General features: G+C 45.9%; 2 protein-coding genes and 2 pseudogenes across 2 annotated transcripts; 3 read left to right on the forward strand and 1 right to left on the reverse strand.

Annotated features, from left to right (window-relative positions):
- Positions 1–15,565: 15,565 nt before the first annotated feature.
- Positions 15,566–16,658, reverse strand: LOC148162915 (deoxyribose-phosphate aldolase-like; annotated as a pseudogene).
- A 28,716-nt stretch (positions 16,659–45,374) lies between these two features.
- LOC148162916 (melanoma-associated antigen 4-like) lies at positions 45,375–48,154 on the forward strand. Its single transcript, XM_088017083.1, has 5 exons — positions 45,375–45,457; positions 46,887–46,961; positions 47,033–47,181; positions 47,437–48,018; positions 48,123–48,154. The coding sequence occupies exons 1-5, from the start codon at positions 45,375–45,377 to the stop codon at positions 48,152–48,154; spliced, it is 921 nt and encodes a 306-aa protein (XP_087873209.1).
- Positions 48,155–49,936: 1,782 nt separating this feature from the next.
- LOC148162917 (melanoma-associated antigen 9-like) lies at positions 49,937–86,865 on the forward strand. Its single transcript, XM_088017084.1, has 2 exons — positions 49,937–50,462; positions 86,666–86,865. Exons 1-2 carry the CDS (start codon positions 49,937–49,939, stop codon positions 86,863–86,865), a joined length of 726 nt encoding a protein of 241 aa, XP_087873210.1.
- A 26,636-nt stretch (positions 86,866–113,501) lies between these two features.
- On the forward strand, positions 113,502–114,310 carry LOC148162918 (histo-blood group ABO system transferase pseudogene; annotated as a pseudogene).
- Positions 114,311–125,266: the final 10,956 nt, after the last annotated feature.

The raw sequence follows: 125,266 nt of genomic DNA on the forward strand, positions 1-125,266 counted from the left end.
GCTCGATCCCAGGACCCCGGGATCATGACCTCAGCTGAAGGCAGCTGCTTCACCGACTCAGCCACCCAGGCGCCCCTACCGATGATATTTTTTAACGTGGCTGAGATTTACTGTCTAGTGTCCTTGCATTTTTAACCTTGAAGAAGCCCGTTGGCGATGCCTGGAGCACAGGTGTCCCTGTACAGGTGTGCAAACCCCCCAGGATTTTATCTAGGATTAGCACTTTCTCCTTAGTTTTGAGGGACAGGTTTCCTGTTTTTTCCTTTCCACATTTTGTCATCCTGCTGACTCCTGGACTACATGGCTTCGGATGGGAAACTGATCTAATCTTACTGTGGATCCCTTGCACATTGCGAATTGCTTCTCTTGGACTTTTTCCAGTGTTTTTTCTCTTGGTTCTTGGCAGTCTGGGTCTCTGTGATGCATCCTGCTTGAAGCACATGGAATTTCTCAAGTATTTAGATTCATGACTTTCAGTACATTTGCAAAGTTTTCAGCCATTCTTTGTTCCAATTGCCTGTCTGACATTGACCTCCTACCTTCCCTTCGGAGACTGCTGTGTTGCTGGTGCTCCTGATGGACTCACCTGGGTACCTCGGGCAGGTGCTCATTTTTTTCCCCTTCAGTTCCCTCCATTTTGAGTTGTTTTCTGTGTGTTGTGTAAGATAATCGTCCAAATCCTTTCTTTCTCTCTTCCTGTTTTTTTTTTTTATTTCTAGTTTCACTACATTGTCATGAGAAAGATAGTTGAAATGATTTCAATCTTCTGAAATTTGTTAAACCTGGTTTTGTGAACTAAAATGTCATCGATCCTGGGGAATGCTCCGTGTGCATTTGGGAAGAATGTGCATTCTTTTTCTATTGGATAGAATGTCCTGCATGGGTCCATCAGTCCATTTGGTCTAAAGTAGAGTTGAAGTCCAGTGTTTCCATATTGATTTTCTGTCTAGATGGCTTATCCATTGTTGAAAGTGTGGTCATGAACTCCCGTACTATTATTATCTATTTCTCCCTTCAGATCTGTCCATATTTGCTTGACATATTTAGGTGCTCTGAGGTTAGGTGCAAATATATTTATAATTATTCAATTTTCCTGTTGAATGGACCCATTCACCATCCTATAAGGGCCTTCTTTGTCTATTGAGACAGTTTTTGACTTAAAGTCGATTTTGTCTGCGGTAAGTGTAACCATATTTGTTTTCTTCTGTTGACCACTTTTGTGACCTGTCTTTTTTTAATTTCTTCACTTTCAGCTTATGTGCCTCTTTAAATCTAAACTGAGTCTCTTGTAGACTGTATAAATTTATAGTATACCCTATGATCTGTGAAGTCAAGATCTCCTCTGCCCTGTTCCTTTTGGCACCATTCTCTAAAATTTTATGAGAAGAGTACTTTAGATAAATTTTAGTATCATTTTGTCCAATTTTAAGTACCTGAATTGGTATTTTTTAAAAATATTTTATTTATTTATTGGACAGAGAGAGACAGTGAGAGAGAGAACACAAGCAGTGGGAGTGGGAGAGGGAGAGGGAGAAGCAGGCTTCCCACGGAGCAGGGAGCCCGATGCGGGGTTCGATCCCATGACCCTGGGATCATGATCTGAGCCGAAGGCAGATGCTTAATGACTGAGGCAGGTGCCCCTGAATTGGAATTTTAAAATTTTATTTTATATTAAATTTATATATTAACTTTGGAGAACTTGTAATTTTGTTCTAGTAACTATTCTGTTTTGGAACATAGCATATCTTTTCATTGGTCCAAATCTTTCACATAGTTTTATAATATTATTTAGATAGGTGTTTTACTTATCCTTAATTTTTCAATGTTTTCCTTTAAAATTTTCATGGTATCTCCCTTCATTTTCATTTCTCATTGGTATCATTAAGGAAAAACATAGAGCAATTAATTTTGTATATTTATCTTTGGATAATATATATTAACCAAACAGCTGCCAAATTCACTTAATTCTAGCATTTCTGTAAACCTTTAAGCTTCCTAGTTATAAAACCCAGTGAAAAATAATAACAGACTAAAAATAACTTGGTATTTTCTCCAAATATCATACTGATTTTTTTTCTTATTGCATTTGTTAACATTCAACAATACCAGTATGATTGGTAGTAGTTGTAGGCAAGAAAACCAGTTTTAACAGAAATACCTCTTAGCGTTTTACAAGTTTGGTTTCTATCTTCAGGTCAATAACTCCATCGTCTTTAAGAAGGTATTCTCATTGTGATTGTACTTCAAGGTTTTATTAGATAAGCCACTTATGAATTCTGTGCAACAAGTTTTCTGCATCTATTGATATCCTATGGCAGTCTCCTTTTTTGATGTAATTCTTATGTTGGAAGATTTTTCATATCCTGGATTCATTGGGTCATGATGCGTGCTTTTGATACCCTGCACCTTGTTTCAATAAAATTTTGTTCTATAAATATTAACTTATAAACTTATAAACATGCTAGATGTTTATAAGTGAGATTGTATACTACAAAAATCTTTATCAGTTTGCGCTGTTGGTAATATTGACTTTATAGAGTCAATTATGTAATTTTCTATCTTTTTCTATACCTTGAATTCATTTAAATCATTTGAATAATCTATTTTTTAATGATTAGCTAACTCTGTGAAGCTATCTGTTTCAAGGGCTGTATTACTAGTACCATTATTAGGATTGATGATAGATTTTTTTCTTTCAAGTTGAGATTGATTTAAATTTTCTAGGTATCCTTGGTCAATTTTCTAGTTCTATTTCATCAGAAATTGTACTGTTATAACAGGTATAACAATACACAAAGTTACCCATCCTCTCTCTATTTTTTAAACTTATTTTTAGAGTTTTACCCAGTGTCATAAATACTAATAATGAGTATTTTCTATATATATGGTTTATGACATCTTTCTCACTTGGGACCTTGTATATTTTTTCACTATTCCATGTTAATCAAACTTATAATGACTATGGTGGTTATTTAAAATGTATTTTATTATTATTTATATATATATATTTATATTTAAGTGTAATACTGGTTTCTGGAGTCAAATTCAGTGATTAAGCACTTACATATAATACCCCCCAATGCTCCTCACAACAAGTGCCCTCCTTCATGCCTGTCACCAATCTAGCCCTTCCCCACCCACCTCCCTCCATCAACCCTCAGTTTGTTCTCTATGGTTAAGAGTCTTTTATGGTTTATTTCCCTCTTTCTTCCTCCTGGCCCCAACCATATGTTCATCTGTTTTCTTACTCACATTCCAAATATGAGTAAGACCATGTGGCATATGTCTTTCTCTGACTCACTTCTTTCCCTTAGCATAATACACTCTAGTTCTATCCATGTTGTTGCGAATGTCAAGATTTCATTCTTTTGGATGGCTGAGTCATATTCCAGTGTGTGTGTGTGTATGTGTACCACATCTTCTTTATCATGGTGGTTTTTTAAATGGCTTTTTATTTAAATGCCCCTCTTTATTCTGATGAGTGCTCTTAAGTTTGCTTATTTTATTTTTAGTTTTTAGTGCTGTTAAGTTAAATTCCACCTTTTTTGATATTAATATTGCCACCTCAGCTTTATTTTTATTTGCATTTGCTGATATTTTGCTTTTTATTTTTAATCTTTATTACACTTGCTAAGACTTGTTTTTATTTTTTACTTTTTTAAAAGGTTTTATGTCTTTATTTGACAGAGACACAGCAAGAGAGGGAACACAAGCAGGGGAATGGAAGAGGGAGAAGCAGGCTTCCCGCTGAACAGGGAGCCCAATGTGGGACTCAATCCCAGGACCCTCGGATCATGACTTGAGCTGAAGGCAGACGCTTAATGACTGAGCCACCCAGGTGCCCCAAGACTTGCTTTTATAAACAATATATTTTACATGCAGTCTTCCTTTTCTATTTAATGGAATTCAGCTCATTTATTGTAAGTATTTTAGTTGCTTCATTAAATTTTATGCTTTAGATCTAATTGTTATTGATTGTTTCACTTTGTTGTTTTTTCTTCTATTTCCTCTTCGTTTTTTTTTTTTTCTGGTTTGATTCTTTATCCTTCCTTAAAATGTTCTAGTTAATTAAGAAGTCCTAGGGGCGCCTGGCTGGCTCAGTCGTTAAGCATCTGCCTTCGGCTCGGGTCATGATCACAGGGTCCTGGGATCGAGCTTCACATCGGGCTCCCTGCTAGGCAGGAAGCCTGCTTCTCCCTCTCCCACTCCCCCTGCTTGTGTTCCCTCTCTCGCTGTCTCTCTTTGTCAAATAACTAAATTAAAAAAAATTAAAAAGTTCTATTTTCTTCTCTCCTACGCCACTCATGGTTCCTACTGTCCCTGTAAGACTTACAAACAAATTTCTCAACCATTATGTGGAAGAAAGAGGACCCCCATGTCCCCAGTCCAACTGCTTTCCCCCCCTGCTGTGTCTCCTCACAGGAGGAGAGGTTTTCAGATGCTTTACTTCCTCTCTCTTCCTCAGTAGGTAAGACCATTAGAATGTTTCATTTGCTTTCTCTCTCCACCCCCCATTCTTATGCTTTCTAGATGCCGTTACAGTGCTTTAGTTTCAGACTTCGACAAGTTTTCCCTTTTCAGACTGGCTTCTCTATGTCAGTAATCCATACTGAACACTCGTGATGAACGTGTGCTGGTGCGGATGGTGGTTGCTGCCCCCAGTCACACTCCCATACATTTCTTAAGTTCTGCCAGGGCTCAGTAGTACACTTCGGATACATCAGAGGAGACAGCATGTGCAGCTCCACTGTTCAGCGTCAGTTGCAATGGAAACATGTTGGCTGGAATCGGGCCTGCAATCCTGAGGAGCCTGACAATCCCTGAAACAAAGCCTCTCAGCCTGTTGTCCACATCGAGTGGTGCAGAAAGAAGAATGGTAAACACTGAAAAGGGTCCATTCAATTTAGCAATTGGAACAATGTTCCCAGGGGACTCATTTAGTGGAAAGACAGGGATTCTGTGTGAGGAATGCAGGAAGGCATGAAAGTGCAGCTTGCCGCCACTGGAGGCAGTGCTGAGCCTTTGTCGGGCCCAATACAGAGAGCCACGTCCATGCCGCTTGCCGCCACTGGAGGCAGTGCTGAGCTATAGTCGGCCACTCCACCAGAAGCAGGGACAGTGCAGTAACCACCTGGTATAGTGACAGAACTGGTGTGTGAGTTTATGTCTCTTTTCCTTTATTAACTCTGCTCTTCATTCACCTGAAAGTGAGCCAATACTCTTTTTTTAAGAGTAAGATAGGCAGGTAGTTGAGGTTCAATAACTTGCCCAAGGTCACAGTGTTTTTAACCCCTCTGTAACCGTTCCGTTTGCTTCCTGGAGTCCAGAGTCTCTCATGTTTCTTCTCCCTATCTGATATCTTCCCATTCACTTTTTCCTCCCTTGCCCTTGGTCCTCCGCACTATTCCTTATGTTCCACATATGAGTGAAACCATATGATAATAGTCTTTATCTTCTTGGCTTCTTTCACTTCGCATAATCCCCTCCAGTTTCATCTATGTCAATGCAAATGGTGGGTATTCATCCTTTCTGATGGCTGAGGAATATGCCATTGTATACATGAAGCACATCCTCCTTATCCATTCTTCCGTTGAAGGGCATCTCAGCTCCTTCCACAGTTTGGCTATTGTAGACATTGCTGCCATGAACATTGGGGTGCAGGTGCTCCTTCTTTTCACTACCTCTGTATCTTTGGGATAAATACCCAGTAGTGCAATTGCTGTGTCGTAGGCTAGCTCTATTTTCAACTTTTTGAGGAACCTCCATACTGTGTTCCAGAGTGGCTGCACCAGTTTGCATCCCCATCAACAGTGTAGGAGGGTTCCTTTTTCTCTGCAGCCTCGCCAATACTTGTTTCCTGCCTTGTAAGTTTTTGCCATTCTAGCTGGTGTAAGGTGGTATCTTAGTGTGGTTTTGATTTGTATTTTCCTGATGGCAAGTGATGTTGAACCTTTTTCCATGTGTCTGTTGGCCATTTGTATGTCTTCCTTGGAGAAATGTCTGTTCATGTCTTCTGCCCATTTCTTGACTGGATTATTTGTTTTTTGGTTGGTGAGTTTGATAAGTTCTTTATAGATCATGGATAGCAGCCCTTTATCTGTAATGTCGTTTTCAAATATCTTCTCCCATTCCGTGGGTTGTCTCTTCATTTTGTTGACTGTTTCCTTTGCTGTGCCAAAGGTTTTTATCTTGATGAATTCCCAAAAGTTCATTTTTGCTTTGTTTCCCTTACCTTTAGAAATGTGTCTTGAAAGAAGTTGCTGTGTCCCCTGTGAAAGAAGTTACTGCTTGTGTTCTCCTCTAGGATTTGGATGGATTCCTGTCTCACCTTGAGGTCTTTCATCCATTTTGAGTTTATCTTTGTGTATGATGTCAGAGAATGATCCAGTTTCATTATTCTGCATGTGGCTGTCCAGTTGTCCCAGCACCATTTATTGAAGAGACTGTCTTTTTTCCATTGGATGGTCTTTCCCGCTTTATCAAAGAGTAGTTGACCATAGAGTCAAGGGTCCATTTCTGGGTTCTCTATTCTGTTTCATTGATCTATGTGTCTGTATTTGTGCCAGTACCATGATGTCTTGATGATCACATTTGTAATGTAGCTTGAAGTCAGGCAGTGTGATGCCCCCAGGTTTGGTCTTCTTTTTCAACATGATTTCTTGGTACTAATGTTAAAGGTGTTTTGCCTCAAGTTCTTCCCTTTAAGTGTAATTATAATGATAATGGTGATTTTTACCTTTTACCATCCATGGGCTCTGATCCTGGGCTCCCATGGAAGATATCCTTTAACATTTTACCAAGCTCATAACAGCTGGGTAAAACCTCAAAGCATGGGCCATGTTTCATCCCCAAACACATATTGTACATCTGCTTTGAGAAGAAAAAGATAACCAAAAAATGCCATTGCAAACATAAAGATAAGAAAAACAAAAGAACCTCTCTGGTTCCCATAAGATTCAAGTCATACTGACTTGCACAAACTGAAAACATAAGAAAAAGTCTGTAACTTTCTGGAATGTTCTTCCTCATGATGATGTGTAACTCTGTATGTAAAACAACACAGAACAAATATATAAACCTGCCCCAAATGATCCTTCCCTGGAGCACTCCCTTCTTGTGAAGATTGTGTCTCCCAGGCCGCTGTCCTGAGGTGGGTTTGAATAAAACTCTTCATTTTTCTCTAAACTGTTTAAAACGGTTTGTTCATTTAGTATTGACAGTAACAGTATATTTTCTTTTTAAGTGAAAAATAAATGTTCCTGGTTCACAACTCCAATAGCACAGAAGGGTGGCTATTCTTCATCCTGGACATTTCCCTGCAGAACCAGGCATATGTATATATATTCTAGCTCAAAAGGGCTCATCCTACAAGGATGCTTTGACGGTCTAAGAAGCACTATCCACTTCCTGGGTGAGACAAGAAATTGAAGCTCTTCCCGCTTAGAGCATTACTTTTTGGGTTTAAAATTGCCTTGGAAATGTGGGAAACCATGGCATTTCCTAAAGCCCAAGCCTTGGAGGGTCTGAGAGCACCTAACCTTGCCGGGAGCCAGAAACAGCTCTGTAGGCAGGGTTGGTGCAGGAGGAGATGGGGCAGACCTCTGGGGGTGGTCTGCAGCCAGAGGGGTCAGCAAAAGGGGTCGGATGTCTGGGGGGCCCTACCCATGACCCCACCCATACCTGCCCCACTGAGCCAGGTGTTGGGGCTAGGAGGTGCCTCTAGGACCACCTGCACTCACAGAGAGGCACTGGTGTGAGGGTGGGTTGCGTGGTACAGGCAGGTGCAGCATCCAGTGGGCTCGGGGAACAACCCTCCCTGACCAATCACCATGTGGGGGTGGAGCTACCTCTCTGTGGGTGGACCTGGGGCTGCCCAGGGATGCAGAGGTGGGGCAGGTGAAATGGCGCTCCAAAAGAGTTGACCTGAGTAGTTCCTGGCTGGGTGAGTCCGTGCTGTGGGCTGAGGTGGGGGTTCCGGGGATACGGTGTGGGCTGGGTGGGAGGTGGGGGTCTTAGAAGGCCACAGGCAGTGAGCTAATGCTGCCAACTCAGATGAGTTTTCTTTTCCCCTTGAAAGTCTCTTCTGCCCAAAGTCCATCAACTGGCCATATCCCCCAGACCTGTGAACTCCAGGGCACTTGCTCACCTGAGCTTTTGTGGGGTGGGTTGTAGACATTTCATGGTTTCCCATGTTCCCCAGGAAGAGTGCATGTAAGGACGGCACACAGCCCGCAATTTCAGTGGGATGCCCCCTGTCCCCTGTCATAGACAGTGCAGGTAATGGACCTTAAGCAGCACCCTGAGTTCAGCAGGGTGTCCCTGTGCCCCAGAGCACGGGTGTGGTGGCAACAAGTCCCAGAGCCGTCCCCCAACTTCAGTATTGTGCACTGCCTCTGCCTGGGGATGGTGGTAATGGTCTGTTAGGATGGTGCAGGAGGGTCCTCCGGGTGGGCCCTGGAGGCTGGAGTAAACCAGACCACACTCAAGTGACATGAGAAACAGATGAGTTGAGGAGTAATTTGGAAGAGTAATTTCACTTTTCCAAAAAAGACAATGTCATTGGTAATCTTACCATTTCCAAGGATGTGGATGGATCTAGAGTGGATTAAGCTAAGCAAAATCAGTAAGGAAAGACAAATCTCCTATGATCTCACTCATATGTGGAACTTCAGAAAGAAAACAGATGAACATAGTTGCGGGGGGCGGGGAAGAGAGAGGCAAATGAGGAAACAGACTCAACCTTAGAGAACAAACCAAGGGTTGCTGGAGGGCAGGTGCATGGGGGGAAGGGCTAAATGGGTGATGGGCATTAGGGAGGGTACTTGTTGGGATGAGCACTGGGTGTCATATGCAGGTGAGGAATCACTAAATCCTATGCCTGAAGCGAATATTACACTGCATGTTAACTAACTGGAATTTAAGTAAAAGAAGAAAAGAAAAAGACAATGTTCTGCTTCATGAAGTGTAAGGTAAAAATGTAGTGATTTTGGCTGTACTATTCTGTAGATGATAGTTTTAAAACACCCTGTTGTAGGATACACTAGTTTCTTACCTCACAAGGGGTCCTCGGAAGGCTGTGATGAAAGATTCAGAGCATTTTCATGTTCCATTGATATGTGACAGTTTGCCCAGGTAGGAAGGTCAGTGCAGAGAAATATGACAGAAGGGGAAAGGAGGTGTGAACCATTCATTAGGTAGCCTTCCACCTTTCTCATGAAAGCCTTGGGCCAGTGTCATTTTGGAAGAAGAGGTGGAATCCTGGAGCTCTGCAGCAGATGGGGGAGTTCCAGGTCTGGGTAAAATTCACAGGGGTCTCAGAGGAGAGCTGAGTGCATTGAGCAGGAGGGTGTGGGCAGGGCGGGCTCCAGGGGTGGCTGTGGGTCTCCCGTGTGAGAGTTGTGACAGGTGAGGGCCGTGAGGAGGTTCCTGGCTGAGGACAGGTGAGGCCCAGGTGGAGAGCTGGCCGAGCACCTTCTTCTGTGCCACCAGCCTCACCCAACATGCACGACGTCATTGTCTGTCCCTGTCACTCCGGTTCAGACGTCTCAGAGTTGCCAGGCTGAGACGTTTGTTTGAGCTTCTTTCTTTGAGTGTGTGTGAAGTTGCAAAACTTAGATGGTGGAAATGACAGGTCATCAGAACATCTGTTACTCTTTTATTTCCTGCTCTTCTTCCAATCACCAAAGTGAATCATACCTGCTACTGGAAGGGGCTATCTGTGCTTTTTTATTTCCTGTTTCAATTAAACAATGGGAGAACAATCTTCTGAAATACTAAAAGAATCCTTTGTGGGTGTTCATGTTTTCCTCTTCCATGAACCGCATTCTGATATTAGAAATTATGTTTTAAAGTAAAACACAGCCTCAGAGCTGTAACAGGGTGCCGTGCCCTTTGTGAGAGGGACACATGGAGAAGGAGTGTAGGTTCTTTAGGAGCTCGGGGAGTGGTGCATCGTGCTCCCAAAGGAAATTGAGCCCCCTGTTAACCTTCCCCGAGGGAGCTGCTTACCTGGTGGCCCATCCTGGGCTCTGGAAGCTTGACCCGGTGAGTCACTTGCAACTTGAGCTGGGGAATTTATGAAGAAAACGGAAGGAATCCTGGAGGGTGCCTGCATCCTTTGTACTAGGACAACTCCATGTAGCAAAGGAACTCATCACCCGTGAGGTGTGTTGGGATCCCTGAGGAAAAGGGCTTCGCTTCGTGGGCTGAGAGGTTGTGTCTTCATCCTTATCTGGACCAGAGCCATGTTGTGTGGCTATGGAGATCCAGACCCTTATGTGACCACATTATTATTATTATTATTATTATTATTATTATTATTATTTTAAGAAAGCAATATAGATATTGACTTCGAGATACGAATATCAAAAGGAAAAACACAAGGTCTCCTATATATATAATGATTGAACTTGTGGTATCTCTCATTAATATGGGTAATGTAGGGCTGCCTGTATGAGAAAGATGAAGGGATTATATTTTGATAGAAGTGTGCTGTGCATACATAGTGTTTTATTCTGTCATTTGCCTTATTTCTCTGAAGGGAAAAATAGAGTGGTGACTGGAGCTTGGTTTCTGATTTTACGGAATGGGAGACAAGTGAATTGAAAGAGCAGCATTGGTGCTGACACGGTGCTCAGCATCCAGTGAGTGAAGATTTGTAGCTTGGACTTGGAAGTGTCGGTGTTCAGCGAGGATATTGTCCGAGTTTCCAGCACATGGTATCACCTGGCTGGTGTGCCTAATTAGGCCAATTCCTGCCTTTCTAAGGGCAGCTTGAAAGTGGCTTGAAACCCTAGGGCATTTGTGGAGTGGTCTGGATGGGACACCTGTGTGGGCCAGTGTAGACACCACCCAGGGAACTCCAGAGCTAATGATGAGCACATTTGTGAGGCTGGAGTTTGCTTCTCTGTGAGAAGCCTTGAGCTGGAGTGGAAAGAAGTTGCTGGGTCTTATGACTCACTGTGTCAGCAGGTCTGAGCCTGGCAGGGTAGTCAGATCAGATAGCTGGGAGGTTGTGATGCCCTGGTGGTGGACCGTCGCTCATGATGGGCAGGCCAGCTTGCTACAGGGACAGAGACCGTGTTCTACTCCCTGGCCAGCCCTCCTGCTGCAGATGTGATAAGAGCGTTGTTCCCTGTTTCGTTCTCGAGCCCTCGGCTCAGCCAGGTGGTGGGTGGGAAGAAGCCCACACACAGCATTGTTGATTCTTGCCCAGTGTGCCCCCTGCTTCCTCAGAGGAGGCACAGCAGATGTCCCCTGCCTCGTGTCGGTGAATTCAGCTGGGAGAAGCACTTCTTCTAGAGCCACAAGCCTGAGAAATCCTCTCCACATTCCTGTGCTGTGTGCAAGAGGTCACTTTTTATGTGGAACTGAAATCTTAGCTCCTCTGTTTGGAACTGAGGCCACACAGGACACCAGTCTCCATGAAGGTCTATTTCCAAGTGGAACCGGATGTGTGAGACTGAGGCTGAACCTGTGCAGTCCGCTGACCCTGCTGCAGGCTCCTTCCTGAAATCTGTGCAGCAAAGCCTGGTTTGTGATGACGTCACAGGAAAGAGGGACAGGTTCACCACTCTGCCTGACGACGGGAGGATTCTGGACTTTAATCGCAGGTGGTTGGTGCAGGGAGGAGAGAAGTCTGTTTCCCAGGACCTTGGCCAGAGGGAGATTTGGACCCTGGGATGGGTCTCTGTTCAGCTTTCTCAGATGAGCACCTCAGGCAAGGGGAGGAAGTGTGTGTGCTCACCTGTAACTGAGGAAGGTGTCTGGTTTCAGGTCTCATGTGCAGGTGGAGTCCTCGTGTGGCTCATTTTCCTGATGGTGTTCAGGGTACAGTAGGTGGACCCCCTGGTCCTGCGCATTCTGGTTGTGCAAGAGCCCTGGGGCACCTTTTCCCCAGGGCTTTGGAACAGGAAATAGGAGGGAGTCAGTGGTGAAACCATCAGTGTAGGCCTCTGGTTCTGCCCTGCTGAGATGGACTGGTGACTGTGATAACTGCTATGGAAATACAGAGCATGAGACAGGGCAGGGGTGCTGAAGGGGAGGTGGGGGTGGTACTTGCTATTCACATAGGCGCTAGTGGGCCCTCACAAGGAAGGTGATCCTTGAGTCAAGATCTAAAGAAGGTGAGTGATATCACATCAAGAGCATTCTAAAGGGAAGGGAAAACATGTGCAAAGGCCCTGGGGCAGGAGCACACCGGGTATGTCCAGGAGCAGCAAGAAGACACTGTGGCCACAGGAGACAGCTTAGGACATGACCTCAGGGAGCTGACAGAGGGAGACAGAAAGCCATTGCAGGGTTGTGACCCCATGGGACCCTTTTTCACTGGGCCATCCTGACTACAGTGTTGAGAACAGATGACAGAGGGTTGAGGATGGGCAAGGGAGGGCCATGATGAAGGTTTTCCAGGAACTCAGGTAAGAGATGGGCTCCAGTGTGGACCAGACAGGTGGCCTTGGAAGAAGTGGTCAGTCATGTTCTGGTTGCGTTGAAGATGGAGCTCACTGGATTTGCTGATGGGTTAGATACTGGGAATGGGAGAAAGGAGGAATTGGTGTAACACCCAGCTTTGGTTGGTTGTCCTGAGCGAAGGGAAGGAGGAGGTTTCTGGGGGTAGGAGGTTGTCTGTGTTCCGCACGCTCGGGAAGGTGCCTTTCTCGGTGTATCTGCTGATGTGTGTGTCCGGGAGAACAGTTAACATCTACTCCCTCAGCAAATTTCAAGTACAAGTGTTCCCCACTTTTTAAAAGTTCACGGTGAGACACTGGCTTTCTTTGAAAGATCTACGTCATTGCCTGGCTTCAGTAACAGGAAGAAACCTGAAGAGGATTTCCCTCTTATGAAAAAAGTCAAAAACTGAGCATCGCGTTCAGCATCTGTTTTGCTGGGAGCCACTGTAGAGGTGGCGAACACCACAACCAGCTCCTTCCTGGGAACCGCTCACCATGTCCAGCCCCCAGCGCTTTGAATTGTGTCTGTGAGCATCAGCTGTGCTTTATCTCCATCCATTAGGAATTTGTGTCCTGAGGCCTAAGGAAAGCCAAAGAGAAGTCATTTTTGGAGTCTGAGCTTGCTCACTATTTTTTCTGTATAAATGAATGGTAATTCCTCCCTTGGTTTACACCATTTCTGCTGTGAAAGTTTTCCTAAGATCAATGTACTTTCAAATAGTGGGGGAAACTGTACCCCATCCTGCTGGGTTAGCTTTAGTCTCCATGCTGCACAGAATGTTCCATGACTTACGGATTTTATCACTCGAACATTGTGCCTCTGACCACCTTCCGTGCCCCCCATCCCCGAATCTGGCAACCACCAGTCTGTTCTCAGTATCTATGCGTTCAGTATATTTTTCCATGTGGAACGTCCATGAACATCTGGTATTTGTCTTTCTGTGTCTGAGTTACTTAGCATAATGCTCCCAAGGTCTCTGTTTCTATGTCTGGTTATTGTGAATAATGCTGCAGTGAACAACGGAGTGCATCTATCTTCTTGAGGTAGTGTTTTTGTGTTCTCTAGATAAATACTCAGTAGAGTAATTCCTGGGTCATGTGGTAGTTGTGTTCATTTTTTCAGGAACCTCTATACTGTTTGTCACAGTGGTTGTACCAATGTACATTCCCACCAACAGTGCACAGGGTCCCCTTGTCTACACACCTTTGACCACACCTGGTGTCTGTCTCTGGGACCATTGCCGTCCCAACAGTTGTGAGGTGATAGTGGATTACAGGTTTGACTTATGTTTCCCTGACGATGATTTGTGATGTTGAACAACGTTTTCTGTGTCTGTTGGTCACCTGGGTGCCATCTTTGGAGCGTATCCGTTCACATATTCTCCCCATTTTTTATACAGGTTTTTGTTTGTTTGTTTTGATTTGTATGAGTGTTTTGGGTATTTTGGATATTAGCCTCTTCTCACACATATGATTTGCAGTTATTTTTTCTCATTGGGTAGTCCACCTTTTAAGTTTTTTATTAGTATTTTTTTTTTTTTTTGCTGTGCAGAAGATTTCAATTTCATGTCGTTCTACTTGTTTATTTTTGCATTTGTTGCCTTTGCTTTTAGTGTCCGATCTAAAATACTCTTTGCCAAAACCATGTCCAGAAACGTACTACCTGTGCTTTCTTCTCAGAGGTTTATGGATTCAGGTCTTATGTTCAAGTCATTCATCCATTTAAATTTTTGTGTAAGAAAGTGATGCAGTTCCATTCTTCTGCATGTAGCGTGTGGTTTTCCAGTGCAGTTCACTGAAGAGTCAGTCCTTTCCGCACTGCATATTGTCTGCTGCTGTGTCGTCAGTTAAGACCATAGCTTGTGTGGGTTAGTTTCTCAGCTTTCTTCTGCTTCTGCTTCTGCTTCTCCTTCTCCCTCCTCTTCCTCCTTCCTCCGCTTTTGTCTTAGCGTTTTCCTTTGAGAAAATATTTTTCCCGTAAGAATATACGCAGTGTGGACTTCATTGATTACATGTCATACTATTTGTTAGGACACTTCTCTGACATGTGATTTTTAAATGAGTAGCTGGATCTATAGCTCCCAAAAGGTTAAACATTTGGGCAGAACTTCTCAAGTCATGTTATATCCTTCCATCAAATACGGATTGTGTGTGATTGTCATCTTTTGTGATGCTATCAGTTGTGATGATGGATATCTATATTTCCTTCTCCATGATAGTTTTATTAAAGTGATTTTAAGTTTTCTTAAAAATGTGCATTCTAAATCATCCTTATTTTATAATATATATTTATATAAAACATGTTTAAACAGAAGCATTTATTGGAATCAGCTGTTGAAACAGCTGATTAATTAATATTAATAAATATTAATTCCCATTCAGAGTTAATAATATCAGAGCTAAGTTTAAATAAACCTTTAATGTACTGACTCTAATGAGTAAACTTTGCCAAAAGTGCTATGATTATCATTTTCCGAGCTTTCTATTCTATTCCATTGACCTGTGTGTCTGTTTCTAGGCCAGCACCATACAATTTTATTTTTCCAAAAAAATAAACTACAGAGATTTTTTTATTTAAAAAATGCAATAGACTAGTATCATGTACTGACAAGAGTTTCATTAACAAAACAATTAATAAGAGAGCATATCTGTTGCAAAAATTAAAGACAGATTTTCATGGCAGGAAGTTAGTGCCAAGTCAGTGACTCCTGAATTCGTCAGAGTATGGCCGGCAGCTCAGGGATGCTACGTTTTCTTTCACTAAAGACACGTTTCTTGGGCAGTTTAACGTCCCCCCCCCCTTAGTATTTAATGCTGTCAAAGCTATGATTAATATTTTATTCAGAATTTTTAGGAGAAAATCTTCACAAAATTAACAAAACAGATCTTCAAGTAATTAGGACCACTCAGAGGCACCTGAAAAGAATTCCATGTATGGATTCGTTGATTTTTTCTTTTATTCTTTGAATTAAATTCAGTGAAAGTTTTAAGGCGGGAAAAAAGTCAGTTATCTATTCATTCCGTCATGTTTTAATTAAACAATTTTAGCGATTACGTAGAAAAACACATTTTACATGTTGCTGTAAAGCACTTTTCCGGAACTGGTCACAGATTTAAGACATCAGAAGATCATGATAGGCCACCTATCTTCCTGAAACGTGATGGTAAATCTGCCTCTCGATGTCCGAAACCAGAGTACTGGCACCTATTCGGAACAGTTCTGGCGTCAGCCATTCATCTCCCAGCTCTTCCTTCACACGAGAGAGACAAGCAAGGGAATCCTTGGCACTGCGGATGCCTCCTGCTGGTTTAAACCTACCTTGTTTCCAGTTTTCCAAAAGAAATCTCTAATGGCCCATAACATTACTATAGCTACTGGGAAAGTGGCATTTACCGTTTCTTTTCCAGTAGAGGTCTTAATAAAGTCTGATCCTGCCATCATTGCGATCATACTGGCTTTATAGACATGAGTAAGAGATCCACGTTCTCCTGTAGCTAAGATGGTTTTGAGATGAGCCCCCCACAGGCCTTGCAAAACTGACGAATCTCATCACACAGGGCTTCCCACTGGCCGGTCAGCACCAAGGTCCTATTAATCACCACATCGATTTCCATAACTCCATTTTCCACAGCCAATCTGATCTCTTCCAATCGTGTTTTTAAATGAGTCTGTCCAGGGCGCCTGGGTGGCTCAGTTGGTTGGGCGACTGCCTTCGGCTCAGGTCATGATCCTGGAGTCCCAGGATCGAGTCCCACATCGGGCTCCCTGCTCAGCAGGGAGTCTGCTTCTCGCTCTGACCCTCTTCCCTCTCGTGCTATCTCTCATTCTCTCTCTCAAATAAATAAATAAATAAATAAATGAGTCTGTCCAGCTGGAAAGCCAGTGGGCACGGAAGCCACTGGGATGGTACAGCCTGGGGCCTTCAGTGCTTTAACCGCATCACACAGCTGCATGGTGTAGACATAAACAACAGTGGTCATAAGGCCTTTATCACACATATTTAAACTTTTTAAGAGAGCTTCCCGGATTGGATATTTGGCTTTATAACAGAGCCTTTGAACGTTGGATGATGTGTCATCGTCTGAAAGTGTAGTAAGACCTATAAAGGTAATGGCTTTCAGGAGCCAAGCAGCTTCCCACTCCTTTTTCACTGTTCTGCAAGCCTGGATTTATTCTGCATGCCTCAGAACTGCGGGTTGATTCATTTCTTACTTTTATTCCTAGATTTTTTTTTCTTGATACAACTGTAAATGGCATTGTTTTCTTATTTTCTCTTTGTGGAAGTTTGTCATCACTATACAGAAATGCAACAAGTTGGGACACCTGGTAGCTTAGTCAGTTTAAGCATCTGTCTTTGGCTCAGGTCACAATCCCAGGGTCCTGGCATCAAGAACCTCATTGGGCTCCCTCCTCAGTGGGGTGTCGCCTTCTCCGTCCCCTTCTGCTGCTCACCCTCCTTGTGCTGTTTCTCTATCTCTGTCAAATAAATAAATAAAATCTTAAAAAAACGAAATGCACCAGGTCTCTGTATATTGACTTTGTGTCTTGCAGCTTTACTGAATTTATTTATTCTAACAGTTTTTTGGTGGAATCTTTAGGGATTTCTATATATAGTATGTCATTTGCAAATAGTGACAGTTTTCCTATTTGGATTTCATCTTTTCTTTTCTTTCTTTTCTATCTTTCATTCTTTCTTTTTCTTTCCTTCTTTCCTTCTTTCTTTCTTTCTTTCTTTCTTTCTTTCTTTCTTTCTTTCTTTCTTTCTTTCTTTCTTTCTTTCTTTCTTTCTTTCTTTCTTCTCTCTCTCTCTCTCTTTGTTTCTTTATCTTTCTTTCTTTTTTTTGGTCTAAATGCTTTGACTAGGGCTTTCAATACTATGTTGAATGAAAGTGAGGAGAGTGGAAATCTTTGTCTTGTTCTTGATCTTAGTGGGAAAGTTTTCAGCTTTTCACCCTTGAGTATGATTTTAGCTGTGAGCTTTTCAAATATGGTCTATGTTCCCCATATACCCAGATGGTTTATAGTTTTTATCATACATGCATATCGAATCTTGTCAAGTGTTCTTTCTGCATCTATTGTTACAATCATATGATTTTTATCTTTTATTATTTTAAGATGGTGTATCCTGATGTTTAATGTGCACATGTGCAAACATCCTGGCATCCCTGGAATAAACCCCACTTGATTGTGTTGTGTGATTCTCCCGATGTATTGTTGAATTCAGTTTCCTTATAATTTGTTGAGGATTTTGGCATCTATGTTCTTGAGTGATATTGGCTTTCATTTTCATTTTTTCCCATCCCCCACCCCCTCCCCTCTAGAACCCTCAGTTTGTTTTTCAGAGTCCATCATCTCTCATGGTTCGTCTCCCCCTCAGACTTACTCCCCTTCATTCTTCCTCTCCTGCTATCTTATTCCTCTTTTTTTTCTTAACATATATTGCATTATTTGTTTCAGAAGTACAGATCTGTGATTCAACAGTCTTGTACAATTCACAGCGCTCACCGTAGCACATACCCTCCCCAATATCTATCACCCAGCCACCCCATCCCTCCCACCCCCGACCACTCCAGCAACACTGAGTTTGTTTCCTGAGATTAAGAATTCCTCATGTCACTGAGGTCATATGATACATGTCTTTCTCTGATTGACTTATTTCACTCAGCATAACACCCTCCCATTCCATCCACATCATTGCAATTGGCAAGATCTCATTCCTTTTGATGGCTGCATAATATTCCATTGTGTATATATACCACTGCTTCATTATCTATTCATCTCTCAAGGGACATCTTGGCTCTTTCCACAGTTTGGCTATTGTGGACATTGCTGCTATAAACATCAGGGTGAATGTACTCCTTCGGATCCCTACATTTGTATCTTTGGGGTAAATACCCAGTAGTGCAATTGCTGGATCGTAGGGTAGCTCTATTTTCAACTGTTTGAGGAACCTCCATACTGTTTTCCAGGGGGGTTGCACCCGCTTGCATTCCCACCAACAGTGTAGGAGGTTCCCCTTTCTCCACATCCCCGCCAGCATCTGTCGTTTCCTGACTTGTTAATTTTAGCCATTCTGACTGGTGTGAGGTGGTATCTTACTGAGTTTTTGATTTGGATTTCCCTGATGCCGAGCAATGTGGAGCACTTTTTCATGTGCCTGTTGGCCATTTGGATGTCTTCTTTGGAGAAATGTCTGTTCGTGTCTTCTGCCCATTTCATGATTAGATTATTTGTTCTTTGGGGGTTGAGTTGGATAAGTTCTTTATAGATTTTGGATAATAGCCCTTTATCTGAGATGTCATTTGCAAATATTTTCTCCCATCCTGTCGGTTTTCTTTTGGTTTTGTGGACTGTTTCTTTTGCTGTGCAAAAGGTTTTTATCTTGATGAAATCACAAGAGTTCATTTTTGCCCTGGCTTCCCGTGCCTTTGGTGATGTTTCTAGGAAGAATTTCCTGCGGCTGAGGTCAAAGAGGTTGCTACCTGTGTTCTTCTTTAGGATTTGGATGGACTCCTGTCTCACGTTTAGGTCTTTCAACCGTTTGGAGTCTATTTTTGTGTGTGGTGTAAGGAAATGGTCCAGTTTCATTCTTCTGCATGTGGCTGTCCAATTTTCCCAACACCATTTGTTGAAGAGACTGTCTTTTTTCCACTGGACATTCTTTCCTGCTTTATCAAAGATAAGTTGACTATAGAGTTGAGGGTCCATTTCTGGGCTCTCGATTCTGTTCCATTGATCTATGTGTCTGTTTTTGTGCCAGTACCATACTGTCTTGATGATGACAGCTTTGTAATAGAGCTGGAAGTCCGGAATTGTGATGCCTCCAGCTTTGCTTTTCTGTTTCAATATTCCTCTGGCTATTCGGGGTCTCTTCTGGTTCCATACAAATTTTAGGATTATTTGTTCCATTTCTTTGAAAAAAGTGGATGGTATTTTGATGGGGATTGCATTGAATGTGTAGATTGCTCTAGGTAGCATTGACATCTTCACAATGTTGGTTCTCCCAATCCATGAGCATGGAACCTTTTTCCATTTCTTTGTGTCTTCTTCAATTTCTTTCCTGAGTATTTTATAGTTTTCTGAGTACAGATCCTTTGCCTCTTTGGTTAAATTTATTCCTAGGTATCTTATGGTTTTGGGTGCAATTGTGAATGGGATCGACTCCTTGATTTGTCTCTCTTCTGTCTTGTTGTTGGTGTGTAGGAATGCCACTGAATTCTGTGCATTGATTTTATATCCTGCTACTTTACTGAATTCCTGTATGAGTTCTAGCAGTTTTGGGGTGGAGTCTTTTGGGTTTTCCACATACAGTATCATATCATCTGCAAAGAGTGAGAGTTTGACTTCCTCTTTCCGATTTGGATGTCTTTGATTTCTTTTTGTTGTCTGATTGCCGTGGCTAGGACTTCTAATACTATGTTGAATAGCAGTGGTGAAAGTGGACATCACTGCCGCGTTCCTGACCTTAGGGGAAAAGCTCTCAGCCTTTCCCCATTGAGAATGATATTCGCTGTAGGTTTTTCAGAGAAGGCTTTTGTGATATTGAGGTATGTACCCTCTAACCCTATACTCTGAAGAGTTTTCATCAAGAAAGGATGCTGTACTTTGTCAAATGCTTTTTCTGCATCTATTGAATGGATCATATATTTCTTGTCCTTTCTTTTGTTAATGTATTGAATCACGTTGATTGATTTGCGGATGTTGAACCAGCCTTGCAGCCCAGGGATAAATCCCACTTGGTCGTGGTGAATAATCCTTTTAATGTACTGTTGGATCCTATTGGCTAGTATTTTGGTGAGAAATTTTGCATCCATGTTCATCAAGGATATTGGTCTGTAATTCTCCTTTTTGATGGGGTCTTTGTCTGGTTTGGGTCAAGGTAATGGTGGCCTCATAAAATGAGTTTGGAAGTTTTCCTTCCATTTCTATTTTTTGGAACAGTTTCAGGAGAATAGGTATTAGGTCTTCTTGAAATGTCTGATAGAATTCCCCTGGGAAGCCATCTGGCCCTGGGCTTTTGTTTCTTGGGAGATTTTTGATGACTGCTTCAATTTCCTTAGTGGTTATAGGTCTGTTCAGGTTTTCTATTTCTTCCTGGTTCAATTTTGGTAGTTGATACATCTCTAGGAATGCACCCATTTCTTCCAGGTTATCTAATTTGCTGGCATAGAGTTGCTCATCATATGTTCTTATAATTGTTTCTATTTCTTTGGTGTTGGTTGTGATCTCTCCTCTTTCATTCATGATTTTGTTGATTTGGGTCATTTCTCTTTTCTTTTTGATAATCCGGCCAGGAGTCTATCAATCTTGTTAATTCTTTCAAAGAACCAGCTCCTAGTATCGTTGATCTGTTCTACTGTTCTTTTGGTTTCTAGTTCATTGATTTCTGCTCTGATCTTTATGATTTCTCTTCTCCTGCTGGGTTTAGGCTTTATTTGCTGTTCTTTCTCCAGCTCCTTTAGGTGTAGGGTTAGGTTGTGTATTTGAGACCTTTCTTGTTTCTTGAGAAAGGCTTGTATTGCTATATACTTTCCTCTCAGGACTGCCTTTGATGTGACCCAAAGATTTTGAACAGTTGTGTTTTCATTTTCATTGGTTTCCATGAATTTTTTAAATTCTTCTTTAATTTCCTGGTTGACCCATTCATTCTTTAGTAGGATGCTCTTTAGCCTCCATGTATTTGAGTTCTTTCCGACTTTCCTCTTGTGATTGAGTTCTAGTTTCAAAGCATTGTGGTCTGAAAATATGCAGGGAATGATCCCAATCTTTTGGTACCGATTGAGACCTGATTTGTGACCTAGGATGTGATCAATTCTGGAGAATGTTCCATGGGCACTAGAGAAGAATGTGTATTCCGTTGCTTTGGGATGGAATGTTTTGAATATGTCTGTGAAGTCCATTTGGTCCAGTGTGTCATTTAAAGTCTTTATTTCCTTGTTCATCTTTTGCTTAGAGGATCTGTCCATTTCAGTCAGGGGGGTGTTAAAGTCCCCCACTATTGTTGTATTGTTGTCAATGTGTTTCTTTGCTTTTGTTATTAATTGCCTTATATAATTGGCTGCTCCCATGTTCGGGGCATAGATATTTACAATTGTTAGATCTTCTTGTTGGATAGACCCTTTAAGTAGGATATAGTGTCCTTCCTCATCTCTTATTACAGTCTTTGTTTTAAAATCTAGTTTGTCTGATATAAGGATTGCCACCCCAGCTTTCTTTTGATGTCCATTAGCATGGTAAATGGTTTTCCAACCCCTCACTTTCAATCTGGGGGTGTCTTTGCGTCTAAAATGAGTCTCTTGCAGACAGCATATGGATGGGTCTTGTTTTTTAATCCAATCTGATAGCCTGTGTCTTTTGATTGGGGCATTGAGCCCATTTACATTCAGGGTAACTATTGAAAGGTATGAATTTAGTGTCATTGTATTGCCTGTAAAGTGACTGTTAGCTTTATTTGTCTGTGTTCCTTTCTGATCTTTGCTGCTTTTAGGCTCTCTCTTTGCTTAGAGGACCCTTTTCAATATTTCTTTTTTTTTTAAAGATTTTATTTATTTATTTGAGAGAGAGAGAGTGACAGATAGAGAGCACGAGAGGGAAGAGGGTCAGAGGGAGAAGCAGACTCCCCGCTGAGCAGGGAGTCCGATGCGGGACTCGATCCCGGGACTCCAAGATCATGACCTGAGCCGAAGCAGTCTCTTAACCAACTGAGCCACCCAGGCGCCCCCCCTTTCAATATGTCTTGGAGGGCTGGTTTCATATTTGCAAATTCCTTTAGTTTTTGTTTGTTCTGGAATCTTTTTATCTCTCCTTCTATTTTCAATGACAGCCTAGCTGGATATAGTATTCTTGGCTGCATATTTTTCTCTTTTAGTGCTCTGACGATATCTTGCCTGTCCTTTCTCGCCTGTCAGGTCTCTGTGGATAGGTCTGTTGCCAGTCTAATGTTTCTACAATTGTAGGTTACATATCTCTTCTCCCGAGCTGCTTTCAGGATTTTCTCTTTGTCTCTGAGACTCGTAAGTTTTACTATTAGATGTCGGGGTGTTGACCTATTTTTATTGATTTTGAGAGGGGTTCTCTGTGCCTCCTGGATTTTGATGCCTGTTTCCTTCCTCACATTAGAGAAGTTCTCTGCTATTATTTGCTCCAATATACCTTCTGCCCCTCTTTCTCTCTCTTCTTCTTCTGGGATCCCAATTATTCTAATGTTGTTTTGTCTTATCGAATCATTTATCTCTCGAATTCTGCCCTCGTGCTCCTGTAGTTCTTTCTCTCTCTTTTTCTCAGCCTCTTCATTTTCCATCATTTTGTCTTCTATATCACTGATTCTCTCTTCTGTCTCATTTATCCTAGCAGTTAGTGCCCCCATTTTTTATTGCACCTCATCAATAGCCTTTTTGATTTCGACTTGGTTAGGTTTTAGTTCTTTTATTTCTCCAGAAAGGGTTTCTCTAATAACTTCCACGCTTTTTTCAAGCCCAGCTAGTATCTTTAAAGTCATGATTCTGAACTCTAGGTCTGACATTGTACTAATGTCCGTATTGAGTAGGTCCCTGGCTGACGGTACTACCTCTTGTTCTTTTTGCTGAGGTGATTTCTTTCGTCTTGTCATTTTGTCCAGAGGAGAATAGATGAATGAGAGAACAAAATGCTAACAGGTTTACAACGTCCCCAGCAAATATACTGTATACAAATCAGAAAAGACCTGAAACCAGGGGAAAAGAAAGGGAAAGAAAGAAAAAAGAAAGAAAAAAAAAGATAACAACAAAAACAGGACAATACAAAAAAAGCAGAATATGATCAAATATGATCAGGCTAGTGCATAGATTAGTGCCACATACTAGATTTTGTGCGTATTTTGGTCTGTTCAAAAAAGTGCCTCCTAAAATTTTAAATGAAGAAAGACATATATGTACAAAATAAGAGTTGATACAATGGAGGGATAGAAGATGACTGTAAAGATGAAAATTATAAAAGATTTTATAAAAGGACTTGATAAGATAAGAAGATGTTTGAAAAAAGAAAGAAGATTTAAGAAAAAAAAAAAGGAAAAAGGGAGAGAATGTGATCAGGCAGGAGACTAGAACAAAGCCATACACTAGTGATTTAGGGTATATTTTGATCTGTTAGAAGAAACTGTATCTCAAAATTTTAAAGAGAGAACAACCTATATATATATGCCAAAAATAAGGGTAACTACCATGAAGGGATAAAATATGACTCTAAAAATGAAAAATAATTTTTTTTAAAAAGGGTTTGATAAGATGTTGGTTGAAAAAGGGAAAAAAGAATAATAAAAAAAAAAACAGTTAACAAAAATTAACTTTGATGAATTAATGAATCATGGTAAAAAAAAGCCATGAATTCTATGTGCAGTATTCCCCTAGCGCTGGAGTTCTCCCATTTTCCTTGATTGGTAAACTTGGTCTTGGCTTGCTGGCTGTTCGTGCTGATCTTCTGGGGAGGGGCCTGTTGCTGTGGTTTCCAAAAGTCTTTGCCGGAGGCTGAATTGCCCCGCCCTTGTCGGTCCGGGCTAAGCAAGCTGCTCGGGTTTGCTCTCAGGAGCTTTTGTTCCCTGCAAGCTCTTGGTACAGCTTTGGAGGACCAGGGCAGAAATGCTGGCCTCCCAATCTCCACCCGGAGGAGCTGAGAACTCGGGGCCCCGCTCCTCAGTGTGCCCCCAGAGAAAAGCAGTCACTTCCGTGTCCCCGGTCTCCAGCCGCACTCCGTGCTCACCCGACCTGTGACCGAGTGTTGCTATCTCTGGCATCTGACCCCGTGTGGAGTCTCCAAACCCAGCAGATCCCTGTGGTGCGCTCCCGCACCGCTCCTCCCAGGGTAGGATGGGGAGTCTCCCTGGCTCTGCCGCTTGTTGGGTCCCTGCTGCAGGAGCAGTGGCCCGACTGGGCCGCTGATCACAGTTTATGGCAACCCCGAGCTGAGAGCCCGCGCCTCGGCTCCGTCTCTGCAGCCGGCTTCCCCGCTCAGATACCTGGGAGCTCTGCCACACTCAGGCACCCCCTGTCTTTCTGTGACCCCAAGGGTCCTGAGACCACACTGTCCCGGTAGGAATCCACTCCCTGCTTAGCCACTACAGCGACGTCCCTCAGCCGAGCCAACTTCTAAAAGGTCCGATTTTGTGCTCCGCGGCTCTATCACTTGCCAGAAGCGGCCGGCGGAGGCCCCTCCCCCGCCGTCTATCCTCCCGAATATCGCCTCGGATTCACTTCTCCGCACGTCCTACCTTCCAGTAAGTGGTCGCTTCTCTGTTCAGAGAGTTGTTGCTACTCTCCTCTTTGATCTCCTGTTGAGTTCGTAGGTGTTCAGAATGGTTTGATCCTTATTCAGTTGAATTCCTGAGACCAGAAGAAATCTAGTTCTCCTACTCCTCCGCCATCTTGCTCCGCCTCCCATAAAATGTTCTTATAATTGTTTGTATTTCTTTGGTTTTGGTTGTGATCTCTCCTCTTTCATTCATGATTTTATTTATTTGGGTTATTTCTCTTTTCTTTTTGCTAAGTCTGGCAGGGGTTTATCAATCTTGTTAATTCTTTCAAAGAACCAGCTCCTAGTTTCATTGATCTGTTCTAGTGTTCTTTTGGTTTCTATTTCATTGATTTCTGCTCTGATCTTTATCATTTTTCTTCTCCTGTTGGTTTTAGGCTTTATTTGCTATTCTTAATCCAGCTGCTTTAGGTGTAGGGTTAGATTGTGTATTTGAGACCTTTCTTGTTTCTTGAGAAAGGCTTGTATTGCCATATACTTTCCTCTTAGGACTGCCTTTGTTGCATCCCAACGATATTGAATAGTTGTGTTTTCATTTTCATTTATTTCCATTAATTCTTCTTTAATTTCCGTTGACCCTTTCATTCTTTAGTAGGATGCTCTTTAGCCTCCATGTATTTGAGTTCCTTCCAACTATCCTCTTGTGATTGAGTTCTGGTTTCAAAGCATTGTGGTCTGAAAATATGCAGGGAATGATCCCAATCTTTTGGTACTGGTTGAGACCTGATTTGTGACCTAGGATGTGATCTATTCTGCAGCATGTTCCATGGGCACTAGAGAAGAATGTGTATTCTGTTGTTTTGGGATGGAATGTTCTGAATACATCTGTGAAGTCCATTTGGTCCAGTGTGTCATTTAAAGTCTTTATTTCCTTGGTGATCTTTTGCTTAGATGATCTCTCCATTTCAGTGAAGGGGGTGTTAAAGTCCCCCATTATTATTGTATTGTTGTCAATGTTTTTCTTTGCGTTTGTTTTTAATTGCCTTATATAATTGGCTGCTCCCATGTTCGGGGCATAGATATTTACAATTGTTAGATCTTCTTGTTGGATAGACCTTTTAAGTAGGATACTGTGTCCTTCCTCATCTCTTATTAGAGTCTTTGTTTTAAAATCTAATTTGTCTGATATAAGGATTGCCACCCCAGCTTTCTTTCGGTGTCCATTAGCATGGTAAATGGTTTTCCACCCCCTCACTTTCAATCTGGGGGTGTCTTTGGGTCTATAATGACTCTCTTGCAGAAAATATATCGATGGGTCTTGTTTTTTTATCCAATTTGATAGCCTGTGTCCTTTGATTGGGGGATTTAGCCCATTTACATTCAGGGTAACTATTGAAAGATATGAATTTTGTGCCATTGTATTTCCTGTAATGTGACTCTTACAGTATATTGTCTCTGTTCCTTCCTGGTCCATGTTACTTTTAGGCTCTCTCTTTGCTTAGAGGACCTCTTTCAATATTTCTTGTAGGACTGGTTTGTTGTTTGTAATTTCTTTTAGTTTTGTTTGTCCTGGAAGCTTTTTATCTCTCCTTGTATTTTCAGTGACAACCTAGCTGGATACAGTATTCTTGGCTGCATAATTTTCTCCTTTAGTGCTCTGAAAATATCATGCCAGTCCTTTATGTCCTGCCACGTCTCTGTGGATAGGACTGTTGCCAGTCTACTACTTCTATCATTGTAGGCTACAGATCTCTTCTCCCAGGCTGCTTTCAGGATTTTCTCTTTGTCTCTGAGACTCGTAAGTTTTACTATTAAAAATGGGTTGGGGCGCCTGGGTGGGTCAGTCATTAAGAGGCTGCCTTCGGCTGAGGTCATGAGCCCACAGTCCTGGGATTGAGTCCCAAATCGGGCTCCCTGCTCAGCGGGAGGCCTGCTTCTCCTTCTCCCACTCCCCCTGCTTGTGTCCCTGCTCTCACCGTCTCTGTCTCTGTCGAATAAATAAATAAAATCTTTAAAAAAATGGGTCGGGGTGTTGACCCATTTTTATTGATTTTGAGGGGGGTTCTCCCTGCCTCCTGGATTTTGATGCATTTTCTTTCTCCAAATTAGGGAAGTTCTCTGCTATAATTTGCTGCAATATACCTTCTGCCCCTCTCTTCTTCTTCTTCTGGGATCCCAGTTATTCTAATATTGTTTCATCTTATGGTATCAATTATCTCTCAAATTCTGCCCTCCTGATACAATAGTTGTTTATCTCTCCTTTTCTGGGCTTTTTTATTTTCCATCATTTGGTCTTCTATATTACTAATTCTCTCTTCTGCCTCATTTATCCTAGCAGTTAGAGATTCCAATTTTTATTGCACCTCATTAATAGCCTTTTTGATTTTGACCTGGATAGATTTTAGTTCTTTTATTTCTCCAGAAGGGTTTCTCTAATAACTTCCATGCTTTTTTCAAGCCCAGCTAGTATTTTTAAAATCGTCATTCTGAACTCTAGTTCCAACATCTTACTAATGTCCATACTGATTAGGTCCCTGGTAGTCGGAAATGCCTCTTGTTCTTTTTTCTGGGGTGATTTTTTTCCACCTTCTCATTTTGTCCAGAGAAGAATAGATGAATGAGAGAACAAAACGCTAACAGAGTAACAATGATCCCAAACAAATATACATTAAACAAATCAGAAGAGACCTGAAAGTGGGGGAAAAGAGAGGAAAAGAAAGTAAAAAGAAAAAAAATGAAAAAGAAAAGATAAAAAACAAATGAACAAAGAAAAACAGAATATGATCAACTATGATCAGAAGAAAGTGCCTCCCAAAATTTTAAAGAAAGAAAAGCTTATATATGTACAAAAATAAGGGTAACTACTATGAAGGAATAGAATATGACCCCAAAAATGAAAAATGAAAAAGATTATTTTAAAAAGGAATTGATAAGATGTTGATTGAAAAAGGGAAAAAGAAAATTTCAAAAAGAAAATTAAAAAAATTAACTTTGAAAGACTAAAGAATCATGGGAAAAAAGCCATGAATTCTAGGTGCAGTATTCCCCTAGTGCTGGAGTTCTGCCATTCTCATTGATCGGTAAACTTGGTCTTGGCTGGCTGTTCTTGCTGATCTTCTGGGGGAGGGACCTGTTGCCGTGGTTCCCAAATGTCTTTGCTGGAGGCTGAACTGCCCTGCCCTTGCTGGTTCGGGCTAAGGAATCTACTCGGGTTTGCTCTCGGGAGCTTTTGTTCCCTGCAAGCTCTCAGTACAGCTTTGGAGGATGAGAGTGAAAATGGCGGCCTCCCAATCCCCACCCCAGAGGAGCTGAGAAATTGGGGCCCCACTCCTCAGTGAGCCCCCAGAGAAAAGCAGTCAATCACTCCTCTCTCCCCAGTCTCTGGCCTCACTCTGTGTTCACCCGGCCTGTGAACCAGCGTAGCATTTCTATCTCTGGCACACAACCCCGTGTGGTGTCTCCAAACCCAGCAGATTCCTGCATTGTACTCCTGCGCTTCTCCTCCTGGGGGAGGAAGGGGAGTCTGCGGGCATCTGCCACTTGTTACGTCCCTGCTGGAGGAGCAGCGGCCCGACTGTGCTGTGGATCACATTTTATGGCAACCCCTAGCTGAGAGCCCACTCCTTGGCTCTGTCTCTGTAGCTAGCTTCCCTGCTCCGATACCTGGGAGCTCTACTGCCCTCAGGCACCCCTGGTCCTTCTGTGACCCCGAGGGTCCTGAGACCACACTGTCCCAGCGAGGGCTCCACCCTCCTCTGAGCCACTGGAGCGACATCCCTAAGTAGAGCTGACTTCTAAAAGTTCCGATTTTGTGCTCCACTGCTCTATCACTTGCTAGTAGTGCCTGAAGAATGCCCCCTCCCCTACCATCTATCGTCCCAAATATCACCTCGGATTCACTTCTCTGCACATCCTACCTTCCAGAAAGTGGTCGCTTTTCTATTCAGAGAGTTGTTGCTATTCTTCTCTTTGGTCTCCTGTTGAGTTTGTAGGTGTTCAGAATGGTTTGATCCCCATCTAGCTGAATGCCTGTGACTAGATGAAATTTAGGTCTCCTACTGCTCTGCCATCTTGCTCCTCCTCTCAGTAACATACTGTTTTTATTCCTGAAGCTTTGTAGTATAGTTTGAAGTCAGGAAGTGTGGTAACTATGGCTTTGTTCTTTTTTCCTCAGGAAGGACATTTTAACAATATAAATTCTTCTGATCCATGAACAGAGGATGTCTTTCCATTTGTTTGTCTTTGCATTTCTTTGATTTCTTTCAGCAAAGTCTTCTAGTTCAGTGTACAGGACTTTCACATCCTTGGTTAAATTTATTCCTAATATTTTATTGTTTTTGATGCTATTGTGAATGGGGTAGTTTTCTTTATTTCGTTTTCAGATGTTTCATTCTTAGTGTATAGGAATGTCAATAATTTGCATAAGTTGATTCTGTATCCTGCAACGTGACTGAACTCTAACAGCCTTTTAGATTTTCTATATACCAAATCGTATTATATGCTAACAGTGACAGATTCACTTCTTCCTTCCTGATTTGGATGCCTGTTATTTCTTTGTCTTGCCTGATTGCTTTGGCAAGGACTTCTAATACCAAACTGAATAAGAGTGGTGTGTGTGGGCATCCACATCTTGTTCCTGCTCCTTGAGTAAAAGCTTTCAATTTTTCACCAGCGAGTATACTGTTAGCCATGGGCTCATAACGTATAGCCTCTAATACATTGAGGTACGTTCCTTCTATACCGGATCTGCTAAGGGTTTTTATTAAATGATGTATTTTGTCAAGTGCTTTTTCTGCATCTATTCAGATGATCATGTGATTTTTTCCTTTCATTTTATTAATGTGATGTATCACATTTATTGATTTGTGTATGTTTAATGATCCTTGCATTTCAGGGATAAATCCTACTTGCTCATGATGTATAATCCTTTTTATGTGTTCTTGAATTCAGTTTGCTAATATGTTGTTAAGAGTTTTTGCATCTGGATTCATCAGAAATATTGGTCTGTAGGTTTTTTTCTTGTGGAGTCCTTCTTTGGCTTTGGTATCAGGGAAATGGCAGCCTCACAAGCTTATTTTGGAAGTATTCCCTCCTCCTCAATTTTTTGGAAGAGTTTGAGAAGAACAGGGGTTAATTCTTCTTTGACTGTCTGATAGAATCTCCAGTGAAGCTGTCTTGTCCTGGGGGAGGTTTCTGTGTTGGGAGGTTTTTTGTTTTTTTTTTAAAGATTTTATTTTATTTATTTGACAGAGAGAGACACAGTGAGAGAGGGAACACAAGCAGGAGGAGTGGGAGAGGGAGAAGCGAAGCAGGCTTCCCGCAGAGCAGGGAGCCCGATGTGGGGCTCGATCCCAGGACTCTGGGATCATGACCTGAGCTGAAGGCAGACGCTTAACGACTGAGCCACCCAGGCGCCCCCTGTGTTGGGAGGTTTTTGATTCCTGATTCAATCTCTTTAGTCTCTATTGGTCTGTTCAGATTTTTTATTTATTCCTGATTCAGTTTGGTAGGTTGCTTGTTTCTATGAATGGATCTGTTTATTCTAAGTTATCTGAGATTTTGGGTTGTAATTGTTTAGTTTCACAATCCCCCTTTTCTGCAGTCTCAGTTGTAATGTCTTTTGTTTTCTTTTTAAAAAAAATATTTTATTTATTTATTTGAGAGAGAGAGAGAGAGCACAAGCAGGGGGAGGAACAAGAGGAGAGGGAGAGAGACAAGCAGACTCTGTGCTGAGCAAGGAACCTGACATGGGACTCGATCACAGGACCACGGGATCATGACCTGGGCTGAAGGCAGACGCTTAACTGACTGAGCCACCCAAGCGCCCCTAATGTCTCCTTTTTCACGCTTAATTTTATTTGAGTCTTTTTTTAAAGATTTTATTTATTTATTTGACAGAGAGAGACATAGCGAGAGCAGGAACACAAGCAGTGTGAGTGGGAGAGGGAGAAGCAGGCTTCCCGCAGAGCAGAGAGCCCAATGTGGGACTCGATCCCAGGACCCTGGGATCATGACCTGACCCGAAGGCAGACACTTAACGATGGAGCCACCCAGGCACCCTTACTTGAGTCTTTTTTTTTTTTTTCTTAGTCTAACTAAAGGTTTGTTGATTTTGTTTATCTTATTCATAGAACCAGTTCTCAGGTTCATCAATGCTTTCGGTTGTTTTTTTTTTTTTTTTATCATTCCCATTTCATTTATTTCTGCTCTGGGCTGTATTGTTTCCTTCCTTCTGCTAACTTTGGGCTTAATTTGTTGTTGTTTTTCCAGTCCCTTGAGATGTAAAGATAGGTTGGTTATTTGAGGTCTTTCCAATTTCTTTTTTTTTAAATTTTTTATTGTTATGTTAATCACCATATATTACATAATTTGTTTTGGTGTAGTGTTCCATGATTCATTGTTTGTTCATAACACCCAGTGCTCCATGCAGAATGTGCCCTCTTTAATACCCATCACCAGGCTAACCCATCCCCCTACCCTCCCCTCTAGAAACCTCAGTTTGTTTTTCAGAGTCCATCATCTCTCCTGGTTCGTCTCCCCCTCTGACTTACTCCCCTTCATTCTTCCTCTCCTGCTATCTTCTTCTTTTTCTTTTTTCTTAAAATATGTTGCGTTATTTGTTTCAGAAGTACAGATCTGTGATTCAACAGTCTTACACAATTCACAGCGCTCACCGTAGCACATATCTTCCCCAATGTCCATCACCCAGCCACCCCATCCCTCCCATCCCCGACCACTCCAGCAACCCTCAGTTTGTTCCTGAGATTAAGAGTTCCTCATATCAGTGAGGTCATATGATACATGTCTTTCTCTGATTGACTTATTTCACTCAGCATAACACCCTCCAGTTCCATCCATGTCGTTGCAAATGACAAGATCTCATTCCTTTTAATGGCTGCATAATATTCCATTGTGTATATATACCACTTCTTCTTTATCCATTCATCTGTCGATGGACATCTTGGCTCTTTCCACAGTTTGGCTATTGTGGACATTGCTGCTATAAACATTGGGGTGCACGTACCCCTTCGGGTCCCTACATTTGTATCTTTGGGGTAAATACCCAGTAGTGCAATTGCTGGATCGAATGGTAGCTCTAACTTCAACTGTTTGAGGAACCTCCATACTGTTTTCCAGGGGGGTTGCACCAGCTTGCATTCCCACCAACAGTGTAGGAGGGTTCCCCTTTCTCCACATCCCCGCCAACATCTGTCATTTCCTGACTTGTTAATTTTAGCCATTCTGACGGGTGTGAGGTGGTATCTCATTGAGGTTTTGATTTGGATTTCCCTGATGCCGAGCAATGTTGAGCAATTTTCATGTGCCTGTTGGCCATTTGGTTGTCTTCTTTGGAAAAATGTCTGTTCATGTCTTCTGCCCATTTCTTGATTGGATTAGTTGTTCTTTGGGTGTTGAGTTGGATAAGTTCTTTATACATTTTGGATACTAGCCCTTTATCTGATAGGTCATTTGCAAATATTTTCTCCCATTCTGTCAGTTGTCTTTTGGTTTTGTGGACTGTTTCTTTTGCTGTGCAAAAGCTTTTTATCTTGATGAAATCCCAATAGTTCATTTTTGCCCTGGCTTCCCGTGCCTTTGGTGATGTTTCTAGGAAGAAGTTGCTGCGGCTGAGGTCGAAGAGGTTCCTACCTGTGTTCTCCTTTAGGATTTGGATGGACTCCTGTCTCACGTTTAGGTCTTTCAACCGTTTGGAGTCTATTTTTGTGTGTGGTGTAAGGAAATGGTCCAGTTTCATTCTTCTGCATGTGGCTGTCCAATTTTCCCAACACCATTTGTTGAAGAGACTGTCTTTTTTCCACTGGACATTCTTTCCTGCTTTGTCAAAGATAAGTTGACCATAGAGTTGAGGGTCCATTTCTGGGCTCTCGATTCTGTTCCATTGATCTATGTCTCTGTTTTTGTGCCAGTACCATACTGTCTTGATGATGACAGCTTTGTAATAGAGCTGGAAGTCCGGAATTGTGATGCCGCCAGCTTTGCTTTTCTTTTTCAAGATTCCTCTGGCTATTCGGGGTCTCTTCTGGTTCCATTCAAATTTTAGGATTATTTGTTCCATTTCTTTGAAAAAAGTGGATGGTATTTTGATAGGGATTGCATTGAATGTGTAGATTGCTCTACGTAGCATTAACATCTTCACAATGTTGTTTCTCCCAATCCATGAGCATGGAACGTTTTTCCATTTCTTTGTGTCTTCTTCAATTTCTTTCCTGAGTATTTTATAGTTTTCTGAGTACAGATCCTTTGCCTCTTTGGTTAAATTTATTCCTAGGTATCTTATGGTTTTGGGTGCAGTTGTGAATGGGATCGACTCCTTGATCTGTCTCTCTTCTGTCTTGTTGGTGTATAGGAATGCCACTGATTTGTGTGCATTGATTTTATAGCCTGCTACTTGACTGAATTCCTGTATGAGTTCTAGCAGTTTTGGGGTGGAGTCTTTTGGGTTTTCCACATACAGTATCATATCATCTGCAAAGAGTGAGAGTTTGACTTCCTCTTTGCCGCTTTGGATGCATTTGATTTCTTTTTGTTCTCTGATTGCTGTGGCTAGGACTTCTAATACTATGTTGAATAGCAGTGGTGAGAGTGGACATCCTTGCCGCGTTCCTGACCTTAGGGGAAAAGCTCTCAGCTTTTCCCCATTGAGAATGATATTCGCTGTAGGTTTTTCGTAGATGGCTTTTATGATATTGAGGTATGTACCCTCTATCCCTATACTCTGAAGAGTTTTGATCAAGAAAGGATGCTGTACTTTGTCAAATGCTTTTTCTGCATCTATTGAGAGGATCATATGATTCTTGTTCTTTCTTTTGTTAATGTATTGTATCACGTTGATTGATTTGCGGATGTTGAACCAGCCTTGCAGCCCAGGGATAAATCCCACTTGGTCGTGGTGAATAATCCTTTTAATGTACTGTTGGATCCTATTGGCTAGTATTTTGGTGAGAATTTTTGCATCCATTTTCCTCAATGATATTGGTCTTCAATTCTCCTTTTTGATGGGATCTTTGTCTGGTTTTGGGATCAAGGTAATGGTGGCCTCATAAAATGAGTTCGGATGTTTTCCTTCCATTTCTATTTTTTGGAACAGTTTCAGGAGAATAGGTATTAATTCTTCTTGAAATGTCTGATAGAATTCCCCTGGGAAGCCATCTGGCCCTGAGCTTTTGTTTCTTGGGAGATTTCTGATGACTGCTTCAATTTCCTTAGTGGTTATAGGTCTGTTCAGGTTTTCTATTTCTTCCTGGTTCAGTTTTGGTAGTTGATACATCTCTAGGAATGCACCCATTTCTTCCAGGTTATCTAATTTGCTGGCATAGAGTTGCTCATCATATGTTCTTAGAATTGTTTCTATTTCTTTGGTGTTGGTTGTGATCTCTCCACTTTCATTCATGATTATGTTGATTTGGGTCATTTCTCTTTTCTTTTTGATCAGTCTGGCCAGGGTTTTTTCAATCTTGTTAATTCTTTCAAAGAACCAGCTCCTAGTTTCGTTGATCTGTTCTACTGTTCTTTTGGTTTCTAGTTCATTGATTTCTGCTCTGATCTTTATTATTTCTCTTCTCCTGCTGGGTTTAGGCTTTATTTGCTGTTCTTTCTCCAGCTCCTTTTGGTGTAGGGTTAGATTGTGTATTTGAGATCTTTCTTGTTTCTTGAGAAAGGCTTGTATTGCTATATACTTTCCTCTCAGGACTGCCTTTGCTGTATCCCAAAGATTTTGGACAGTTGTGTTTTCATTTTCATTGGTTTCCATGAATTTTTTTAATTCTTCTTTAATTTCCTGGTTGACCCATTCATTCTTTAGTAGGATGCTCTTTAGCCTCCATGTATTGGAGTTCTTTCCGACTTTCCTCTTGTGATTGAGTTCTACTTTCAAGGCATTGTTGTCTGAAAATATGCAGGGAATGATCCCAATCTTGTGGTACCGGTTGAGACCTGATTTGTGACCTAGGATGTGATCAATTCTGGAGAAAGTTCCGTGGGCACTAGAGAAGAATGTGTATTCTGTTGCTTTGGGATGGAATGTTCTGAATATGTCTGTGAAGTCCATTTGGTCCAGTGTGTCATTTAAAGTCTTTATTTCCTTGGTGATCTTTTGCTTAGAGGATCTGTCCATTTCAGTCAGGGGCGTGTTAAAGTCCCCCACTATTATTGTATTGTTGTCAATGTGTTCCTTTGCTTTTGTTATTAATTGCTTTATATAATTGGCTGCTCCCATGTTCGGGGCATAGATATTTACAATTGTTAGATCTTCTTGTTGGATAGACCCTTTAAGTAGGATATAGTGTCCTTCTTCATCTCTTATTACAGTCTTTGTTTTAAAATCTAGTTTGTCTGATATAAGGATTGCCACCCCAGCTTTCTTTTGGTGTCCATTAGCATGATAAATGGTTTTCCACCCCCTCACTTTCAATCTGGGGGTGTCTTTGGGTCTAAAATGAGTCCCTTGCAAACAGCATATGGATGGGTCTTGTTTTTTAATCCAATCTGATAGCCTGTGTCTTTTTATTGGGGCATTGAGCCCATTTACATTCAGGGTAACTATTGAAAGGTATGAATTTAGTGTCATTGTATTGCCTGTAAGGTGACTGTTAATGTATGTTGTCTGTGTTCCTTTCTGATCTTTGCTGCTTTTAGGCTCTCTCTTTGCTTAGAGGACCCCTCTCAATATTTCTTGGAGGGCTGGTTTCGTGTTTGCAAATTCCTTTTGTTTTTGTTTGTTCTGGAAGCTTTTTATCTCTCCATTTTCAATGACAGCCTAGCTGGATATAGTATTCTTGGCTGCATATTTTTCTCTTTTAGTGCTGTGACGATATCTTGCCAGTCCTTTCTGGCCTGCCAGGTCTCTGTGGATAGGTCTGTTGCCAATCTAATATTTTTACCATTGTAGGTTACATATCTCTTCTCCCGAGCTGCTTTCAGGATTTTCTCTTTGTCTCTGAGACTCATAAGTTTTACTATTAGATGTCGGGGTGTTGACCTATTTTTATTGATTTTGAGAGGGGTTCTCTGTGCCTCCTGGATTTTAATGCCTGTTTCCTTCCTCACATTAGGGAAGTTCTCTGCTATTATTTGCTCCAATATACCTTCTGCCCCTCTCTCTCTTTCTTCTTCTTCTGGGATCCCAATTATTCTAATGTTGTTTCATCTTATCGAATGACTTATCTCTCGAATTCTGCCCTCGTGATCCTGTAGTTGTTTCTCCCTCTTTTTCTCAGCCTCTTTACTTTCCATCATTTGGTCTTCTATATCACTGATTCTCTCTTCTGCCTCATTTATCCTAGCAGTTAGTGCCCCCATTTTTGATTGCACCTCATCAATAGCCTTTTTGATTTCGACTTGGTTAGATTTTAGTTCTTTTCTTTCTCCAGAAAGGGTTTCTCTAATAACTTCCACGCTTTTTTCAAGCCCAGCTAGTATCTTTAAAGTCATGATTCTGAACTCTAGGTCTGACATCGTACTAATGTCCGTATTGAGTAGGTCCCTGGCTGACGGTACTACCTCTTGTTCTTTTTGCTGAGGTGATTTTTTTTGGCTTGTCATTTGTCCAGAGGAGAATAGATGAATGAGAGAACAAAATGCTAACAGGTTTACAACGTCCCCAGCAAATATACTGTATACAAATCAGAAAAGACCTGAAACCAGGGGAAAAGAAAGGGAAAGAAAGAAAAAAGAAAGAAAAAAAAAAAAGAAAACGAAAGATAAAAACAAAAACAGAACAATACAAAAAAAGCAGAAGGTGATCAAATATGATCAGCCTAGTGCATAGATCAGTGCCACACACTAGATTTTGGGTGCATTTTGGTCTGTTAGAAAAAAGTGCCTCCTAAAATTTTAAATGAAGAAAGACATATATGTACAAAATAAGGGTTGATACAATGAAGGGATAGAAGATGACTGTAAAGATGAAAATTATAAAAGATTTTATAAAAGGACTTGATAAGATAAGAAGTTGTTTGAAAAAAGAAAGAAGATTTAAAAAAAAAAAAGAAAAAAAGGGAGAGAATGTGATCAGGCAGGAGACTAGAACAGAACCATACACTAGTGATTTAGGGTATATTTTTATCTGTTAGAAGAAACTGTATCTCAAAATTTTAAAGAGAGAACAACTTATATATATATGCCAAAAATAAGGGTAACTACTATGAAGGGATAAAATATGACTCTAAAAATGAAAAATAAAAAATGTTTTTTTTTAAAGAGATTGATAAGATGTTGGTTGAAAAGGGAAAAAGAAAAAGAAAAACAAACAGTTAACAAAAATTAACTTTGATGAACTAATGAATCATGGTAAAAAAAGCCATGAATTCTATGTGCAGTATTCCCCTAGCGCTGCAGTTCTCCCGTTCTCCTTGATCGGTAAACTTGGTCTTGGCTTGTTGCCTGTTCGTGCTGATCTTTTGGGGGAGGGGCCTGTTGCCGTGGTTTCCAAATGTCTTTGCCGGAGGCTGAATTGCCCCGCCCTTGTCCGTCCGGGCTAAGCAAGCTGCTCGGGTGCTCTCTCAGGAGCTTTTGTTCCCTGAAAGCTCTCCGTACAGCCTTGGAGGACCAGGCAAAAATGGTGGCCTCCCAATCTCCACCCGGAGGAGCTGAGAACTCGGGGCCCCGCTCCTCAGTGCGCCCCCAGAGAAAAGCAGTCACTCCCTTGTCCCTGGTCTCCGGCCGCTCTCCGTGTTCACCCGGCCTGTGACCGAGCGTTTGTATCTCTGGCACCTGACCCCGTGTGGAGTCTCTAAACTCAGCAGATCCCTGCAGTGCACTTCCGTGCCGCTCCTCCCCGGGAAGGAAGGGGAGTCTCCCCGGATCTGCCGCTTGTTGGGTCCCTGCTGCAGGAGCAGTGGCCCGACTGGGCCGCGGATCACAGTCTATGGCCACCCCGAGCTGAGAGCCCGCGCCTCGGCTCCGTCTCTGCAGCTGGCTTCCCTGCTCCGATCCCTGGGAGCTCTGCCGCACTCAGGCTCCCCCGGTCTTTCTGTGACCCCAAGGGTCCTGAGTCCCCACTGTCCCGCGAGGGTTCCACCCCCGCTTAGCCACTGGAGCGACGTCCCTCAGTGGAGCTGACTTCTAAAAGGTCCGATTTTGTGCTCTGTGGCTCTAGCACTTGCCAGAAGCGGCCGGCGGAGGCCCCTCCCCCGCGGTCTATCCTCCCCAATATCGCCTCGGATTCACTTCTCCGAACGTCCTACCTTCCAGTAAGTGGTCGCTTCTCTGTTCAGAGAGTTGTTGCTACTCTCCTCTTTGATCTCCTGTTGAGTTCGTAGGTGTTCAGAATGGTTTGATCCCTATGCAGCTGAATTCCTGAGACCAGACGAAATCTAGGTCTCCTACTCCTCCGCCATCTTGCTCCACCCCCCCAATTTCTTAATATACACACTTACCACTTTAAACTATCAGAGCTGCTGTTGCTGCCTTCTGTATGTTTTGAAATCTTGTCTTTCCATTTTCATTTATTTTGAGGTAATTTTTTATTTTCCTTTTGATTTCTTCACTGACCCGTTGATCGTTCGGAAGTGTCTTGTTTAGTTTCCACATATTAGTGGATTTTCCAGCTTTCCTTTTGCTGATTTCTCTTTCCATACCATTGTGGTCAGAAAAGACAGTGGGTATCATTTCAGTCTTGTTAAATGAGCTAAGAGTTGTTGCGTGTCCTATGGTGCAGTCCTTTCTGGACAAAGTCCCACGTGCACTTGAGGAGAATGCCTGTTCTGCTGCTGTTGGTTCTCGTGTTTTAATCCATGGAACCACTCTGCCTATTGATTGGTGAATTCAATTTTTAATATTTAGAGTGATTATTGATATGGAAGAACGCAGTACTGCCCCTTTATGTCTTACGTTTGATTGTTTTGTAGCCCCTTGCTTATTCCCCCCCCCGTTTCTGTCTACCTTTGTGAAGTGCTGGTTTTCCACAGTGCGTTTGGTCTCCCCCTTTTCTTGTTTTGGGACTCTAGAGTTTTGTTTTGTTGTTACCATGTGGATTACAAACAACATCTGTTATATAAGATAGTTCTTTTTATGCTGATAGCACCTTATTTTCATTCCCTGTGAAGTTTCCACAGTTTTACTCTTCCCCTTAATTTTGATGTTAAAATGTACCTCTTTTTATGCTGCAAATTCACTGAGAAGGGATAGTGACTTTGGTTATTTTTCATGCTCTTTTCTGTTAACCTCCAAACTCTAATGAAGGGGTTAACACACCCTTCTACTACAGAGTTGTCAGCCTGAGCCTAGCCTCCGTGGTCTGTCTTCTTTGCTCCTGGGTATGGCTCTTTCTCTGCCTCTTGAGGCTGTTGATTCTTATTTTGTTTTCTTCTGACCTGCACTATTTTGTGTGGGTTCAATACTGTTAGTTGACACAAACGCTTTGTGAAATAAGTGGACTATAAATCATGCTTGTTTCCTAATTAGATCTGAACATATTCAATAGTAGCAGCCTTTTCCCAGGCCCCTGGATCTTCATCTGCTCACCACTCCAAGATTTTTAAAAACATATTATATTAACAGTTTCAAAGAATTAGTTTTTTTTAAATTCAACGAAGTCACACTATTAATTATCTATAGAATGATCTGTAAACAGTGAATGAACAAGGTTTTACAGGATGAAGGAAGAATTGGCTTTCTGGCCGGTTTGCCCTAATGTTTACTCAATGTTGCCCTCGTGTGGCCGTTGTCTAGATAGCACGTGGCAGAATGTGTTAAAAACCTATCAAATTCAAGGGAGAATAAGATAGAGTAGGTTGGTCCCTGGATTCCCCAGCTCCTAAAAACCGTCATATAATTTAGAAGCCATATTCTTTTTTTTTTACATCTGAAAGCTTTATGTTTTGCAAAAAAACTTAAATATGATTATGTGTACACAAGGAGTGCACACATTACCTATGCTGAACAATGCCAAGAAACAATATATTGATGCAACAGTTGTCTTCTAAAATAAACATAAAAACTGAGCCCAGCCCGGCAGACAAAAGCAAAATATTTATTTCCCAGCAGCACAATTAAGCTAAATTCTAAATTGTGTATAACCTAACTAGATATTAGGGTTAGGGTCAGGGTCAATTTGAATACATTAATTATGCACAGCTTTTTGTATGTCAGTCGTAACTCCATAAAGTGTTTTTAAAAAATAAAACGGGAGAGAAGATAGTCACTCAAAGCACTGATCACCTTTCCTGTCATGATAATTATGTAACTAAACGTAATTATTGCTTCACCTTAGCTGAGGACCGGGAGGTGCTCCTACAGGTACTTGGCAGGTAGCATCTGTGGCCAGCTGCCCATCTCCCCACTGCACCCACCCCCAGCTCAGCACATCCTCTTCTAGGCTCAAGGGCAGCCCAGAGGGACCAGGCCCAGGTGTGGCTCCCTCCTCTCAGCATGGCTTCCTTCCGACAGGTGGAGAAGGTGGCCAACTCACAGACACATGGCATCTTCCTTTGGTTACTTGCTATCTGCCTCCCCTTTTTGTCACCCTGGTCCTTAAGCTTTAGCTCCTATGAGACCCTGGGTTTGCAGGTTTCTGTTGATATTTCCAAGTGTGCAGATCTGTGTTGTCTTTGTTCCCTGTCATTGGGTCGGAGATAAAAGCAGGAAACGTCATCATATTATAAAAGCAACAAAAATAAATATCAAGTGTGCTGTGCGCCTGGTACCTCAGACTTGAAAGAAATGGCAAACTACTTACCTCATGTCATACACAACTAGCTTTAGGGGCTCATAAAAGCATGTAAAATGAAATCGTACTAAAAGAAATCTCATTACTAATCTTTTACCTTACAGAAGACAGTTCAGCGACACCTCCCCCCCCCCATCATTTCCTGTGTGGCCAAAGCCCAGTCACACTAACACGTGTCGCCACACAAGGACACAACTGTGACATCCTCCTGGAGCATTCCTCGTCCCACTGCCCCTGCTCTGGCCAACCCTGCACACCCCAGTCCTCCTGAGATTCCCAAGTAATGACAAGCTGTGATCATCCTCCTGGAGCATTCCCGGTCCCCCTGCCCCTGCTCTGGCCAGCCCTGCACACCCCAGTCCTCCTGACCGTCCCCTGTAGTGACACAGCCTTGATCATCATCCGGGAGCATTCCCGGTCCCCCTGCCCCCTTCTCTGGCCAACCCTGCACACCCCAGTCCTCCTGACCGTCCCCTGCAGTGGCACTTGTCGCAGCATGCTGTCATGTGTTGTTTCTCGGTCTGCCCTTCCTGTAGGAGTAGGTCTCTCTCACAGCTGCCTGGCTGGATGACAGGTAGATGAATGGTTTCGGGATCTTTTCCCCTGGGATAGCAGGTACCCAACAAAACCCTGATGGGCAGGGTGAGTCTCTGTCCCTCTGTGTCCCCCCAGCCTCGGTGGAGCATAGTGCCCAGGACAAGGTATTTGAGAGTCTTCCTAGATGAAGTTTGTTCTATGAAGGTGGATTCTTTCTGATATCATTATGTAACCACAGAACGTGGCCGTCCCTGTGAGACAGAAAGCATGCTACTGTATTGTGTTCTACTTGCATACCGTGGCTAACAAAGAGTCAACACACGCTCACACTCACACGTTCACACTTGCACCTCCGTTTCTGAGCATCACTACCATGTAAACTATAGTGAATTCCCATTGGGCTGCACGTATGTAGATGTGCCATTAAAGGTAGAAATAGAGGAGGGTGGATATGGAGTTCAGGCTAAAATGATGGAACTCCTCGCCTACGCGGGTAAAGAAATTAGTTTTTCCCCAGAAAACACTACGTTCTGCTCAAAGGAGTGACATGATAATATTACGTTTTAGAATGGGGATCGGCACAGACTTTTCTGTAAAATCTTCTGTAAAGATTTTCTGTTAGGCGTTGCAATCCACGTGGTCTCCCTGACAGTGACTCCACTCTTGCACTGTGGCTTAAAAGCAGCCACAGACCATCCATAACTAATGTTCCAGCTGCACTTTATTTACAGAATACAGGGGGAGGCCACATTTGGCCCATGGATGGCAGTTTCCCACACCCCAGTTTTGCAACCTGATTTACGATGGCGGAGAGGGCTCTTATTTTCAAATGGCAGCGTGGGCATACACTGGGATCTATCCTGCCTGACCCTGGCCCCTAAACTTGAAAGGAAAGATGATAGTGAGACTGGCCAACAATTAAGGCATCAGGAACTCCCCCACATTTATCTGAATGCCTGGAGCTTCCCACAAGATGTTTGTCTGTGGTTGAAGTACACGTAGGTATTGTTTGGCTGAATATGTCCCCATTGCCTAGTGGGTGTACCTTGGGGGTATATACCATGCAGACGGTCATCTTGTTCAGGCCAAGATCATGAATATGTTTAAGGTTTTCATGAGTCAGTGGAGGACCTGGCACATGTGGGCTTCAGGATGAGTTTGATTCAGCCCTCAGCAATGTTTTTGAGCCCCTGGCCTCCTGGGCCCTCTGTGGTGCTGGCACTGGCCTGGCCTAGGTCACTTCTGCAGTCGTGATGGAAAAGCCCCTATACTGGGCGGTCCACCCCATGCTTTGCTCTGAAGGCTGAGACCCAAGTTTTCTGTTACCTCCCTGGCTGGGACCAGGTCACATGCCCATGGAGGAGCCAATCCTTGGAGCCAGGGAGTGGGGCCATGGAGACTGGTACAGGTTGTTAGGTCCTCTGTTGTAATGACTTTTCTAATTGCTATGGTGGCAATGTCTTCTGTGATGCATCTGTTGATAAAATGAGTATTGATTTCTGGTAGCGAGTGGGTCCAAGGTGCTGGCTTAGTACCTAGCACCTCAGTCCCGGCACCTCAGTACTACTCTACTCTTCTGCAGAGACAATGGCTGAGAATGAGCAAAGTTGATGGAAACTGGTCTGGAATGCAGAAGGTAGAGGTGTGTGTTGGGGGGGTATGGGGATTGGGGTTAATAGCTCTGGCCAACCTGTATCTAAAATTTACCCAGGTTCAAGAAGGTGCGAGGAATCTGTGGTGTTTCATAGTCAGTAATGTTGTAGATGAAGAATATGCCTTTTGCATGGAGTATGACAAGACTTGTTCAAAGTATTTTCTAGTTGGTACAGAAGTCAGGGAGAACAGCACCCCCATCTGCTAGGATAGGCGTGAGAGGCTGAGTGCTCTCAAGAAGGTGTCTGGCTTTCGCAGGGCTCACTGTGAGCCTGCACACAGGACCGACGAGGACAGTTAAAGGTTTTGTTCTAAGGATGGAGTATTGGAAGAATGTGGCGCACCTCGTAATTCTGGGGAGAGCACAGATCCTGAGTTGACTGTGGAGTGACTTCGTGAGAGTGGTGGTGATCTGCAACATCTGGCTAACCGGATGCCTGTCCTTTATTAAGTTGTGGGTGTGGTTTCTATGCCTTTGTCCTAACAGCTTGGATTTCCAAGAGGTGGGATTTTTATTATTATTATTTTTTATAGTTATGTTAATCACCATACATTACATCATTAGTTTTTGATGTAGTGTTCCATGATTCATTGTTTTTGCATAAAACCCAGTGCTCCAGGCAGAACGTGCCCTCTTTAATACGCATCACCAGGCTAACCCATCCCCCCACCCCCTCCCCTCTAGAACCCTCAGTTTGTTTTTCAGAGTCCATCGTCTCTCATGGTTCATCTCCCCCTGCGATTTACTCCCCTTCATTCTTCCCCTCCTGCTATCTTCTTCTTTTTTTCTTAACATATATTGCATTATTTGTTTCAGAGGTACAGATCTGTGATTCAACAGTCTTGCACAATTCACAGCGCTCACCATAGCACATACCCTATCCAATGTCTATCACCCAGCCACCCCCTCCCTCCCACACCCCGACCACTCCAGCAACACTCAGTTTGTTTCCTGAGATTAAGAATCCCTCATATCAGTGAGGTCATATCATACATGTCTTTCTCTGATTGACTTATTTCACTCAGCATAACACCCTCCCGTTCCAGCCACGTCATTGCAAATGGCAAGCTCTCATTCCTTTTGATGGCTGCATAATATTCCATTGTGTATATATACCACTTCTTCTTTATCCATTCATCTGTCGATGGTCATCTTGGCTCTTTCCACAGTTTGGCTATTGTGGACATTGCTGCTATAAACATTGGCGTGCACGTACCCCTTCGGGTCCCTACCTTTGTATCTTTGTGGTAAATACCCAGTAGTGCAATTGCTGGATCTCCCTTGGGTGGGCAGAGGGGTGGGCCCTAGTCCTGCTGGGCTTCACGCTGAGGATGCAGAGGGAGGACTGCGGGACCCTGGACCCCTGCCCAGCCTCAGTCTGAGAAGGTCCGTGGTGGGGGGGCGGTGATGGGAAAATGTGGTGAGTCCTGACTTCCGCATCCGGGTCTCAAAGACGCTGGATGCCTTGGCAGAAGGAGAAGGGCCTCCCTCGTTGGGCAGAGGGGAGACCTCATGTCCTGCTGGACTTTATGGTGAGGATGCAGAGGGAGGAGTGAAGGACCCTGGACCCCAGCACAGCGTCAGTCAGGGAAGGTCCATTGGGGGGAGGGGGGCTGATTGGAACACGTGGTGAGTCTGGACTTCTGAGTCCATGTCTCAGAGAGACTGAGGTGAGGCCCTGATGAAAGGAGCAGATGCTCAGGTGGGCAGAGGGGAGGGCCCTGGTCACCCCGTGGTGGGGGTGGCTTGGGGAGGCCAGGGATAAACCCTGTGGGAGGACAGAGGGGAGCCCCGCAGAAGCCCACCCATGATGTCAGTCTAGAAGCCACCGCTGGGTGGGATGGGGACACGTGGCCAGTGCGGCGGACTTCTGCATCTGGGTCTCCCGAGAACCTGGGGTCCTTGGTGGATCGAAGGAGCAGGGCCTCGCTCAGGGGGCAGAGGGGCAGGCCCAGGTCCTGTTGGGGTTTATGCTGAAGTTGCAGAGGGAGGACTGAGAGACCCTGGACCCCAGCCCAGAGTCAGTCCCTAGAGGCCTGAGTGGAGGACGGGGACACCCCGATTGTGTTCGTGCGTGCGCTTGTGTGTCCCCCACTCGCCCATCCGGGTGTCCCAGACACGGGATGCCCCGGTGCTCTGGAGCCGATCCACAGGCAGTAGGGACAGGCGGAGGCATAGGCACCCAGGGAGTCCTGGTGGAGATCAGAAGAAGGCCCGAGAGACCTGGACGCCCCATCTCAGCCTTGGGAAGCCCTGGGCTTCGTGGCCACACGTGTTAGCCACAGACTTACCCCGGTTGGCTCAGGGCAGGGAGGGCCTTGGTGATGGCAGACCAGCTTGGGGACAGCAGCCAGAGTGGCCTAGGACCTGCCAGGGCTCGAAGCGAGGACCCCCAAGGGACTCCCCAGGGAGCCCGCAGGACTGCGGGCCTGATTCAGCCACAGGAGACTCCTGGGATGGAAGAGACCACACAGTGCATGGCCACTTTGGCCTCAGGGCCTCCGAGAACCCCTGGCCGTTTGGATGGAGCACTGCCTCGAGTATGCGGGTGGGGGGCGGTGGCCCACGTGTTGCTGGGTGAAAATACGAGGACCAGAAGGAGGACTGCAGGATTGGGGACAGCGAACAGATTAGGTCCCGGGAGGTCCCGGGGCTCGATGGTCACCTAGGGTGTGCCCTGACTTCCCAGCCACGTTTCCTAGAGCCTGGGGTCTGGGTGGAAGGAGCAGGCTTCAGGGTCGCCCAGGCTGAGCCCGGTCCTGCCAGGATGGAAGGGGAGGACCAGAGGGAGGACTGACTGGGCCGCAGTACGGACAGGCCATGGAGGAGGACCCTTGTGGAGGAGGAGCCCATGCCTCCTGTCCGGGGGTCCACATCTGGCTGTTAGAGCCTGAGGCCCTGTGGTGAGAAGGAGCGGGCCTGGGGTGGGGCGGGCCTGTGTGTGTGTGAGGGTGGAGTGCGGGGTCGGGGGGGCGGGGCACGGGTCCGGTTGGGACTCAGGGTGAGGACCCTGGGGGAGGACTGGCCATACCCCCTCCACCCCATCTCAGCAAAGAAGCCAGGGCACCGGAGTCTGGCAGTGCCCAAACCAGGGAGGATCGGTCAGCGGGGGCCCAACCTGGCACGCATGCTCACTTGTCTCATGGGCCAGAAGGCGGGAGTCCTCGGGGAGCTGAGGTCTTGGTCTGAGGGGCACATGGCTTCTGTCTCACATTGGGGACCTGGAAGAAGCGCAGGCCCTGGCAGGAAGAAAGAAGATTAGCGTCCTGGGGGCCTGAGGGTATCCCCACCCCAGGACAGAGTGGCCCGTCCCTACAACCAGCCCTTTGGGATCTTGCCGGGGGCTGAGGGGGTGGATGGAGACGTGGCCGTGGACCAGGACGTGCTGGCTCCTCACCCTCTTCTCGGAGCTCTCAGGGAGGTGAGGACCATGCTGGGAGAGGTCGGGGTCAGGTCATCTGGGGAAGCGCACCTGGGAGACACACAGGAGTCCCTGCTTCTGCCAAGAATCAGTGTGGGGACACCCGAGGGAGGAGTGAGTGACTCCCCACCCACCCCTTGGGACCACGAAGGGATGGCCCAGAAGTCTGTGCAGCCCCTACCTGGAGGCCCTGGGAATCCTGGGTGGGGCCTGTCAGGCTGAGTCCCTCCTCCTCTCCAGATCCTTCCTCTCAGGATGGAGAGGGCCTGGGCCTGAGGGTCTGGACTCGGGTAGGAGAGGAGGCAGGTGCCCTGGCTCTGGGTCTGGCCCTGATGGTGGGGGGCAGATGAGAAATGAGGGGATGCCTCCCACAGCAGGATCCTTAGGGCCCAGGCCTACCCTGACGCTGCTGCCAGCCCTGGGGAGACGGGCAATCGGTGGGCCATGTTGTGTCTCCTGACTTTTCCTTCTGGCGTCTCCCAGAGATGAGGCCTTGGCACCAGGAGGGTGGCCTCCCGTCAACACAGGGAGTTTTCCCAGGCCTTCCGTGGGGTCATGGTACAGACGGAGAGGTTCTCCCATCCCAGCAGAGACAGCAGCCGAGCTTGGCCGTCCCTGGGATCCCGAGACGAGCCCTTAGACCTCTGGCAGGCGTGGGCAGAGGTGGGCCCCCTGGCTTACCTTCTGTGGGGTCTCAGGGCTGTGCGGCCTTGCTGTGACCCTGTGGCCTCAGGCTGCAGGGCTCCAGTCCCTGCCAGGGGAAATAGCAGTCCCCTGAGGGGCCAAGGAGGGGACCACCCAGCTTGGACGGATGGGGACCTCACAGAATCCGCACCAGCCCTCCTGCCCCACTGGGGGCCGTGGGCCGTGCTCTGTGTCTGCACCCTGAAATGACTCCTTTTCTCCTCCAGGGGCTTCCAGAATTCAGAGTCGAGGCCTAGGTCTGAGGCAGGAGCCTCTAAGGTCCCAGAGCAGGGGAGGTGCAGGTGAGGGCCACTGGTCAAGGTGAGGTACTTGCTCTGAGCATGGAGCTAGGGGCTCGCCCATCCCACCCCAGAGGGGACCCCTCAGCACCCAAGTCCGACGCAGCGCACTGTCAGCTCCAGGACTTCAGGCCTCTGCTGCCTGGGCTGCACCCTGAGGAGCCGTCCCACCTCTTTCTTCAGGGTCAGCCCGACACAAACGCCATGCCCCTGGGTCAGAGGGGTGAGCTCTGGAAGCTGGAGGAAGACCCGGGCCTGGCCCAGGGCCTGGTGGAGGCACAGCTGTTGGGGGCTGGGGAGGAGAAGGTCCCCCGCACCCCCCCCTCCTTCTCCACCTTGGCCTCCTCCCAGTCCGCCGCCCCATCGGGCTCCTGCTCTGCCCTCTTTCTGGTCCCCTCGGAGGAGGGGTCTGCTGCTGGGTTCCAGAGTCGTCCCCAGAGCTCTCTGAGTGCCTGCCCCTCCCCCACTGCCCAAGCAGCCACTGCCTGCAACCAGCCTGACCAGGGCTCCAGCAGGTCCGATGAGGAGGGCGCCAGCCCCCGCGAGGAGCCCGAAGAAGCCCAGCCGGGGCTCCAAAACATAATCCAGGGGAAGCTGGCCGAGCTGGTGGAGTTCCTGCTCCTCAAGTATCACATCAAGGAGCCGACCAGCCAGGCAGAGATGCTGGAGATCGTCGGCCAGGATGCCCTGGATGCCTTCCCTGTGATCTTGGGCCAGGCCTCCAAGTGCTTGCAGCTGGTCTTTGGTATGGATGTGAAGGAAGTGGACCCCAGCGACCACTCCTACATCCTGGTCCCCATCCTGGGCCTCACCTATGATGGGATGATTTGCGGTGAGCAGGGAGTGCCCAAGACCGGCCTCCTGGGGGTGAGCCTCCTGCATGGTGACCGTGCCCCTGAGGAGGAGGTGTGGGAAACGCTGAGGGTCATGGGGGTGTATGCCGGCCAGGAGCACATCATCTACAGGGAGCCGAGGGAGCTCCTCACCAAGGTCTGGGTGCAGGGAGGGTACGTGGAGTACCGGCAGGTGCCCGGAAGTGACCTGCCTCCTACGACGTCCCGTGGGGTTCCAGGGCCCACGCCGAAACCAGCAAGTTGCAAATGCTGCAGTATTTGCTCCAGGTCAGGCGCGGGCAGCTGGCTTCCTCCCTGGCCCTGTCTGAAGGGACTGTGAGAGATGAGGAAGAGGCGGCCTGAGCCCTGGCATCCGCCAGGCCCTTTCCAGGCTTTGCTGGGTTCAGCAGCCTCTCCTGCGGGGTGCTGGGCATGAAGTGGGGCCGCTTGCTGGTTCTTCCCTGTGTGTGTGTGTGTGTGTGTGCCCGTGAAGACAGAGCCCTGGGCTTTTTAAGGAGTGCAGGGCCAGGAAGGGTTGGGAGAAGAAAGCAGGGCAAGGAGCCTCCTGCGGGTGGGGGGGTTGTTTCCTGGGATGACTCCCACATCCAGAGCTTGGTGTCCTTGCGGAAGCTCTCCTGTGGGGTTCCTTGCCATAGAAGGTTTCAGCCGCTTCAGGGGCTGATTGTGTGAGTACCATCCACTCTGCAGCATTTGTTCTTACCCAGTCCAAGAGTTAAGAGTTTTATCATGGTCTTGGGGTGCCTGGGTCCTCTGTTGGTTAAGCGTCTGCCATCGGCTCAGGTCAGGATCTCAGGATCCTGGGATCACACCCCACATGGGGCTCCCTGCTCAGTGGAGACTCTGCTTCTCTCTCTCCCCTGTGTGTGCTTTCTCTTTCTCAAATAAATAAATACCTTTAAGAAAAAGTTTTTTTTCATGCCCTGGACACCAGCCTGGACACCTTGCCTACTTGTGTGGGCTCTGGACCGAAATCATAGGGCATTGGTCTAGGGATGGGTTGGAAAGGCGCAAGAATGGAAGAAGCAAGGGATGGGGGTCAGAAGCTGAAGAGATAGAAGTTTGCTGGTTCTTTCTTCTGATGCCTTCCCGACCATTTTTGTGCAAATGCCAAAGGCAAGCACACGCACACACGTGTGGGGACAGGGGCAGGAGGGCCCAGGTTCTGTCAGGAGTCAAGGTGAGGACCAGAGGGAGGAATGAAGGACCCCAGACCCAGTAGAGAATCAGTCCTGGGAGGCCTCTGGGTGAGACAACGGTGACATGAGGCGTGTCCTGGCTTCTGCTCTGGGTCCCAGAGACACTGAGCGCTTGTTGTGAGGAGTGGCCCTCAGGAGCAGGGATGAGGGCACCGGCCATCCAGGTTGTCCAGATGGGGAACAGAGAGTAGGGCTAAGGGACCCGAAGGACCCATCTCAGGGAATCCCTGGACTTTGTAGCCTGATGCGACGTCCACAGTCTTTGCCCGTGGCTCTCAGGGCAGTGAGGGCTTTGGTCGGAGGGAACGGGCCTGGAGACAGCAGAGACAGCATCACCAGCGGTGCTGCGGCTCATGCTGAAATCCCTGAGGGAGGGCTCAGGGAGGGACCTGGACTCCAGAACAGGGACAACGCACTGAAGCCTGCCCCTGCTGTCCGCCCTGGGAGGCCTGTTTGTGCCAAGTCCACAGGCGGTGTGTCAGGACGTCCGCATCAAGGTCTGACAGAGGCTGGGGGCCTGCTTTAAAAAACCAGGGGTCAGGGGGCGCCTGGGTGGCTCAGTCGTTAAGCGTCTGCCTTCGGCTCAGGTCATGATCCCAGGGTCCTGGGATCGAGCCCCGCATCGGGCTCTCTGCTCCGCGGGAAGCCTGCTTCTCCCTCTCCCACTCCCCCTGCTTGTGTTCCCTCTCTCGCTGTGTCTCTCTCTGTCAAATAAATAAATAAAATCTTAAAAAAAAAAAAGAGTTTAAAAAACCGGGGGTCAGGAGCTAATGGAGGAAGACCCAGGCCCAGCCCAGGGCCTGGTGGAGGCACAGCTGTTGGGGGGTGGGGAAGAGGAGGTCCCAGCAGCTTAGATGAGGAGGGTTCGAGCACCTGGGAAGAGCCGGAAGTCACGGAACCCTCTCTCCAGGACAAACTCCACGTGAAAATGACTGCCCTGGTGGAGTTCCTGCTCCTCAAATACCGCAACAAGCAGCCGACCCGCCAGGCAGAGGTGCTCGAGATCGTCAGCAAAGATTACCAGGACGACTTCCCAGTGATCTTGGGCCAAGCCTCCGAGTGCATGCAGCTGGTCTTTGGCGTGGACGTGAAGGAAGTGGACCGCAGTGACCACTCCTACGTCCTGGCCAATGTCCTGGGTCTCACCTGTGATGGGATGCTGAGCGGTGAGCATAGCATGCCCAAGACCGGCCTCCTGGTGCTGCTACTGGGGGTGAGCCTCCTGCATGGCAACCGTGCCCCCGAAGAAGAGGTGTGGGAAACGCTGGGGCTCATGGGGGTGTATGCCAGCCAGAAGCACATCATCTATGGGGAGCCCAGGGAGCTCCTCACCAAAGTCTGGGTGCAGGAAGGGTACCTGGAGTACTGGCAGGTGCCTGGCAGGGACCCTGCCCACTACGAGTTCCCGTGGGGTCACAGGGCCCATGCTGAACCAGCAAGTTTCAAGTTCTGGAGTATTTGCTCCGGGTCAGGCGCGGGCAGCTGGCTTCCTCCCTGGCCCTGTCTGAAGGAGCTGTGAGAGATGAGGGAGAGGAGGCCTGAGTCCCAGTGGCGGCCAGGCCCTTTCCAGGCTTTGGTGGGGTCGGCAGCTTCTCCTGCAGGGTGCTGGGCATGAAGTGAGGCCACATTTTGGTTCTTCCCTGTGTGTGTGTGAAAAGAGAGAGCCCCGGGAGTTCTAAGTAAGGCAGGGCCAGGGAGGGTTGGGGGAAGAAAGCAGGGTGAAGAGCCAGCATCTCTGGGGGCCTGTTCTCTGCGATGACTCTGACATCCAGAGCTTGGGTTTCTTGAGGAAGCTCTCAAATATTGTTCCTTGGAGTACAAGTTTTAACCAGCTTCGGCAGGTAAATGTGTGCGTGACATCCACCCCACAGCATTTGGACTTACCCAGTTCAAGAGTTTTAAGAGTTTTGTCATGTTCTGGAAATAAGGTGGGAGATCTTCCCTCCTTGTTTGGGTTCTGGAATGAAATTACGGGGCATTGGCATAGGAATTTGTTGGAAAGGTGGAAAAACGGAGCAGTCAAGTGACGGGGTCAGGAAATACGGAAATAAAAGATTATTCATTTTTGCTTCTTACTCCTTCTCTTCTGTCATTCTGCAAAAGTAACACAGATGCGTGCGCCTTCATTCACTTAGTTCTTCAAGAAAAGAGGAGAAATGACATCTCAGCACAGAGGGAGCCCTGCTCACTGGCTCCTTGATTCCCAGACATGGGCTGAGCTCTGCTCTCTGGAAGGCCCTGTGTGTGAGCAGTGAGGACATTAGGAAAAGCAGGACACGTTCCACCCTTAGGGGACAGTCTAGCAGCTGCACTCATGGCAGGAAAGTGGGGAGAGGTGCCCTGAGACCTGCAGAAGAAATGGAAGAAGGGTGAGGGAGTGTGGCTCCCGGGGCAAGCACTGCAGTGGAAGTGCCCCTGGCCTTGGGTGGCTCAGGGTGTCAGGTCACCGTGCTTCCTTCTGTGCAGCTGATTACCGTGAACCTGGGGGGGTGACAGTGGCCCTACTTGGAGACAGCGTACCTTAGAGGTGGGAGCAAAGTCTGGAATGGATAATTGCTCTGAGAAGTTCCTTCTGGATCATGGACAAACCAGGGAGAAATCTCCTCCTGGGGCAGGAAAAGAAGGTAGCCTCCACTCTCATCCCAAGGCCTTGAACACAGTGCACAGACTAGGTGTTTTATATCCGTCATCTGCAAGTATTTCTGAAGAAATACAGTGATATTTCTTTGAAGTGGAGCCCAGAAGACTCTAGACTGGCACTCTTGTCCTGACCATGCAAAGCCAGAACCCACTGCTTAAAAAGTCATTTTAGTTTGATTATCTGGAGTGTAATTTGGACAGCTATAAGTAAGCAAGGTCTAGGTTTTGGTCAGGGGAGAAATGAGTGAAAGGAGTGGTTTGGTGGAAGAGCAGCTGGGAGGGAGGGAAGGAGCTGGTCTTTGACTCACATTCTAGGAGCTTTGTATTGTGTCCAGCTGGGACAATTCCCTCACAGCTGAATGCCACACATATTCCCATATATCTCATATATATCCTCTGATTTAGAAAATGGATTGAGTTTTACTTATGAAGCACCCTCTTTGGCTGATTAGCTATTCCATGTCCTATTGAGCTGCACATTCTCTAACATGACCTGGGTAACAAAATAAATAAATAAATAAATAAATAAATAAATAAATAAAATACCCCAGAGGAGAGAGTGGAAGGCCCTGGGATCAAAACAACACTTGAAATCACTGCCATTCATCAAAGTTCCAATATGTGCCAAGCACTGTGCAAGTTGCTTTCCATATATCACATGCATTCCTGCAGTCCTGCAAGACGGGGCTTATCAAACCCACTCACTTAACTCACTCACTTCAGAAAGAACCTGAGGCTCCTAGGACTTAGTCATTTTCCCAGGATCACGTGGCTAGTGAGTGACAGGGCAGCGACTAGAACCCGGGTCTGAATTCGTGTAGAGTCCACGCTGTTCCCACCCACTGCAGCCTGTGGCCAACCTTCCGAGTCCTACATCATTCCTGAGGACAGCATGGTGTCTTCCAGGTGACAAAAAGAAGGATGCTGTGGCTAAGGTACTAAAAAACCTGTTGCTAAGGAAGGAAGGTGACAATGAGAATCAAACAGGTTTTGGGTACAGTCTGTGGGCTTTATTAACCTAGAGTTCTTCTGCCTGAGCCTCAGAGTTCTTTGAAAACTGACTGCCCAGGCGCTGGCATTTTTTCCAGACCTGGCACTTTCCCGAATTACAGCAGCCTTTCCCTGGTATTCCCCTGTGTGCTCCTCTGTCTCACTCTTGAACCTGGCCTGCTAACGAGCTCAGCACTGGTCCCCATGGAACAGCTAGGAATCACCTTCTCTCCCCCAACATAGAACCTTACTCTCTGTAGTAATCCTCTGGTCACTAAATGAAGAAAGTGAATCCTCCCTGCTGGAATCACAGAATCGTTTGAAAATTAGATGTCATCCTGTACTTGAAAGTATCTGTCACACAGGTGCTTGAAAAGTTCAAAGAATTCCAAGGCAAACTGACCTCAAAAACTCCTCCCCTGGGATGCCTGGGTGGCTCAGTCAGTTAAGCATCTGCCTTTGGCTCAGGTCATGATCCCAGGGTCCTGGGCTCGAGTCCCATATCAGGCTCCCTGCTCAATGGGGAGCCTGCTTCTCCCTCTGCCTGCTGCTCCCCCTGCTTGTGCAATCTCTTTCTCTCTCTCTCTCTCACTGACAAATAAAAAAATCTTAAAAAAAGAAACTCCTCCCAGCTATAAAGTCAGTCATAACAAATTATAATAGTTGCATTTGGTTAAGCCCCTACTGTGTAACAATACATGGGAGAAACTTTAATGTTCATCCATAGTGTGTCTTGCTTTCCTTCCAGAATACAGGGGACACCACCTTGCCAGTCCCCTTGTAGTTAGGGAGGGTTGTGTGATGACCCTTTGCCATGGAGATGTGAGCAGAAGCATTGTTTCTCACATCCAGGTGTTTGCGAGCCAGTGTGTCCACTCCATGCTGTCTCCCTTGATTCACCAGCAAACATGGTGACCCCGTGTTGAGATAGGGGAGCCACAAGATGAAAGCAACCTGGACCCAGGGTCTAGGAAAAGCAGAGGGCCCCTGCCAAACTGTATCAGAATTTGTGTGCACAAAGATGCACTTCTGTTGTGTTAGCCCTTCAAATGTCACAGTTTGTTGCATCAGTTAGCAGTTACTTTCATGCAGCCGCTTTTTTTGTTAGGCTTATCTAGCAATTTTACTTAAGAAGGTACTAGTGCATATCTTCCTATTGCAAAAAAACTTCTAAAAATACAGATGAGTCACAATATCCCCTTTTCAAAGTTCCTCCACAATTCAGCCTCCTCCTCAGAAGTCACCATGACTAACAATCTAGTGTGTATTTTTATTTTTTTAATTTAAAATATTTTCTTTTCTTTGAGAGAGAGAAAGAGTGTGTGATGGAGGGAGGGTCAAATAGAGAGAGAGAGAGAGAGACCCTCAAGCCGGCTCCATGCAGAGCCTGATTCGGAGCTCGGTCTCAGGACCCTGAGATCATGACTTGAACCGAAATCAAGAGTCGGACGCTTAACCAGCTGAGCCACCCAGGCGCCCCTAGTGCGTGTTATTCTAAAGGTGACTATGGCTTTTTCATAGATATGCTCTACAAATATATTGTTTCTATTCAACCTAACCCATAATACTGTGCATATTGATCTGCCACTACCTTTTGTCACTTAATAAAATGGATGCAGGATCTTCCAATAACAGCACATATACACCTACCTCACTTTTGAAAGTATTCCCTGGAATGTTAAAGTTTGTATATACCATAATTAATCACATACACAATTTTTTCCTGGTGGAAACAAGTTGTTTTCCCTTTATTGTATGACTAATAAAATGAAAACAACATCTTTGACCTGAATCCTTGGGTAGATATGAATGTTTTCTAATAAGATATACATACTAACACAGACATTGGGTTAGAGTGGAGAGGGTGTGAATTGTTTAACATTTCATAAATGCGTCTGAAATTTTATTCCACAAGTGCTATACCAGTTTGCATTCCCATAATTAATTTCAATAGCTCCAAAATTGCAATACTTAGGTATAAATCTAAGAAGATATGCACAGGATCTGTATGCTGAAAACACAGAATGCTGATAAAAGTAATCAAGACTTAAATAGTAAGTTCAGAGATATACTGTGTTCATGGACTGGTAGACTCACATAGTGAAGATGTCAATTCTCACTAAATTGATCTATACATTCAAAACAATCCAATCAAAAATCTACCAGGATGTTTTTGGATATAAACTAGCTGATTCAACAAGTTTATGGAAAGGCAAAGGAAATAGTATAGCGAAAACAACTATGAAAAAGTAGAATAAAGTCAGAAGAATCACACTACTTGATTTTAAGATAAAGCTATGATAATCCAGGTGGTGTGGTATTGGGGGGGCGGAGCAAGATGGCGGAGGAGTAGGAGACCTAGATTTCGTCTGGTCTCAGGAATTCAGCTGAACAACGATCAAACCATTCTGAACACCTACGAACTCAACAGGAGATCGAAGAGGAGAGTAGCAACAACTCTCTGAACAGAGAAGCAACCACTTACTGGAAGGTAGGACCTGCGGAGAAGTGAATCCAAGGCGATATTCAGGAGGATAAACGGTGAGGGAGGGGCCTCCACTGGCCGCTTCTGACAAGTGCTAGAGCCGCGGAGCACAAAATCGGACCTTTTAGAAGTTGACTCGGCTGAGGGACGTCGCTGCAGTGGCTAAGCAGGGGGTGGAATCCTCCCGGGACAGTGTGGTCTCAGGACCCTTGGGGTCAGAGAAAGACCGGGGGTGCCTGAGTGCGCCAGAGCTCCCAGGTATCAGAGCAGGGAAGCCGGCTGCAGAGACGGAGCCGAGGCGCGGGCTCTCAGCTCGGGGTTGCCATAAACTGTGATCCGCGGCCCAGTCGGGCCACTGCTCCTCCAGCAGGGACCCAACAAGCGGCAGAGCTGGGAGACTCCCCTTCCTTCCCGGGCAGGAGCGGCGCGGTAACGAACCGCAGGGATCTGCTGGGTTTGGAGACTCCACACGGGTTCAGGTGCCAGAGATAGCAACGCTCGGTCACAGGCCGGGTGAGCACGGAGTGCGGCCGGAGACCGGGGAGACGGGAGTGACTGCTTTTCTCTGAGGGCACACTGAGGAGCGGGGCCCCGAGTTCTCAGCTCCTCCGGGTGGAGATTGGGAGGCCACCATTTTTGCCCTGGTCTTCCAAAGCTGTGCGGAGAGCTTGCAGGGAACAAAAGCTCCTGAGAGAGCACCCGAGCAGCTTCCTTAGCCCGGACCGACAAGGGTGGGGCAACTTAGCCTCCGGCAAAGACATTTGGAAACCACAGCAACAGGCCCCTCCCCCAGAAGATCAGCACGAAAGGCCAGCAAGCCAAGACCAAGTTTACCGATCACGGAGAACGGCAGAACTCCAGCGCTAGGGGAATACTGCACGTAGAATTCATGGCTTTTTTTTTTACCGTGATTCATTATTTCATCAAACTTAAATTTTGTTAACTGTTTTTTTTTTATTTTTCTTTTTCCCTTTTTCAACCAACATCTTATCAATCCCTTTTTATAAAAAAAAACATTTTTTATTTTTCATTTTTAGAGTCATATTTTATCCTTTCATAGTTGTTACACTTATTTTTGGCATATATATGTAAGTTGTTCTCTCTTTAAAATTTTGAGATACAGTTTCTTCTAACAGATCAAAATATACCCTAAATCACTAGTGTATGGTTCTGTTCTAGTCTCCTGCCTGATCACATTCTCTCCCTTTTTCCTTTTTTTTTTTCTTAAATCTTCTTTCTTTTTTCAAACAACTTCTTATCTTATCAAGTCCTTCTATAAAATCTTTTATAATTTTCATCTTTACAGTCATCTTCCATCCGTTCATTGTATCAACCCTTATTTTGAACATATATGTCTTTCTTCCTTTAAAATTTTAGGAGGCACTTTTTTCTAACAGACCAAAATACGCCCAAAATCTAGTGTGTGGCACTGATCTATGCACTAGCCTGATCATATTTGATCATATTCTGCTTTTTTTGTATTGTTCTGCTTTGTTTTTATCTTTTTTTTTCTTTTTTTTCTCTTTCTTTTTTCTTTCTTTCCCTTTCTTTTCCCCTGGTTTCAGGTCTTTTCTGATTTGTATACAGTATATTTGCTGGGGACGTTGTAAACCTGTTAGCATTTTGTTCTCTCATTCATCTATTCTCCTCTGGACAAAATGACAAGACGAAAAAAATCACCTCAGCAAAAAGAACAAGAGGTAGTACCGTCAGCCAGGGACCTACTCAATACGGACATTAGTACGATGTCGGACCTAGAGTTCAGAATCATGACTTTAAAGATACTAGCTGGGCTTGAAAAAAGCGTGGAAGTTATGAGAGAAACCCTTTCGGGAGAAATAAAAGAACTAAAATCTAACCAAGTCGAAATCAAAAAGGCTATTGATGAGGTGCAATCAAAAATGGGGGCACTAAATGCTAGGATAAATGAGGCAGAAGAGAGAATCAGCGATATAGAAGACCAAATGATGGAAAATAAAGAGGCTGAGAAAAAGAGAGAGAAACAACTACAGGATCACGAGGGCAGAATTCGAGAGATAAGTGATACGATAAGACGAAACAACATTAGAATAATTGGGATCCCAGAAGAAGAAGAGAGAGAGAGAGGGGCAGAAGGTATATTGGAGCAAATAATAACAGAGAACTTCCGTAATGTGAGGAAGGAAACAGGCATCAAAATCCAGGAGGCACAAAGAACCCCTCTCAAAATCAATAATAATAGGTCAACACCCCGACATCTAATAGTAAAACTTACGAGTCTCAGAGACAAAGAGAAAATCCTGAAAGCAGCTCAGGAGAAGAGATATGTAACCTACAATGGTAGAAACATTAGATTGGCAACAGAACTATCCACAGAGACCTGGCAGGCCAGAAAGGACTGGCAAGATATCTTCAGAGCACTAAATGAGAAAAATATGCAGCCAAGAATACTATATCCAGCTAGGCTGTCATCGAAAATAGAATGAGAGATAAAAAGCTTCCAGAACAAACAAAAACTGAAGGAATTTAGAAACACGAAACCAGCCCTCCAAGAAATATTGAAAGGGGTCCTCTAAGCAAAGAGAGAGCCTAAAAGCAGCAAAGATCAGAAAGGAACACAGACAACATACAGTAACAGTCACCTTACAGGCAATACAATGGCACTAAATTCATACTTTCAATAGTTACCCTGAATGTAAATGGGTTAAATGCCCCAATCAAAAGACACAGGCTATCAGATTGGATTAAAAAACAAGACCCATCCATATGCTGTCTGCAAGAGACTCATTTTAGACACAAAGACACCCCCAGATTGAAAGTGAGGGGGTGGAAAACCATTTACCATGCTAATGGACACCAAAAGAAAGCTGGGGTGGCAATCCTTATATCAGACAAACTAGATTTTAAAACAAAGACTGTAATAAGAGATGAGGAAGGACACTATATCCTACTTAAAGGGTCTATCCAACAAGAAGATCTAACAATTGTAAATATCTATGCCTCAAACATGGGAGCAGCCAATTATATAAGGCAATTAATAACAAAAGCAAAGAAACACATTGACAACAATCAAATAATAGTGGGGGACTTTATGACCCCCCTGACTGAAATGGACAGATCATCTAAGCAAAAGATCAACAAGGAAATAAAGACTTTAAATGACACACTGGACCAAATGGACTTCACAGACATATTCAGAACATTCCATCCCAAAGCAACGGAATACACATTCTTCTCTAGTGCCCATGGAACATTCTCCAGAATTGATCAAATTCTAGGTCACAAATCAGGTCTCAACCGGTACTAAAAGATTGGGATCATTCCCTGCATATTTTCAGACCACAATGCTTTGAAACTAGAACTCAACCACAAGAGGAAAGTCGGAAAGAACTCAAATCCATGGAGGCTAAAGAGCATCCTACTAAAGAATGAATGGGTCAACCAGGAAATTAAAGAAGAATTAAAAAAATTCATGGAAACCAATGAAAATGAAAACACAACTGTTCAAAATCTTTGGGATACAGCAAAGGCAGTCCTGAGAGGAAAGTATATAGCAATACAAGCCTTTCTCAAGAAACAAGAAAGGTCTCAAATACACAACCTAACCCTACACCTAAAGGAGCTGGAGAAAGAACAGCAAATAAAGCCTAAACCCAGCAGGAGAAGAGAAATTATAAAGATCAGAGCAGAAATCAATGAAATAGAAACCAAAAGAACAGTAGAACAGATCAACGAAACTAGGAGCTGGTTCTTTGAAAGAATTAGCAAGACTGATAAACCCCTGGCCAGACTGATCAAAAAGAAAAGAGAAATGACCAAAATCATGAAAATCATGAATGAAAGAGGAGAGATCACAACCAAACAAAAGAAATACAAACAATTATAAGAACATATTATGAGCAACTCTATGCCAGCAAATTAGGTAACCTGGAAGAAATGGGTGCATTCCTAGAGATGTATCAACTACCAAAACTGAACCAGGAAGAAATAGAAAACCTGAACAAACCTATAACCACTAGGGAAATTGAAGCAGTCATCAAAAATCTCCCAAGAAACAAAAACCCAGGGCCAGATGGTTTCCCAGGGGAATTCTATCAGATATTTAAAGAACAATTAATACCTATTCTCCTGAAACTGTTCCAAAACATAGAAATGGAAAGAAAACTTCCAAATTCATTTTATGAGGCCACCATTACCTTGATCCCAAAACCAGACAAAGACCCCATCTAAAAGGAGAATTACAGACCAATATCCTTGATGAACATGGATGCAAAAATTCTCACCAAAATACTAGCCAATAGGATCCAACAGTACATTAAAAACATTATTCACCACGACCAAGTGGGATTTATCCCTGGGCTGCAAGGCTGGTTCAACATCCGCAAATCAATCAACGTGATACAATACATTAACAAAAGAAAGAACAAGAATCATATGATCCTCTCAATAGATGCAGAAAAAGCATTTGACAAAGTACAGCATCCTTTCTTGATCAAAACTCTTCAGAGTATAGGGATAGAGGGTACATACCTCAATATCATAAAAGCCATCTACGAAAAACCTACAGCGAATATCATTCTCAATGGGGAAAGGCTGAGAGCTTTTCCTCTAAGGTCAGGAACGCGGCAGGGATGTCCACCCTCAGCAGTGCTATTCAACATAGTATTAGAAGTCCTAGCCACAGCAATCAGACAACAAAAAGAAATCAAAGACATCCAAATCGGCAAAGAGGAAGTCAAACTCTCACTCTTTGCAGATGATATGATACTGTATGTGGAAAACCCAAAAGACTCCACCCCAAAACTGCTAGAACTCATACAGGAATTCAGTCAAGTAGCAGGCTATAAAATCAATGCACAGAAATCAGTGACATTCCTATACACCAACAACAAGACAGAAGAGAGACAAATCAAGGAGTCGATCCCATTCACAATTGCACCCAAAACCATTAGATACCTAGGAATAAATTTAACCAAATAGGCAAAGGATCTGTACTCAGAAAACTATAAAATACTCAGGAAAGAAATTGAAGAAGACACAAAGAAATGGAAAAAGTTTCCATGCTCATGGATTGGGAGAACCAACATTGTGAAGATGTCAATGCTACCTAGAGCAATCTACACATTCAATGCAATCCCCATCAAAATACCATCCACTTTTAAACAGCCAAGGTGTCCATCGACAGATGAATGGATAAAGAAGAAGTGGTATATATACCCAATGGAATATTATGCAGCCATCAAAAGGAATGAGATCTTGCCATTTGCAACAACGTGGATGGAACTGGAGGGTTTTATGCTGAGTGAAATAAGTCAAACAGAGAAAGACATGTATCATATGAGCTCTCTGATATGAGGAATTCTTAATCTCAGGAAACAAACTGAGTGTTACTAGAGTGGTTGGGGGTGGGAGGGATGGGGTTGCTGGGTGATAGACATTGGGGAGGGTATGTGCTACGGTGAGCGCTATGAATTATGCAAGACTGTTGAATCACTGATCTGTACTTCTGAAACAATGCAACATATATTAAGAAAAAGGAAATAGAAGAAGATAGCAGGAGAGGAAGAATGAAGGGGAGTAAGTCATAGGGGGAGATGCACCATGAGTGATGACGGACTCTGAAAAACAAACTGAGGGTTCTGGAGGGGAGGAGGGGAGGGGGATGGGTTAGCCTGGTGATGGGTATTAAAGAGGACACATTCTGCATGGAGCACTGGGTGTTATGAACAAACAATGAATCGTGGAACACTACATCAAAAACTAATGATGTAATATATGCTGACTAACATAACAATAAAAAATTTTTTAAAAAAAGGTGGTGTGGAATTAGCTAAAGGATATACACGTAGATCGGTCGAACTGATTAGAGTCCAGAAATAGACCCACCCAAAGAGGACTGGTAGAGTTTTTTATGAAGGAGTAAGACAATTCAATTGAGAAATGTTGGTCTTTTCAATAAATGGTAATAGAACAATCAGACACACATATTTTTAAAAAAAGAAACAACAAAAAAAGAAACAAAAAAGAACCTGTACTTAAACCTAACACTTTATAGTACAAAATCAAGTTAAAATGTATCATCGATCTAAATGCTAAGGGAAACCTATAAAATTTTTAAAGAAAACGTAGGAGAAAATCTCATGACCTGGAGTTAGACTTCCTCAAAATTAAAAACTTTTGCTCTGAGAAAATCAGAATAAAAAGTCAAGCTGCAGACTGTTAGAAAGTATTTGCAAATCATATATTCAACAAGAGACTTGTATCCAGAATACATCAAAGTTTTTCAAAACTCAAAACTTAGCAAACAAATGACCCATTTTTAAATTTTTTTCATGGCTTTTGAATTGTCTTTTTTAAAAAATTCAATTAACCAACATACAGTACATCATTAGTTTCAGATGTAGAGTTCAATAATTCATCAGTTGCATATAACACCCAGTGCTCATCACATCATGTGCCCTCCTTAATGCCCATCACCCAATTACCCCATGCCCCCCACCTCCCCTCCAGCAACCCTTAGTTTGTTTCCTATAGTTAAGAGTCTCTCATGGTTTGTCTCTTTCTCTGATTTCTTTCCATTCTGTTTTTCCCTCCCTTCCCCTATGATCCTCTGCACTGTTTCTTATATTCCACATATGAGTGAAACCATATTATAATTATCTTTCTCTGATTGACTTATTCCACTTAGCATAATACCCTCCAGTTCCATCCACACTGATGTAAATGGTAGGCATTCATCCTTTCTGATGACTGAGTAATATTCCATTGTATATTTATATACCACATCTTCTTTATTTATTCATTTGTCAATGGACATTTGGCTTTTAAAAATGGGTAAATGATCTTGATAGACACATCACCAAAGTGGGCATATGGATGACAAATATGCACATGGAAATTGTTCTACATCAATGAAGAGAAATGCAAATTAAAAATAAGATGAGGTAACACAACACACACTTGAGAGTGACTGAAATTTTAAAAATTACTGACCTTACTAAATGTTAACAAGGATAAAGAGCAACTTGAACTCTCATATATTACTGGTCAGAATGTAAAATGATACAGCCTCTCTGGAAAATAATTTGGTCATTTCTTCTAAACATATAGACACTATATGACTCACCAATGCCACTCCTGGAAGAAATAAGAACCTATGTTCACACAAAAACATACCTGTGAATGTTTATAGCAGCTATTCATATTTGCTAAAATCTGTTTGTTTTGACCCAAATGTCCTTCTATGGATGAATGGATAAACTGTGGTACACCTGTACAATGGGTTACCACTCAGCAACAGAAAAGTAATAAACTATTGATACATACAACTTGGATGAGCCTCAAATGCAATTTCCTGAGTGAAAGAAACGAGTCTCGATAAATTACATGCTCTGTTCTTCTATTTCTATAGCGTTTTTGAAAAAGACAAAACTACAGTGATAGAAAACACATGAGTGGTTGTCAAGGTTAGGTATCAGGGGAAAGTAGGACTATAAATGAAATATCAGAAAAAGTTGACTTTATAAGAAGGAAATTTACCATGGATAGAAAGGAACATCACATAATGATAAAAGAGTCAATTCGGGGCGCCTGGGTGGCTCAGTTGGTTGAGCAACTGCCTTCAGCTCAGGTCATGGTCCTGGAGTCCCGGGATCGAGTCCCGCGTCGGGCTCCCTGCGCAGCGGGGAGCCTGCTTCTCCCTCTAACCCTCCCCGCTCTCATGTACTCTCTCTCTCTCTCATTCTCACTCTCTCAAAATAAATAATTCTTAAGAAAAATGTCAATTCACCAAGAAAATACAACAATCTTAAGTGTGTACACCTAAAAACAGAGCTTCAAAATACAAGAAAAAGAATCTGATTGAGCTGAAAGAAGAAATAGTCACATCAACAATTACATTTGGAGACTCAACAGTCCTCTCTGGGTAAATGACAGAAATAAACAAAACATCTTTGCAGTGTTCTGGGGAAGCAGAAGCAATAGGTGTAAATAAAATGAGCCAAGTTCCATACTCTTGTTGAGGGTGCTTGAATGTGATCTGAGGATACATTTAAAAGAAGGAAGCATGAAAAAGAAGGTAAAGAAGGCCCACTGTGTTTCTTGGAGTGGAGAGCTACCAGGTAAATCACTAGTAAGGGCCTCTTTTTCAAATGAGAATTTAAGGCAGGTTTGGAAAGAAGGTTTGGTGAGTTAGAGGGAGGGCAGCTAATTCCGTGCTGAGAATAGAGAATAGTCAAGTGGGTAGAAAGATATTGTGTGCCAGTGTGTGTCTGGATTGGAGTGGGAGTAGGGGAGCACTGGCCAATGAGGAGTTTGGAAAATGGGATGATAAGTTATGCTGAGAGCATAGTGGTTAGGGCACCATTTGCTGTTGGCAGCGCTGGAAACCGAGACAGCAAAAGTACCGTCAGTGCATTGGGCCCATTGGAGTCCACACAGATAGGTGTCTTTGCAGGAGCATGAGGGAGTCCATGTCTGAAGAAGCGTCTTCTGGCACACAGCTTTCCCATCTGTGATCAGGAGGACCCCAGCATTCTGTGTCTGGGTGGCAGGGTCCAATTCTTTGAGGGTTTAGGAAGGACTTTAGGATTATCATCCTCACTTCAACCATTCAACAAGAGTGCTCTACCTTGCTCATGTTCATGAAGTGGATTTCTGTGGAAGCGATTCTTCTGTGGAAGGAAGTAAGAGGTCCTACACCTAAAATTTTGATGACCACTGTCCACTAGATAGATGACACATCATGGAATCCCAGCCTCTAGATCTGAGTCGAAGGGTAATTCCAGACCCCTGATCTGATTTTATGAGCAACTTTTGTTACTGAAGAGTTGCCTACTGCCTAAAACTCACACACCAGACTTGAAAAGGTAGTGTCTGGATATTGGGGGAGGCAGAGAGTAAGCTCAGTTTTGCCAAAGGCTGTCAAGAGTAATTCCTTAAAACTGATCTGACACAGCAGATGTGAAATTGAAAGGTCATTATTGTAAAACTATACATAGGAGCCACAAATACACAGAATATATATTTTATAAAAATTTTCTGTAATTGATTTTCTGGTTGAATATTTTCTCCCATTAAAGTCTTTCCTAAATTTAATATGTGCCTTTAGTTTCCAACTCTCTTTGCTGGAGAGAAGATGGCCTACTATAGCATGTAGGCCACTATCCATGCAACGCTTTTTTAAACCTAAACCTAAGGTCTCAAATTACCCCTACTGAAGCAACCTAAAAATGCCCAGCCCAAGTTCCTCTCCTGTTAGACCCATGTTTCCTCCTACCCACTGGACAGCCCCTGGACAGCTGGCAGAAGCTCACTGCTTACATGGCTCACACTGACTGCATCCTCCACACCTTTGCTCATTAACTTACTACCACTTCTTCCTCCCTGATACTCAATCTCAGATGAGAGGAAAAGCTTCTGCCAATTGAGAAATCTCAGAATTCAGTGTCATTATAGACTTTACCTGCCATCTCAAAGTTCCTAACTTCCTAAAACTCTTGTACATCACATCTCTCACCATCCTCCCATTCAGGCTGAAAATAAGTGCTTTGTCATGTTATTTTGTTTTGTTTACTTGATATTCTTTCTCAGCATATGTTCAATAAATGTTTGCTGGATGAATCAAGTTGCTGGAGGGTGCCATTCCCTGATTCAAAATGTGGAGCCTGCCCCCTGCCTGGGCCTTCCACCTCCATGGATGAAACCCACAGTTCTCCAACTGCTCACGGAACTTCAGAATTCCTATGGGAAACTATTATTGAGGGTGTCACCATGGACGTATCCTCCCCAGGTCCAAACACCATCTTGGAGGTGGGGTTGCTCTCAACAGGATGGTCCGTGGGGCTTCCTTCCTAGGAAACATGGTCTATCAGATTTCCCCAGCCCATTTATGCTCCTTGCCCTGCACTGGCGCCCACACTTTCTTATCATTTGGATAAGAAAAAGCCATCTCCACAGGTTTTCCGCCCACCCTGCAGACTGGTGGCAACACAGGCCAGCCGTCCTAGCCACAGGACAGGACACCCGTCCCTGCTATGCCACGACCTCAGGAGCCCGGGAAGGCAGTCTGAGCCGTGGACACCATTTGGACAGCTTTCAAGCATGTCCATGCCCCGCCCTTTATCTGCAAATTCTGAGGTGATTGGCCCCAGGGCCTTCTCCTTCCAATTTCACCCTCCCTGCAGCTAGCAGCACGCTCCCTTCCACTGCTCCTGGGTATTCCTGGCCTACCTCAGCTGTCCTTCCTCAGTCACCCACCCCTCACTCACATAGCCCCACCCTCTATGTGGGGTTGCACTCCACCCAGGGGGAAAGCCCCCTGCCTCCAGGAGGCATCATGGCAGCTCCCAGCCCCGGGACCCCGGCAAGGATGCCCTGGACCACTAGAGTAGTCAAGAGATGTCTCTCAACTGTATTCTGGGGGAGGGAGACAAGTGTACTCTTCCTGACAGATTTAGGGGGACTCTACAGTAGTGGGGTGTCTGGCATGCTGCCGATCCATTCATCCAACAGACCTGCCCTGTCAGACCACCCCACAACTTCCAGCTGGTGATAAGGATTCAGAGGCTTCCCCAGCCCATCCACGTTCTTTCTACTGAATCCCTCCGCCTCTCCACCATCTCTCCTTTTGGCCCCTTTCCCCCTAAGCCGAACTCTAGATTCAGAGCCCTGACTGCCAGCCAGCCTGGGGCTCTCTGGACTTGGTTTTGTACTCGTTTTCTCTCATGGACTCTGGCCATCACTTTCCCCAGGATGCTGTCAGTGCCCCTCACTAGCTGAGGGTGTCCTGGCTGGTCTCCTCCCCTGGCTGCTGGTCATTCTGGCCAAATCCCTCTTTCTCAAAGTAGAGGGGGGAAATGTCTTGTTGATACTGCAGCCCTCATCTCTGGCTTCTGGTAAGAATGACAGGAAGATGTGACATTCCCCACAGGTGCACTGGAACCTCACGGTTGTGTTTGGCCAGACTTCAGTTTGCTTCTTCTAGTTTGGGCACATAACTGGGGCTTCTCGTACTAGCCACGCTCTTGTAGACCCACCACCTGCTCATACACCAGAATGAAGACGGTCCAGAGTCACATGACATAAGACCCCAAATAGGCAAGATGGATAATCAAGAACATTCACCATGCCAAAGTCCAGAAAAATATCTTGACCATGCCACACAATCCAAAGATCGCTAAGATCAATGATGACCTAGATGTTGGGATTTCCAATGGGTTTGAAAGGAACCATTATAAAAATGCTTCCACAAGCTATTGCAGTTGTGATGGAATCAAATGAAAGTAAGTCTCAGGACAAAAAGATATAAAAAAGAATGTAATTAACAAAGAACTGAAAAAATATAACTAAATTTTTTGCAACGCAGTAAACTGGCTTAGTAGGACAATGTAGATAACAGAGGAGTCAGTACCTTGAAGGTAGAACAACAGAAAGTATCTCATATGAACAATGGAGAGAAGAAAAAAATCTACAAAAACAAAAATCTATTCATGTCACAAGAATCCCAGAATGAGAAAAAAAGAAATGTAGGGATTAAAACGTATTTGAAAGAAATGTAAAGGAAAAAAAGAAGAATATTTTGAGAAAACATAGCTGATCATCTCCCAAAGTTGACAAAAGACATGAGCCTAAAATTTAAGAAAATGAACAAGACCCAAATAGAGGGAACCCAATACAGTCATCAAGACACATGGTATAGACTAAATTCGGTCCCCCATCCCATTCACATGTTTCAGTTCTAACCCCTATGAAACTGGACCTGTCACCTTGGGAGGAACATAGGTTGAGTTAGGTCACAAGGTTAGGACTCTCATGATGGGGTTAGCATGCTTACGAGAAGAGACACAGAGAGCTTGCACTCTCCATGCACACCTACAAAGAAAGGTTATGTGAGCACAAAGCCAGAAGGTGGTTATCAACAAACCTCCAGGAGGATGGGCTTCCTCAGAACCTGACCACATCGGTGCCTTATGTTGGACTTCTACCCAGCAGAACTGTGAGAAAATACATTATGGATGTTTAGCCATTTTCTAAACTTAGCATTTGGTGCATTTTTACACAAGACAAGAAAGGAGGATTCATAAGGTATAACACTGGACTTTATCAAGATTAAAACCGTCTGTTGTTGTAAAGATCTTGTTGGGAGGATGAAAAGACAAGCTATAGACTAGGTGAATATATTTTCAAACCACTTATCTGACAAAGAACTTCTATATATAAAAAATTAAAACACAACCAGGGGAGAGGAAAAAAAAAAACTATCCAAATAGCAAATGGGCAAAAGTCATGAACAGACATTTCAGCAAAGAAAACATGCAGATGGCAAATAAGCACAAGAAAAACTATACATTAGTTGCCATGAGGGAAATGTAAAGGAAAACCTGATTGAGTAATCACTACTACCTACCTGTTAGGAAAGCTCGTTAAATTAAAACAGAGTAAAAACATCAAATGTTGGAAAGAGCCAGATCTCCTACATTGCTGGTGGGAATGTAAATGGAACAGTCACTCTGGTAAGACAGTTTGACTGGTTATGCAAAAGCAAAACATAAATGCAAAAACCCACTGTCCTGAACCTTTATTCTCGAGAATGAAAATTTAAGATCCCACAAAACAATATGCCAAATATTCACTGTGGGATTATTTGTAGTCTCTAAATCCCGGAAACAAAAATATCCCTCAAAAGGGGAGCAGATGAACAAACTGTGGCATTTCCAAACTAGGGAGGCCAAATTAGTGATAAAAAGTCATAAAGTTAGGATAACACAAAACGTGAATGGATTCCAGGCGTATTATCCCGAATGAAACCAAACAACATCACCGGTCACAGCTGTAGGAGTTCCCTCATGTAACAAAATGCCAATATATCCAAAATGTAAAACACAGGGGTGAATGCCATGGGCAGGGATGGGTAGCATGAAGGAGATCTTTGTGCTGACAGAGTAGTTCCATACCTGGATTGTGCTGTTGAATATATAAATGTCCATGACAAAGTGACAGACCTAGACATGTCCATCATACCACACTGTCAGTGTCCTGGTGCGAATAGTGTCCTGCAGTGATGTAGGATGTTACCTTGGGGCAAAATGTGCCAAGAGTGCCTCTGCGATGGGACATTTCTGTACTATCTGAATCTCTAAATGGACCTAAATCCCTCCCTACCTATAGGATCGCTCTACCTGTCAACACACCTCAGCATAGTTCCCTAAAGCTATCAGTCCCACCCTGGCTCCTGGAAGCTCCAAGCTTCCCCAGGACCCTAATGTGTGGGTGTCAAGCAGCAGTGTAGGAGGCAGGAGGAACCTGGTCTGGTCTGTGACTGGGCAGGCGCTGGGCTGTGATGTGCTGTACCTAAGGGGAAGAGAAGGCCAGGTGTGGGACAGGACAGAGGCAGGACACAGACTGCTCTCCTGAATCTGCTGTTCTGAGTTTGGGAAGGAATCGACGGGGCAAGGACCTGGCTCACAGCCTGCCCTCCCTCCTCTGGACAGCATCCGTCCCCTGGCCTTAGAGATCCCCTCCCCAACCCTGCCGTCTCCTGCATCCTGCTCACACAGCCACCCCCCAAAAGTTGCCGGCATTTTACAGGTGAAGGAATGGTGGCTTAAGGAGTCAATTGCTCTGCTACACACCCCCAAAGTGGGGTCCTAGCACCTCCAAGATCCTGCTGTGTCCAGAAACATGTGTCTGGTAAGTGGGGTCTGAGCAGGTAGCCACTAGAGGTTAGCAGCTCTGGGATCACACTGTGATCCACTTCCCCATCAAATCCAAGTGACCCGGACTGCAGCAGCCTCCCCACTGGCTCCTGAAAGCAGCAGCCCTCCTATAAGTTCAGACACCATCCATCTTAGAGATACTAACCTCTCTCATCCCAAGTCCCCCTCATTTTGACCTTCCCTAAGAGACAGCTTTTTCATGGCTCTAATCAGGTTATGCCCTGGTACTATGAGCAGAGTGCCTTGAGCTCCCCCAAGGAACCATGGCTCTAGGCTCTCTTCCACCTCCACTACAGCCACAGGCAGAACCCAGCTCATTGATATCCACAAGGCACTTGAGCTCCCACATCCTACCTTGAGGTAAGGGGACAAACTCTAGGGAGAAGACAAACCTGGAACCTTACTCTCCTCCTTCCTTCTGTCCAATGCATGGCAGAATCTCAGCTCTGCATATTAGAGGTAGACACCTTCCTCCATATCCACAGACACCCGAGTATTCCATATGCACCTGTTCCTGTCTCCTTCTCTTCTTTACTCTGTCCATCCACCCCTCCACATGGAGCAGCAAGTAGTAATCTGTGTCTCCCCCAACTTCTGCAGTGCTTCTGTGGCTCAGAGCAGAGAGCCCACACTCCATGCTCCTTACTCCAGTCTATACCTACCTCACCCACAGGAGGAAATCATCCAGAGGCAGGGAATGGTCCCCTGCTTCTGGCCGCCCTCCAGCCTGGTTCCCTCATCTTGTCACATTTACTGTTCAGAGGTCTGCATCACACAGGGACATGCAGTCAGGAAATAGTTCTGGTGACCAGAGTTTGGAACCTTTATGCCAGGGCCCAAACACAAATTTGCCACATCATGTGTGATGGGGCTAGGGACAAAAATCATTTTTGCAGAAATACCTACATATGGACATTACAGCTTATTTTTTCCTTCCTTCAGAATGCGGATGACCTCAGCAGCTGACCTTGATTTCCAGAAACCAGGATGTCTAAAAGTGTTGATGGGGATAGGAAGGATGTGTTCAGGGTCAGCTCTGCATAATTCACCGACACTCTCTCAGAGCTGTGGAGGCCACTGCCCACCAACTGGAGAACGTGATGACTTACAAGGCACAGTAGTGAGAATAACCCAGGCTATACATCACAGTCACACCGGTTGTTTCCTCTACTTATTCTGAAATAATGTTTTTAAGTTATTTAGGCCTCTGAAAAATATTAAAACTCTCACTCCTGGAGATGACCAAACTTTTCCAAGCTCCGCATTTATGGCATCTTGGATGGGAGTGTGCAGGGACGTCACCACTTGGATGCCGTTGCCTGGGAGGCAAAAGCTTCCAGCAAGTCCTTGATGTACCCAAAAAATCTCTCTACCTCATAGACCTGAGCCTGCTTCTCACCCCACGACTTGATTTGTTTTTCTATGGTCTCCACCACTCCTTCTAGGATGGAGCACCTCTTCTTCATCTGGAGGACCTTTGCCAATGAGTCCTCTGTATTCAGGGCCTGGGGTCTCTTCTAGAATTCCCTCCAGTCCCCATCTCGTCTCCTGATATGAGTTCTGTTTCAACCCCCCACCTCATCTCCTGCTATGAATTCTATTTCAAACTCTCCAAACTTTTGGTTTGACTCCACTTTTTGGCTTGGTATCCTTTCCTCTTGAGAGATATTCCCCAAAAGATGAGGGCTACCCAGGTGACAAGCCACAATGACCTTAAGCTGAAGTCTATCCCAGGGAACTGGTGACTCACTTGTCCTGGGGTCGCCTTAGTTAAAGGACTTCCAGTCAGTTTAGTGTTCTAGGGACTTCTTGGCGCAGTGCAGAGCTGAGATGGAGGAGTCATGACCACAGGGCTCCCAGCCAACCTCTGTCCTGGGGACCCAATTGTCCTGTGCTCTATGGGGTGGAGGGTTTTGGGTCAGAGGTCTCCTGCTCAGGCTGATGTCCGAGAGACTCGGCACAGTGTCAAGCTGAATCAGAAGGCTTGGCGACCCAGATCTCCCAGTTGGCGCTGGTGTTCTTGCGACTCAGTTGCCAGCTGTCTCCTCAGTTGAAGGGCCCCCACTTGGAGGGAATCCAGTCATCCTGTTGTCCAAGTGAGTCCTTTGCCCACTGCCAACCTGAGTTGGAGTGTCTGAAGGTTCCTGTTTGGCCCAGTGTTGTGAGGACTCAATTGCCCTCTGCTTTCTTGGGCTGAAGAGCTGCCAGAGAGAGGACTCCCACTCAGCCCAGTGTCCAGGGCACTCCTTTGCCCAGTGTACAACTAGCTTGGTGGTGTCATAGTCTCAGGGCATCTATTGGGCCTGGTGTTCTGGGGAATTCGTTGCCATTTTCTCAACAGCAGTAGAAGACTCCCCTTCTTTGTCCTAAGTTCCAGGTAGCTCCTTTCTCTGGTGCTGAGTTGGGTAGGGGGGCTTTTGGACTTAAGGCTCCTGCTGGGTCCACTGTCCAGAAAATATATTTGTCCACCTCCAGGTCTGGTTGGAGGGGTTTTGGTCAGAGGGCTCCGCAAAATCCTGTGTTTGAGAACCTTATGCTTTTCTGGGTTGGAGAGCTTTTCTTCTGAGGGCTCCTTTGCAGTCTAGAGTCCAGGTGATTCATTTGCCCGTGCCAGACTGTGTTGGAGAGCTCCTAGCCTAAGGGCTCCTGGTGTTCTGGGGACCTGATTACCCTGTGCTTGGCAGGGATGGTGTCCTCATGATCCCAGGGTGCTTGTGTTCAGCCTGGTGTCCAAGCGATTCTTGTGGCCAGTGCTTGGATATGTTGGAGGGCTCCTCTTCAGAGGACTCTCCCTCAGCCTGGTGTCATTGGTCCTCATTTGGGCAGTGCAGAGCTCGGTTGGAGGTTTCATATTCTTGAGACTACCAGGAGGCCTGATTTTCTGAGGATTCAATTGCGCTGTTCTTTGTTGCATTGGTGGGCATGCACTTGGCCCAGGGTCTTGGTGATTCCTTTGCCTTGTACAAAGCTGAGATGGAGGGCCCATGGTCCTAAGGCTCCTGGTCACCCTTCTGTGCAGATGACTTGATTGCCTTGTGCCAAGCTTGGTCAGAGGGGGTTTGGTCAAAAGCCTCCTGGCAAGTCTGGTTTTCTGGGGACTTGACTGCCCTATGTCTCTCCCACAAGTAGACAACAAAAAGAAATAAAAGGCATCCAAACAAGGAAGAAGTAAAATTTTCACTGTTTGCAGATGTCATGGTACTCTAGACAGAAAACCCTGATGATCCCAGCAAATGACTACTAGAACTGATCAAGGAATTCAGGAAAGTTCCAGGGTACAATATCAAGGTGCAGAAATCTGTTGCATTTGTATACACTACCAAGGATGCAGGAGAAAGAAAAAATAAGAAAACAATGTTATTTGCAATTGCACTCAAAATAATAAGATACCTAAGAATAAACCTAACCAAAGAAGTGAAAGACTTGTACTCTGAGATTTGATGAGCACCCACATCCACCCTCTATTAGCTGTTGCCCTTTGGCTTTGTAGTTCAGCCTCTCTGAGCTTCAATCTGCTCATTAACAGGAATAATGCATGGCCCACCTACCTCAGAGCACCATATGGGTTCACGTTAAAGACGCATGTGTAGATGCTTCCTGAAAGGTAACCCAGCTCATCATTCAGTTCAAGGCTCCTACATTGAAGGCTTCTTCTGTCCTGAGAGCTGGTATATCTTTCCAGGTGTTTCTGGGCACCTCAGTTCACACCTGGGCCCAAGTTCTCAGCTTTCAGATACCCTCTGACCTTACAAAATTTTCCCCAACATTGAGAAAATCAGATTGTGCAAAAGCTACTTTGTGGTAAATTTCTTTTACATGACCTTAAAACATCTTACGTTTCTAAGACCTGAGACAGGGATTAAATCTAATACCTACAGCAGTTTGGGACACGAATTAAGTTTAAATTCTGAAGTAGAGTTGTTCAGGTCAGCAGGTATGTGCACTTCCTCCAAAGAAACATCACCTGTGTGCGGCTTCCAGACCCAGAGACCCCCAACGCTGGTAGGCATCACCCTCAGAAAGCTCCCCTGGTCATCCTGCCTACACCCCGCCACAGCCACACACCCCCAGCCTCTTTCCCGCTTGGCTTTGCCATAGGAGGGCCTCCATGGGAGAGTCTGAGCTAACATCCTCTTGTACCTGATCTTTGTTGACTGCCTGTCTCCCCAGGCAGCGCCGGCTTTGCGTTATTTCCCTGTTTTCCCATGCATCATAATGCATGGCATAAAGTAGGCGCTGAACAATTATTTGTCACATGGTGGTCACCCTCCCCTCTCATAAAGCAAATTTTTATTCCCCTGCCCAGCCCAGCCTTCTGTGGGCCACACAGATGCGGTACCCGCCCTGTGGGATGCCTGTCTATGGCTTCCCACCTGACCCAAGCTAAGAGCACTGCCTGTGACTTTCAAGAATAAAAACAACATCCTCAGAAGGGAGCAGCTGGATTACAGGTGAGTATGGGAAACCTTGTTTGTCTCAGTGTGAAATAGTCCAAGCAGATCCAAGACAGCTCTAGAGAAAGACTTGATAAGACCCTGTGTGAGGTAATGAATGTGCTCTGTGTATGTGTTTTGGGGTGGGGACAATGGTGCGCAGAGCAGAAGAGAAGAAATGCCTGAATTCTAAATGAATGGGAAGGTCAGTCAGAAGAAGGGTGACCCGTCCCTGTACTGTCAAGTAGAGGAATCGTGGTTTGGTAGACAGCTTTGACCCAGGCCATGCACGGCTGCAGGCCATAAGGTGCGTTCGCCTACAGAGTGAAGAGTCTCTTCTGCTCTGTCCCTTGCTAGGATGAGACGCAGGGCAGTGTGGCACCGTGTGGTTGGGGATGCATGCTGTGCACCCAGAGTTCTAACCCTGGTTTCCCCACTGAGTGGGCAGACAAGCCCGTCAAGCTTACCATCTTTAGAATGGGGGTGATCATAGCATTATAATGTGCTTAAACAGCGTCTGGTAGGGACACATGGGTGGCTCCGTTGGTTAAGCGTCTGCCTTTGGCCCAGGTCATAATCCCAGGATTCTGGGATTGAGTCCCACATTGGGCTCCCTGCTCAGCAGGGAGTCTGCTTCTCCCTCTGCCTCTGCCCCTCCCCACAACCCCGCTCATGCACTTGTGCACTCTCTCTCTCAAGTAAATGAAGTCTTAAAAAAAAAAAAACAGCATCTGGTATATAGTAAGTGCTCAATAAATGTTAGCTATTATTCTGTGATTCTATGACAGAGAGAGAGGGATTTTCCTATAAGTAAGAGTTAGAAAGGATTGAATTTTAATTTTTTTGCAATCATTTAAGGAAAAATATCCAATGAAGTTATCTTCAGGGTACTTTGGCACTCAAAAGATATCACCAGGAAGAAGAATTACAATTATAATTCTGTACTATTTTAAGAGTATAATTGTGTATTTTTTTTTTGAAGAAATGTTTTGTGGAAGTGCCAAGTCAATAGGCCATGAACTCAACTTGAGTTCAAGGGTCCCCTAGCTTTCCTTATGTGTTCCTCGGACAAACTACAGAAAATGTCATTGGGGTTAGTCCCCTAGGGCACCACGATGGGTAATTGAGTGAGCATTTAGTTCTCAAACTGGTATTAGTGTGTCCAGAGACTGCGATCTCCTGAGACCCTGGCCCAGAGGGTCTTGGTGGCCAGCGATGTGGGCAGAATACAACCTCTCCCCAAAGCACAATGTTTAAGTAAGCATTGGTGGGGTGGAGCGACGGCAACGAACAAGGGAAACAGATACTAGCAGAGTTTCTCAAAAGCTCTGGAACTTTTTTTTAAGAGTTATTCTTTTGAGAGAGAGAGAGTGTGTAAGAGCTCAAGCAGAGGGAGGGACAGAGGGAGAGAATCTCCAGCAGACCCTCCCTGGGGCACGGAGATCCACGCGGGGCTTGGCTCCATCCCACAGCCCCAAGAATGTGACCTAAGCCAAAACCAAGAGTTGGACGCTCAGCCAACTGAGCCACCCAGGAGCCCCTGGAACTAATTTTTTAAAATAATATTTTGAGGCGAAATTCACATACAATAAACCGTTTCAGAGCAAACAATTCAGTGGCATTTAGTACAATTCCCAGTGTTGTGCAACCACCAGCTCTGCCTCGTTCCAGAACCTCTCTGTGCCCCACAGTAAAATCCCACACCCATGTAACAGCTTCTCCCCATTCCACCCCCTCTCATCCCCTGGAACCGCCAGTCTGCTGTCTTTATGGATTTGTGTGCTCTGAATATTCCACGTAAGTGGAACCACACGGTGTGTGACTGTTTTATTGTGCTGAAATACATACAACACACAGTATACGTTCAAACCATCCATCCTTACAGCCCCTTCCATCCTGTGACTCTGAAACTCTTTCACTATTACACAGTGACTCCGACTCTCCCCCCAACCCCTGACTGCCAACACTTTACCTCCTGTCCTCATGGGTGTGACTACACCAAGGGCCTCATATAGTTAGAATCACACAGTATTTGTCTTTTTGGGATTGGTTTATTTAACTTACCGTAAAGTCCTCAAGATTTTATCCATGTTGTAGTATGTGTCAGAAATTTCTTCCTTTTTAAGGCCAAATATTATTCCATTGCATGGATATACCACTATTTGTGTATCCATTTTTCTGTTGATGGACATTTGTACTGTTTCCATCTTTTGGCTTTTGCAAATAGTGCTGCTATGAGCATGTGTTTACAAGTTTTTGTGTGTGCAATATTTTCATTTCTTTGAGTATATACGTAAGAGTAGAATTTCAGGTTCATATGGTAATTCTATGTTTAACTGTTTAATGAGCCACCAAACTGTTTTCCACAGTAGCTGAACCACTTTACATTCCCACCGGTAATGTATGAGGGTTCCAATTTTTCCACACCCTTACCAACAGTTGTTATTTTCTTTTTTTTTTATTATTATAGTCATTCTAATGAGTATGAAGTGATATTTCATTGTAGTTTTGGTGTGCATTTCCCTAATGACTACTGATGTTGAGAATCTTTTTGCATATTTGTTGAAAAAAAAAGTCTATTCAAGTTCTTTGCCCATTTTTAAATTGGGCTGTTTATATTTTTGTTGTTGTGTCCTAAGAGTTCTTTATATATTCTGGATATTAGACTCCTCAGATATATGATTTGCAAATATTTTGTTCCTTTTGCTTTCTTGATAGTGTCTTTGATGCACAAAATTTTTATTTTTAATGAAGTTAAATTTATATATTTTTGTTGTTCATGCTTTTGTTATCATATCTAAGAAATTGTTGCCATCTGCAAGATCGTGAAGGTTTACCTTTATGTTTTCTTCTATGAGTTTTATTATTTTTGTACTTATACTCATATCATTGATCCATTGTAGTTAATTTTTGTGTATGATGTGAGATAGGGAGCCAACTTTCTTCTTTTGTATGGGGATATCCACTTTTCCCAGCACCATTTGTTGAAGAAATCATTTTTTCCTTATTGAATAGTCTTGGAACCCAGGTTGAAAGCCAATTGGCTGTAGTTGTATAGGTTTATTTAGGGATCTTCAATCCTTTTCTGTTGGTCTGTATGTCTGTCTTTATGCTAGAATCACATGGTTTTAATTACTGTAGTTTTGTAGTGGGTTTTGAAATCAGGAAGTGTGAGTCCTCCAACTTTGTTCTTCTTTAAATTTTTTTATTGTTATGTTAGTCACCACACATTAAATCATTAGTTTTTTTTTACTTTAAATTTTTTGTTATGTTAATCACCATACATCATTAGTTGGATGTACTGTTCCATGATTTGTGCATAACACCCAGTGCTCCACGCAGAATGTGCCCTCTTTAATACCCATCACCAGGCTAACCCATCCCCCCACCCCCTGCCCTCTAGAACCCTCAGTTTGTTTTTCAGAGTCCATCATCTCTAGTGGTTCATCTCCCCCCCTGATTTACTCCCCTTCATTCTTCCCCTCCTGCTTTTTTTTTTTTCCTTAACATATATTGCATTATTTATTTCAGAGTTACAGATCTGTTGATTGCTTTGGGAATTATGGACACTTTCACGGTATTAATTATTCCAGTCCATGAGCATATTATGTATTTCCATTTGCTTGTGTCGTCTTTAGTTTGTTTGTTTGTTTGTTTGTTTTTAATCAAGGTCTGTTAGTTTTCAGAGTACAAGTCTTTCTTTATTTGACAGAGAGTGAGAGAGCACAAGCAGTGGGAGCAGCAGAGGGAGAGGGAGAGGGAGATGCAGCCTCCCCACAGAGCAGGGAACCTGATGCGGGGGATCCCAGGACCATGGGATCATGACCTGAGCCAAAGGCAGACGCTTAACCAACTGTACCACCCAGGCACCACTCTTTGTTTTATACTTGTTCATGTCTTGTAAGGGTGTAATATTTAAAAATTACTTCAAAGAACCAACTTTTGGCTTTGTTAATACTTTCTTTTTTAAATTTTTTTATTGTTATGTTAATCACCATATATTACATAATTTGTTTTGGTGTACTGTTCCATGATTCATTGTTTGTTCATAACACCCAGTGCTCCATGCAGAACGTGCCCTCCTCAATACCCACCACCAGGCTAACCCATCCCCCCACCCGCCTCCCCTCCAGAAACCTCAGTTTGTTTTTCAGAGTCCATCATCTCTCCCGGTTCGTCTCCCCCTCTGACTTACTCCCCTTCATTCATTCTTCCTCTCCTGCTATCTTCTTCTTTTTCTTTTTTCTTTTTTTTTTTTTAATTTTTTTTTAAATTTTTTATTGTTATGTTAATCACCATATATTACATCATTAGTTTTTGGTGCAGTGTTCCATGATTCATTGTTTGTTCATAACACCCAGTGCTCCATGCAGAACGTGCCCTCCTCAATGCCCATCACCAGGCTAACCCATCCCCCTACCCCTCTCCCCTCTAGAACCCTCAGTTTGTTTTTCAGAGTCCATCATCTCTCATGGTTCGTCTCCCCCTCTGACATACTCCCCTTTTCTTCCTCTCCTGTTATCTTCTTCTTTTTCTTTTTTCTCAAAATATGTTGCATTATTTGTTTCAGAAGTACAGATCTGTGATTCAACAGTCTTGCACAATTCACAGCGCTCACCGTAGCACATACCCTCCCCAATATCTATCACCCAGCCACCCCATCCCTCCCACCCACAACCACTCCAGTAACACTCAGTTTCTTTCCTGAGATTAAGAATTCCTCATATCAGTAAGGTCATGTGATACATGTCTTTCTCTGATTGACTTATTTCACTCAGCATAACACCCTCCAGTTCCATCCACGTCGTTGCAAATGGCAAGATCTCATTCCTTTTGATGGCTGCATAATATTCCATCGTGTATATATACCACATCTTCTTTATCCATTCATCTGTCGATGGACATCTTGGCTCTTTCCACAGTTTGGCTATTGTGGACATTGCTGCTATAAACATTGGGGTGCACGTACCCCTTCGGGTCCCTACATTTGTATCTTTGGGGTAAATACCCAGTAGTGCAATTGGTGGATCGAATGGTAGCTCTAATTTCAACTGTTTGAGGAACCTCCATACTGTTTTCCAGAGGGGTTGCACCAGCTTGCATTCCCACCAACAGTGTAGGAGGGTTCCCCTTTCTCCACATCCCCGCCAACATCTGTCATTCCTTGACTTGTTAATTTTAGCCATTCTGACGGGTGCAAATATTTTCTCCCATTCTGTCGGTTGTCTTTTGGTTTTGTGGACTGTTTCTCTTGCTGTGCAAAAGCTTTTTATCTTGATGAAATCCCAGTAGTTCATTTTTGCCCTGGCTTCCTGTGCCTTTGGTGATGTTTCTAGGAAGAAGTTGCTGCGGCTGAGATCGAAGAGGTTGCTACCTGTGTTCTCCTTTGGGATTTTGATGGACTCCTGTCTCACGTTTAGGTCTGTCAACCATTTGGAGTCTATTTTTGTGTGTGGTGTAAGGAAATGGTCCAGTTTCATTCTTCTGCATGCGGCTGTCCAATTTTCCCAACACCATTTGTTGAAGAGACTGTCTTTTTTCCACTGGACGTTCTTTCCTGCTTTGTCAAAGAGTAGTTGACCATAGAGTTGAGGGTCCATTTCTGGGCTCTCGATTCTGTTCCATTGATCTGTGGGTCTGTTTTTGTGCCAGTACCATACTGTCTTGATGATGACAGCTTTGTAATAGAGCTGGAAGTCCGGAATTGTGATGCCGCCAGCTTTGCTTTTCTTTTTCAAGATTCCTCTGGCTATTCGGGGTCTCTTCTGGTTCCATACAAATTTTAGGATTATTTGTTCCATTTCTTTGAAAAAAGTGGATGGTATTTTGATGGGGATTGCATTGAATGTGTAGATTGCTCTAGGTAGCATTGACATCTTCACAATGTTGGTTCTTCCAATCCATGAGCATGGAACGTTTTTCCATTTCTTTGTGTCTTCTTCAATTTCTTTCCTGAGTATTTTATAGTTTTCTGAGTACAGATCCTTTGCCTCTTTGGTTAAATTTATTCCTAGGTATCTTATGGTTTTGGGTGCAATTGTGAATGGGATCGACTCCTTGATTTGTCTCTCTTGTGTCTTGTTGTTGGTGTATAGGAATGCCACTGATTTCTGTGCATTGATTTAATAGCCTGCTACTTTACTGAATTCCTGTATGAGTTCTAGCAGTTTTGGGGTGGAGTCTTTTGGGTTTTCCACATACAGTATCATATCATCTGCAAAGAGTGAGAGTTTGACTTCCTCTTTGCCGATTTGGATGTCTTTGATTTCTTTTTGTTGTCTGATTGCTGTGGCTAGGACTTCTAATACTATGTTGAATAGCAGTGGTGAGAGTGGACATCCTTGCCGCGTTCCTGACCTTAGGGGAAAAGCTCTCAGCCTTTCCCCATTGAGAATGATATTCGCTGTAGGTTTTTCGTAGATGGCTTTTATGATATTGAGGTGTGTACCCTCTATCCCTATACTCTGAAGAGTTTTGATCAAGAAAGGATGCTGTACTTTGTCAAATGGTTTTTCTGCATCTATTGAGAGGATCATATGATTCTTGTTCTTTCTTTTGTTAATATATTGTATCACGTTGATTGATTTGCGGATGTTGAACCAGCCTTGCAGCCCAGGGATAAATCCCACTTGGTCGTGGTGAATAATCCTTTTAATGTACTGTTGGATCCTATTGGCTAGTATTTTGGTGAGACTTTTTGCATCCATGTTCATCAAGTATATTGGTCTATAATTCTCCTTTTTGATGGGGTCTTTGTCTGGTTTTGGGATCAAGGTAATGGTGGCCTCATAAAATGAATTTGGAAGTTTTCCTTCCATTTCTATTTTTTGGAACAGTTTCAGGAGAATAGGTATTAATTCTTCTTGAAATGTCTGATAGAATTCCCCTGGGAGGCCATCTGGCCCTGGGCTTTTGTTTCTTGGGAGATTTTTGATGACTGCTTCAATTTCCTTAGTGGTTATAGGTCTGTTCAGGTTTTCTATTTCTTCCTGGTTCAGTTTTGGTAGTTGATACATCTCTAGGATTGCACCCATTTCTTCCCGGTTATCTAATTTGCTGGCATAGAGTTGCTCATCATATGTTCTTATAATTGTTTGTATTTGTTTGGTGTTGGTTGTGATCTCTCCTCTTTCATTCATGATTTTTTTGATTTGGGTCATTTCTCTTTTCTTTTTGATAATCTGGCCAGGGGTTTATCAATCTTGTTAATTCTTTCAAAGAACCAGCTCCTAGTTTCGTTGATCTGTTCTACTGTTCTTTTGGTTTCTATTTCATTGATTTCTGCTCTGATCTTTATGATTTCTCTTCTTCTGCTGGGTTTAGGCTTTATTTGCTGTTCTTTCTCCAGCTCCTTTAGGTGTAGGGTTAGGTTGTGTATTTGAGACCTTTCTTGTTTCTTGAGAAAGGCTTGTATTGCTATATACTTTCCTCTCAGGACTGCCTTTGCTGTATCCCAAAGATTTTGGACAGTTGTGTTTTCATTTTCATTGGTTTCCATGAGTTTTTTTTAATTCTTCTTTAATTTCCTGGTTGACCCATTCATTCTTTAGTAGGATGCTCTTTAGCCTCCATGTATTTGAGTTCTTTCCGACTTTCCTCTTGTGGTTGAGTTCTAGTTTCAAAGCATTGTGGTCTGAAAATATGCAGGGAATGATCCCAATCTTTTGGTTCCGGTTGAGACCTGATTTGTGACCTAGGATGTGATCAATTCTGGAGAATGTTCCATGGGCACTAGAGAAGAATGTGTATTCCGTTGCTTTGGGATGGAATGTTCTGAATATGTCTGTGAAGTCCATTTGGTCCAGTGTGTCATTTAAAGTCTTTATTTCCTTGTTGATCTTTTGCTTAGAAGATCTGTCCATTTCAGTCAGGGGGGTGTTAAAGTCCCCCACTATTATTGTATTGTTGTCAATGTGTTTCTTTGCTTTTGTTATTAATTGCCTTATACAATTGGCTGCTCCCATGTTCAGGGCATAGATATTTACAATTGTTAGATCTTCTTGTTGGATAGACCCTTTAAGTAGGATATAGTGTCCTTCCTCATCTCTTATTACAGTCTTTGTTTTAAAATCTAGTTTGTCTGATATAAGGATTGCCACCCCAGCTTTCTTTTGGTGTCCATTAGCATGGTAAATGATTTTCCACCCCCTCACTTTCAATCTGGGGGTGTCTTTGCGTCTAAAATGAGTCTCTTGCAGACAGCATATGGATGGGTCTCATTTTTTAATCCAATCTGATAGCCTGTGTCTTTTTATTGGGGCATTGAGCCCATTTACATTCAGGGTAACTATTGAAAGGTATGAATTTAGTGTCATTGTATTGCCTGTAAGGTGACTGTTACTGTATGTTGTCTGTGTTCCTTTCTGATCTTTGCTGCTTTTAGGCTCTCTCTTTGCTTAGAGGACACCTTTCAATATTTCTTGGAGGGCTGGTTTCGTGTTTGCAAATTCCTTTAGTTTTTGTTTGTTCTGGAAGCTTTTTATCTCTCCTTCTATTTTCAATGACAGCCTAGCTGGATATAGTATTCTTGGCTGCATATTTTTCTCTTTTAGTGCTGTGACGATATCTTGCCAGTCCTTTCTGGCCTGCCAGGTCTCTGTGGATAGGTCTGTTGCCAATCTAATATTTTTACCATTGTAGTTACATATCTCTTCTCCCAAGCTGCTTTCAGGATTTTCTCTTTGTCTCTGAGACTCGTAAGTTTTACTATTAGATGTTGGGGTGTTGACCTATTATTATTGAATTTGAGAGGGGTTCTCTGTGCCTCCTGGATTTTGATGCCTGTTTCCTTCCTCGCATTAGGGAAGTTCTCTGCTATTATTTGCTCCAATATACCTTCTGCCCCTCTCTCTCTCTCTTCTTCTTCGGGGATCCCAATTATTCTAATGTTGTTTCGTCTTATCATATCACTTATCTCTCGAATTCTGCCCTCGTGATCCTGTAGTTGTTTCTCCCTCTTTTTCTCAGCCTCTTTACTTTCCATCATTTGGTCTTCTATATCACTGATTCTCTCTTCTGCCTCATTTATCCTAGCAGTTAGTGCCCCCATTTTTGATTGCACCTCATCAATAGCCTTTTTGATTTCGACTTGGTTAGATTTTAGTTCTTTTATTTCTCCAGAAAGGGTTTCTCTAATAACTTCCACGCTTTTTTCACGCCCAGCTAGTATCTTTAAAGTCATGATTCTGAACTCTAGGTCCGACATCGTACTAATGTCCGTACTGAGTAGGTCCCTGGCTGACGGTACTACCTCTTGTTCTTTTTGCTGAGGTGATTTTTTTCGTCTTGTCATTTTGTCCAGAGGAGAATAGATGAATGAGAGAACAAAATGCTAACAGGTTTACAACGTCCCCAGCAAATATACTGTATACAAATCAGAAAAGACCTGAAACCAGGGGAAAAGAAAGGGAAAGAAAGAGAAAAGAAAAGAAAAAAATGATAAAAACCCTGGTTCGCCCCCCACCTTCATTTTGACCGTGGGTTCATGGGGGCCAAGGAAGAAAGAGCCTGTTCCCCCTCAGTCTGAGTCCATTCCCGCAAGGCCTATGAGGTCCTCCCCTTGGAGTTCTTCCTTGTAGCAGCTGGGCTTCTGAGCCTTCTGGTCTGGAGCATAGCCTGGCTGCTGGTCCTGGAGAAAGTGGATCTTTTGGGCCTGGGGGAGCCATGGATCCTCTGGGCCTGGGGGCGCTGGCGAAACCAATGGCGGCGGTGTGTCTGGAGCTGAAGGGCCATGTGTAGGCAGTCTTGGGGGTACGTACGGTGGGGGCAGGGTCGGTTCATCCTTGGGATCTCCAAACAGGATTTGTGGAGATTGGGGCTTTTCCTGATTTTCTTTAGGTCACTTGGATGAGGCGATTAAGACCCTGGCCTGTCCCTCCCTATTGCAAGCAAATCGCATCCAGGGGGGAAGGTTCTGAGCAGTTCTTAGCCAGGAGTCAATGTACAGAAACTGGTCAGGGTGTCCTGGTTCTCCTGTTATGACTCGCCATACTCAAAGAATCATTGGGACATGCAATGTCCCTTCTAAAGGCCACCCGACATCTAAGGTGGGCCATTCCAATCCACATAGGGTTCTTAACTTGCCGGGGTTCATCCTGACTCCATAGTCTCCTGAAAACCACTTCTTGAAATTTTGGATCATGGTCTCTAGAACCATAGGTTTACTCTGCCCTGACCCCATGGTGTTGCCCAGTGTGCGGTGGTGCAGAGACAGACAAAGGGGGGGGTGCCAACTGAGATGAGGAGACCAATCAGAAGCCTGTCTGACCGTGTCCCAAAGGAGCTTGGGTGAGGCTTAGCCATAGCGGTCTCAGTGTTGTGACTTACGATCAGAAACTATTCTGATGCCGCCATAGACTGTATGCCATTCACCACGGATTTGCAGATGGGCCCACTCAGACTCCGTATACTTCTGGGGACCTGAAAGTTGCCCGCCCATGGAGTCACAGGATCAGTCCAATTGAGCAAGCCAAGTCGGACTGCATATTCACTCCCACATTCACACTCCAGAAGTTATTACATTCCCTCCCTGGGAATCCCTACCTGTGAGACCTCCAAGAGGTCTCTGGGAGGTGATCAGGCTCCCCTTCCACCCCAATAGGGGTGGGCCTGTCTGGATCCTGGGACCCATGGCCTTACTAGAATCTGACATCGGGACCAGGTCCTCGCCTGCCAAGTCTCCTCGAGTCCGGTGGAAACACCAGAGTGGGGCCAGCCCAAGGCGACTGGGGCGGGAGACTCCCGAATATTAGGGCATGCTTTCTCCGTTGCAATCCCTCGTTGTGTCACCACCTCGCCATTGCCCCAAACCGGTGGCAACAGTGGGCCAGTGTGGTTGGGTTTCCTGGTCAGGGAACCAAATGTTACGGAACCTGGACTGGATTGCCCAATGGAAGAACGTAGCGGCACCCTAGATCTTGGAGGATAGGAGGTTTATTTAATGCCAGCGGTCTCGGAGTAGAGTGATCTCCAATGCTCTGAGCCCTGAGCACAAAGGGGGCAATTAATACACTTCTACTTCTGCATACTTGGCACTTTTGGTGCATGCACAAAGCGGGGCAGGGAGAAGAACCTGAAAGAGCCCCGGGGCAAGGACTGGGACTCTCTGCCTGGCTCGGTCCGCCATCTTAGGTCACAGATTTCCTTATCACTACCACCGGGTCTGAGTTGAGGGCATGGTTCAGGGTAAGTGTCAGGGTCAGGGTTTGCCTCCAGGGGGCCACTGAAATTGGCAGTTTGCTGGAATGAACATGCAGAGATCTTCTGCTCTGAGAACTTTCCACAGTTCCAAATGGTGTGGTTTCCTACTGCGTGGCAGGTTGAATCCTCTGGTATTGCTCAGTTATTCCCAATCTCTGGGGCTTTGGAGCCCAGCCTCTGAGGCCATACACCTCAGAAGCCACCTTATGGTTAGGGTTAGGGCCAAGAAGAATGGGAGGCTCGATCTGCTGGCACTGGGTTGAGCTTCCCAGGGCTTTGATTTGAGAGTGTGGGTCAAGTGAGTGTTAGGCTCATGGTTTGCAGCCAGGGAGCCTGCAGAAAGTGGGGTTTGCTGGAATGGGCATGCAGATTTCTCCTGCACTGTATGGTTTCTAGAGTTCAAAATGGCTCAGTTTCCTTCTGGGTGGCAGGCTGAGTCCTCTGCTATTGCTCAGGTGTCCCCAATCCCTGGGTCTTTGGAACTGGGCCTCTGGGGACAGGCCCTTTAGAAGCCATGCTATGGTTTGGTGTAAGACCTAGGGGCATGGCATGCTGATCTGCCGTTTCAGTGGCGAGCTTCCCAGGGTTCTGTGTTAAGGGCATGGGTCAGGGTGAGTGTTAGGCTCAGGGTTTGAGACCTGCAGGCCAATGAAAGTAGGATTTGCTTGGTTGGCATTCGAATACCTCTTGTTTTGAATGCTTCCCAGAGGTCCATTTTCACGGAATCCATCTGGGTGCCATGTTGAATCCTATGGTATTGCTCAGTAGTCCCCAATCCATGGAGTTTGGATCGGGGCCTCTAGGGACAAACCCCTGAAAAGCCACCCTAGGTTTAGGGTTAGGGACTAGAGGAATGTCAGGACCAATCTGCATGTGCTGTGGTGAGCTTCCACTGCTTCTGAGTTGAGGGTGTGAGTCAGGGTGCGTTTCAGGCTCAGGGTTTGTGTCCATGGGAGCGCTGAATGTGGGGATTTGCTGGGATGGGCATTCAGAGTCCCCCTGTTCTTAATGCTTTCCAGAGATTAAATGGCGTGTTGAGTTGGCAGGTCCTTCTAGTTGGCAGGTTGAGTCCTCTTGTATTGCTAGGAGTCCCCAGTCCTTGGGGCTTTGGAACCAGACCTCTGGGTACAGACCCCTCAGAAGCCTTCCTAGGGTGACGGTTATGGCCTGGCAGCATGGCAAGCTGAACTGCCGGTGCTGTGGTGCGGTACGTGTGGTTTGACTTAAGGGCGTTCATCAGGGTAAGTGTCATCCTCATGGATAGAGGCCAAGGGGCCGATCAAAGTGGGGGCTCGCTTGGATGGCCATGCAGTGTACTCATGTTCTGAATGCTTCCTGGAGTTCCAAATGGCTTGTTTTCCTTCTGGGTGACAGGCTGCGTCTTCTGGTCTTGCTCAGGTGTCCCCATCTCGGTGGCTTTGGAGCCAGGCTTCTGTGGACAGACCACTCAGAAGTTAACCTAGGGTTAGAGTTAAGGCTTAGGATCATTTCAGCAGGGATCTGCCCATGCTGTGCCAGCTTCCCGGGGGTCTGAGTTGAAGGTGTGGGTCAGGATGAGTGTTAGGCTCAGGGTTTGCCACCAGGGGGCCACTAAATGTGGGGTTTCACTTGGATAGGCATGCAGATTTCTCCTGCTCTGAATGCTTTCTGGAGTTCCAAATGGCATGGTTTCTGTCAGGGTGGCAGGCTGAGTCCCATGGTATTGCACAGGTGTCCCCCAAACCTGGGTCTTTATAGCCATGTCCCTGGATGGTGAGAGAGCTCATGTCCCCAGTCTCAAAAGTAGCTGCTGGCCTCATCTCTCTGGGCCAAGGGATGGCCAGTGCTTCTATAATCATCCAGAAAGAGTGGGAAAGGTCTAGACAGGAGAAGATCATCATCACAAGTTTTGTGACCTACTCAGGACTCAGTCTTCCCTTTTGCAAAACCAGGATAACTGATAATACTTACTTCACAGGATTTATTTGTGAATGTTATGAAATAATGTACTTTGAACTTTAAAGTGTTATTATTTTTATTCCACTTGTAGAAGAAGAGAGAAGAAGCCAGGGTAGGGTGGAATTGAGTGCCCAATGCTCTTGGATATTACCTCTGGAGTTTCTGCTGGGTCTTTGAGGTGCCCTTCTCCTTTCAGTTAACCTGGATGGGGAGAACCATGCTACAGAGTGAACAGTGGAGGATGTTTTCCTCTGAAAGTTCATGCTGGGCATTCCCAGGGTGTCTGGTCGACCAGCTGATCCTAAAGCGCTGGGCTAACCAGTTGGAGATCTGTGTCCTGGTCTTGAGGCAGCTGCCCGCACACAACTTCTACTACCTGGTGGGCTACAGTGAGACTCTGCTGTCCCACTTTTACAAATGTCCCGTCCGTCTGCACCTCCAGAGTGTGCCCTCCAAGGTCGTATATAAGTACATCTAAGGCAATCACCTTTTCTGCATCAGGCTCTAGCCTGTGAAGGACAGGACCATATGGGAAAGGAGTGAAGTAGAAATGGGGAAATACATCCCCTCACTGTCTCAAGGATTCCTTTCCAAAGCTGCTGTTGAATAAATAGACCTTCTGTGTTGTCTTGCCTCTTGGTTTGTCTTTCCTCCTTAGAGAAGAGAACTAGAATAAGGTTTCTTCGAAGATGTTCCAAGGCTCCCCAACAGGCTACCAGTTGTTTGAGGCTTGGGTAATAGCTACAGTGCAATGAGACTCTTGTCACTTTACCAGGAACTTTACCTGGAGTTCTTTGTTTTTTCTCAAAGTGGAAGAATCCATTTTTGGTCATTATAAAATAATCAACATTAATTTTTAAAAATTTTAAACAGTATGGACATGTGTCAAGTCAACCATGAAAGTTTCTTGTAATTCTTCCATAGAGAACTACTGTGAACAGTTTATTTTATTTCGAGATGTACTTTTTCCCTCCAGAAATAACTTAATGGATACTCGTTGCTTATTAAATAAGCTTTCAATTGAGCACCTCCTGTAGGCCACAGATTCTTCTGAGTGCTTGGAATCCATCAATGGACAAAACATTCTGTTCCAAGATCCCTGACTTCGAGACACCTGTACCCCTGTGGAGGTCTGCAGGAGGGTTAGGCAGCACTGAGGACTCCCAAGAAGGTGAGCTCAGTGCAGGAGAGTGTTTCAAGGAGGTGGCATCTGCAAAAGCTGCACGTGGTGCTGGGTGGTGGGGAAGGGATTGCTGACCAACTTCACTCTGACACTGACCTTGACCCTCACCTTGACCATGACCGTGTTTCACTTAACCCTGAACCTCAACCTCACACACCGTCATTCCAACCCTGACCTTGACTTATTACCCTGACTCTGATTCTACCCTAAGCTTTACCCTCACTCTAACAGTGATGTTCTCCCTAATCCTACTCACAACTTGAACTTCACTCAACCTCACTCTTACCTGAGGGTCTCACCCAGAACCTCCCGTGATCATGTCTGACTCTGACACTGACTTTGACTACATCCTTCACATAACCCTGATTTTCAGTCAGAACTTCACGCTGAAAATATCCAAATGCTATCTGACCCTTTTCATGACCCTGACTGTGACCTTATCCCAACTCTAACCCTGAGGCTTGCTTTGACTCTGACCATAATCCTCACCCAGACTCTTATCATGACCTTGACCATAAAACTCAGAGTCATCTAAATTTGACCCTTGCCCTGATCTTCCCTTATTGATAAACTGGACTCTTACCCTGACTCCAAAACCCAACCATCACCCAGACTGTCCCTCACACAGATCAGAGCCTACTCTTCACCCTGGTTTTGGCCCTGATTCTAACACTCAACAACCCTGGATTGATGGGACTGATTGTCATTCAGGCCCTGAGACACCCTCACACCTTGCTGACAAAACTCAACCTTAACCTGACCCTGATCCTTCTGACCTTCACTCTGACACTGACCCTGACCCAGGACTTCATGTGAATTTGACCCTCACCCTCTTCTTGATTCTCACCCTAACCCTGACCTTGACCCTTCCACTAACAGTAATCTAACTGAACCTCTGCTGGACTTGATCATGTTCCTGATTCTCACGATCCTGATCCAGCCACATACTGATTGTGAAACCTCCCTTAACCCTGATCTCGACCCTGAACCTTATTCAAATCCTTAACTGACACAGGCCCTTAGTCTGTCCTCGACTGTGACCTGATTTCACACAGCCTTGCTTTGGTATTCACCGTATAGACTTACCCAGTTCTTGACCCTGATCCATTTTTTAATTGAAATCTATTTGACATATAACATTGTGTAAATTTAAGGAGTCCATGTTGATACATTTATGTATCTTAATACATTATATGTCATAATATGATTGCAACAATTAGCACCTCTATCATATTACAAAATTATTCTGTCTTTTTAGTCATTAGAATAATTAAGTTCTAGGTTCCTAGCAAGTTTGTTGATTATAATACAATATTGTTGTCTGTGCTCACTATTCACTATAAATTTGTACCCTTAGGCAACACCTGCCCTGTCCCCTCCACTTCTCAACCCCTGGTAACCACCATTTTGCTCTCTGTTTTTGCAAGTTTGGCTTTTTTAGATTACACGTGTAAGTGATGTCCTATAGTATTTGTCTTTCTCTGTCTGACTTATTCCACTGAACATCATTTCCACAAGGTCCACCACGTTGTTGCAAATGGCAGGATGTCCTCTTTTTTCATGGCTGTATAATATTCCATTATATTTGTTTTTATCCATTCATTTGTTGATGGGCAATTATTGGCTATTGTGAACAATGCTGCAATAACATAGGAGTGCATATCTCTCTTCAAAATTCTGTTTTTATTTCCTTTGTGTGTATACCCAGAAATGGAATCACACTGGATCATTGTTGGGTCTATTTTTAATTTTTGAGAAGGCTTCGTATTGTTTTTTGTGTTTGTGTTTTTTTTGTGTTTGAGAATTGAGAATTTTTGTGTTTGAGAAGGCGTTCGTATTGTCATTCGTACAATCGTACATTGTCAATGTACGATTTCCAATCGTACATTGGTTGAATCAATGTACATGCACACCAGCAGTGTGAAAGAGTTCCCTTTGCTCCAGACACTTGCCAGCCATTTTTATCTCTTTTCTTCCTGATAATAGGCCTTCTGACAGGTGTGACGTGATATTTCATTGTGGGTTTGATTTGCATTTCCCTGATGACGAGTGATGTGGAGCATCTTTTCATGTGTTTGTTGGCTGTTGGGATATGTTCTTTGGAGAAAGGTCTCATTCTATCCATTTTTCAGTCAGATTGGTCTTTGATTTTGAGTTGTATGGGTTCTTTATATATTTTCAGTATTAAATCAAAAACTTTCTTCCATTCTGTAGAGTGCTTTTTCATCTTGTCAATGGTTCCTTTTGCTGTGCAGAAGGTTTTCAGTTTCCTGGAGCCCTATTTGTTCATTTTCACTTTTGTCTTTGGTGCTGCTGGTGTCATATTCAAGGAATCATTGCCAAAACCAATGTTAAGGAGCTTCTTCCCTACATTTACTTCTAGGAGTTTTACAGTACCAGGTCCTTCTGCTTCAGTCTTTGTTTGAGTGATTTTTTGTGACTGGTGTAAGATAGGGTTCTAATTTCATTGCATGTACTTATCCAGTTTTCCCCATCTCACTTGTGGACAAGACTGTCCTTTCCCCATAGTGTGTTCCTGGCTTCCTTGTTGAATATTTTTTTGATTGTAGAAGCACGGGTTCACTTCTGTGCCTTCTATTCTGTTCCATTGGTCAATGTGTCTATTTTTGTCTATCTAAGCAGTAACATACTGTTTTTATTCCCTTCCCTTTTTTTCTTTTGTTATGTTAATCACCATACATTACATCATTAGTTTTTGAAGTAGTGTTCCATGATTCATTGTTTGCGTGTAACACCCAGTGCTCCATTCAGTACGTGCCCTCTTTAATACCTATCAGCAGGCTAACCCATTCCCCCACCCCCTCCCCTCTAGAACCCTCCACTGGTTTCTCACAGTCCATCGTCTGTCTGGTTCGTCTCCCCCTCTGATTTCCCCCCCTTCATTTTTCCGTTCCTGCTATCTTCTTTTCTTCTTCTTTTTTTTTTTTTAACATATAATGTATTATTTGTTTCAAAGGTACAGGTCTGTGATTCAACAGTCTTGCACACTTCACAGCGCTCACCATAGCACATACCCTCCCCAATGTCTACCACCCAGCCACCCCATCCCTCCCACCCCCCACTGCTCCAGCAACCCTCAGTTTGTTTCCTGAGATTAAGAATTCCTCATATCAGTGAGATCATATGACACATGTCTTTCTATGATTGACTTATTTCGCTCAGCATAATACCCTCCAGTTCCAACCATGTCATTGCAAATGGTAAGATTTCATTCCTTTTGATGGCTGTATACTATTCCATTGTGTATATATACCACCTCTTCTTTCTCCACTCATCTGTCAATGACATCTTGACTCTTTCCATAGTTTGGCTATTGTGGACATTGCTGCTATAAATATCGGGGTGCACGTACCCGTTCGGATCCTTACATTAGTATCTTTGGTGTAAATACCCAGTAGTGCAATTGCTGGGTCGTATGATAGCTCTATTTTCTACTGTTTGAGGAACCCCCATAGTGTTTTCCAGAGTGGATGCACCAGCTTGCATTCCCACCAACAGTGTGGGAGCGTTCCCCTTTCTCCGCATCCTCGCCAACATCTGTTGTTTCCTGACTTGTTAATTCTAGCCATTCTGACTGGTGTGAGGTGGTAACTCATTGAGGTTTTGATTTGCATTTCCCTGATGCTGAGCGACGTTGAGCACTTTTCATGTGTCTGTTGGCCATTTGCATGTCTTCTTTGGAAAAATGTGGTTCATGTCTTCTGCCCATTTCCTGATTGGATCATTTGTTCTTTGGGTGTTGAGTTTGATAAGTTCTTTATAGATTTTGGATACTAGCCCTTCATCTGATACGTCATTTGCAAATATCTTCTCCCATTCTGGTGGTTGTCTTTTGGTTTTGTTGACTGTTTCTTTTGCTATGCAAAAACTTTTTATCTTGATGCAGTCCCAATAGTTCATTTTTACCCTTGCTTCACTTGCCTTTGGAGATGTTTCTAAGAAGAAGTTGCTGTGGCTGAGGGTGAAGAGGTGGCTACCTGTGTTCTCCTTTAGGACTTTGATGGACTCCTGTCTCACATTTAGGTCTTCCAAACATTTTCAGTCTCTTTTTGTGTGTGGTGTAAGGAAATGGTCCACTTTCGTTCTTCTGTATGTTGTTGTCCAATTTTCCCAACACCATTTGTTGAAGAGACTGTCTTTTTGCCATTGGACATTCTTTCCTGCTTTGTCAAAGATGAGTTGACCATAGAGTTGAGGGTCCATTTCTGGGCTCTCGATTCTGTTCCATTGATCTATGTGTCTGTTTTTGTGCCAGTACCATACTATCTCAATGATGACAGCTTTGTAATAGAGCTGGAAGTCCGGAATTGTGATGCCACCAGCTTTGCTTTTATTTTCAATATTCCTCTGGCTATTCAGGGTCTTTTCTGGTTCCAAACAAATTTTAGGATTATTTGTTCCATTTCTTTGAAAAAAGTGGATGGTGTTTTGATAGGGATTGCCTTATGTGTAGATTGTTCTAGGTAGCATAGACATCTTCACAATATTTTTTCTTCCAATCCATGAGCATGGAATGTTTTTCCATTTCTTTGTGTCTTCTTCAATTTCTTTCATGAGTATTTTATAGTTTTCTGAGTACAGATTCTTTGCCTCTTTGGTTAGATTTATTCCTAGGTATCTTATGAATTTGGGGGCTATTGTAAATGGGTTCGACACCTTAATTTCTTCCTTCTGTGTTGTTGTTGGTGTACAGGAATGTCACTGATTTCTGTGCATGAATTTTATATCCTGCCACTTGCCTGAATTCCTGTATGAGTTCTAGCAGTTTTGGGGTGGAGTCTTTTGGGTTTTCCACATAAAGTATCATATCATCTGCAAAGAGTGAGAATTTGGCTTCTTCTTTGCTGATTCAGATGCCTTTGATTTCTTTTTGTTGTCTGATTGCTGTGGCTAGGACTTCTAATACTATGTTGAATAGCAGTGGTGAGAGTGGTCATCCCTGCCATGTTCCTGAACTTAGAGGGAAAGCTCTCAGTTTTTCCTCATTGAGAATGATATTCGCTGTGGGTTTTTCATAGATGGCTTTTATGATATTGAAGTATGTACGCTCTATCCCTATACTGTGAAGAATTTTGATCAAGAAGGATGCTGTACATTGTCAAATGCTTTTTCTATATCTATTGAGAGGATCATATGATTCTTGTTCTTTCTTTTATTAATGTATTGTATCACATTGATTGATTTGTGGATGTTGAAGCAACCTTGCAGCCCAGGGATAAATCCCACTTGGTCGTGGTGAATAATCCTTTTAATGTACTGTTGGATTCTATTGGATAGTACTTAGGTGAGAATTTTTGTATCCATGTTCACCAGGAATATTGGTCTGTAATTCTCCTTTTCGATGGGGTTTTTGTCTGGTTTTGGGATCAAGGTAATGGTGGCCTCATAAAATGAGTTTGGAAATTTTCCTTCCATTTCTATTTTTTGGAACAGTTTCAGGAGAATAGATATTAATTCTTCTTCAAATGTTTGGTAGAATTCCCCTCGGAAGCCATCTGGACCTGGGCTTTTGTTTGTTGGGAGATTTTTGATGACTGCTTCAATTTCCTTAGTGGTTATAGGTCTGTTCAGGTTTTCTATTTCTTCCTGTTTCAGTTTTGCTAGTCTATACATCTTTAGGAATAGATCCATTTCTTCCAGATTATCTAATTTGCTAGCATATAGTTGCTCATAAAATGTTCTTATAATTGTTTGTATTTCTTTGGTGTTGGTTGTGATCTCTCCTCTTTCATTCATGATTTTATTTATTTGGGTTATTTCTCTTTTCTTTTTGCTAAATCTGGCCAGGGGTTTATCAATATTGTTAATTCTTTCAAAGAACCAGCTCCTAGTTTCATTGATCTGTTCTACTGTTCTTTTGGTTTCTATTTCATTGATTTCTGCTCTGCTCTTTATCATTTTTCTTTTCCTGTTGTGTTTAGGCTTTATTTGCTGTTCTTTCTCCAGCTGCTTTAGGTGTAGAGTTAGGTTGTGTATTTGAGACCTTTTTTGTTTCCTGAGAAAGGCTTGTATTTCCATATACTTTCCTCTTAGGACTGCCTTTGCTGCATCCCAAAGATATTGAATAGTTCTGTTTTCATTTTCATTTATTTCCATTAATTCTTCTTTAATTTCCGTTGACCCTTTCATTCTTTAGTAGGATACTCTTTAGCCTCCATGTATTTGAGTTCTTTCCGACTATCCTCTTGTGATTGAGTTCTGGTTTCAAAGCATTGTGGTCGGAAAATATGCAGGGAATAATCCCAGTCTTTTCATACTCGTTGAGACCTGATTTGTGACCTAGGATGTGATCTATTCTGCAGCATGTTCCATGGGCACTAGAGAAGAATGTGTATTCTGTTGCTTTGGGATGGAATGTTCTGAATACATCTGTGAAGTCCATTTGGTCCAGTGTGTCATTTAAAGTCTTTATTTCCTTGTTGATCTTTTGCTTAGATGATCTGCCCATTTCAGTGAAGGAGGTGTTATAGTCCCCCATTATTTTTGTATTGTTGTCAATGTTTTTCTTTGCTTTTGTTATTAATTGCCTTATATAATTGGCTGCTCCCATGTTCGGGGCATAGATATTTACAATTGTTAGATCTTCTTGTTGGATAGACCCTTTAAGTAGGATATAGTGTCCTTCCTCATTTCTTATTACAGTCTTTGTTTTAAAATCTAATTTGTCTGATACAAGGATTGCCACCCCAGCTTTCTTTTGGCGTCCATTAGCATGGTAAACTGTTTTCCACCCCCTCACTTTCAATCTGGGGGTGTCTTTGGGTCTAAAATAAGTCTCTTGCAGACAGCATATTGATGGGTCTTGTTTTTTTATCCAATCTGTTAGCTTGTGTCCTTTGATTGGGGGATTTAGCCCTTTTACCTTCAGGGTAACTATTGAAAGATATGAATTTAGTGCCACTGTATTGCCTGTAATATGACTCTTACTGTATATTGTCTCTGTTCCTTCCTGGTCTGTGTTACTTTTAGGCTCTCTCTTTGCTTAGAGGACCTCTTTCAATATTTTTTGTAGGGCTCATTTGTTGTTTGTAATTTCTTTTAGTTTTGTTTGTCCTGGAAGCTTTTTATCTCTCCTAGTTTCAGTGACAACCTAGATGGATACAGTATTCTTGGCTGCATATTTTTCTTATTTAGTGCTCTGAAAATATCTTGCCAGTCCTTTCTGGCCTGCCAGGTCTCTGTGGATAGGTCTGTTGCCAATCTAATGTTTCTATCATTGTAGGTTACAGATCTCTTCTCCCGAGCTGCTTTCAGGATTTTCTCTTTGTCTCTGAGACTCGTAAGTTTTACTATTAAAAATGGGTCGGGGGCGCCTGGGTGAGTCAGTCATTAAGCGGCTGCCTTCGGCTGAGGTCATGATCCCACAGTCCTGGGACTGAGTTTCACATCGGACTCCCTGCTCAGCGTGAAGCCTGCTTCTCCTTCTCCCACTACCCCTGCTTGTGTCCCTGCTCTCATTGTCTCTGTCTCTGTCGAATAAATAAATAAAATCTTTAAAAAAAATGGGTCGGGGTGTTGACCCTTTTTTATTGATTTTGAGGGCTTTCTCTGTGCCTCCTGGATTTTGATGCATTTTCTTTCTCCAAATTAAGGAAGTTCTCTGCTATAATTTGCTGCAATATACCTTCTGCCCCTCTCTCTCTTTCTTCTTCTGGGATCCCAGTTATTCTAATATTGTTTCATCTTATGGTATCACTTATCTCTCAAATTCTGCCCCCGTGATCCAGTAGTTGTTTATCTCTCCTTTTCTCGGCTTGTTTATTTTCCATCATTTGGTCTTTTACCTCACTAATTCTCTCTTCTGCCTCATTTATCCTAGCAGTTAGACACTCCATTTTTTTTTGCACCTCATTAATAGCCTTTTTGATTTCCACCTGGTTGGATTTTAGTTCTTTTATTTCTCCAGAAAGGGTTTCTCTAATAACTTCCATGCTTTTTTCAAGCCCAGCTAGTATTTTTAAAATCGTCATTCTGAACTCTAGTTCCAACATCTTACTAATGTCCATACTGATTATGTCTCTGGTAGTCGGTAATGCCTCTTGTTCTTTTTTCTCAGGTGATATTTTCCGTCTTGTCATTTTGTCCAGAGAAGAATAGATGAATGAGAGAACAAAATGTTAACAGAGTAACAATGACCCCAGAAAAATATACATTAAACAAATCAGAAGAGACCTGAAGGTGGGGGAAAAGAACGGAAAAGAAAGGAAAAAGAAAAAAAAAGGAAAAAGAAAAGATAAAAAACAAACGAACAAGAAAAAACAGAATATGAGCAAATATGATCAGAAGAAAGTGCCTCCCAAAATTTTAAAGAAAGTAAAGCTTATATATGTACAAAAATAAGGGTAACTACTATGAAGGGATAGAATATGACTCAAAAAATGAAAAAGATTTTTTTAAAAAGGAATTGATAAGATGTTGATTGAAAAAGGGGAAAAGAAAATTTCAAAAAGAAAAAGAAAAAAAGAAAGTCAAAAAAATTAACTTTGAAAGACTAAAGAATCATGGGGAAAAAGCCATGAATTCTAGGTGCTGTATTCCCCTAGTGCTGGAGTTCTGCCATTCACATTGATCGGTAAACTTGGTCTTGGCTGGCTGTTCTTGCTGATCTTCTGGGGGAGGGGCCTGTTGCCGTGGTTCCCAAGTGTCTTTGCTGGAGGCAGAACTGCCCTGCCCTTGCCGGTTTGGGCTAAGTAATCCACTCGGGTTTGCTCTCGGGAGCTTTTGTTCCCTGCAAGCTCTCAGTACAGCTTTGGAGGATGAGAGTGAAAATGGCGGCCTCCCAATCTCCACCCCAGAGGACCTGAGAAATTGGGGCCCCACTCCTCAGCGAGCCCCCAGAGAAAAGCAGTCAATCACTCCTCTCTCCCCAGGCTCTGGCCTCACTCTGTGCTCACCCGGCCTGTGACCGTGCGTAGCGTTTCTATCTCTGGCACACAACTCCATGTGGTGTCTCCAAACCCAGGAGATTCCTGCATTGCGCTCCGGCACTGCTCCTCCTGGGCGAGGAAGGGGAGTCTCCCCGCATCTGCCACTTGTTAGGTCCCTGCTGGAGAAGAAGTGGCCCGACTGTGCTGTGGATCACATTTTATGGCAACCCCTAGCTGAGAGCCCACTCCTTGGCTCTGTCTCTGCAGCCAGCTTCACCGCTCCGATACCTGGGAGCTCTACTGCCCTCAGGCACCCCTGGTCTTTCTGTGACCCCGAGGGTCCTGAGACCACACTGTCCCAGCGAGGGCTCCACCCTCCTCTTAGCCACTGGAGCAACATCCCTAAGTAGAGCTGACTTCTAAAAGTTCCGATTTTGTGCTCCACTGCTCTAACACTTGCTAGTAGTGCCTGACGGAGACATCCACCCCTGCCATCTATCGTCCCAAATATCACCTCGGATTCACTTCTCTGCATGTCCTACCTTCCAGAAAGTGGTCGCTTTTCTGTTCAGAGAGCTGTTGCTATTCTTCTCTTTCATCTCCTGTTGAGTTTGTAGGTGTTCAGAATGGTTTGATCCCTATCTAGCTGAATGCCTGTAACTAGATGAAATTTAGGTCTCCTACTGCTCTGCCATCTTGCTTCTCCTCTCAGTAACATACTGTTTTTATTCCTGAAGCTTTGTAGTATAGTTTGAAGTCAGGAAGTGTGGTAACTATGGCTTTGTTCTTTTTTCCTCAGGAAGGACATTTTAACAATATAAATTCTTCTGATTCATGAACAGAGGATGTCTTTCCATTTGTTTGTCTTTGCATTTCTTTGATTTCTTTCAGCAAAGTCTTCTAGTTCAGTGTACAGGACTTTCACATCCTTGGTTAAATTTATTCCTAATATTTTATTGTTTTTGATGCTATTGTGAATGGGGTAGTTTTCTTTATTTCTTCTTCAGACGTTTCATCCCTAGTGTATAAGAATGTCAATGATTTGCATAAGTTTATTCTGTATCCTGCAACGTGACTGAACTCTAACAGCCTTTTAGATTTTCTATATACCAAATCGTATTATATGCTAACAGTGACAGATTCACTTCTTCCTTCCTGATTTGGATGCCTGTTATTTCTTTGTCTTGCCTGATTGCTTTGGCAAGGACTTCTAATACCAAACTGAATAAGAGTGGTGTGTGTGGGCATCCACATCTTGTTCCTGCTCCTTGAGGAAAAGCTTTAAATTTTTCACCAGCGAGTATACTGTTAACCATGGGCTTATAACGTATAGCTTCTAATACATTGAGGTACGTTCCTTCTATACCGGATCTGCTAAGGGTTTTTTTTAAATGATGTATTTTGTCAAGTGCTTTTTTGCATCTACTCAGATGATCATGTGATTTTTTCCTTTCATTTTATTAATGTGATGTATCACATTTATTGATTTGTGTATGTTTAATGATCCTTGCATTTCAGGGATAAATCCTACTTGCTCATGATGTATAATCCTTTTTATGTGTTCTTGAATTCAGTTTGCTAATATGTCGTTGAGAGTTTTTGCATCTGGATTCATCAGAGATATTGGTCTGTAGGTTTCTTTTCTTGTGGAGTCCTTCTCTGGCTTTGGTATCAGGGCAATGACAGCCTCACAAGGTTATTTTGGAAGTATTCCCTCCTCCTCAATTTTTTGGAAGAGTTTGAGAAGAACTGGTGTTAATTCTTCTTTGACTGTCTGACAAAATCTCCAGTGAAGCTGTCTGGTCCTGGGGGAGATTTCTGTGTTGGGAGGTTTTTGATTCCTGATTCAATCACGTTAGTCTCTATTGGTCTGTTCAGATTTTTTATTTCTTCCTGATTCAGTTTGGTAGGTTGCTTGTTTCTAGGAATGGATCTGTTTATTCTAAGTTATCTGAGTTTTTGGCTTGTAATTGTTTAGTTTCACAATCCCCCTTTTCTGCAGTCTCAGTTGTAATGTCTTTTGTTTTCTTTTTTTAAAAAAATTATTTATTTATTAGAGAGAGAGAGCACAAGCAGGGGGAGGAACAGGAGGAGAGGGAGAGAGACAAGCAGACTCCGTGCTGAGCAAGGAACCTGACATGGGACTCGATCCCAGGACCACGGGGTCATGACCTGGGCTGAAGGCAGACGCTTAACTGACTGAGCCACCCAAACGCCCCTAATGTCTCCTTTTTCACTCTTAATTTTATTTGAGTCTTTCTTAAAGGTTTTATTTATTTATTTGACGGAGAGAGACATAGCGAGAGCAGGAACACAAGCAGGGGGAGTGGGAGAGGGAGAAGCAGGCTTCACGCTGAGCAGGGAGCCCGATGTGGGACTCGATCCCAGGACCCTGGGATCACGACCTGAGCCGAAGGCAGACACTTAACGACGGAGCCACACAGGCGCCCTTATTTGAGTTTTTTTTTTTTCTTAGTCTAACTAAAGGTTTGTTGATTTTGTTTGTCTTATTCATAGAACCAGTTCTCAGGTTCATCAATGGTTTCTGTTATTTTTTTTTATCATTCCCATTTCATTTATTTCTGCTCTGGGCTGTATTGTTTCCTTCCTTCTGCTAACTTTGGGCTTAATTTTTTGTTGTTGTTTTTCTAGTTCCTTGAGATGTAAAGATAGGTTGCTTATTTGAGGTCTTTCCAATATCTTAATAGACACACTTATCACTTTAAACTATCAGAGCTGCAGTTGCTGCCTTCTGTATGTTTTGAAATGCTGTCTTTCCATTTTCATTTATTTTGAGATAATTTTTTATTTTCCTTTTGATTTCTTCACTGACCCGTTGATCGTTCGGAAGTGTGTTGTTTAGTTTCCACATATTAGTGGATTTTCCAGCTTTCCTTTTGCTGATTTCTCTTTCCATACCATTGTGGTCAGAAAAGACAGTGGGTATGCTTTCAGTCTTGTTAAATGAGCTAAGAGTTGTTGCGTGTCCTATGGTGCAGTCTTTTCTGGAGAAAGTCCCACGTGCACTTGAGGAGAATGCCTGTTCTGCTGCTGTTGGTTCTCGTGTTTTAATTCATGGAACCACTCTGCCTATTGATTGGTGAATTCAATTTTTAATATTTAGAGTGATTATTGATATGGAAGAACGCAGTACTGCCCCTTTATGTCTTACCTTTGATTGTTTTGTAGCCCCTTTCTTATCCCCCCCCCCCCGTTTCTGTCTACCTTTGTGAAGTGCTGGGTTTCCATAGTGCGTTTGGTCTCCCCCTTTTCTTGTTTTGGGACTCTAGAGTTTTGTTTTGTTGTTACCATGTGGATTACAAACAACATCTGTTATATAAGATAGTTCTTTTTAGGCTGATAGCACCTTATTTTCATTCCCTGTGACGTTTCCACAGTTTTACTCTTCCCCTTAATTTTGATGTTAAAATGTACCTCTTTTTATGCTGCAAATTCACTGAGAAGGGATAGTGACTTTGGTTATTTTTCATGCTCTTTTCCGTTAACCTCCAAACTCTAATGAAGGGGTTAACACACCCTTCTACTACAGAGTTGTCAGCCTGAGCCTAGCCTCCGTGGTCTGTCTTCTTTGCTCCTGGGTATGGCTCTTTCTCTGCCTCTTGAGGCTGTTGATTCTTATTTTGTTTTCTTCTGACCTGCACTATTTTGTGTGGGTTCAATACTGTTAGTTGACACAAAGCTTTGTGAAAATAAGTGGACTATAAATCATGCTTATTTCCTAATTAGATCTGACCGTATTCAATAGTAGCAGCCTTTTCCCAGGCCCCTGGATCTTCATCTGCTCACCACTCCAAGATTTTTAAAAACATATTATATTAACAGTTTCAAAGAATTAGTTTTTTTTAAAATTCAACCAAGTCACACTATTAATTATGTATAGAATGATCTGTAAACAGTGAATGAACAAGGTTTTACAGGATGAAGGAAGAATTGGCTTTGTGGCTGGGTTTGCCCTAATGTTTACTCACTGCTTCCCCCGTGTGGCCGTTTTCTAGATAGCACGTGGCAGAATGTTTTAACCCATCAAATTCAAGGGAGAATAAGATAGAGTAGGTTGGTCCCTGGATTCCCTAGCTCCTAAGATCCATCATATAATTTAGAAGCCATATTCTTTTTTTTACATCTGAAAGCTTTATGTTTTGCAAAAAAACTTAAATATGATTATGTGTACACAAGGAGTGCACACATTACCTATGCTGAACAATGCCAAGAAACAATATATTGGTGCAACAGTTGTCTTCTAAAATAAACATAAAAACTGAGCCCAGGCCGGCAGACAAAAGCAAAATACTTATTTCCCAGCAGCACAATTAAGCTATATTCTAAATCGAGTATATCTTAACTAGATATTAGGGTTAGGGTCAGGGTCAATTTGAATACATTAATTATGCACAGCTTTTTGTATGTCAGTCGTAACTCCATAAAGTGATTTTAAAAAATAAAACGGGAGAGAAGATAGTCACTCAAAGCACTGATCACCTTTCCTGTCATGATAATTATGTAACTAAACGTAATTATTGCTTCACCTTAGCTGAGGACCGGGAGGTGCTCCTACAGGTACTTGGCAGGTAGCATCTGTGGCCAGCTGCCCATCTCCCCACTGCACCCACCCCCAGCTCAGCACATCCTCTTCTAGGCTCAAGGGCAGCCCAGAGGGACCAGGCCCAGGTGTGGCTCCCTCCTCTCAGGCATGGCTTCCTTCCGACAGGTGGAGAAGGTGGCCAACTCACAGACACATGGCATCTTCCTTTGGTTACTTGCTATCTGCCTCCCCTTTTTGTCACCCTGGTCCTTAAACTTTAGCTCCTATGAGACCCTGGGTTTGCAGGTTTCTGTTGATATTTCCAAGTGTGCAGATCTGTGTTGTCTTTGTTCCCTGTCATTGGGTCGGAGATAAAAGCAGGAAACGTCATCATATTATAAAAGCAACAAAAATAAATATCAAGTGTGCTGTGTGCCTGGTACCGCAGACTTGAAAGAAATGGCAAACTACCTACCTCATGTCATACACAACTAGCTTTAGGGGCTCATAAAAGCATGTAAAATGAAATCATACTAAAAGAAATCTCATTACTAATCTTTTACCTTACAGAAGAGAGTTCAGCGACACCTCCCCCCCCCATCATTTCCTGTGTGGCCAAAGCCCAGTCACACTAACACGTGTAGCCACACAAGGACACAACTGTGACATCCTCCTGGAGCATTCCTCGTCCCACTGCTCCTGCTCTGGCCAACCCTGCACACCCCCAGTCCTCCTGAGATTCCCAAGTAATGACAAGCTGTGATCAGACTCCTGGAGCATTCCCGGTCCCCCTGCCCCTGCTCTGGCCAACCCTGCACACCCCAGTCCTCCTGACCGTCCCTTATAGTGACACAGCCCTGATCATCCTCCTGGAGCATTCCCGGTCCCCCTGCCCCTGCTCTGGCCAACACTGCACACCCCAGTCCTCCTGACCGTCCCTGCAGTGGCACTTGTCGCAGCATGCTGTCATGTGTTGTTTCTCAGTCTGCCCTTCTTGTCGGAGTAGGTCTCTCTCACAGCTGCCTGACTGGATGACAGGTAGATGAATGGTTTCGGGATCTTTTCTCCTGGGATAGCAGGTACCCAACAAAACCCTGATGGGCAGGGTGAGTCTCTGTCCCTCTGTGTCCCCCCAGCCTCGGTGGAGCATAGTGCCCAGGACAAGGGATTTGAGAGTCTTCCTAGATGAAGTTTGTTCTATGAAGGTGGATTCTTTCTGATATCATTATGTAACCACAGAACGTGGCCGTCCCTGTGAGACAGAAAGCATGCTACTGTATTGTGTTCTACTTGCATACCGTGGCTAACAAAGAGTCAACACACGCTCACACTCACACGTTCACACTTGCACCTCCGTTTCTGAGCATCACTCCCATGTAAACTACAGTGAATTCCCATTGGGCTGCAGGTATGTAGATATGCCATTAAAGGTAGAAATAGAGGAGGGTGGATATGGAGTTCTGGCTAAAATGATGGAACTCCTCGCCTACGCGGGTAAAGAAATTAGTTTTTCCCCAGAAAACACTACATTCTGCTCAAAGGAGTGACATGATAATATTACGTTTTAGAACGGGGATCGGCACAGACTTTTCTGTAAAATCTTCTGTAAGGATTTTTCGTTAGGTGTTGCAATCCACGTGGTCTCCCTGACAATGACTCCACTCTTGCACTGTGGCTTAAAAGCAGCCACAGACTGTCCATAACTAATGTTCCAGCCGCACTTTATTTAAGAATACAGGGGGAGGCCACATTTAGCCCATGGGTGGCAGTTTCCCACACCCCAGTTTTGCAACCTGATTTACGATGGCGGAGAGGGCTCTTATTTTCAAATGGCAGCATGGGCATACACTGGGATCTATCCTGCCTGACCCCGGCCCTTAAACCTGAAAGGAAAGATGATAGCAAGACTGACTAACCATTAAGGCCTCAGGAATTCCCCCGCATTTCTCTGTATGCCTCTAGCTTCCCACAAGATGTTTGTCTGTGGTTGAAGTACACGTAGGTATTGTTTGGCTGAATATGTCCCCATTGCCTAGTGGGTGTATCTTGTGGGGTATATAACACGCAGACGGTCATCTTGTTCAGGCCAAGATCATGAACATGTTTACGGTTTCCATGAGTCAGTGGAGGACCTGGCACGTGTGGGCTTCAGGATGAGTTTGATTCAGCCCTCAGCAATGTTTTTGAGCCCCTGGCTTCCTGGGCCCTCTGTGGTGCTGGCACTGGCCTGGCCTAGGCCACTTCTGCAGTCGTGATGGAAAAGCCCCTATACTGGGCGGTCCACCCCATGCTTTGCACTGCAGGCTGAGACCCAAGGTTTCTGTCACCTCACTGGCTGGGACCAGGTCACATGCCTATGGATGAGCCAGGGAGTGGGGCTGTGGAGACTGGTACAGGTTGTTAGGTCCTCTGTTGTAATGACTTTTCTAATTGCTGTGGTGGAAATGTCTTCTGTGATGCATCTGTTGATAAAATGAGTATTGATTTCTGGTAGCGAGTGGGTCCAAGGTGCTGGCTTAGTACCTAGCACCTCAGTCCCGGCACCTCAGTACTACTCTACTCTTCTGCAGAGACAATGGCTGAGAATGAGCAAAGTTGATGGAAACTGGTCTGGAATGCACAAGGTAGGGGTGTGTGTGTGGGGGTATGGGGATGGGGATAATAGCTCTGGACACCCTGTATCTACAATTTAACCAGGTTCAAGAAGGAGCGAGGAATCTATGGTGTTTCATAGTCAATAATGTTGTAGATGAAGAATATGCCTTTTGCATGGAGTATGACAAGACTTGTTCAAAGTATTTTCTAGTTGGTACAGAAGTCAGGGAGAACAGCACCCCGATCTGCTAGGATAGGCGTGAGAGGCTGAGTGCTCTCAAGAAGGTGTCTGGCTTTTGCAGGGCTCAATGTGAGCCTGCACACAGGACAGACGAGGACAGTTAAAGGTTTTGTTCTACGGAGGGAGTATTGGAAGAATGTGGCACACCTCGTAATCCTGGGGAGAGCACAGATCTCAAGTGGACTGTGGAGTAACTTCGTGAGAGTGGTGGTGATCTGTAGCATCCTGCTAACCAGATTCCTTTCCTTTATTAAGTTCTGGGGGTGGTTTCTATGCCTTTGTCCTAACAGCTTGGATTTCCAGGGGGTGGGATTTTTTTATTATTATTTTTTATAGTTATTTTAATCACCATACATTACATCATTAGTTTTTGATGTAGTGTTCCATGATTCATTGTTTGTGCATAAAACCCAGTGCTCCAGGCAGAACGTGCCCTCTTTAATACCCAACCCCAGGCTAACCCATCCCCCCACCCCCCTCCCCTCTAGAACTCTCAGTTTGTTTTTCAGAGTCCATCGTCTCTCCTGGTTCATCTCCCCCTCCGATTTACTCCCCTTCATTCTTCCCCTCCTGCTATCTTCTTCTTTTCTTCTTAACATACATTGCATTATTTGTTTCAGAAGTACAGATCTGTGATTCAACAGTCTTGCACAATTCACAGCACTCACCATAGCACATACCCTCCCCAATGTCTATCACCCAGCTACCCCCTCCCTCCCACACCCCGACCACTCCAGCAACACTCAGTTTCTTTCCTGAGATTAAGAATCCCTCATATCAGTGAGGTCATATGATACATGTCTTTCTCTGATTGACTTATTTCACTCAGCATAACACCCTCCAGTTCCATCCACATCGTTGCAAAAGGCAAGATTGCATTCCTTTTGATGGCTGCATAATATTCCATTGTGTATATATATCACATCTTCTTTATCCGTTCATCTGTCGATGGACATCTTGGCTCTTTCCACGGTTTGGCTATGGTGGACATTGCTGCTATAAACATTGGGGTGCACATACCCCTTCGGATCCCCTACATTTGTATTTTTGTGGTAAATATTCAGTAGTGCAATTGCTGGGTCATATGGTAGCTCTATTTTCAACTGTTTGAGGAACCTGCATACTGTTTCCCAGAGTGGTTGCACCAGCTTGCATTCCCACCGACAGTGTAGGAGGGTTCCCCTTTCTCCGCATCCCTGCCAACATCTGTCGTTTCCTGACTTCTTAATTTTAGCCATTCTGACTGGTGTGAGGTGGTAGCTCATTGAGGTTTTGATTTGGATTTCCCTGATGCTGAGCGATGTTGAGCACTTTTTCATGTGTCTGTTGGCCATTTGGATGTCTTCTTTGGATAAATGTCTGTTCCTGTCTTCTGCCCATTTCTTGATTGGATTATTTGTTCTTTGGGTGTTGAGTTTGATAGGTTCTTTATAGATTTTGGATACTAGCCCTTTATCTGATATGTCATTTGCAAATATTTTCTCCCATCCTGTCGGTTGTCTTTTGGTTTTGTGGACTGTTTCTTTGGCTGTGCAAAAGCTTTTTATCTTGATGAAATCCCAATAGTTCATTTTTGCCCTTGCTTCCCTTGCCTTTGGCGATATTTCTAGGAAGAACTGGCGGCGGCTGAGGTCGAAGAAGTTGCTGCCTGTGTTCCTCTTTAGGATTTTGATGGACTCCTGTCTCACGTTTAGGTCTTCCAACCATTTGGAGTCTATTTTTGTGTGTGGTGTAAGGAAATGGTCCAGTTTCATTCTTCTGCATGTGGCTGTCCAATTTTCCCAACACCGTTTGTTGAAGAGACTGTCTTTTTTCCATTGGACATTCTTTCCTGCTTTGTCAAAGATTAGTCGACCATAGAGTTGAGGGTCCATTTCTCGGCTCTCTATTCTGTTCCATTGATCTATGTGTCTGTTTTTGTGCCAGTACCATTGATGATGACAGCTTTGTAATGGAGCTGGAAGTCCGGAATTGTGATGCCGAGGGAGTGGGATTTTTTTAGGTCACTGTAACTGTTGGTCCCCTGGGGGTGGGCAAGTCCTGTTCCGCTGTTGAAGTTGTCTCTAGCGGTTGGAGTGTGTATTACAATCCCATAGGGAAATGGCAGGGGGGCTACAGTGGTCGGCAGGCTATTGTTATTGATGATTTTTATGGGTGGGTTCCATATGATGAGATGTGAGGTCTTATGGATAGGGATCCTCATTAAGGGCCCGTAAAGAGCGCTTTTTCTGAGTTTAATAGTAGATATATTTTATTATTTTCAATAGCCCTCCTTCTTCTTGGTCCCCCAGTGAGCAGTGCATTACAATGTTGCCGCATTTTACCCGCGTGTGGATGAGTGTTTGAGAACGGAAAATGTTGGCAATGCCTCTACAAATTGTACACTGGAACATCCAAAGAATAAAATTGTATTTTTGACAACAAAATAGGAAGTATCCTCCTGTGATTCTTAGTTTAAACCAGGGGAGGGGGCCTTTTTTGTGGTATTGGTAATGAGTATCATAGTCCTTCTTAGGGAACATTATCAGACTCTATTGGGAACTTGGTCTTTGTTATTGTGGAAGAATCAGGAGTCGACAGATTATTTGTCTCCTGTTTCATTTTCCAGGAACATTTCCACAATATTTGGTTTCACACCTCTGCCATTGTGAAATCATCCCAGATTTGGCACCAGCTCACCCTTCTGTGCAAAGGGTATGTTTGAACCAAGAAAAAAGCAGCTTCTGGGTGACTGGGAGTCTCTAGGATCAGAATGCTGTTGGTAGGCAGTTACTGTGACCCTAAATTCTGAACAAGCTCCTGACACCCAGACTAAATAGAGTTCAGATTTAGAAACTTCAGATAGAAATTTTGTGTCCATGATGACAACTAAAGAACACGTGTGATCCTTAAACCGAACTCTAACCCTTGACTTTAACCCTAAAAGCTAACATGACCCTAAGCCCCAAACTGGAACCCTGAATCTCAAACCTGAAATTGAACCCCACACCCAAACTCTGAACCCAAGCCCTGAATCCAAGCCCTGAACCATGAACCCAAACCCTGAACCAGAACTCTGAGTCATGAGCCCTGAACCCAAACCCCAGCAAGAACCCAAACCCAAATATGACCTTAAACTTTATCCCCTAAGCCCTAAGTCTTAAACCCTAAATCATAAGCCTAAAGCCCTAAACTGTAACTCCAACCATTACCCTCACGCTCACCCAAAACCTTCACTCTCACCCTGATCCTAAACCCAAACCCTGATCTAGAACTCTGACCCAAACCTGAACCTGAACCCAGAACCAAACCCTTGACCACACTTTGTTTATGCATTCACCATGGATGGACAGTTGCATGGTTTCTGCCTTGTGATTATCGTGAACATTGTTCGGGTTGGGGGCTAGGGTTAGGGTCTTGGGCTGGGGTCAGGACCAGGCTTGAGATCAAGTTTGCGTCAGAATCATGTTCAGTCAGGGCCAGGGTCATGTTCAGTGGCACTGTTTGGGTCAGGGACTGTTGTCGTTCCGTATTGTTTCCAATTAATTGTTTCTTAGCTATTTTTGGAGAAGTTGGGGGGATATTGGGCTCCATTCAGCTTGAATTTTCAGAATTTAATGGCTTCAGCTGGACCCAGGGAGCGAGCAGGTGCTTCCATTGAGCGGGGAGCTCACCTTGTCCTGCACTGCCTCCCCCGCCTGCAGAGGGCGCCCGACCCCAGCTCCCGCCCGGAGCCCAGAGCTTGGCCTGCGCAGCCGCCGGGACAGGGGCGGACCTCCTCAGAACCTGAGGTGGAGGTTTCTGGGGGCCGTGGGGCGCGTCCACGCTGACAGGAGCCCGGCCTCCTCAGGACTCGCTGTGGAGGCTTCTAGAGGACACGGGGCGGCGTCCGCAAGGACAGGAGCCCGGCCTCCTCAGGCCCCGCTGTGGAGGACGTGGGGTCGCGTCCACACGGACAGGAGCCCGGCCTCCTCAGGCCCCGCTCTGGAGGACGTGGGGTCGCGTCCACGCTGACAGGAGCCCGGCCTCCTCAGGACTCGCTGTGGAGGCTTCTAGAGAACACGGGGCGGCGTCCGCAAGGACAGGAGCCCGGCCTCCTCAGGCCCCGCTCTGGAGGACGTGGGTCCGCGTCCACACCGACAGGACCCGCTGAGGAGGACGTGGGTCCGCGTCCACACCGACAGCACCCGCTGAGGAGGACGTGGGTCCGCGTCCACACCGACAGGACCCGCTGCGGAGGATGTGGGGCCGTATCCACGCTGACAGGAGCCCGGCCTCCTCAGGCCCCGCTCTGGAGAACGTGGGGTCGCGTCCACGCTGACAGGAGCCCGGCCTCCTCAGGACTCGCTGTGGAGGCTTCTAGAGGACACGGGGCGGTGTCCACACGGACAGGAGCCCGGCCTCCTCAGGCCCCGCCGCGGGAGGACAAGGTGAGGAGAAGCCGTCTGAGCGGGGACCGCGGAGGGGGCCCGAGCTCACAGGACGCAGCGGAGGAAGGGCGGGTGCGCAGACCGCGGGGTGTCCGTGGCTCTGTGTGCGGTGACGTGGGGTCCCCGCGGTGCCGTGCGCGGGGCTGTCGGGGCTCCGCTCTCCGGCCTCGGATCCGCTCGGCGGCCCCCGCGGCCGTGTCCACGCGCACCCGGAGTCGGTTCCTGGGCTGCTCCCGCGGTCTGCGGTCCGGGCCGGCCGCCCGCCGCTGTGCTCCGGCTCCCCCGCCTCGGCCCCGCGGCTCCTCCCCGCGTCCACACCCGCGTCAGGGCTGTGGGTTCCGTGTCTGCGAAGACCCCGCTGGAGGCCCGTAGCGGCGGCGCGGACTCGGCGGACGGCGGGGGGAGAGTAGACGTGTCCGCAGCGTGCGCTCTGCCCTGAGCGCGGGGCGTCTTCCCGGCGAGTCTCCCTCGACGTCCGCGGTCCGTGTCTCACGGGGTCGGAGGGCAGGTGTGTCGGCTCCTGGGGACGTGTGCTCCTCGGTGTGTGGTTCTTCTCGATGCGGCTGTGAAGGAGCCTGTGCTCCGCGGGTCTCGTCCTGACGGTGTGTGAGGAGCGCCTGGAAATGCACCGGATTTTTGTCTCTCGGGTTTGCTCCTGGCCAACTTACCGAGTTTATCCGTCCTGTTGACCTTAAACTGAAAGTGCCGGTCGTTTTACCGGCAAAATGGGCTTCTTTGGGAGGAGCAGAGACTTGCCGTCCGGGACAAGCCAGCTCCGGCCACATCGCGGACGAGAAAGGACGGAGAGGAACAGCGTGTCGTGGGGAAGGAGGAGGCAGCGGGGGGCGCTGTTCCGACGGGAAGTCCGCCGGAGAGAAGCCGGCTTCGCGGTGACGGCGGCTCGCCCCCCTGAGCTGCGGGGAGCGTGGGGTTCCTGGAGGAGCGGACACCTGCGTCCTCCGCTCCGGGGCCTGTGACTGACGGGTGTCTGCTGTGGAGGCTTCCGACCCCGGGCCTGTGACTGACGGCCGTTCCCGTCCCTGACCCTGAGCGGCGGGCTCCCCGCTCCGGCCTCCCCGCTGGCGTCCCCAGTCCACGTTCCTGAGGTGCCCGTCTTGCATTTTCACAGTTCTAACCAGGTTTTGGGGGAGGGTTGTGGAAAATGGGAATTCCAGATCCCACTGCTTCTGCTGCACCCGAGACACGGGGGCTGCTGATTGAATCCTCCCGCGAGTCTCTCGCTACCACGTGGCCTCCTTCAAGGGCCGGTGGGCTCTCCGCGGTGGGGGAACCGGGTCTGGGAGGGCGCGGCCTCCGTCACAGTCTGGTGTCGTCTCTGCTTCCGTGACCTGGTGCCGCCGTGGCGGTTTGAAGAGTCGTGGACTCTGCGGTGATTTCAAAGCGCGGTCAACCTGTCACCGCAGCGCAAATACGCTTTATCTCCACACTCTGACCCCAGCTGTCGTCTCCTTACCACATTTACCACTTCACACGGGGTGCTTCAGGGCGTGTTACCCCACACAGGGACACTGTCCCGCGGAACCACCACATACCCGTAAATGAGGAAACCATTACACTCTCCACATTATAACCCAGACCACAGGCCCACTTCCACTGCCACCACCTGCCCCACATCCGAAATGGCCTTTTCCATTCAGATCCAGTTTTCTTTTTCTGGAACTGCTCCGAGACTTTCCCTTATTTTCACAACCCTGATGGGTTTAAGGATTTAAGGATGGATTTTGAGCCATTTACAGACGGCGCTAATCTGAGTGGTATTTTCTCTCTGGCTTCTGTCACTTGGGCTGTTTTCAGTGTCCATCCACGTGGTGACATGCATCAGTCCTTCGTCCACTTTTCCACCGTGACTAAACATAAATAACCTTTACCACCTAAAACATTTCAGGTACACAATGCTCTGGCCTTAGCTGAGTTCCCACGGTTGTACCTCATTCTCCAGAACATGTTCATTCTCCCCGAGGGAGACTCTCTATGCATTAAACACCCAACTCCCCGTGATTTCTCTGGAGAAGGGTCATCCAAGTCCTTTGTCTATTTTAAAATTAGGTTGTCTTTTTGTTGAGGAGTTGTAAAAGCTCTTTACATATTCTGGACAACAGACGCTTACTAGATACATAATGTACAGATATTTCCTTCTGGGGGCTGTCTTTTCACTTTCAGGATAGTCACTTCTGATGTACCAAGATTTGTAATTTTTTCCAACATTTGTTTTAATAGTGAGGGAGAGAGAGTGTGCGAGCGGTCGGGGGCAGAGGGAGAGGGAGAGAGACTTTCAAGCAGGCCCTACTCTGACATGGGGCTTGATATCATGACCTTGAGATCATGATCTGAGCCAAAATTAAGTTAGATGGTTAACTGACTGAGCCAGCCGGGCGTGCTGAAGAGATTTTTAATTTTGAGGATATTATTTTATCTATTTTTTCTTTCTTTTCTTATGCTTTGGTGTCAGAGCTAAAAGCATTGCTAAATCCAAGGTTATGAAGATTTATCCCCATTTATTTCTTCTAGAGTTTATAATTTTACCTCTTACATTTAAGCCTTTACTTATTTTGAGCTAACGTTTCTATGTGGAATGACGTAAGGGTCCAGTGTCATTCCTCTGCACATGGATAACCAATTGTCCCCCAATGTAATGTTGTCCACCCTTGTCAAAATTCAGTGGACCATAGAAGAAGGGGTTTATTTCTGGTCTCACTTAAATCCCACTGATCTGTATGCATACCTTTTTAAAAGGTATGCAGAACAATAAAAATTGTTATTTTATTTATTTATTTAAAACATTTAATTCAATTAATTAACATATAATGTATTATTTGCTTCAGGGTGAATGCATACCTTTACAACAGTATCACAACGTTTTCTTGACTATTGCTTTTTTATTAGATTTGAACTTTGGAAGTATGACCTTTCACCTTTGATTATCTTTTTCAAGATTGTTCTGGCTAACTTGTGGTCCCTTGAAATTCCATATGACTGTTAGGATTAGCTTGTGCATTTCTTCCCAAAGGCCTTTGTGAATTTTGTTGGGAACACATTGAATTTCCACATCGCCTTGTGTTCTACTGCCATCTTATCAATAGCATGTTTTTTCCTCACCATGGGGTGTCTTCAGAATTATTTAGGTTTCCCTTACTTTCTTTCAGCAATTTTTGTAACATTCAGTGTACAAGATGTGCACCTTGATTACTTCTATACCTAAAAATTTGTTAATGTTGATGTTCCCTAAAATGGAATTGTTTTCTTAAATTCCTTTTTGGATGATTCATTGCTAGTGTATAAAATAAGAGAGATTTTTGTGTATTGATATTTTGTCCTGTAACTGTGCTGAATTAGGTAACTGGCTGTAATCATTTTTGTTGATTATTTAGGAAGCTCTATGCAAGATGATGTTATCCCTGGTCTCTGATTAGACAGAGTTCTAGTGTTTCCTTTCACATGTGGATGCCTTCTTTCTTGGCTTATCCTTCTGGGTAGAATTTTCAGTACAACATTGAGCAACAGGTGAAAACCAACAACCTGTCCTTGTTCCTGATTTCAGAGTAGAGCTGTCCATCTTCAGACTTAAGCATGGTGTTTGCTAGAGATTTAATGAGAAAATTACTCCTTACTCCTGCTTTCGTGAGTATTTATATCAGCAACAGACTTTGGACTTTGGTTAGAACATTTTCTGCATCAATTAATATGACCACATGATTTATTAAAAATTCATTGTGCTGTATAACATTGCTTGTTTCACTCTATTGAATAACCTTTGAGGTGTTTGTGCAGAGCCACTTGCTTAGGGTGCACAGTCTATGAGCTCTTGGTTTTGCAATTCTTCTGATCTAGCTTCTTACATCTCTTTTAAGAAAGGTACAGGAATGTATTTTGCTGATTTTGTGGGGTTGGTAATAGTGGTTAGGGTTAGGAGTTAGGGATTAGGTTTAGGGTTAGGTTCTCCCTCTCCTCTGCTGCACAGAACCCATTCTCCTCTGTAACTAGAGTGATATTTTCGGAACATAACCTTTGGGCCTTTCTGTGGTCTGCTCCCCTCCTGCCCATCCTCTCCAGCCTCACCTCTTCCACCACAGCCACCCTTCTGTGGGCCACCCAAGTGTGTGGTCGTCCCACATGTGCCCTGGGCCTGACTACAAGCCTTTGCTTTTGCTCTGCCCTCTGCCGGGATCCCTCTTCTATCCCCCTGCTTCATATCTGGCTTGTTCCCCCATTGGCTGGGTCTGGGCTTGCCCTCTGGTGACCTGACTCATGTCTGCTGGTTGAGTGTGCTTATCCCCTATTTAAATGTAGTGCCCGCCTTCCCTGTGTGAGTGATTTACTAACCTGCTGGGTGTGGGGCATGCACAGGGAAGTAGCCTTAGCGCCTATGCAAAAACATCAGTCTCAGAGGGGCTCACAACGCTTGCCTATAATGGGGGACCTGCTGTCCTCACAGGGGGGAGCAGGTAGTACCCTTAAAGGGTGACCAGCCATGGAACGTGGTTGGACAAGACTTCCAACCTTTTGGGGCCGGGGAGATGTAGACTGGACCTGGAAACTTACACCCTTGGATTCAAGCCTGGGACCAAAGCAAGCCCCTTCTTCTTCCTGGTGTCGTCTTTTGCCTTCCCTGTCCACGGGCTGGACCTGATTCCTGATGTGGCAGAGTTTGAGGGTGACCCCTCCTAGGAATACCAGTGGCTTACTGAGCACCTTGTCAGCAGGATGCCCAGTAGCCTTCCAGGGAGGACCCTACAGGAAGTGGAGACATGTCTGCGGGGGCCAGCGGCAGCCCACTCAAAGCAAAGTGGGACTGGTGTCCGGCCCTGCTGATCCTAGCTGCTCTGTAAGACATAGAAATGAGGGCTGTGCCCAAAGGTGTTTCCTTCCTGGAAGGTGGGGATGGGATTTGCAGGGGGGTGGCCAGTGGAGGGCACCTGCAGGGTTTGCCCAGGAGCTCAGCACAGGCGGAGTGTTCCTGGCTCCAGCATGCTGACTGTGGGGCTGCATGGGTTTCCAGCCTCCAAAGCCTCAGGCTCCCCTTTGGAAGACAGGCTGTTGATGACCCCCATCTCGGGGAACAGATATTAGGGAGGTACTGCTGGCAGATTCTATCAGGAAGGTCAGGAGTTGGCTGTTGCTTAAAGCAGCCCAGGGCCCACCCCCTTGAAGAAGGTGCACATGTCCATGGCCCCCAACTCTGGTGTCCTGCTGCCAGCCTCTTGCAGTGACCCTCTTCCTGCCCTGTCCACTGCCCCTGTGGATACGTGGTCTTCCTGGAGCTGTTCCTGCAGACACCAGAGAAGGACCTCATGGTAGGGCACGGGGTCAACTACTAGGTTTTCACCAATCAGCCGGCTGCCGGGCCCCGTGTGCCCCTCCAGGTAGGCCGAAGGGTGGTGTTCCTCATGGTGGACACAGGGTCACTTACTACGTCTTCACCGACCAGCTGGTTGCTGTGCCCCGTGGGCCACTCTGGGAGGGCCGGAGAGTAGTGGTCCTCGAGGTACACGGCATCCTGCTCTGGCAGGATGTGTCCATGCAGCACAGAGCAATGATCAGCCGCTTCCACGAGCAGCGCTTCTTCTGTGACGTGGAAGACCAGGTGTGCGTGGACGTGGATGCGGGAATGAAGTTCTGGGACCATGTGGGCATGGAGATCCTATCCCCCCTCTTTGGCACCCCACACCCCGTTTTCTACTGGGCAGCCCATGAGGACTTGAGCTACGAGCGCTGGACACAGTCCCAGAGCCACATCCCCAGGGACCAGGGCAACTTTTACTACATGGGGGCCTTTTTTGGGATTTGGTGGTGGAGGTTCCCCGACTGACCTCAGCCTGTCACCAGGTGATGGGGGTCAACTGGCCCAATGGCATTGAGGCCGTGTGGTCCGATAAGTGCCACCTCAAGAGGTACCTGCCAGGCCACAGGCCCACCAAGGTGCTGTCCCTGGAGGACCTGTGAGACCCACGGCTGTTGGGCTGGCCGCCCCATCATTCCCCGGGTCATGAAGAAGCTGAGATCCATGGCTGTGCCCAAGAATCACCAGGACACCCAGAACTCATGAGGAGCTGTCCCCAGAGGAGCTGTGGGACCTGCGGTATTGGGCTGTCCCCTGAAGGACCTGTGGGACCTGCGGCTGATAGGCTGGCCCCTGTCATGAAGAAGCTGAGATTCAGGCCAAGCCCAAGAATCACCAGGACAAACAGAACTCATGAGGGGCTGCCCCCAGAGACCATGCAGGACCCATGGCTGCTGGGCTGGCCCCAGAGGACCTGCGGGACCCGAGCCTGCTGGGCTGGCCCCCCATCATTCCCTGGGTCATGAAGAAGCTGAGATTTGGGCCATGCCCAAGAATCACTAAGATACCCGGAACTCATGAGGGGCTGCCCCCGTCTCCATCAGGAGGTGCTGCCTTGAGCGGAGCCATCAGAGCAGATTCCTACTTCTGTCCCCTTGAGGGAAACAGTGGAACCCAGCACTGCTTGCACGGGCACGCCAGCGCCCCAACCACTCCTGCGCACAGGAGGCCTGCTTGGGGGCATAAGTTCCTCTCTTTGTGGTCACTACATTTTGATCATTTCTGTGTCCTTTACAGCTGTGAACGGCTCCAGTTTTATATCAGATGTTTTTCTGTGTCAATGCTGAGCAACCATCTTAAAAAGAACAATTGAGGGAAAAGGTTTTCTCCGTGGTTCTAAACAGAAATCTCCTGTTGGGGCTGGGAGCAGTCCTGTAGCAGCCATGGACCAGAACAGGTGCTGGCCGGGTCTTCCCTCCCAGTCCTTACACCTCACCGTGGCCATGGGGCTTCAGGGTCAGGGTGCGCCGAGCCACCTCTCAGACCCCCCAGTGCCCTCGCCACCAGAGTCCTTGGCCGTGGCCACTAGCACGGCTTCCAAGAGCGTGGAGTCCCCTGGGCAATATAAGGTTCCCGCCTTGGTTTAAATGGCTATTTCTGTGCTGGTGTTTGTGAAATGTGGGCACTCGCTCCGTCTGGATGTGCGTCCCCTTGGGATTCCTCAGTGCCCACCAGTGGGTTTGCACTTGTGCACTTTCTCTGGACCAGCTGCCTGCACTGTGTCTTAGCAAGCACTTACTGAGCTCAGTCACCCAACAAGGGGCAGAGCATGAGAGCGAGAACTAAGATACAGGCTCCCTGCTCCTGGGCCCTCCAGGGACTCGCGATGGCCTCGACTTCCTGACTCCTTTTGTATTGTGGTATAATGGACATACAGCTGATACCATGAAGCATGTTTCAGTGGCAATAAGTATATTCCCTGTTCTGCACTGGCTACCTCTGTCCATCGCCACAATGTTTTCATCATCCCAAACTGAACCTCTACCCACGAAAGCCTAAACCCCATTCTCCTTCCCCAGCCCCAGCACCCAGCAGCTCCTTCCACCTCTGTGAATGGGAGTGCTCTCCATCCCTCCCAAGTGGGGTCCTCCGGTGTCGGTCCTTTAGGGACTGGCTTATTTCACGTAGCATAATGGCCTCAAGGTCTGTCTCTCTGAGCCTGAACCTGACCCACTTTCCCCCAAAAATTGTGGCTCAGCCCTCTCCTGTCTGAGCCGAACTTCCTCAGTCCCCTCTGCTCCCCTCACTTTCCTCCTCAGCCTGAAGATGATCCCAGCCAGTCTGCAGCTCTGAAGACCTGTTCAGTCCAGATGCCAGGCACATAACCCGGGGGCCCCGGTCCTCACCTATACCCCATCTGTCTATGTCAGGTTCCTGCTGCCCTCCCCCAACTGACCAGCTGCAACTCCCACAGGTGTCCCCATCTCAGGAGAGGGAAACACCAAGTCCAGACCCTTGGAGTCCTCTGGGACTTCTTGCTTGCTACCAACTCTCCCAGTAGTGAAGTGGCTACTGGAGGACATTCAATGTCCAAAAGATTTAAAGGCATACGTGAGTCTCTGCTGCCTAAGGCAATGGATAACAGTTGGGGCAAATAGAAACCAGGCAGAATCAGAGGAAGAAAGGCTGAGGAATGAGGAGCTTTAGGGAAGAAGGGTCTGGAAGCTCTGACGGCCCCTACCTGACCTTCAGATGCTCCTCAGTTACTCCTGTGCCTCTGGTATCTTCCTGGAAACCTGACATGGCTGTTTTCAGACAGCTCGTCCAGCAGCACCCTCAGTTTCTGGGAGGTGTATTTGCTGGAATCCACAGTGTGTCCTGCTGCCCCACCGGGATCGCGTTTTGAAGGTGCTTCGTCCGGGCCATCTGAGGAGCCAAGACTGTGGGTCTGTGACCTGGAGGGATTCTGAGCAGAACTGGTGGGATGGGAGGGCTGCAAGGCCCAGAGGCAGGTTTCCAGAAAGCCGACTGGGGTCCCCGGCATCCTACTGTTTTCGAATCAAAGCCCTGAGATCTTTAAAATGCCAGCAATGTTACAGCATGGGCCAGAAAAGCAAATGTCCCTGTGCACCCAACACCACCTAAACTATTGGGCATTTCTTGTCACTTGAGCTGAGCACAAAGGATTGGGAGTTGGGGCTTGAGGAGGGTCCTGGGCCAGACTTTGTATTTGGGAGACAAAGACCATCCAGACAAGCTTGTGCTGAGCCTGAGGAGGGGGTCTGTTTGGAGACCCCAGTTGCAGGCACGGCTGTCCACGGATGAGCCCTCAGCCTGCCCCAGTGCACCTGCTGCTGGGGGAGAGCCTGCCCCTCCTCTCTGCCTGAGGGCTCTCTCCTGTACCAGGTGCCTCTTTCCCTGCGAGCCACTGCCATCCTGCAGCCTGGGAGGGTGGATACCCTGAGTTCCTCCAGCTGCTGGGGGGGCACCTGCCCCCTCCTCTCTGCCTGAGGGTTCTCTCCTGCATCAGGTGCACCTCCTCTCCTGCCAGTCACTGTCAGCCTACAGCCTCGGTGGGTGGATACCCTGACAACCCCCAGCCCGGTGGCCAGAGCCAGTGTGACATTGTTTCCCAGCAGGCCTTTATGCCATGTCGCCACAGTGCTCACTCTCCTCCTGCAGGCTCACTGTGCCACATCCTCCCTCAGTCTCCCTGGGCCCAAGTCTTCTTCTGCTCGTGGACCATCCTTGACCCAGGCTCTACACGCTGGGACTGGGAGCAGGTTTCTGGACCTTCTGGAATCTTGCTTCCATGCCCATGACATGGGCACAGTCCATCCTCACAGACTGCTCAGAGGAGACCCAGCGCAGGAAGAGGCAGGCCACTACAAGGGAGATGGCAAGTGACCCAAGAGGGAGCACACAGTCCTTGCAAAAAGCACCAGGCTCACAGGACCCAGCATAGGATGTGGGTGTCAGGCCAGAGGGCACAGGGAATCCTGGAGGGGGTGACCCTGTCGGGGAGGCCATGGAAGGGTCCCAGAAGAAGCAGGAGACAAGAAGACGACAGGACAGAGCTTCCCAAGGAGTTTGTTGGAAGGATCAGAGAATTGCAGAGACCCTTGGGAAAACTCAGAGGCCTTGGAGATGTTGGCTGAAATGCTGGCATTTGGTCCGAAATGTTGGGTCACAACACCGCAGTCGACACTGGATGATTTAGTCTTTGTTGGTTCTAGGAATCAGTAGGTACCTGCCAGTGGAACTCACATTGCATGAAGTCTAAGATATACTTACTTTTCATTACTTTTCAGGACTAGACTTTTCTAGAGGAAGTTCTAAGTTTGGGTCTTCCATTCTTTTCTTTGTGCAACTGGCCTGTGTTTTCAGGAGCCGATTCCTGGTGCTCATCACCACTGCTAGCCCTGAGGACTGCCCCCGTCACCTCCCACAGGGGACGTGACCATGTGGTTTGGGGGGTGCTCACTGATGAAGCCCCAGTGCTCAGTACACAGCAGGGACCCCAGATCCTCTGCTGAATGAGGGAGGAAGGAGGGAGGGAAGGAGGGATGGAGGGAGGGGGAGGGAGGGAGGAAGGGAGGGAGGAGGGGGGGCTGCAGGTGGGGAATGAATGAGGGAGAGAAGGAATGAGGGAGGGAGTAAAACCAGGTCCATAAATCAGGAGTCCTTATTTGGGGTGAGGTCCGAGGGCATCACAGCCTGGGCCCTGGATGGTGGCTCAGGGCACGTCCATCTGTACTCCCAGTGCTGACCTTCCTTCTCCTTGGACCCGCTGTCATCCTGGATCCTCTCCCCCTCCTCCTTAAACAATTCTCAATGTTCCCAGGGGCAGGGTGGCAGGAGGGGTGGGTCTCAGGAGGGGCTTCCCAGATCCTGTGCCCCGGATGACACCGGGACTCTAGCTGCAGGGCATTCTATCATGAGAACTGGGACCGTGGATCCCATCCATCTCCTTGGGCATTAGTGCTGTTCCATTCCCTGCTCTCTCCAGCACCGCTGTGATGAACACTCCTGACAATACGTGTGTGAAAAACCGAGCCAGAGTTTCCGGGGCTGAGTCCGAGGCTGAGGATGGGTGCCCCTGTGGCCTGGGATGGGTGCTGCTCACTGTTCTCCCAGACAGGGGTGCCTGTCACCGTTCTCTCTGGGGGACCTCTACTTCCTCCCATTCTCCCCAGGGCTGCTGGTCCCCAGACCAGACACCTGCCAGTCTGAGGGTGACCAGCGCTGCCTCCATAGGGTTTCCTTTGCCGGAGTCCTTCCCCAGGAGCTCCCGCATCTCTGACACATATTCCCTGCGTGCCTATCCTTCCGCCTTGGACTTGCATGTGTTTGGTCTCCGTCCCTGTGGAACCCAGTGACTGGGAGCGTGGTTGGACCAAAGTCAGGTGAACCCTTTCTCTGGCCTTGGGTTGTGAGCAATGCTTTTGCCCTTTGTGGTGTGTCTTCCAGCTTTCTGCATTTCCCTGGTTTCTGTGTGGGTCTCAGGAGGAACCAGCTCTGTCCTGTCTGGGTTCAGGCTGTGGTGTCCCAGCAGGACCAGGGGTCTCGGCCCTGAGATTGTGCCCACCATTCCCTTTAGGAATTGTAATCTATGTAATCTATGATTACATCTGATATGTAATCCATTGGGGATGTCAATATCAAATGGGGGAAATTTTATGACAAATAAACACAGAAGAAAACGAGTCCCCTTTGAAAATAGGGGGGCAGACACAAAGGCCCCTATTGTGTGATTCCACTTACAGAAACATCAGGAATAGGTAAAGGAACAGAGAGAGAAAGCAGCTTAGGGGTCACCGGGGTCTGGGCTGCAGGAGAAAAGGGCAAGGAGGGCTTCTGGTTCGGGGACTCCTTTGGGGAAGGAGATATTCTGCGGCAATGTTCGGGGGTGTGGTGGCACAGTGTTGGGCATGTACTTAATGCTCATGACGTGTTCAATTGAAAACAAGTAATTTTATTTAAAACAAATAATACACAGCACATAGGACATGGAAGGATAAAATAACAGTTAATATGTACCAGAGAGAAAGAACATAGGGAGAGGGGATGAGACAATCGGGCGGGGTCTCGGGTTCCAGCGATGGAAATAAGGGTAATTGTACAAGGAGCTCCCCCTGCAGGGCTGTGGGCTCTGGATGTGGCCGTGTGAGCCCTGCAGGAGCAGGGGTAGGGGCAGGGGTTAGGATAGGGACAGGAGCGGGGGCAGGATCTGGGTCCGAGGCAGGGGCAGGGGCTGGGGTGGGGGAAGGGGGAGTGGCAGGAACTGTAGCAGGGGCGGGGCAGGGGCTGGTGCAGGAGCAGGTGCCAGTTCTTCCTGGACAGCTCCAGGCTCTCCGTGGGCAGGTGCCGGGTCACCTGCCGGCTCCTGGTCTCCTCCTAAAGTCACTGCAGGCACTAGCCCTCCCTCCAGATCCGGCTCTAGCTCCTCAGGTGGTGGAGCAGCTGTGAGAGGAGAAAAGCTCACCCCCGTGCTTACTCTCCATGGGCCTTTGCAGAGACAGAGCCCAGCCCAGGGCCTCCCAGAGAAGCCACAGCCGTGAAGGAACCGTCACGGGGACGTCTCCCCAACTGCAGTCCACCCGCTGTGTGCTCTGTGCCCAGTCGTTGCTCCTGGCCCCACACCAGCCTCTGGGGGCTCCTCCCTGTGGGGCCAGCACCAACCCGTCCCCACACACCACAAACACCCAGCCCCGGCCTTCTCACCCTCGGCCTCGGCCTCTGTGGGCTCCTGCTCCTGGACCACTGTCCGGTGAACAACCCCTTGGGACAGAGGTCCATGTGGTGTCGGAGGTCTTGCCTGGCAATTCCCCAGCACCATTCTTGGGATGCCCGTGGGGTCAACCCCTCTGTCAGGGAGGAGGGCATGTCTGCCAGCTGCCTCTCCATGGCCTCCGTGGCCTTCTGCAAAGACAGGGACCGGTAGCCGGCCCCGAGGCATCACAGCCCTGCCCGGCCATCTGCACTGTCCTCCTGCCCAGTCCCCTGCTGCTCCCAGATCAAACACACACCTGTGCGTGCACAGCCCTGAACCCGGGATGCAGTGACCCATCCCTGCAGGGCTATCGGGATAAACCTCGGGCAGAAGGGTCAGCGCCCACACACCCCATCCCACACAGCCAGCCTTGACCTTGAACATGACCTGCCCACTGGGTATCTGACCCCTCATCAGCCTGCTCCTGCTCGGGGTGGCCCCACACCCATGACCCCCCTTTACACACAAACTCACACACAGGCGCACACACTCACACACAGACACACAAACACGCACAGGCACACACCCCCATCCACATACGTGCACACACACTCACACACAGACACACGTACGCACACACACACACACGGAGGGCACCTGGGGCTACACAGGTCATCAGAGCGAGTGGGGCTGCGTGGCTGGCCTTGGGCCTCCTGGTGTCACCTCTGTCCTTCCGGCCAAATGGCCAGAGGTGGTGGGGAGCCCTGACATGAAATCCCCAGCGGAGGACAGCGTCTGCAGGGCGCGATTTCTTCTGCCTACAGCCTCCGGACCTCAGAAAGCAGCATGTGAACATCTTGGTTTGAGGATCTCCAACGAAATGAGCTGGGCAGGGGGCTGTCTGTGGAATGTGGGTGCCTGGTTACTGGGGTTCCAAATTCTGTTGGGCTCTGTTGTCAGGGAAGTGAGGTCACCACTGCCTGGGGTCCCCTTACCCAAATTCTTCCTCACACAGGAGCCCCCCCGAGGAACCCCCTCCCCCGCTGCTCAATGCTCACCCTCCCCCCATGCCCCATCCATACAGTGACACCCACACAGCCCACCCACAGCCCCCGGGAAGTCTGGGTGCAGCCAGTGTCCCAGCTGTGAGGGCACAGACCTGGATTCAGACCTGGCTCCTGCGTGTGCCCACGGTTATGACCCTGGACAGACCCTGTGCCTCTCAGGGCCTCCCCAGGCTCCCCATCTGCACATCGGGGTATTCTGGCTTCTACTTCTAGGTTCGCCATCAGGGGTAGGACCTCTACACATGTTCCATACCTACTACCACAGGAGGCTGGTGCACATGTGGAAATGCAAGGATGATCCAGGAGCTGGGCTTGGCATGGAACACAGCTCAGAGGGGCTTGGCTCTGCTCTGGGGTCCAGGCAAAGCCACCCCCCTCCTGCCTATGTCCCAGCCCCCGTGTGAAGGTAGTAATGTACTGATTCTGACCTTGTCCCCTGGTGAAGCAGACTTCCAGGGGCTCCCATTATGGTTAGGCTCAGGTCCCAGGGCCTCGTCTGTGCCCGTGTGCTGGGCAGTCCCCACAGTGGCTCCTGGCACCCCTGAATCCTGGTCACACAGCCCTGTGGAATCCCCTCCCGTCCAGGGTGGATGGCCTGTGTGACGGCGCTCTCAGGAATGGAATGGCACAAAATGCCGGGATGTCATTTCCAAGCTGGTGGAGGAAAGTCTATGACTTCTCCTGGTTCCCTCTGTCCTGGGTTCATTCTCTGTCCCCTTCTCTGTCTCTGTGTCTGTGTCTCTCACAGGAGCAGACCCGTGGGTTCCATGGGCGATGTGAGAAACCGCAGAAGCCTCCCTTGTCCCCGTTTCCCTCTCCGGTCCTGGTGCCCCATTCCTTCCTAAGGCCTCCTCAACCTGACCGGAGAAGTGATTCTGGATTCTCTTCCACATGGGGACCCTGAGGCTGAAACAAGTAGGGCCCTGACCTTGGTCTTCAGACTGGTGGCCCTGTGCTCTTCCACCTTCTGCGTAGCCAGGTCCTAAGGCCCCCAAGCCCCGAGTCTGTCCTCTGCTGAGAAGGACCTCGAGGGGGTAGAAAACATTTTCCCCAGACTGGGATCACAGGGGGTCGGGGATGGAGATCCAAGGCCAACAGGCTCTTCGACAAGCCTGTGGGACCCTTGGGACACTGCATCTCTGCAGCCCAAGTGACAGCAGAGTAAGCTGAGGCCTTTTGTGCTATAGCCCTCCGGACTTGGGGGAGGGTATCTCTTCCTACTCCCAAGTGCCCAGGGTGGTGGTGGACAACAGAACCCAGACCCTGTCTTCTCCCAGTGCCCTGGCAACCCCCTGGGTCCCTTGGGGAACCCTGACCATCAGCCTGGCCTGTCTCCCCTCCCCATGCTCTGGATCTGGGTCCTTGCCAGGAGTCCTGATGCCCTGCCCCATGGCCCAGCCGTCTCCAACCTCTTTCTTCTTTCCCCCTTGTCCCCACCTCGTTCCCAGGGTGCCCTCCCCTTCTGACCCCCAGCTGGGCAGTCAGAGTGGTGCGTGTGGGTGGGTTTGCAGGTGCGCATGCCTCTACATGCCTGGGGATGCCAAGGTCATGTCCCCACATGGGACATAGTGGGTAGTTCTCCCCGAGGATCTGAGGGGCTCTCACCCCCAAAGCGAACCTCATGGGAGGGTTGGGTCTGGCCTAGGACTGGAGAGCAGCCCTGCTCCTTGGGCTCTGCAACCCTCAGTTGTCCTGGGCCAGTCCCTGCCTCTCTTGACCCAGGTTCCCAACTGTCGCTGAGGGTTGGACATGGAAACGCTTGAATGTGGCCGCTCCTCCATGGGTAGGTGGGGGACAGGTGCACCAGGCACACAGGCCTCCCCAGCGAGAGGGCCAGCCAGGTGTGTCATGGCCAGGTAGGCAAAGGAGACCTGCACACAGCACCTCTACAGTGAACCAGCCCTGCAGCGGATGTACATGAGCCCCATGGCTCTGCACCTGACCGGTCCCCCACATTCCCTCACCACAGCCAACTGCTCTATGGCCCCAAAGTCCACTGGGCCCCGCAATCACACCCACCCTGGGCGGCAGGCCTTAGGGTGCAAGGCCAGGTGGGTAGGACATCTGGGGACACACAGGTCATTGAATATCCCCCACCCAGCTGCCCTGGAATGCAGACTCCCTCTCAGGGTCCAGCTAAGTGCAGGACTGGGCCAGTGAACCTGGAGGCATCAGTGGAGGCCGACTCAGGACAGGGAGAAGATCAGTCTGCCCCTTCCCCTTCTCCTCTCCTCCTTTTGCCTTGTCTTCCTGGCAGGACCCAGGGCAGAGGTCCAGCCTGTCCCTGGCTGCAGCCCTGGCTGGAGTCAGAGGGTCGGGAAGGAGGCCGGGGAGGAGGGGCCCACCAGCAGGATGCCCGAGTGTGAAGGGGGTCGTTAGTGTAATGAGGGACCCCATGGGCATTCAGGGATTTCAGCCCTTTGTAGACATGAGCCGTGGCCCCAGGACTCGGCCCCTGCCCCATCCTTCACTCTCCAGAAGGCCCTGCATCCTCCCCAGCCCAGTCCTGGTCCACAGCCAGTCCTCCCTCCGGCCCCAGGAAATCCAGCTGCTCCAGGGGCTGCAAAATCATTTCAAGCTGGAACCGAGCCATCCCTATGGGGCCTGGTTCCGGGTCCTGCAGCCCCAAAGTGAAGAGAGGTGAGGCCAGGCAGGAGCGGGGAGAGGGCAGAGTGGACTCTCCCTGGGGACCATGGCTCCCTGGTCAGTGCCGACCCTGTTGTGTGCCGGCCCCTAGGGCACCCAGATTCCAGCTCCCAGTCAGTCTCCGGGAGGGAGACCAGAGTGTGGCTCCTGCTAGCTCAGACGTGTCACTCTGTCCTGTAGCTACAGCCTGTCCCACCAGCTGGACTCCCCTCCTAGTCGGCCAGCTCACCTTCACGGTCAAGAACAGGCCATCATGAAGCTCAGGGGCAGGTGCGTGGCTGGGCAGGCAGGGGAGGGCTCGCTCTGGGCTCAAGGAGTCTCTGGCTGGTCTAGCAGGGGCTCTGGAGGGCTGGCCTTCCAGATTCTCTGCTGACTAGCCCTGGGTTAGGGTGAGGGTTAGGGTTAGGTTGAGGGTGAGGGTGAGTTTTAGGTTTAGGGTTAGGGTTTATGGTGAGGGTGAGGGTGAGGGGTGAGGGTTAGGGTTAGGGCTAGGGTTAGGGGTAGGGGTTAGGTTTAGCGTTAGGAGATGATGGCTCCTGATACTCAGGTAAAGATATATAAGACCTACTGGATATTCAGTTGAAGGGCATGTGACCTCCTGAAAGTTATGTGAGCTGAGAAAGTGTGACATTCAGTTAGCGAAGTTAGTAGGAGAATAAAGCTCATTTGACAATCTGAAAACTCATAACACTCAGGAAGAAGCTATGAGGTGTCCTGACACACAGGTAGGCGAGGGACAACCTGTTGATGCTCAGATGGTCTGGTGGAGAACTTACACTCAGGGAGAGGAGGGCACACTGCCCTTCATGCAGGTGGAGGTGTGACCTCCTCACACTCCTACGGGAAGGTGAAACTTCTTAACATGCAGGTATGTGAGGTGAGCATTTGTCATCCTCCCGTCGGTGAGATGCCGTCTCCTGACAATCAGAAAATTGAAACCTCAGGATATTCAGGTGATTGTGGTGAGAATTCCTGACCCTCAGGTATAGGAGACACATCTTCCTGCATGTAGGTCCCAGAGAGGAGACCTGGAGACACTCAGGTAGGAAACCCCAGACCCTGTGATACTCAGCAGTGAATAGAAAGGTGGGCTTTGTAGTCCTAAATTAGAGAAATTCAAAGTGGCTCTTTGAAAAGTGTGCTGATAGTATGTACTTGGAAGAGGGAAAGACAATTTGCCCTACACAGGGTTAAGGATCGATTAATCTGGAGATCGCGACACCCTGTGACCATGACATGCTGCATCATCTTGACACAGAGGGACAGAGCTGCCCCTCACCCCATGACTTGGAACAG

Source organism: Eumetopias jubatus, unplaced genomic scaffold (genome assembly GCF_037043125.1).
Source record: "Eumetopias jubatus isolate StellerSeaLion01/CBP00866 unplaced genomic scaffold, mEumJub1_p1.0 scaffold_12, whole genome shotgun sequence".
Lineage (NCBI taxonomy): Eukaryota > Metazoa > Chordata > Mammalia > Carnivora > Otariidae > Eumetopias > Eumetopias jubatus.

Bases quoted from the DNA above. Each gene is read 5' to 3' on its own strand.
- LOC148162916 (XM_088017083.1), top strand. From the start codon at position 45,375: ATGGAGGAGGACCCTTGTGGAGGAGGAGCCCATGCCTCCTGTCCGGGG. The intron at 46,962-47,032 runs GTGAGGGCCACT...ATCCCACCCCAG, and splicing joins CCAGAGCAGGGGAGGTGCAG to AGGGGACCCCTCAGCACCCA. The intron at 47,182-47,436 runs GTGAGCTCTGGA...CTGCCCAAGCAG, and splicing joins CATGCCCCTGGGTCAGAGGG to CCACTGCCTGCAACCAGCCT.
- LOC148162917 (XM_088017084.1), top strand. From the start codon at position 49,937: ATGACTGCCCTGGTGGAGTTCCTGCTCCTCAAATACCGCAACAAGCAG. The intron at 50,463-86,665 runs GTATTTGCTCCG...GGGCATTCCCAG, and splicing joins AGCAAGTTTCAAGTTCTGGA to GGTGTCTGGTCGACCAGCTG.